This window comes from Eumetopias jubatus, unplaced genomic scaffold, assembly GCF_037043125.1.
Source record: "Eumetopias jubatus isolate StellerSeaLion01/CBP00866 unplaced genomic scaffold, mEumJub1_p1.0 scaffold_2, whole genome shotgun sequence".
NCBI classification, from domain to species: domain Eukaryota; kingdom Metazoa; phylum Chordata; class Mammalia; order Carnivora; family Otariidae; genus Eumetopias; species Eumetopias jubatus.
The window spans coordinates 169,982,134-170,106,229 of record NW_028274808.1 but is presented as its reverse complement, the minus strand read 5'-3'; the positions used below and the strand labels follow the sequence as shown (position 1 = coordinate 170,106,229).

The 124,096-nt window shown below is 39.8% G+C and overlaps 5 protein-coding genes, 1 long non-coding RNA gene and 1 pseudogene across 13 annotated transcripts; 3 read left to right on the top strand and 4 right to left on the bottom strand.

The window, feature by feature from the left end:
* The first annotated feature begins 10,502 nt into the window (after nt 1-10,502).
* On the top strand, nt 10,503-10,820 carry LOC148164926 (small ribosomal subunit protein eS24 pseudogene; annotated as a pseudogene).
* A 1,597-nt stretch (nt 10,821-12,417) lies between these two features.
* On the top strand, nt 12,418-46,243 carry KLB (klotho beta). Its single transcript, XM_028088395.2, has 5 exons — nt 12,418-13,242; nt 31,937-32,447; nt 35,523-35,791; nt 41,609-42,752; nt 45,879-46,243. Exons 1-5 carry the CDS (start codon nt 12,418-12,420, stop codon nt 46,241-46,243), a joined length of 3,114 nt encoding a protein of 1,037 aa, XP_027944196.1.
* Nucleotides 23,612-24,076, bottom strand: LOC114197370 (small ribosomal subunit protein uS8). Its single transcript, XM_028088405.2, has one exon. It carries the CDS (start codon nt 24,035-24,037, stop codon nt 23,645-23,647), a length of 393 nt encoding a protein of 130 aa, XP_027944206.1. The 5' UTR covers nt 24,038-24,076; the 3' UTR covers nt 23,612-23,644.
* A 4,812-nt stretch (nt 46,244-51,055) lies between the features above and the next one.
* On the bottom strand, nt 51,056-55,432 carry RPL9 (ribosomal protein L9). Its single transcript, XM_028087291.2, has 8 exons — nt 55,412-55,432; nt 54,914-54,960; nt 54,709-54,824; nt 54,114-54,209; nt 53,003-53,135; nt 51,738-51,818; nt 51,402-51,516; nt 51,056-51,139 (listed from the first exon to the last, which is right to left on the bottom strand). Exons 2-7 carry the CDS (start codon nt 54,957-54,959, stop codon nt 51,410-51,412), a joined length of 579 nt encoding a protein of 192 aa, XP_027943092.1. The 5' UTR covers nt 54,960; nt 55,412-55,432; the 3' UTR covers nt 51,056-51,139; nt 51,402-51,409.
* Nucleotides 55,433-55,573: 141 nt separating this feature from the next.
* On the top strand, nt 55,574-71,632 carry LIAS (lipoic acid synthetase). Of its 3 annotated transcripts, XM_028087278.2 has the most exons (11): nt 55,574-55,702; nt 56,945-57,117; nt 58,443-58,536; nt 59,691-59,771; nt 61,884-62,040; nt 62,127-62,184; nt 64,106-64,234; nt 66,295-66,440; nt 68,161-68,231; nt 69,020-69,131; nt 71,274-71,632. In XM_028087278.2, exons 1-11 carry the CDS (start codon nt 55,658-55,660, stop codon nt 71,327-71,329), a joined length of 1,122 nt encoding a protein of 373 aa, XP_027943079.1. In that variant the 5' UTR covers nt 55,574-55,657; the 3' UTR covers nt 71,330-71,632. The 3 variants fall into 3 exon arrangements, with proteins under 3 accessions (XP_027943079.1, XP_087877328.1, XP_087877329.1); XM_088021202.1 differs by lacking the exons at nt 69,020-69,131; nt 71,274-71,632 and having other exon boundaries at nt 68,161-68,246; XM_088021203.1 differs by lacking the exons at nt 58,443-58,536; nt 61,884-62,040; nt 62,127-62,184; ... (3 more) ...; nt 69,020-69,131; nt 71,274-71,632 and having other exon boundaries at nt 59,691-59,775.
* Nucleotides 59,529-72,297, bottom strand: LOC148164925 (uncharacterized). Its single transcript, XR_015767797.1, has 4 exons — nt 71,867-72,297; nt 71,419-71,614; nt 60,976-61,090; nt 59,529-60,406 (listed from the first exon to the last, which is right to left on the bottom strand). It is a non-coding gene; the product is annotated as an uncharacterized LOC148164925 (long non-coding RNA).
* Nucleotides 72,298-81,263: 8,966 nt separating this feature from the next.
* Nucleotides 81,264-113,223, bottom strand: UGDH (UDP-glucose 6-dehydrogenase). Of its 6 annotated transcripts, XM_028089015.1 has the most exons (13): nt 112,942-113,223; nt 111,559-111,652; nt 105,231-105,399; nt 97,184-97,285; nt 93,899-94,099; nt 93,592-93,789; nt 92,347-92,494; nt 89,684-89,778; nt 87,038-87,168; nt 86,666-86,799; nt 85,606-85,697; nt 85,375-85,485; nt 81,264-82,638 (listed from the first exon to the last, which is right to left on the bottom strand). In XM_028089015.1, the coding sequence occupies exons 2-13, from the start codon at nt 111,618-111,620 to the stop codon at nt 82,528-82,530; spliced, it is 1,554 nt and encodes a 517-aa protein (XP_027944816.1). In that variant the 5' UTR covers nt 111,621-111,652; nt 112,942-113,223; the 3' UTR covers nt 81,264-82,527. The 6 variants fall into 6 exon arrangements, with proteins under 6 accessions (XP_027944816.1, XP_027944837.1, XP_027944824.1 ...); XM_028089036.1 differs by lacking the exon at nt 93,899-94,099; XM_028089023.1 differs by lacking the exon at nt 111,559-111,652.
* Nucleotides 113,224-124,096: the final 10,873 nt, after the last annotated feature.

The following is a 124,096-nucleotide window of genomic DNA, read 5'->3' as shown; positions in this document are numbered from 1 at the left end:
TACCACTGCCAAGACCACAGCCTTCCACACTTATGAACTTGGAACCAGTCCAGGGAACATGGAGCTGGCTGCTACAAACGCTTGTGATGTGGGAGGAGGTGCTGCATCAGCTTCTACCACCTCTGTCTCCCTTCAACAATTTATATGAAAAGGATCCCCAGCCTAGAATTCTAAACCCCACCAAGCAACCAAACAAACATGTGGTGGAAAAAGACCTGTAATTCCCCTCCCTCCAAAATGTATTCCCTGTGTAACTTTTTTTCAGGAAATTGCTGGAGAATGTGCTTCCCCAAAAGCGAGAGAACATAATCATAATGTACTACAATACTCCACAATGAATAATCTTCATGTAAAGATAAGGTAAACCCTATATATCAGTTTAACCAAAAAGGTAAATTTTTTTACCAACATGAAATGATAATATAAGAAACCTAAATCTTTATCTACCATAAGAGCAAATCAATAGGTAGTCTAAAATTCATGAACTGAAAGATAGCAGTACTTGAATATTATGCAAAGTATAAATACGGAAATGTACAAATTCTAGAACAACTAAAAAGTTGAAAGAGGGGAAGGGGACTTGGGAATAAATACCTTAATAAATAGAAAAATTAATTTTAACAAGACCACACATGGAAAACAAAAGTCCTAAAAAGAAAATATAAGAGAATATCTTTATAATTTTTTTTATTTTTAACATATAATATATTATTTGTTTCAGGGGTACAGGTCTGTGATTCATCAGTCTTACACAATTCACAGCACTCACCACAACATATACCCTCCCCACTGTCCATCACCCAGCCACCCTATCCCTCCCACCCCCTCCACTCCAGCAACCCTCAGTTTGTTTCCTGAGATTAAGAGTCTCTTATGGTTTGTCTCCCTCTCTGGTTTCGTTTTGTTTCATTTTTCCCTCCCTTCCCCTATGATCCTCTGTCTTGTTTCTCAAATTCCCCTTATCAGTGAGATCATATGATACTTGTCTTTCTTCGATTGATATCTTTATAATTTTAGAGTGGGGACTGCATTCCTAGCCCAGAAACCATAAAGGAAATGAATAGTAAATTTGCACAAAAATGAAAAACTTTTTCACTTGTAAGTACATTAAAATAACATTAAATAATGTTCTGAAATTGATTGTATTGTTGGTTGTACAACCCTGAACATACTGAAAATGGTTGAGTTGTATACTTTTAGTGGATTAATTGTATGGTATAGGAATTGTATCTCAATAAAGCTGTTTTAAAAGAGTTAAAAGACAAAATGTAGAAAGAAAATATTTGCAACATATATATCAGACAAGAGATTTAATGCTTTATTTATAATGAACTTCTAATTCATTAGAAAAAGGCAAAAAATAGGAAAGCTTAAAAAGGCGATAAAAGGCAACCCACAGGAGAGGAAGTACAAAGGACCAATAAGGATATGATAAGATTAGTAATCAGAGAAACCCAAATGAATACAAGAATGAAATGTCTTCTTTACCATCCTGACAAAAATAAAGAGAAGTACTGGTAACACTTAGTACTGAGGAGAGTAGGGGAAACTGGCTCTCATGCACTTAATTGTAGGAGCTATTTATTATGGCTTTCCAAATGGCAGTAAGGAAATACCCATAAGCATAGAAAATGTACATACCCCTTAGCTCAGCAATTCCAATTTTAGCAATTTCTTGTCTCTCTCACATATGCAAAATTTTTAATTCAGGGTTGTTAATTGCTGAATTGTTTGTAATAGAAAAAAATGGAAAAACTTAAGTCTTTGCCAATAGGTAAATGGTTAAATAAATAAAATATGGTGCACGATGCCATGGAATATTATGCATCTATTGCAAAAGATTAAACTAGACATATGTGTACTGACAGTGAAAGATCTTCACAATAAATTATTAAGAGAATAAAGCATGTTGTGGAACACTGTGTGTGGTGTGTGATCATGTTTATGTTTTTTAAAAGTATGAAAAATGTGTGTGGCTCATGTGGGGGTAGGTGTGTGTGTAAGGATACACTCTAAATGTTAACTGGGGGGAATCTCAACATTTTGCTCCATATTCTCTTATTTTTACTCTTTTAAAACCACCTCTTAATAATATCCAAAATATATAGAGAACTTATATTACTCATCACCAAAAAAACAAATAATCCAATTAAAATAGACAGAAGACATGAAAGAAATTTTCCAAAGAAGACATACAGATGGCCAACAGACACATGAAAAGATGCTCAACATCACTCATCATCAGGGAAATGCAAATAAAAAAACCATGTGAGATATCACTTCACATCTGTCAGAATGACTAAAATCCAAAACACAAAAAACAACAAGTATTCACAAGGATGTGGAGACAAGGGAAAACTCATGCGCTGTTGGTGGGAACATACACTGATGAAGCCACTGTGGAAAACAGCATGAAGTTTCCTCAAAAAGTTAAAAACATAATTACCACATGATCCAGTAATTCCACTACTGGGTATTTACCCAAAGAATACAAAAACACCAACTCAAAAAAATATATGCACCCCTATGTTTATTGCAGCATAATTTATCATAAACAAAATATGGAAGCAGCCCAAGTGTTCACCAGTGGATGAAAGGATAAAAAAGACGTGGTAATGGAATATTATTCAGTCATAAAAAAAAGAGTGACTTAAAAAAATTAAAAATTAAAAAAAAAGAATGAAATCTTGCCATTTGCAACAGCATGAATGAATCTAGAAGGCATAATGCCAGTGAAATAAGTCAGTCAGAGAAAGATAAATATCATATGATTTCACTCATATGTGGAATTTAAGAAGCAAAACAAATGAACAAAGGAAAAAAGAGACGAATTGAAAAACAGACTCAGGGGCGCCTGAGTGGCTCAGTCGTTAAGCGTCTGCCTAGGGCTCAGGTCATGACCCCAGGGTTCTGGGATCTAGCCCCGCATCGGGCTCCCTGCTCCGTGGGAAGCCTGCTTCTCCCTCTCCCACTCCCCCTGCTGTGTTCCTTCTCTCGCTGTGTCTCTTTCTGTCAAATAAATAAATAAAACCTTAAAAAAAAATGCCATCTTTGTAAAAATGAATAATAACAATAAAATAAAATATGAATTCTAAAAAGAAACAGAAGTCAGGTATCTACTCAGATCTAATCAGTCTCCAGAGGTGGAGACTGAGTATGTGGTATTTCTTAAAGCTCAAGAAGTGATTCTGAGGGGCACCTGGTTGGCTCAGTTGTTAAGCATCTGCCTTTGGCTCAGGTCATGATCCCAGGTTCCTGGGATCGAGCCCCGCATCGGGCTCCCTGCTCAGCGGGAAGTCTGCTTCTCCCTCTCCCACTCCCCGTGCTTGTGTTCCCTCTCTCACTGTGTCTCTCTCTGTCAAATAAATAAATAAAATCTTAAAAAAAAAAAAAGAAGTGATTCTGATGCACAACAAAAATGGAGACTGGAAAACTGTATGGCAATTCCTCAAAAATTAAACATAGAATTACCATATGATCTAACAATTCCACTTCTGGTTATATACTCCAAAGAATTAAAAACAGGAACCCTAGCAGATACTTAAACAGTCATGTTCATAGCAGCATTATTCACAATAGCCAAAAGGAAGAAACAACCCAAATGATCAACAGATAAATGAATAAACAAAATGTGGTGTATCCATACAATGAAATATTATTCAGCCTTAAAACAGAATTAAATTCTGACACCTGCCACAACATGGATTTTCATATGCTAAATGAAATAAACCAGACACAAAATACAAGTACAATATGATTATACTTTCATGAGGAACCTGGAATAGTCAAATTCATAGAGACACAGAAAGTAGATTGGTGGATGCCAGGGTCTAAGGGAAGGGAAAATGGGGAGTTATCATTTAATGGAGGCAGAGTTCCAGTTTGGGAAGATGAAAGAGTTCTGGAGATGGATGGTTGTAACAGTTGCACAACACTGTGAATGTACTTAATGCCACTGAACTGTACGTATAAAAATTGTTAAAATGGGGGGCACCTGGCTGGTTCAGTTCGTAGAGCATGCAACTCTTCATCTGGGGGTCACGAGTTCAAACCCCACATTGGGCGTAGAGTTTACTTTTTGAAAAAGGTTAAAATGGTAAATTTTATGTTATATATTTTTATACAATATAAAATGTTTTTAAAAACTTGAGAAAAATTACATTTTTACATCTTACTACATGATTAATCTCCATTTATTTTCAGAACTTCAACCATTGTCTATATACTGATAATGTCCACATTATACTTTCCAAAAAGATCTCTCCTCAAACGTTAGTCTCAAATAGCTACCTGCACATTGGATACTTAATACCTCAAACTCAAAGTTTTAACATATTTAAAATACCATCTTCTTTTTTCTTTTTAAAGTAGGCTCCATGCCCACCAACAAGGCCAACCCGGGGCTTGAACTCATGACCCTGAGATCAAGACTTGAGCTGAGATCAAAGGTCAGATGCTTAACCAACTGAGCCACCCAGACCATCCTCCCACCCTCCCATCTCCTTTTCAAAGTCTACCGTGTTCTCAGTTTTACCCAGTTGCCCAAGTCGGAAATCTGGGTCATCATTGACTCTTTCTTCTCCTAAACTCAGTCTCAACATCCATTTGGTTACTGAGGCCAGGTGATATTTTCTTCCAACTAGTTCCTGAACTTGTCTCTTTCTCTCCATCTACAATGCTACTACCTTTGTTAAGCCACATCATTTTTTACTCGGATTAACACATGCTCCCCACCTCCAACAGTACCCACTCCCTGCACTCATTGCCAGAGTGATTCTCTTAAAAAACAGATCTAATCATGTCACTCTCTTGTGGCAGAGAACACCAGCTAAACACTAAAATGTATGCTCCCCCTTCCATAGCATTAACTATAGATTGATTGGTGATTGCCCAGGCAGGGGATTCGTGTCACCTACCTTGCCTCTAGGGGTGGCCCCGTGACTAGTGTTTTCCAGTGGAATGTAATTAGAAATTGTGTACACTACTTCCAGGCCAACGCTTTTCGGAAGATTTCCACTTCTACCTGCTGAGCTCAGGGGGTAAGCCTCTTGTGAGGTCTTCGGGGGTAGCAGAACTACAGCCATAAGTGCCCTGGGTCTCTGAATCACGGAGATGAGACACTGGAAAACAGGGAACTCCTTCTTCAGACAAATGTGTGACAAATGACCTTCTATTTGGGCCTCGACTTCATATTTTGGAGTCTATTTGTACAGTATTACACTAACTTACATACTTGAAATATTTTCAATGGTGGCCTATCTCCCTCAAGATAAAGCCTAAATTCCAGTAACATGGTTCATGAAGTCCTTTATGATCTGGCTTCTGCCCATCTCTGCAAATCATTTCTTGCCATTCCCTACTAACTCTTAAGACCTGGGTGTCCTGAACCACTTGTCAAACTTTTTCATCTCAGGGACTTCCACTATGCTACTCCATCTATATGGGATAGCCTCCCTTCCTTTTTCTCTCTTTCTTCTGGCTAACATCTCATCATTCTTCATTTTGTTTAGGACTTAAGAGTTTTCAGGCACCTCTACTCCATCTCCCACCTACACACTTACATGCATGCACGCATGCACACATCCCACTGGCTTATATATCCCTCCTATGTTTTTCTATAAAATTTGTGAATACTGTAACATATCCAATTTACTTGTTTATTTATCTATTTCTATTTTTTAATTGAGGTATAGTTGACACACAGTAGTTAGAGTAGTGTCAGGTGTACAACACGGTGATTCAACAAATGTATACACTATGCTCCACTCATCGCAAGTGTAGCTACCATCTGTCACCACACAACAGTATTACACTGATTATATTCCCTATGCTGTACTTTTATTCCCATGACTTATTCATTCCATAACTGAAAGCCCCTATCTCCCACTTCCCTTCACTCCTTTTCCCTAGACCCCATCCTCCTATTCTCTGGCAACCTTCAGTTTGTTCTCTGTATTTATGCGACTATTTCTGCTTTTTGTTTGTTTATTCATTTGTTTTGTTTTTTAGATTCCACTTATAAGTGAAATCATGTGATATTTGTCTTTCTCTGTCTGACTTCTTTCACTTAGCATAATACCCTCAGGTCTATCCATGTTGTCACAAATGGCAAGATCTCATCCTTTTTTATACCTGAGTAATATTCCATTGTATATATATGTGTGTATGTGTGTGTGTGTGTGTGTGTGAATAGCCATTCACCTATTGATGGAAACCCGGATTGTATTCATATTTTGGCTATTGTAAATAATGTTGTAATAAATACAGGGGTACATATATCTTTTCAAATTAGTGTTTTTGTTTTCTTTGGGTAAATATCCAGTAGTGAAATTACTGGATCGTATGGTATTTCTACTTTTAATTTTTTGAGAAATCTTCATGTTGTTTCCACAGTGGCTGCACCAATGTACATTCCCACCAACCCTGCAGAAGGGTTCCCTGTTCTCCACTTTCTCACCAACATCTTCAATTTTAAATCCCAACCTCCAACAAAGTGCTTGACCCACTCACTTTATTGATACTCAATAAAGATCTGTGAAATGAATAAATGAATGATGAATTCTGTACTATAGTAGTCTCTAAACCCTTATTTTTAAAATAAAACACTGAACTAGATGATTTCTAAGGACCCTTCCTGCTATAAACTTCTGTCATCTGTATGAAGTCTTATGAAGAGATGTTTTGGGTATAGAATTCCTAGAGCTCATATGTCTGTCCCACTCACTGGTACCTGGTAGATACTATTTTTTTTCTTAGACATTTATTTTTATTTTATTTTTTTTAAGATTTATTTATTCATCTGAGACACAGAGATACACAGAGAGAGAGAGAGCATGAGCAGGGAGAGAAGCAGAGGGAGAGGGAGAAGCAGGCTCCACACTGAGCCAGGAGCCTGATGTGGGGCTCGATCCCAGGACCCCAGGATCATGACCTGAGCCGAAGGCAGTCGCTTAACCAACTGAGCCACCCAGGCACCCAGCATCCAACTCTTGGTTTCGACTCAGGTCATGAGCTTGTGAGTCATGAAATCGAGCCCAGTGTCAGGCTCCATGCTCAGTGGAGAGTCTGCTTGAAGATTCTCTTCCTCTGCCCCTCCCCCCACTCACATGTTCTCTCTCCCTCTCTCTCTCTCAAATAAATAAATAAATCTGAAAAAAGTAAATATATAAATAAATAAATAATTAATTAGGGGCACCTGTCTGGGTTAGTTGGTAGATCATGTGACTCTTAATCTCGGGGTCATGAGTTCAAGCCCCACATTGGGCATAGAGCTTACCTAAAAAAAAAAAATCGAGTTAAAAAATATTTTTTATTAAAAATTAAAATTAAATATGTAAAAGAACGAGAATAACTATAACCTATTGTTCATTATCCAAACACAATATAGCAAAATGTGGGTATTTTCTTACAATTCTATATATTGGTTATTGCTTTTATTACATAATTATAATCATACTGATTATTTGATTTATTATCTGGATTTTTTTCAGTTAGTTTTTTCTTTTTTAAAGATTTTATTTATTTATTTATTTATTTATTTATTTATTTACTTGAGAGAGAGAGACAGAGACAGAGAGAGCATGCATGTATGTGCAGAGAGGCAGAGGGGGAAGGAAAGGGGGAGGGAGGAGAGCAAGCTGACTCTGGGCTAAGCCTGGAGCCGGACACAGGGCTCCATACCAACTGAGCCACCCAGGTGCCCCCAGTTAGTTTTTTATCCTAAACACTTTTTTTAAGATTTATTTATTTATTTTAGAGAGAGAGAGAGAGAGAGCATAAATGGGGGTAAAGGCAAGGAAGAGAGAGAGGTAGAGAGAAGCAGACTTCACGCTAAGTGTGGAGCCCAACACAGGGCTGGATCTCACCACCCTGAGATCATGACCTGAGCCAAAATCAAGAGTCAGACATTGAACAGACTGAGCCACCCAGGCACCCCTACATTTTCAAAGAATATTTAGTGACATTAAAATGTTTAGGATAGGGTCACCTGGGTGGCTCAGTCACTTAAGCATCTGACTCAGGTCATGATGTCAAGGTCCTGGGATCAAGCCCCCATTGGGCACCACACTCAGTGAGGAGCCTGCTTGATGATTTCTCTCCCTCTCCCTCTGTCTGCTCATGCTGTCTCTCTCCCTCTCTTTTTCTCTCTCTAAAATAAGTAAATAAATATTAAAAAACAAAGAAAATGTTAATGACTCTATGATGTTTTAGCAAATGGATATTCCATGCCTCAGTAATTATTCCCCTATGAATGAATCTTTAAATCATTTCGAATTTTGGGTGCCTGGCTGGCTCCGTTGGTTAAGCATCTGCCTTCAACCCAGGACATGATCCCAGGGTCCTGGGATTGAGCCATGTGTCAGGCTCTCTGCTCAGTGGGGAGCCTGCTTCTCCCTCTCCCTCTGCCTGCCGCTCCCCCTGCTTGTGCTGCTCTTTGTCAAATAAATAAATAAAATCTTTAAAAATAGTAATAAATAAATAAAATCTCATAAATAAATTATTTAAAAATTTTACTGTCATAAATAACACTACTATAAAATATTTGCACCTATGGCATTTTATGTATTTAGAATAATTTATTATTTTTTTTAAAGATCTTATTTATTCATTTGACAAAGAGAGACACAGCGAGAGAGGGAACACAAGCAGGGTGAGTGGGAGAGGGAGAAGCAGGCTTCCCGCTGAGCAGGGAGCCTGATGCGGGGCTCAATCCCAGGACCCTGGGATCATGACCTGAGCCAAAGGCAGATGCACAACAACTGAGCCACCCAGGTATCCCTAGAATAATTTATTATGATAAATTTCTAATATCACTGAATTAAGACATGAAAAAAATCTAAGGTTAATTATATATTGGAAAATTGCTTTCCTTAAGTATTGTACCGATTCATGTTCTAATCAGCAATGTCTTACAATCTCATTAACTGCAATTTTCATCACTTACTTTTATTCTTGCTAATTTAATAAGAGAAAATATTTGGAGTTTGGTTGTTGTTTTTTTTTTTAATTTTACTTTTAAGTAATATCTCTGCCCAAAGTGGGGCTCAAACCTACAAGTCTGAGATCAAGAGTTGCATGTTCTACCACCTAGCCAGCCAGGCACTCCTAGAGTTATTTTTATATGTGTTTTTTTTTTAAGATTTTATTTATTTATTTGAGAGAGAGAATGAGAGAGAGAGAGAGCACATGAGAGGGGTGAGGGTCAGAGGGAGAAGCAGACTCCCTGCTGAGCAGGGAGCCCATGCGGGACTCGATCCCGGAACTCCAGGATCATGACCTGAGCCGAAGGCAGTCGCCCAACCAACTGAGCCACCCAGGCACCCTATATGTGTTTTTAATTGCTGGTTATTTAAATTTTTTTCTTTAGCTAGACAGTTACACTTCCTCTTTTGCATATTTTTTATTCATGTTTGGCCATTTCTCTAATTTAGAGTGTTTTTCTTATTGATTTGCCTGAGTTACTTATATAATAAAAAGTTGGCCGTTTGCCTTCTAGATTTGCTCTAATATTTTCCAAGTTTGTTATTTGCCTTTCAATTTTTTCCATATATTTTAATTATAGTTAAATTATTTATATAAGCTCATATATAAGTAAATAAATATCATTATATAAACTATATATTTATGTAATTTAATATTTGCTTCCACTTTTCTCCTAGCTTTCTGTAGCTATATATTTTTTAATTAAATATATTTGTGAAGGTGTCAATTATCACATTTAAAAATTTTATTTTTGGTAATCAGTTCACAATGTATACATATATCGAATCATTATGCTGTACATCTAAACTAATACAATGTTACATGTCAATTACATCTCAACAAATCTGGAAAAAATATTTTATAGTGAATTAATTGCATCAACTCCATTCATTCATTTAATAATTAAGCATTTACTCAGATAAGTGATGATAAAAATTTAGATAAGGGACATTTTTACAGGCTGGTGGAGGAGACAAACAATTCCAGGATTATGTGATAAATGCAGTGATAGAGGTATACATAGTATAGGCACATTCATTCAACTTTAGTGACTACTAGCCCACATATTCTATAGGGACCAGTCATGGCCCTCGTTTTTAGAAAAGAGAGACTGAGAGAGAAATTTAAGTCAAACAGGAGTTATAGATAAATTTATTGTAGGGGCACCTAGGTGGCTCAGTCGTTAAGCATCTGCCTTCGGCTCAGGTCATGATCCCAGGGTCCTGGGATCAAGTCCTATATTGGGCTCCCTGCTCCACAGGAAGCCTCCTTCTCCCTCTCCCACTCCCCCTGCTTGTGTTCCCTCTCTCACTGTCTCTCTCTCTGTCAAATAAATAAATAAAATCTTTAGATAAATTTATTGTGTGATAAGTGTCATAACAGAGAAAGTATGGGCTGCCATGGGAACACGGAACAAGGAGATTTGATATATCAAATCAAACTGTCTGATTTCCTCTCTGGCTGCCTGAGGATCAACCACCATCATGAATGACATGGTTACTATCCAGACCAGGAAGTTCATGACCAACTGACTACTTCACCCAGGGAATACAACAGTACCTCAGACAGAAATTCAGGGAAAAACTAGCCAAAATGTACAAGACTACACCAGATATCATCTTTGTATTTGTATCCAGAGCCTATTTTGGTGATGGGAAGACAACTGACTTTAGCCTGATTTATGATTTCTTAGATTACACCTCCAAAAATGAACCCAGATATAGACTTGGCCAGTATGAGAAGAAACAGACGTCAAGGAAGCAGTGAAAGGAATGCAAAACAGAATGAAGAAAGTCAGGGGGACTGCCAAGGCCAATGTTGGTGCTGGTAAAAAGTGAGCTGGGGATCAGACGCAGAAGGAGCAAAGATTCTGCAGTGACTATCTACACTGATTGTGCAGATGTTTCACAAGAGGATTAATAAACTGTAAATGTTTTTAATTTAAATAAATAATTCAAAACAAATTAGGAAGCCAGAAAGTCTTTCTTTCTTTCTTTCTTTTTTTTTTTTTTTTTGAGGAGATACTGCCATTTTGAAGAACACATGGACCTGAGCTAGATGAAGGGGCAGGGGGGAACACATTCTACGCAGAGAGCACAATATCAAGACACAGGATGTGAGCACTCCACGTGTGTCCAACTTACTCAGCGTGGTTTGTTATGGCTGAAGGGAAGCGTACCACGTGTAGTTAACTGAAGAGGAGTGAAGTTTAAGATGTGGGCAGGAGCCAGAATATAGCATCTTTTATGCTGAATCTTGGCATCACTTTCTGAATAATCCTTCCTTTTCACATAGAAATAAGAATGTTTATTGGGCACTGATTATGGGTCAGTGCCTCTTCTAAGTGCTTTACCTGTATTAACTCACTTAATTCTCACAATCATCCATGCAGTAGATGCCAGTATTGCTCCTTGTCTTACTTAACAGGAAACTGGGGTGCAGAACGGTTAAGTAACTTGTCCCTAGTCATACAGCTATATTTAAACCTATCCGCAGTCTGATTCCAGAGGCCAAACTATTAGCCACTCTGCCTTTCATTAGTATGGGATACTTCAGATATTTAAAAGATTAAATTTTTAGAAAGTTGTCTGGAGGCTATGGATTCTGTACAGTATTTTCCTTCTCTTTCTTCTTATTCCAGAATTATGCTGTTTAAGTTGTGCTTTTTTTTTTTTAATGTTTTCATATCTAAAGGTACTCTATGCCTTCACTATTTTCTTTTTCAGGGTTTTTTCTTTTCTTTTTTTTTATTGGTAAATATTGACTATTTGTCAAGTGAACCTTCTCAGTAATTTTGTTGGACTCAAATTTGGGATGAGAGGATTTAGGTTGAAAGTGCGTTTAAATGTCTAAATTAAATGGGAAAATATTCAGTGTTTCCACCCAGAAAGTGCTATATACTTCTTCATTCATTTCTCTCAAATTTATCAATACATTTTTATAATTGTCTTAACATGGGTAGCATTTGGTAAGATTATTCTTAGATGTGTTATAATTTCTGTGGAGGTGTAACACCTTATTGTATTTTCTAATTCTGGGTTATCGGCATATAGGAATGCTACTTATTTGTTTTGCTTCTCCTGAAACGTGAAATAATAAAATCACCACTTAAAAACTAGGAACATAGAAAAGGTATAAACTTTATTCAGTAACGTTCCAACATTCAGAAAAGATTTGGGTCCATATGAAAGGCTCCAGAGGGAATACGGCATTTTTCATTGTTTATCTACATTTTAGTTACGCATTCAGACTACTATGGGTGATGTGTTTTTCATATCATTTTTCCCATAGTAAGAGGGAAGGAAACCTCCCTCAAATTACGTTGCTCTCCATGACCCATCCTAAGTCTCACAGTTCAAGCTAATCATTGACAGAGCTTTACAATCACAAGCTGTTACCGAAGCGATGATAAGACAGGCGAGCAGTTAGTACCAAATGAAGCCAGGCTGTGCGGCTGGATCTCCAGGGAATGAATGGATTTTCCTCAGCACGGATGAAAGAAACACACACTATAGGAAAACAATGTGCAACCGCGGGCTGCAAAGATCTGTCATCCTGTCGGCATTTATTCTCCTAAGAGCTGTTACTGGATTCACTGGAGACGGAAGAGCTATATGGTCTAAAACTCCTCATTTTAGTCCGGTAAATGAAAGTCAGCTGTTTCTCTACGACACTTTTCCTAAAAACTTTTTCTGGGGCGTTGGGACTGGAGCATTTCAAGTGGAAGGGAATTGGAAGACAGATGGAAAAGGACCCTCTATCTGGGATCATTTCATCCAAACACACCTTCAAAATGTCAACAGCATGAATAGTTCCAGTGACAGTTACATTTTTCTGGAAAAAGACTTATCAGCCCTGGATTTTATCGGAGTTTCTTTTTATCAATTCTCAATTTCCTGGCCAAGGCTTTTCCCCGATGGGATAGCAGCAGTTGCCAATGCAAAAGGTCTCCAGTACTACAATACTCTTCTCGATGCTTTAGTACTTAGGAACATTGAACCTGTGGTGACTTTATACCATTGGGATTTGCCTCTGGCGCTACAAGAAAAATATGGGGGTTGGAAAAATGAAACCATAACAGATATCTTCAATGACTATGCCACCTACTGTTTCCAGATGTTTGGGGACCGTGTCAAATATTGGATTACAATTCACAATCCATATCTAGTTGCTTGGCATGGGTATGGGACAGGTATGCACGCGCCTGGAGAGAGGGGAAACTTAGCAGCTGTCTACACTGTGGGACACAACCTAATCAAGGTACTGTACGGCTGGCTTCCTGTAATAGCTTCAGAATGTTAAGGAGCAGGAGTTAAAAAGAAACACTAAGAAATGTCTCTTGTGTTTAAACAATTCTTTTTATTGATATCAACTCAACTAATTGTAGTCTAACTCACAAGCTCTAGCCTCAAATTTCACCCTTCAGGTCGTGTTTTATTTGTCTAAGCTCTTGATAATGTATTAAGCCAATTATTTTCCTTCAAGGTCGCGATTTTACAATTTTTTAACTCTTAAAATCTACAAGTATACATTAGAGTGTGAGAATATGAGTTTACTTTCATTCGGTGAAAAACCAGTACTTTAGAAATCTAATTGCTGAAAACTTTTTCTGACAATGTGCAGCCATTTCAGAATTTTTTTATGGCATGACCTTTTCTAATCACCATTTGTTGTTTGTATTGCTATTCTTCGTGATACTTAGCAATAATAAGCTAAAGACATGTTAACTAACTGATACATATTAAATATAGGAATTGAGATAAATGTATTTCACAGTTGGTTTTATCTGTTACATGGCAGAAAAGATGAGGCTAACTGTTCTAAGAGTTAAAATTAAACTAGTAATATAAAAACTGGGAAGAACATGCGGTACTCAGTATGTTTTAAGAACTGGAGTTAATGTTGGAAGATGTTAAAATTACTAAAACAATGGTGAAAATGTAAGCAAAATAATAGCAAATATTGGTTGGATGCTTACTATGTACCACAGACTATACTAAGCATTCTGTGTGCATTATCACATTTAATCCTCATCATAACTTTATGAACTAGGTCCTATTAGTATCCCCCTTTTAAAGATAAGGAAACTGAAGCTAAGTGGGATTAAATGAATTAATTTATAAAGGACAACATAATTAAACACCGAATGTCTTTATTAAGAATGTTTTTAAAAGAGCAATCTTTCAGGGATTTTAAAGAGACTTCACTTCACATTGAAGCTAATATCTAGAATCAGGTTAAACTTCTTGAGCCAAACAGTTTCCTTGGGGAAAATAAATTACTCTGGACACCTGTTACATTTTGAAAATGAAGACACTTTATTAGTAGTGTTTCATAATGTGTTAGGAGGAGTAATTTGATTTTTGATAATCAAATGTGAAATGTGTAGAAGTAGAAAAAATGTATAGGAACATAAAATTACTCCGTGTCTAAATTTGCACACACAAAAATATCTACCCACCCTTCTTTTCTTTTTGAACTTTCTGGGCTATTATACATGTGTGTTGTACTATGGTTCAGTCACATCTGCCTTTGCAGTAAACAGATTGCGTTATGAGTTCAAGGTCATTTACATACCTTTGATTAGAGTTGTCTATAGAACATATGATTAACGTGAGGGTGTACTGTGATTTGGCAAGTAAGACCTTAAAGGGGAGAAAACTTATAGCTATTTACTATGAAGATTATGCATATATAAGTTAGAAAAATATTCCTTCTATCTAGTTATTTAAATTATTAAAATGTATGCATTCATATATACTACATGCTTGTGTAGATTGAGAAACATCAGATGGTACCAGAGGGTATAAAGTGAAAAAGTTAAATTCCTCTCTCCCTCTCTACCTGACAATTTCAACCTCGAGGAAGCTACTGTTGGTGGTCTTTTATATAGTCTTTTTAAAGTTAAATAGGCAAATACATGTACATATATGTTTATTTAACCTTCTTATAAAGAAAAATGTTCTCAATTGTTGAAAAGTTTTCAGTTACCTGGAAAAATGTTAACAATTGGAATTTTCATGAGCAATATATTTTAGTGGTTATTTTAAAGCCTTGAAAACTGGCTATCTGATAAAAAAAATACACAGGAAGAAGTTGTAACTAACAAATAGACATTGCTTTCAATCTTAGCATATAAAATGCTGTATTTTCAGATGTTTTTTCATTTTCTCCTAATTCAAGATAAACTCTGCCTTTAACACAAAATTAGCACTCTCTGATAGTGAAATAAATTTTATTGTTTTAAATTGAGGGATTACATTTTTAATTAGTGTCTTTCCCAAATAATTTCTTCTATCTCTTTAAAATTTCTAAATCACTCACCAAAAAAGGAGTGTAAGGGGTCCCTTGAAATCAGTCAGAAAGTGAAATAAGCTTCTTAGCCCAGGGACGTATAACTCCAGAAAGAATCTTGCAATGGTTTCGTAGCCTGATGTGAACTCATTTTTCCCACTTGTTCCTTCTCTGTTCTTCCTTTAACATGGACAAGATTAATTTGATATTTTATGTTGCAATGAGGTTATTTCTTCCTTATTTTGCCACCTGTGACCCAGAAGCAGCATTCTTGAGGATTTGTATTTAGTCCAAGTTCACACAATTTACTGAGTTAAAAAAGCCTAATATAAAATTCAATTCACTTTATTCCCCAGTCCTCAGACACTGAAAAGATTTCATAGTGGCTATTGGAGTCTTTCTAGTTCCAGGATAATCTTGAAAACTCCATATCGGTCGGCAGTATCCTGGTTTGGAGGAAACCTGAATGGCCTAGCCAGTCCTGAGACTGACCCGGGATTTAAATCCCAACTTTATTGCAGATTTGGTTGATTACCTTACACTGAATCTAAGCCTCAGGTGAAAAAAACAAAAAACAAAACAAAACAAAAACTGCCCTAATCATACCTACTAATGGATGCTCCACTCTGAGTTTTGAGCCAGTATTTGGAACAGAAAGAGAGTACATTTTTTAACTTGGCCATTTCTAAGCATGGTAATCATGGCTTTAAATATTATCTGCAATTTTGACAACAACCTTGCCAGGTACCCACGATTATCACCTCTGTTTTACCACAGAGTGATTATTTCTAACATGCATCATGTTCCTGCCCTGCGTAAAATCCAGTAAATGGCTCTCCAAAGCTTTTGGGACTAAAGTCCTGATTTTTCACCAAGATACCCAACCCACAACCCCTGGCCTCCATTCCAGCCTCCTTCCTGGCCACTCTCCCGTGTCCATCAGTAATGCCAACCCATTGCACACCATGCTCCATTATAATGCATGACTAGAAGTGTTTTGGTTTTACCTCACCATCGCTATCATTCTCTCCAGTGAGAATGCCCTTTGTACACCCTACTTTACCCATCTCATGTCCTTTAAGACTCAGCTTAGGCAGTCACCACCTCTAAGTTATTCTTAACCTGTTAGGGCTAGTGTCCCTCCTAAGGGGTCCCAGTATGAGATGTGCTTGCTTCTACCATAGCACTCATACCGTATGGAACTCTTCTGTCTCCCCAAGTAGACTGAGAGCTCCTTGAAAGGAGAGACTATTCTTTGTCTTTGTATTTCCAGCAGTGAGCACAACATATTAGGTACATGCTAGGTAGAAAGGTTTGTTGAGTGAGTAGTTTAGGATTTCTATCTTAAATTTTGCAATCAAAGAACCAATCTCAAGTTCAAAATTCATATTTCATTGCATTATTGCTGATTCTTGAAATATTGCCTATGTTGATCCACTGGTATGTTAGTCCGAACTTTTTGGTTGTGAGTGACAGAAGCCTATTTCAAGTTGGCTTAGGCAAAAATGAACAATCTTCTGGCTCAGTAACCAAATCACGGGGATGAATGGGCCCAGTAATGAGGACACTGTCAGTGGCCCTTTATCTCGATCTCTCATGTCCTTTTCTTCTTGGGGGTTGGCATCATTCTCTCTTTTGTAGAGGAAAGATTTCTCTCTTTCAAGTTCAGTTTTTAAAATCCCAGAGACAGACTCCAGCCTGTGTGGCCTATTGCTGTCAGTCTTCAGATCAGCAAAGCCCTAGGGTTTCACATTAGTAAAGGCAGTTAAGGTGTCCATTTTCTTTCTATTTTTAAGTCAATAAATATGCATGATAATTTAAATTTGTAGGTTCCCCTCCCCCTTAAAAGGGAACATCTGAGAGCCTCTGAGTAACCATGCACAGAGGTTGGGGAAGATGAGTGTGCTTGTAAGAGGGTAAGTCATTCAGTTTATTACCCCACAAAATAGCTTCCATGATAGTTTTGACTGCATTGCTTTTAATTTTTTTTAAAGATTTTATTTATTTATTTGACAGAGAGAGACACAGAGAGAGAGGGAACACAAGCAGAGGGAGGGGGAGAGGGAGAAGCAGGCTTCCCGCCGAACAGGGAGCCCGATGTGGGGCTCGATCCCAGGACCCTGGGACCATGACCTGAGGCCGAAGGCAGACGCTTAACGACTGAGCCATCCAGGCGCCCATTGCTTTTAATTTTTATCTTTCACAGACATGTACTGTTTACATGGTATCAGTATTTTGCAACCTCAGTACTATTGACACTTTGGGCCAAATAATTCTTTTTTGTGGTGGGGTGTTCCGTGCATTGTAGAATGTTTAGCCGTATCCCTGACTTCTCCGCGCTAGATGATAGTAACACCCTTGTCCCCAGGGTTATGACACCAAAACTGTCTCCAGACATTGCCAAATGTCCCCAGCAAGTGGGAGGCAAAATTCCTCTCCTGAAAACCACTGATATAAACCTATAATAGACAACTGGCTGGAGACATGAAGCATAAAGATCAAGGACGTTGAAATATAACTAGTATGAGGGACCTAATAAAGTTGCCTCAATTTTATTTTTTTTTAAGATTTTATTTATTTATTTGAGAGAGAGAATGAGATAGAGAGCCTGAGAGGGGAGAGGGTCAGAGGGGGAGAAGCAGACTCCCTGCTGAGCGGGAATCCCGATGCGGGACTCGATCCCAGGACTCCAAGATCATGACCTGAGCCGAAGGCAGTTTGCTTAACCAACTGAGCCACCCAGGGGCCCAGTTGCCTTGATTTTAGAAAATTGCCTCAAGATTTTCACCACAACTGTAAGTTGCATAGATAAATTCTAAATTAGTTTATATCTGGTTTGGCTTTTCACACACTGAGAATAGAACTGCCCCTACTAGCTCAGCATTATTTGTGAAATACTTGTAAAAGCTGCCCCAAATGGTTTCTCTCATAGAGTTATTTGTGAACAAAACACTAACCGTACTTTTTGAAAGCTTGTACCTTTTAAAAAGCAAAGTTCAAGGATTCAAACAAATGTAAGCAATTTTTATCCATTTTTGATGCCACAACATCGTGTTTCACAAATTTTGCTTTTTTGTGCATTACTTCATGTTGTTTTTTTTTGCTGGGTTGTTTTGTTTTGTTTTTTGGTTTGTTTGCATATCCAAGTGTCATGTGTACCATTATTTACTAAAATGTTTTTCTTTAAAATGTTTATTTTGAAAGGAAATTTTATTCCTACAATACATGAGACCAGTCAAATACCCTTAAAATAAATATGTAACATTTAAAACAAAAAATTTCATCTTTGTTACACCTAATGTCATCTCCCATGCAAAAAGAGGTAGGTGTATCAGACTTGGAAAACACCATGTTACTACATAGATTAAATGTCATTTTTAAACGACATTTGGTCCTAAAGCCAAATACAGTGCGCCATTTTAAAATGTGTCATAAAATGCTTTTACTTATGTAATTAAAATAATTTGAATAATGTAAGACTATTAAATGGGAAAACGCCAATATTTATATGTATGTGTATGAGCATCTTAAACATCCATAATTTATTTTGTGAATACTTTCAATTTATTTAAAATGAACTTATCAATAAAATTTTTAATAAAATAGCCTTATATAAAATAAAATGTCAACACTTTTTTGTATATCACACAAAAATGATGAAATTATTTTTCAAATTCCTCAAGAATTCAAGAGATTGCTTAATACTGTGAAAGAGGCTTTCAGGACAAGAAATGTTGGGAAACTCTGCTCAAGGTCGAGGACTCACCAACTTGTTCTTGAGCCTCGGATATGACTTGATTTATTCCCTGTTTTTCTACCTCTTTGAGGAAGGGTGTCTTAACATTTCTTGGCATCATTCCCTCAGAGAAGCTCACACCAGGCTGGGTGTGTGTTAAGTATTCAATAAATAATTCAATTGATTATTTTCTACTTAAGGAAGATCTACCTTGTCCTAGAAAGGATTTAAAGCTGCAATTGAATAAAATTGGATTTCACACACACACACACACACACACACACACACACACACACACACCAGCTATGATGTGAAAAAGCCACCATTCACATGATTAATAGCCAAGCCTTCTTTGCCAACAGGATGCTGCAACTGCTTTCTTTTTTTTTTTTTCTTAAGATTTTATTTACTCATTTGAGACAGAGAGATACAGAGAGAAAGAGAGCATGAGAAGGGGAGAGGTAGGGGGAGAAGGGGAGAGGTAGGGGGAGAAGGAGAAGCAGGCTCCCCGCTGAGCCAGGAGCCTGACCTGGGGCTCGATCCCAGGACCCTGGGATCATGACCTGAGCTGAAGACAGACGCTTAACCATCTGAGCCACCCAGGCGTCCCCGTAATGGCTTTCTTGAACAAGAGGGCTTTGGTGTTTCACAGGCACATTTAAGTAGATTAAATGTCATTTTTAAACCTCTTCTGCCCAAACCCCCACCAACAGCTTGAAGAGTAAGGGTGATATATTTGAAATGGAAATACTAGCAGAAGCCTTCCTTAGCTTGATCAGACAGAAACAAAATCTCCAACGATCATCTGAAATGATTTTTTTTCCATGAGAAAAATAAAGGAATGTTTAAAAACCACCTTGTTAAAATTGGGTTACAAGACAACAGTAAACCAAAATTAATTTGTGCTAAATCTGTGGTTAAAAAACTAGCCCAAGCTTCTTTGCCAATGAAGGACAGAAAAAGAGTTAAAAAGAAAAAAAGCCTGATTACTTGCTACCTTCCACCACTTTCCTCTCCCACACAAAACAAACCCCAAAAAAAGGACACAGAATCGGGGTGGGGTGGGGAGAAAGGACAGAGACGGGTCTTCATTCTTAAAGTGGAGGATTGAGGCAATTGCTGCAGATAACCGTTTGACATCCCATCATACTACTCCGAATAATTATTATTATAAGAAGAATATTGCATACCACAACTGTACTAGTTTCACATATTATATCATTTAATTTGCACATCGACTCTGCTAAGTAGGCTACTCTCATAGCCATTTCACACTGATGATGCCGAAGCCCAGAGAAATTTCCCTGGGGTTATGCAGCTGTATGTGTTTGTTTGGTTTTTTTTACCCCATAGTAGTTGTCTGAGCCAAAATTCAAATCTTACCCATCCGAATCCAAGCTAACAAGGTTTGATGACATGAATCAGCTACCTAGCTTCAGTGAAAAAGAACAATTTACCGTCTTGAAGCCCATGGAAGGCACTTGCATCGATGCTGACTCACAGATGTTTAACTTCACTTTGCCTATTTAAAGACCAGAACCATCCATCGACATGTTTTATTTGTCCACAAAATCTATGAACAATTTATCCCTGACTCATACATGAACCATGAGGTTTCCCATGTGTCCCCAGGATTCTAAAGATTTACTTGCTCACAACTTTAGTGTCCCGTTAAAGTAACGTTCAATCATATGTGTGTGTCCTTGGCAAAACCATCTGAAGTTTAAATAAATGTTAACACAATTATTCATTGAATTAGCCAATCCATGATACCTATTTTATAATCCCAATTCATCTCCCTTAGGATCTAAGACACCTCTAACAATACGGAAATAATGGATCCAACAAGTTAAGATTAACATCCTTAGCGGGTTTCTAATCAAATTTGAATAAAAAGATAAAACTGCTTGTGGGTAAGAATTGCCAAAGACAGTTTCTATAACCAAAATACCATTGTTAGATGTGAGTCCTGTAAAAAAAAAAAAAAAAAAAAAAAAACTATTTATAGAAGACAATTGGTATTCTAAAACCTTCAAGAGAGCAATATTTACTTTTTTCTAATCATTAAGTAGAAAAAGTTATACATCAGTGAATGATTAACAAGAGTTTAAATAAATATAATTATACATGTTCAGAGAATAACATTGTGATCTTATTTAAACAGCTTGATTTGTTACAGACACTCTCATACGTGGAAAATTCGGCCCAACTAAGGATCAGAAAATACTGCAAGCAATGGAAGCAGTGCTAGATAATGCTGCAAGAAATGAACCGAGGAAAACTTTACATTCACTTGTAGAGTAAAATAAGCCATTTAATTGTATATAAAAATTGTATATAAAAAATTAATTGCATATGAAAAATCTTACTGAGAAAACTCAAAACTCATTTAGTCTGTTTAAAGAAGAGGGAGTCATTAAACCATTGAACATGAATGAAGGATTCTGTTGCTGAAAAGTAGTAGGAAGGCCGAGAAAAGATCCGAAACTTCTAACTTACCCACCAGGAAAGAGTGAATCACGGAAGTAATTAAAGTGGTTCCTGGGTGATCTACCTGAAAATGTTTGGGGGACATCTTGTGGCCCGGGAAAACTATTGGGGGCAGTATACTGATGGGTTCCTCATAGCGTCATATCTTGACCAGAGATTATGTGACTGAGTCTTTAAAAAGAGGGCTAGAGGTTACTGCTATCGTTCTTCTTTCATGTTAATCATGTATGTATTGTATGTCTCCTGCTCTTCCCTTTGAATATCAACATACTATTATGGAGTAAAAAGGCATCCTTTTTAAAAGATTTTATGTATTTATTTGACAGAGAAAGATTACAAGCAGGGGGAGCGGCAGGGAGAGGGAGAAGCAGGCGCCCCACTGAGCAGGGAGCCCGATGATGCGATGCGGGGCTCGATCCCAGGACCCTGGCATCATGACCTGAGCCGAAGGCAGACAGATGCTTAACCGACTGAACCACCCTGGCGCCCCCAAAAGGCATTCTTTAATAGATAATGAAATCTAGAATAACAACTTTTTAAGTTTCTGTTTTTTCCTTTGACATTTTTGGAAATTGGAGAAACTCAAGGGTAACAGCATACAACAAATAAATTAGCTGACAGAAACCGTTTGTTTCAACCAATTCTCTTGACTTTTTTAAATTATAAAAATAGGGACACCTGGGCGGCTCAGTCGGTCAGCTTTCGGCTCCGGTCCTGGGAAAAAGTCCCGCGTCGGGCTCCTTGCTCAGCAGGAAGCCTGCTTCTCCCTCTGACAAATAAATAAATAAAATCTTAAATAAACTACAGAAATAATGCATTTTTACTGCAAAACACTCAAACAATACAGAAAGACATAAAGTCAAAAATGAACACTCTCCTTTTTCCTTACTCCCCAACCCCATACCCCGGCCGGGATTAACAACTGTTAGCAGCTTATTCAGTGTCCAAGTCCTTTTCTATGTGTATATGAACACATACGTATAGTCACTTCTTTTACAAAATTTGCACCATATTATTACATTAAGCTTTGATGATCATCTCTGATTAATTGAAATGCAAAAGTATTCTGCTTTTACCTACTTATATACCTGTGCTTCTCTTTCCTATTGGAGGTTATAGTTCATCTGAAGGCAGAAGCCAACTTGTTGGTGTTTTTTGTCTTTGTTAATGTCAGTGTTTTTTTTTTTCCTGAACGCCTGCCAAAGTGCCTTGTGTTTGTTAAATGTTTATAGACTTGAATTTAAGCAATTAGTCAATGTGAATGAATGAAGAGTGAAGAAAAGGACATCATAGTAGCTGTGGGTTGAAGGAAAGAGATGAAATGATTTGTTGAAACTTCTTTTTGCTGATGTGTACAATTTCTGTAAGGGGAAAAAAAATTAAACAGAAAGTAATGCTGGTGAATTCTCGGTTTGATTGGGTACTGATGTGCTGCCCTAGCTGGTGAGGCTGGATGACGGTGTAATCAAAGCCCCAACTCCCAGCTCACCTCTTTCCTGAGAGTGTCGATGACACCTGAAAACTGTCACCTGGCTTTCACAGCGTGGAGGCCCCATGTTTCTGGGCCTTGTCTGCTACATACCCCTCATTGTCTCCGCCTGTTCAATCGCCTCTGGGTCTCAGGCGTAAAAGTGTGCTTCAAAGGCATATAAATTAATGTGCATAATGTCCTGGAAATGACAGCGACTGAGAAAGCTGAAAGACTTAGTTCTAATTCTAGCTTTGCCACTGAGACTTTGGGCCGGTCACTTATGTCTTGGGCTTCAGCATCTCATCTATAAACAGAAGATTTTTGAAGACTGGATCAAGTAGCCTCAAGGTCCATCCTCCACCCCTACTTAGCCGGCAAGAGCACTGAGCTTAGAGCAATTCAGCATGGGCTTGACTTAGTCTGTGAAACTAGACAGGTTTCCTACCCCTTGGTCTCCTCCCCTCTAAAGTGGGAATGCTAAGAGTACCTACCTTAATTCTCTTAAATGAGGATTAAATGAGAGAGTACATGGGAAGCACTAAGAACAGTGCCCAGCATACCTGGCACTAGATACGTGTTACTTCTTATTACTATTTATATTATTACTTTTCTACGGTTCTGTAATTTTTTTTTCCATTGAGGCATTTTATTTGCAAGTATGTATTACATCCCTAGAAAAAGAATCCCAGGATTTTCCCTCCAGTGTGTTTTCGTCTTGCTTCTTCATGGTCCATGATGCCAGCCGAGGTTGTCAGTACAATGAAACCAAACTGGCGGGACGGGAGCAGGTTATTCTGCCATTTTTCTAGATCTTTCAGTTGTACATCAAATCTGGGGCTGATCACTCCACACTTGTTTAACCTGCCCGTGAGGTTCACAACAATCTTCCCCGCTCTGTGATCATCAATGATTTCAAATTCGCCAATGTAACCATGCTTCATCATCACAGTGAGAAACCGGACGATGACTTTGGAGCACGGCCTAATAAGAACCTGGCGTTTGCCTCTCTTCTCAGCATTGTTAATGCTCTTGAGAGCATCTGCCAGGACATTCATGCGCACCATTATGGCCGCATGGAAAGATGGCGGAAAGATACGGTTCTGTAATTTAATCACTGTTCTGTTCTATTTGATCATGAAAGTCACTCATCTTTAAGGACCATTTTAATTGTGATTTGTTTGAAAATTGTGCTGTGCGGAATGGTATCCAACCACAGCAGATCCTTCCTGTCTTGGTCTAAACATTCACAGTGGTATAAAGAGACGGTCAAGTGTGGACATGGTCCCTAAGGATTCATTTAGCCTCTGACACCAATGAGGACAATATCTAATGCCAAATTTGCTGGTTCTAGGAAAGAGGCCCAGGGAATTACACACGAGTGTTCCCTGCTGTGCTAGGCACTTGGACAACTACATGGCTTTCAGAAAACCCCAAATTTCCAGCAAGTCCTCCCTGACCTTTCTAGAGGATCCTGAATTTCAGACATGCATAGATATTTTCTCCTCAGCATGCGAGAGTAGGCTACAATACCTTCATTCTATCACTATTCAGCTCTTTTAATCAATGATAATCAAGTACAGCACAAACGAATTTAACATATAATTTTAAAACAGTATGTTGTGGTTCATGGCAAATGGTCCCCAACTGCTTCAAAATTTAGAACTGATGGGACAGGGGCACCTGGGTGGCTCAGTCAGTTAAGCGTCTGCCTTCGGCTCAGGTCATGATCTCAGGGTCTTGGGATCGAGCCCTGCGTTGGGCTCCCTGCTCAGTGGGGAGTCTGCTTCTCCCTCTCCTCCTCCCCACTGCTCGTGCTCTCTCTCTCTCTCTATCTCATGTTTGCTCTCTCTCTCTCTCGATAAGTACATAAATAAAAATCTAAAAAAAAAAAAAAGAACTGATGGGACATACAGAAAGCAGGATGGTTTAGTAAAGTGATCAGAGAGGCCTGGGTTCAAATCCTAACTTTACCAGGGTTCAGACTCTATGAACTTCAGTTTCTTTTCTAAAATGGAAAAAATGACATCTGTTTTGCAGGGGCTGTGCTACTAACACAACGTCTGTCAGGTGACCAGCTAACCAGCTGATCCATAGTGGGCATTCTTTCAGCAAGTATTCTATGCCAGGCTCTTCTCTGGGCTTCTGTATGTATAACTGTGAACAAAATAGATACAGTCTCTGAACTCAAGGAGCTCGTAGGCCAGGCATGGTTCTACAGTGCATGGACCTGAGACAGACAATCCAGGGGACTTTCTGTGAGAAAAATACCCCCAAAATTATGGACACAAAAGTTGGTACAAAAGTGAACATTTATTTGGAATGAGAAAAATATTGCAACAGATGACTGTAATCTTAGAGGTTCAGATTCCTTCTTTTCTGAGGTCTCTTTAGGGAAGTCATCAGGAATACTTACCTAGAAACGCTTCTAAATACAACCTGGCTTTCAACCCACCTAGAGTATTTTACAGGGACCCATGCAAGTGAGGGGTCCTGAGGCTTCAGCTTCCTTTGGTTCATGGGAAATCTGCCTTTGTTGCAGGGCCTAAAACTAGTAGGTCTTATTTTTGTTATTGTAATAATTGTATTATTTGTAACTTCTGGAGTGGTTTCTATATTGACTGTCTTTAACTCTTTGTTCCTAAATCCTGAGGAAAGGCTTCAAGTCACTCACCCAGGCCATTTTAGCTTCGATTATACTCTGAGATATGGTCCTTTTGCATGAAAAAATTACCAACAGGATCCCAATTGTTAATGTAATAATAACAGGAAGCTTAAAATATCATTCCAACCTCTACAGAGCTGGCATGCAAATGTTCTCCTTGGGCAAGGAAATTGAACTTCAGTTAAGCATCAATTTGCTACTATTGATTTCTTCTGAGCTCCCTTCCAATATCTGGGGAAACCCACAGATGATTCACTTAATTAATTATGAGCTTTATTCTAGACCTTTCTCCCCCCTCTGTGTTACCAGGTTTAGATTCTGACTCAAGCGTTAGCTGAATTTAGTAATATTATCATTGAAATTAGAATTCTATAATAATAGTAAAACCATGTTTTTGAAGAAACAAATATATTAGAGTTTAGTTTTTACATGATTCCCATGGGAAAATCCTGAAACTGTACAAACTGATAACAAGCAAAGATTTGTTAGAATCATTTGAAAATATGATAATTGAAAAGAAAATAGGAGGAAAATTCATTAAAACAAATTTTAATATGATCATTACCAAGCTATTCCAACTATAGAAAACATGAACTTGAGGGGTACCTGGGTGGCTCTTGGAAACGAATGGTTTAAGAATATAAGCAACACCAAGTGTAGTAGATGAATAATTTCCCAATTCCTCCATGTCCTGTTAACTTAAAAAATATTCAACATGTCAGTTATGGCCATTCACATCTTGTCAGCCATATTTCCTTTTTGTTCTCATAATTCTTGAGCATATTGGTTTTTTTTGGAGGGGTGGGGCCTGGGGGGATCCATCGGTTAAGCGTATGCCTTTGGCTCAGTTCATGATCCTGGGGTCCTGGGAGGAGTCCGAGTCATCCCTGCTCAGCGGGGAGCCTGCTTCTCCCTCTCCCTCTCCCTCTGACCCTGCCTTCCCCTTTCCCTACCCCCTCCCCTTGCTCATGCTGGCTCTATCTCTCTCTCTCAAATAAATAAATAAAATCTTTTAAAAAAGAAAAGAAAACATGAATTTGAACTGTTAAAAATAGCATAGGTAAGCATTTTCTTTATGAAAAGTAGGAACTTTTGTTAATATTTACGATCTCTCCTAAGAATAAAGAGGGTAAGATATTGCTTCCAAGATTTTCAAGATTCAAAAAAAATTTAAAGAAATAACAGTCACATAATTTATTTTATTTTATTTTTTAAAAGATTTTATTTTTAAGTAATCTCTACTACCAACATGGAGCTCGAACTCACAACCCCAAGATTAAGAGTCATACGCTCCATTGACCAAGCCAGCCAGGTACCCCCACATAATATATTTGTAATGAAATAACAGTCACATATTTTTTAGCAACGAACAGTAAAGTTTGCATCCCTTAAGCCCCCAATAAATATTTGTGGAATGAGGAATGAATGAATGAATGTTAAATAATCTGGAAGGGCAGCGATTATAAGTAGCAGAAAACTTGAGACTAATGTAAAGAAGTACTGAGTAGATGAAACAAATGAATCAATGAATCAAACTGAAATTATTATTTTTATTATTTTTGGTTTCAGGTATAGAATTTAGTGATTCATCACTTACATATGACACCCCGTGCTCATTCCAACAAGTGCCCTCTTTAATATCCATCACCCATTTAGCCCAGCCCCCACCCACCACCATCCATCAACCCTCAGTTTGTTCTCTTTAGTTAAGAGTCTCTTATGGTTTGCTTCCCTCTCTCTCTTTTCTACCCCTTCCCCCATGTTCATCTGTTTTGTTTCTTAAATTCCACATACTAGTGAAATCATATGGTATTTGTCTTTCTCTGACTTATTCCCCCTAGCATATTACACTCTAGCTCCATCCAATCAAACTGAAATTAATCCCAATTCAAATGGACGATGACTAAAACTCAACCAGCTGCAAAAAATAAATGAGAACACCCCTATCTAGGCATGAAACTCAAGAGGTAAGGCAGAGTTAGCTGCAGAACACTCTTCCTGTCCACACAATGCGAAACCATTGTTTTCCACAGCAAGTTAAATTATTTTCAGCTTCGTCTTTTGAAGTACTTCAAATTTATATTTGTGTAGTCTTCATAGGGTCGTCACATGTATTACCGCGTTCAATCTTCACAGCAATTCTCTAGCGAGTTTCTTTTTAGCTAGAATAACAGAGGGAGAACTGAGGCTGTGGGGAGGGGATGATTTATCCAATGTGATAAAACCAGTTAGCAACAGGGCCAGTACTAGAGCCTGTGTCTCTTGCTTTCAAGACCCGGGTCCTTTCCCCTATAGTACCATGGAGGTAAGTAGCAGTTTCCTGTCAGTCTTGCTAAACATGTATCCCCAAATAGAGCAATCAATGTTTTGAAGCAGATGGCCAAAGAACACTCACACCGAAGGACAAAATGTGTGAAAAGCAATTTAGAAATATGTAAAACAATTTTGAAAACAGGTAACCTATTCCTGGGATTAACAGAAGGAAATAATTCAAATAAATTAAAAGCTATATGCCCACAGTTAGTTATTACAACATTATTTATGATAGGAAAAAAAGAGAGAAAGAGGAAGGAAGGAAGAGAAAGAAGGAATGAAGGGAAGGAAGGAAGGAAAGAAAAACAAGCTAATTCCTATCAAAAGAGAGATGACTAAGTGAACCATATTTCATCAAATTGGCGAATGGTTATGAAGAGTAAGAAGATGGAAAATGTTCGAAGCGATTTTAGCCGGGAAACATATTTGGAAAAGCTGGAAGGGAACACAGAAATATGAAAACAGTTTGCTATGGTTGTGGAATTTTAAAATAAATTTTCTTTAACAGGTTTTATGTTATACTTTATGAAAAAAATTTAACAATAAACAAGTTTAGAGTTTACATGAAGATATTTCCACCACAATGTGACTAAAATCATGTACAGATTTGGAAATTTAGCTTTCGACAAACGATGGGGGGTTCCTTAAATACAGACACGTGTGATGTGCTGGGTTTGCTCATCTGTCTTCAACCCTTGCCTTCCACCAGCATCCCACCATGTCTTCCTGACCTCTGACCCAATCTTCATCTTGTTTCTAAAGTTGTACCCGCTATCTTATTTGCTTCCTATCATTCATAGAACTTATCTGAGTCTGGTCTTCTAGGGGCATCAAAGAAAGCTGCTACGTTAGACTAGAGGAGGGAACAGAACGAGATATTCGGCCCCTGGCTGTCTCTCAATGACATCAGCCCCTGATAGCTGGTTCAGAAAGAAAAAGCTGCTGACTTCCCCTTTAAGCTACTGAATCTAAAGAACAAAGGTTGAAGCTCCCTTAAATCAATCATTCCAAAGGTAGATGGCCTTGTACAAGATAGAGGGTAACCTTGAAAATCGCACAAGGACTATTGTGCAAGGTTGCAGGGCCCAGGCAGAACTCATGCGCCCCATTTTAGTTTTCCCAGTAGACCTTCTTTATGAGTGTCAGACCAAAGGACACACCTAGATATATCTCTGTTTCATCACGATTTATGTCAAACCTCACTATCTTGGAGCAATACTTTTTACCTTTTTACTTGGCAAACAGAATCAAGTTATAACCGTAAGTGCCACACAAAGCACCTCCCCCACATTCCCCACATGAGAGTAGAGAGCGGTCTTCAGTCCAGAGCAAAGATAACCCTAGATGCCTTGATAGCCTATGCAAATAGCGGCAAAGGGGAAAGAGACACTGTGGAATACGAAGGTCACCTTGGGGCATGACCACACACATGTATATGTATCTATATATACTATCTCCAGGAAACTTGCTTGGAAGGGAATTGCAAATGTACGTGTCTGTCGTCTCCTAAGCGGTCCTCGTTCTCATTACAATGCTGATGCAACCAAGATTTTATTGCAGCTTACATCACTTTCATATAGTCACTGAACTAGGCCTTAGAACATCTATGTTAAAGAAACTGCCCTCTCCTTGTTTTGTTCCTATGAGGACTGATTTGATAAATGCACCCTGATTCCATCTCTCTCTTTAGTGTCTGAGGACATCGCATTTGCGAGGCAGCTAGTTTGTGACTTGGAATCTTGCGTGTTCAGTGCTTTACGGTTTACACATCAGAGTGCACAACAGCCCTAAAGAGGTGTACTGTTCGCTGTGGGTCTTGTGAATGAAATTACTGAGGAGAGCAAGGGATTAAGGGACGGAAGAGAGCTCTAAGAATGCTGCCTTTGAATTCTAGTCATGCGTGATTGCTTTGGTATCAAATCAGAAAAAAAAAAAAAAAAAGAAGCAGTTCTCAAGTCTTTCTATTGTGATTCCAGCCCCACAAAAACCCAGAAGGAGCAACTAAGACCACTTCAGATGAACTCTGTCCCAGGCTCCCCTGTGATTCCTTCCAGAAGCTGGAACTCAGGTTCCAGTGGGGGATTTAAATGAGCTATTCTTGCATAAAGCAAGGAGGCATCAGTCCTGGAATTCTTACCTCCTAGGTTAACACCTATCTCTCCCCATCCTAACCCAATTTATGGAACACTATCAGTGTCCACAGAACCTATTAGGTTATTTTTTTTTTAAGATTTATTTGTTTATTTGAGAGAGAGAGCGCACGCGTGTACACACAGGAGCAGGGGTAGAGGCAGAGGGAGAGGGAGACAAGCCAACTCCCAGAGCAGGAAGCTGGTTGTGAGGCTCCATCCCAGGAGCCCAATATCATGACCTGAGCTGAAATCAAGCTTCGGACGCTCAACCAACTGAGCCACCCAGGTGCCCCAGGACCTATTAGGTTGAACCATTGCTCAGATTTGACTAATTTTGGTCTACAAAAATGCATTTCAGATCGTTCGACCCAATATAAAATACCTCTAATGAGCAAAAGACAAGCTAAGGAGCAGAACAGAAAAGCAGATATTGTGGGTTAAAAATAGTAAGGGTTTGTGCACTTGTTTTAGAAACACCCAAACAGAGGAAAAATTGGGACACCTGGGAAGAGACATCAGGAGGCAAGCAAGTCTGAGGGGAAGAGATGCTGTCACACAGATAAAGGACAATTCTAAGGCTGCCCGGGTCACAAAGTGACCTTGAGCATTAACTGGCCAAGAGTCCTTAATTGTAGGCCTTGATATTTGCTCCTCCTGATACAGCTCGTGGTTCTTTACCAAACTTTTAATGATTTTGTCACTTAATGACCTATTTTATGCCATTTTATATGTTTTCTTTTGCACATTCAGTCTTATTTTCTCAATAAGATGATTGGCTCCTGAAGGCACATTCCCATGCCGTTTATTTCAGCCTCTCGGGGCAGGGCAAACCAAGCATTAAGTAAGCGCTCAGTGAGGATCTATTAGCAGACTGGAAACCCATCATGAGGCTCTGTTATCAGAAAGCTCAACTGGAAATGTAAATTCTGGGAGGACCAATAGTTAGTAACATGCATCTTTGAGCAGTACCTCCTACATGCCTTATGGTATGCTACATATTTAATATATACGTTAGCATCACATCTAACAACTTTACAAAGGGCACTTTTATTAACTTCATTTTACAGCTGAAGATACTAAGAGATTTCAGAAAGGTTAAATGAATAACCATGTCTTAACCTTGTCTAAGGCCACGCGGTAAGTACTTGAACTTCAAGCCCGAGAGTGCTGAACCCAAAACCCACGCTCTTTCCTACTTTGTGTTGTCCCTGCCACCCTTTTATAATAACAGTAATAATAACTTATATTAATAATAATACGGTTATAAAAGAATAGTTATAAAAATAAAATCATTATCTTAATAATACGTTATAAAAATAATAGTAATAGTAGTAATAATAATGGCTTATAGAGGAGTTACTCTGTACCAGACCCTGTTCTAAAGTCCTTTGCATATATTAATTCATTCAATCTTCACAGGCCTAGAAGATGGGCTCTATTATCCATTTACAGGATTTTGAGAGTGCATTCTCTTGGACTTCTAAGGGTTAAAAGGAGATTCTGTAGCACTGAGCTTTGTCTTTTTATGTAGGGGAAGAAACTCTACAATCCCCATAATATGTCACCGGCACCCAGCCCCTAGAGGGCCCATGAAGGGAGCCAGGGAGAAGAGAAGATGGAGCTTGGACCAGAGTTCTCTGCCTGCCCCTTGGCAATCCTATAGGAAAGGCTTTAGGTTGGAGGCATAAGAGAAGCAGACGGAGAACAGACTTTGAGATCATCAGGGTTCCCTGACAGCTCTCCCCTGCATCACCCTGTGCATCACTAATTTGTCCCTGAAAAGACCTTCTACCAGCCAAAATTACAACCCTTGTGAGTAAGGACAAGAAAGATTAACAATATTTTCTTCTTCTTAGGCTCATTCGAAAGTTTGGCATAACTACAACACAAATTTCCGCCCACATCAGAAGGGTTTGGTGTCAATCACGTTGGGATCCCATTGGATTGAGCCAAACAGATCAGAAAACATGATGGATATACTCAAGTGTCAACAATCCATGGTTTCTGTGCTTGGGTGGTTTGCCAACCCTATCCACGGGGATGGAGACTATCCAGAGGTGATGAAAAAGAAGTTGCTCTCCATTCTACCCCTTTTCTCTGAAGCAGAGAAGAAGGACGTGAGGGGCACTGCTGATTTCTTTGCCTTTTCCTTTGGACCCAACAATTTCAAGCCCCAGAACACCATGGCTAAAATGGGACAAAATGTGTCACTCAGCTTAAGAGAAGTGCTGAATTGGATTAAGCTGGAATATGACAACCCCCGGATCTTGATTGCTGAGAATGGCTGGTTCACAGACAGTCATGTGAAAACAGAAGATACCACAGCCATCTACATGATGAAGAATTTCCTCATCCAGGTTCTTCAAGGTTGGTTGCACATTAGCTCAAGTTTTTAAACCTTTGAATACTTATCCTATAGGACACTTAAAGTCATCTTCAAACATGATTATTGTTGCTGGGCTTTCCCATTGACCCATGTTGACAGAGTTTTTGTGTTACTCTCATGTCCTTTTTAAATAAAAGTTTGACAATAAAATAATACTAGACTGTAGATACACATCCTTAATTGGCAACAAGGTGCTATATCATTCTTCTTTTTATTTTTTTAAAGATTTTTAAAATTTAGGGGCGCCTGGGTGTCTCAGTCGTTAAGCGTCTGCCTTTGGCTCAGGTCATGATCCCAGGGTCCTGGGATCGAGCCCCGCCATCGGGCTCCCTGCTCTGCGGGAAGCCTGCTTCTCCCTCTCCCACTCCCCCTGCTTGTGTTCCCTCTCTCGCTGTGTCTCTCTCTGTCAAATAAATAAACAAAATCTTAAAAAAAAAAGATTTTTAAAATTTATTTATTTGAGAGAGAGAGAGAGCTGGGGGAGGGGCAGAGGGAGAGGGAGAGAGAGATTCTCAAGCGGATTCCGTGCTGAGCACAGAGCCCCATGCTGAGCTCCATCTCACAACCCTGAGATCATGACTTGAGCCAAAACCAAGAGTCAGACTCTTAACCAACTGAGCCACCCAGGAGCCCTGATGCTCTATCATTCTTTTTAAAAAAACATATGCTACAAGAGATATGTCCCAAAGTTTTCTAGTAGTACTTTAGTCTAAGATATTGAAGGTTTTCCTGAAATTGTGCTCTTTTTAGGGGCACCTGGGTGGCTCAATCGGTTGAGTGTCCCACTCTCGATTTTGGCTCAGGTTGTGATCTCAGGGTTGTGGGTTCGAGCCCTGTGGCGGGCTCCGTGCTCAGCGGGAAGTCTGCTTCTCTCTTTCTCCCTTCTCCTCTGCCCCTCTCCCCACTTGATCTCTATCTCAAATAAATAAATAAATAAATAAAATTTAAAAAAAAAGAAATCGTGCTCTTTTTATTCTATTACATGACTGAACGGTGAAAAGTTCTGAAGACAAAGAATGAGCCATGAATGGCAAAGCTGAGTAATTTCTATTGCTCCTGGATATTCCTCTGACCCCTACTAATCCCCTCATTCCTTTTCCACTACTCAAGTAGTGACATCTACAGGTGGCTGATTGAAATAATGGAGCCATAGACAAGCCCAAATTGTGATGGGTCTGTCCCCTGCAGAATTGGGCTCCATTTCACCAAATATAAAGAAATTCTCAGCAGAACTTTCTAAAAGTTTGTAGCTTTCTTTAGAAGTCACAACTATTTTTTTTTTAAGATTTTATTTATGAGAGAGAGAGAGCCCACGTAACTGGGGTCAGAGCAGAGGGAGAGGAACAAGCAGACGCTGCACTGAGCACAGAGCCTCTCACGGGGCTCGATCTCAGGACCCCGAGATCATGACCTGAGCCAAAACCAAGAGTTGAACGCTTAACAGACTGAGCCACCCGGGCGCCCCTGAGCATGCAGCTCTTGATCTTCGGGTGCTGAGTTCCAGTCCCATGTTGGGGATAGAGTTTACTTAAAAATAAATAAACTAGGGGTCCCTAGGTGGCTCAGTTGGTTAAGTGACTGCCTTTGGCTCAGGTCATGATCCCGGAGTCCTGGGATGGAGCCCCGCATCGGGCTCCCGGCTCAGCGGGGAGTCGGCTTCTCCCTCTGACCCTCTCCCCTCTCATGCTGTTTCTCTCTCTCTCTCTCTCTCAAATAAATAAATAAAATCTTTAAAAAAAAACTAAAAATAAATAAACAAACTAATTAATTAATTAACTACTTAATTAAAATTTAGAAGTCACAAGCCTAGAGGAAAGGCAGGTTCTGCAGGAGAGCCTTCAGGGAGGGTCCTCCGGAAGAGTAAGATCTTGTTGCCCCTAAACTGTGGGAAGGAGCAGCATGGAACAGAGCCGCACCCAGCCATGGCCAGGTGCATATTGGGGGCCTCCAGAGCAAAGGGCCCAGCCTACAGAGCCTGAGCCAAATACCATGCAGTCGGGCAGAAGGGGTATCCATTCCCTGGGTGTCACCATTCCCTCTCCCCTGAGGGCCCTACAACACCAAAAGCACTAGAAGCAGGGCCTACTGAAACATACTTTTCTCCCTAGAATCTCTTCGGATGGATTCTCCACCTTTTAGGAAAAGACCATCAGTGACAAAAAGCCAAAAATGCAGAAATGAGGCATTGCTGTGAGAGAAATGAAAGCTTTTAAGAGAAGAAAAATAGTTTGTGGTTGATTTGGGGACTTAGTGCTTTTATTGCTGCTATTGATTTCCATATTTCATTTTTACCCGATTCCTCAAAGTTATTGAATCAGGGGCGCCTGGCTGGCTCCATCGGCAGAGCACGTGACCCTTGATCGTGGGGTTGTAAGTTCGAACCCCACATTGGATATAGAGATAACTTAAAAAAAAAAATCTTAAAAGAAAAAAAGTTACCGAATCAGGGTTTTTAATGCTAGAAAAGTCCTGAGAGATCTTTTCCAACCTTTTCTGCTCCGAAACTTGTCCAGTAGCACCATCCCAGGAAAATAGCGGCCTCCTGCCCCTGCCCCTCAGCCAGCCCGTTCTCCCACAGTACTGTACTTGTTTCTCCTCCTTATATGTACATTCACTTTTGTTCATTCTCAAAGCTGATTTTTCAGTCCTTAAAGGGTAGTTTCATAGAAGATAGTTCTCCACAAATGGGACCTAACCCAAGCTTGAAATGAGACACTCTTGGTCAAGAGCAGACCTCTGCCTGGGTCCTAGAGGGTTCTAGGGATTCCTATGCCTTCTGGCACAGATTGCCCCCTAATATTCTCAGGAATATTTGAAATTGGATCCTTGAACTGCGTCTTTCCCCTGTTGCGGGTAAGGGGGAGGACCATCTCAGATGAAAATAACTGTCATTTTTCAAGTATCAACATGAATTTTCTATTGTACATCACGAGCCTGCAAATGAGGAGAAAAGCCAGTTTCACCATATGTTCCTGGCAACACGTCCCCTGGCAGATTGTTCGCGAATCAAAAACACGAACCAGAGTGAACATCTCTGCTTTTCTTCCTCTGTGCAGCTATAAGGCTGGATGGAATACAAGTGTTTGGCTACACTGCCTGGTCCCTCCTGGATGGCTTTGAATGGCAGGATGCTTACACCACTCGCCGAGGATTATTTTACGTGGATTTGAATAGTAAGCAAAAAGAAAGAAAGCCCAAGTCTTCAGCACATTACTATAAACAGATCATCCAGGAAAATGGTTTTACTTTCAAAGAGTCCACCCCGGATGTGCGGGGTCAGTTTCCCTGCGACTTCTCGTGGGGCGTCACCGAGTCTGTCCTTAAGGTGAGTGACTGCTTACAAAGTAACTATAAACCGGTGCAGACAGGACGTAGTATTTTATTTCATGGACTCAATGACAGCTGTCAGACAAGAGCAAATATGATTACTTGGAGGTTCTGGAGGGGAGTTGGGGAAAGAGGAAGAAAGATGAGAATTAGTGCTTACCCGGAGCCTCTCATGTGCCAGAACTTATCCTGAGTTCTGAGATGAGAGCCTGCCCTCAAGAAGTATACGGTCTAGAGGAAACTTACAGTCCTTTTTGAAAGAGGCATTTGGTCAGTAGCATCAAAATTATAAAATTGTTTTTATAGATTTTGTTTTGCCAAAAGCCAATTATTAGTGGCCCTTGATTTAAGTGGTTCCTGTTATTTGATAGGTTTGAATAATTTGCTTTATGAGATCTCCATATCCTTGTGGGGTCTCCCATGCTCATTCGTCACCTTCATCACATTACTTCCTTAAATGCCACCTTCTCGGTAAGGCTTCTCTCCACTCCAAAAAAGAATCACAACCTTCGGGCGCCTGGGTGGCTCAGTCGGTTAAGCGTCTGCATTCAGATCAGGTCATAATCCCAGGGTCCTGGGATCGAGTCCCTCATTGGGCTCTCTGTTCAGCGGGGAGCCTGCTTCTCCCTCTCCTCCCCGCTTGTGTGCTCTCTCTCTCTCTGGCTATTTCTGTCTCAAATAAATAAATAAAATCCCCCCCAAAAATAATAAAGGTGACCTGATACATATCTTTAAAAAAAAAAAAAAGAATCACAATCCTCTCATTCTCCTTTCTTCCTTTTTTCCCGCCATATATCCTATTCATCACTAGCTAATATACCACTATGTACTTTACACATTTTTCTTTTTTTCTCTAGCTTTATTGAGAGATAATTGACATAGAACATTGTGTAAGTTTAAGGTGGACAACATGGTGACTTGATACGTTTATATATTGCAAAACGATTACCACCATAACAAAATTCCCATTTCTTTCTGCGGTGAGAACATTTAAGATCTATTCTCTTAGCAACGTTAAAGTGTGTAATACTGTATCATTAGCTAATCACCATGCTGTACATCTGATCCTCAGAACTTAATTTTATCACTGGAAGTTTGTGCCCTTTGTCCACTATCTTCCCATTTGCCCCAGCCCCAGCCCCTGGTAACTGCTTTACGGATTTTTCTTATTGATCGTGTTTTCCCCTTACTAGAACGCAAGCTTTCTACACCTAAGGGTGGAGATGTTTGAGGCTTTGCTCCCTGCTGTGTGCCTCACTAGGGCAGCGTCAGCTACGAACCAACTGAGCACCAGCCATGTACCATGCAAAGTGAAGTTGTTAAGGTCAACTTTTAGAGCCAGATGGGCTGTTAGAGACCTCCTGTTCCAAATCCTCCGTTTTACAGATTAGGAAAATGAGACCCATCCGTTCATAATTGAGACCTAAGTGACTTGTCCAAGGTAACATCGATAGTGGCAAGACTGTAACAGGCAGCCTGCAAGCCCCTGTATTTACAGTGCTCTTTTCAAAATAATGGCAACTAATTTTTTAAGCCCTTATTATGTGCCAAGCATATAGCTGTTGTATACAATGCATATTCTCTCTCCTAAATCTTAAAACCCTCATTTTACAAGCAAGGAAACTGAGGCTTAGGGAGGTTTTCTAATTTGTTCAGGGTACCCAGATCTGTCCATTTCCTGACACCATGATAAGACCTCACAATTCCACATTATGGCCTGTATTCTAGAAGCATATGGAAAGACAGTAAGATCTACAAGGGATGGACCAGACAAAAGGGCTCAAACTATGAGTAAACACAGTTCACGGGTCATGAATCTCAATCTCTGTTGATACTTAAACATGATTTAGTAAAGGCTCAGAGATAATAACGGTGGAAAGGATACAGAGTAACCTAAATACAGAACTGATTCATCTTCAACTTGTGTCCCCTGTAGAGCCGACTACTTACCCAGTTCCTATCTCCTCCACATGGCAAAGGCAGGCCATCTTTTCCCTACCACTTTAAATAGTTTACTGTTTTTACCAGTCATAATCCAAGTATCTTGCATAAAGAGGGTGTTTGTTTATTGTCCTATTGGATGAAGAAATTCGGTGTTCTCATAGGCCCATGGGTGGGGGCAACATAATGATGCACATACCGCTTTAAATGGGTTTATATTTTCTTTAATTCCACACCCAGAAAAGAAAGATCCTAGGAGAGATAAGAGTTCCTGCCTGTACATGACCCAACCTGTAAGTTTCTACTTCATCTGAAGACCTATTTGTGCCCCAGTGACTGACACTGCGAATGTCTACCCCATGGGGGGACCCTATCCCTACTCTGAGGAGCAGGAGTGAATCACTTGGGTCAGGGGGGAGCAATTCTGTGATCAACAAGTTCTGAGTTTCATGCTTTCTCCCGGAGCCCAGTGAGGCATCAGCTTCCCTTGACCTTGGACTGAGAGTGAGGATGAATTATTTGTCAAGGAAAATTAGAGTGCTTTTTGAAAAAATCAGCCAGAGGATGTATGAATAGATGCCAAAAAACTAGATGTCCTCTATAGGAAGACTGACAAAATGAAAGTAACACTTTAAAAATATTGGTGTGCCTACCTACAAACATGCCTATCTTACTTCCCCCCAACCTCTCAGTATTCTTTTCTCCTCTAACATTTTGTTTTGATGAGTTTCAGACTCGTACAATAAACACCCATATTCCCTTCATCGAGACTGACCAATTGTTAACATTTTGCCACATTTGCTTTATCTCTCTTTTATAAACCAGTGAAAAGTTGCAGACATTATTACACTTCACTCCAAAATATTTCTACTCAAATGTGTCTCCGAAAAATAAGGACATTCTCCTATATCATTATTAAATTATCATTCCCATAATATTTAATATTGATTTCATATCATCTAACATACATTCCATATTCAAATTATCCTAAATGCTTCCAAAATGTCCTTTATAGATTTAAAAAAATTTTAGATCAAGAATACAAACAAGATGACACACTGGTTGTCCTTCATCTTTAGCCTCCTTTAACTCAGAATAATTCCCCCAAATTCATAGTATTGGCATATTTGAAGAGCCCAGACCAATTGATTGTAGAATGTCTCATGTTCTGGATTTCTTTGTTTCTTTATTGGATTCGATGAGGTTGTGTATTTCCCAATATATCGCATCAGGAAGCACATGATGTCATTGTTTCATTATGGCAGATGTTAATGTGTTGAAGTAGTAGTTACCACAGTTCTTGATTAAGGTAGCATTTGCAAGATCTCTTAATTGGAACGTACCTTTTCCATTTGTAATTAAGAAGTAATGTGCTGGGCGCCTGGGTGGCTCAGTCGTTAAGCGTCTGCCTTCGGCTCGGGTCATGATCCCAGGGTCCTGGGATCGAGCCCCACATCGAGCCCCGCATCGGGCTCCCTGCTCAGCGGGAAGCCTGCTTCTCCCTCTCCCACTCCTGCTGCTTGTGTTCCTTCTCTCGCTATGTCTCTCTCTGTCAAATAAATAAAATCTTTAAAAAAAAAAAAAGAAGTAATGTGCTGGTGACACTTTGAGACCATCCGTATACATATCCTGCTTCCCAACACGTCACTAGTGGTCTTAATATTGATTCATTAACTTTACCTGAACTATTATTTTGTAGATTGCAAAACGGTGAATTTCTAATTATATTATTCCTTCTACATATATCAGGTAATTCTCTTAATTTCAATGCATTATAATTCATTACTGTCATTGTTTCATTAGTCCTTTTGATGCTCAGATTATCGCAAAGGTGGCCGATGGGACTCCTTCAAACTGCTCCTGTGTCTTTTTGACATTTCCTTTTCAGTTTTTAAGCGCATCCTTACTTTTCTGGCATAAGATGTACCAGCATCACCTCATTTTTTTCCTTCCCCAGAATGGAAAAAGCCATTTCTCCAAGGAGTCCAGGATCCTCTTAGCGGGGAACAGAATTTTAGAACTAAGTTCTCAGGAACTAGGGTTGAGATCATGGTTCACCACCTCCAACTAGCTCTCTTAGCAGATTAATCACACCCACTTGCTAAACCGAATGCTTGTTGGAGGTTTTTTTGTTTTCTTTTGTTGTTGGAGGTTTTTAAAAGACAGATTTTCATTTGATCTTGTCTTACCTCATAGCAAGATTGCTCTTTGTAAACACCCTTTCAGTATTAAGATGCTCTGAGGTTTCAAAACACTGAGATTGTCAATCTAAGCTAGAAGGATTTTACTCAATTATATGCAGATCTAACTTCATGCTCACATGATCAATGTTCTCTCAGTTTAATGTTCTAGATAACTGGTTGGCAGATGGTAAGTGGGCAGTGATATGGTTTTGTAATTGGACTATGAAGGATGACACACGAGAAAACAATTAGAGGGAACATATTTACCAAAGGTTAATTGTCATTTTTTTCCAGGTGCATTTAAATTTAGCCATAGGAAGAAAAGGTACTTTAAAACAAGTACAGAACTTTTATTTTCTCTTATTAATGTTGAATCTGGAAATGTTTTTTCTTAAGCCCTTTTCTGTTTTAATTTAGACTCAAGGGCCTAGCAGGCAATTACCATAACCACGGAAAACTAAGCCCAAGTCATGACTACCTTATGTTTGTAGATTGCTTTAGAATTGACAGAGCGCTTTCCCAGAGTCATTGACTCATCACAACACACCTGTGAGGTGGGTGAGATTGCTCTGTCACTAGACAGAGTTGCCAAGCCCGAGTTTCAAAGGGGTGGAATGAGGACAAGAGTCAAGGATTAGCTCCTTAGTGGGGGGCAGGGTATGACACACCATCAGATCCAAGAGTCAATTTGGGAGATCCTGGGGGATAGTTTACTGTTTTTACCAGTCATAATCCAAGTATCTTGCATAAAGAGGGTGTTCGGTATCGTCCTATTGGATGAAGAAATTCGGTGTTCTCATAGGCCCGTGGGTGGGGGCAACATAATGATGCACATGTGGTATCACTTGGACTTCTCAAATATAAGGTGTTAGAGAGTTGCATTCAGCAAATGCAAGAGGTCATTCACTACGCCATTCCCAATGGTCTTTTTTAGGAACTGTGGCTGGGTCAACCAGCCACCTCTAACTCCGAGTCCTGGTCTCAGTGAAATCCCCTACAACTAGAATTTTAACTTTGCAGTCAAGTTATGGCAGGGTTTGGAAGGTCCAGCTTTCATGATTCCTTTTAACTGAGGGTACCAAGCCAAATTTCCTGATGCTTTTGAACAGTATCATGTGAGACCCCACTATGTAACTTGTTTTTAGGACAAACGAACTAGAAAACTGTTTCTCAGGGGTTTCTGAAAAACAACTTGTCTTCGAAGCCAAGCCCTGGGTGTGGTTCCTTCCCTGTTTTCTGGTCTCCCTGGGAGATTTCAAGAGCTAGAAGGGAGGCTCATCCCGCAGGCCTCTTCTATGGTATCACCAGGAGAACTGCAAGAACATGCAGGTCGTTATGAAGGCTACATGCCTCGTTTATTTTCTCTATTGTCAGGAAGAGGCAAAATAGCACGGGGCCCTTCTTTCTCTTAGAGGATGCCTGCCAAGGGCCTGTCTGCCGGGTGTGCTTTACTTGAATGGCCTTGTTTTTCCAGACGCCTGGGTGGCTCAGTTGGTTAAGCGTCTGCCGCCACTCAGGTCATGATCCCAGGGTCCTGGGATCCAGTCCTGCATAGGGCTCCCTGCTCAGCGGGGAGTCTGCTTCTCCCTCTGCCCCTCCCCCGCTTGTGCTCCCTCTCTCTCTCTCTCTCCCCCTCCCACTCTCTCTGACAAATAAATAAATAAAATCTTGAATGTGCTTGTTTTGCACAGCCCAAGGTGGTGGCTTCCTCCCCACAGTTCAGTGACCCTCACCTGTACGTGTGGAATGTGACAGGCAACAGACTGCTGCGCCGAGTGGAAGGGGTGAGGCTGAAAACACGGCCCGCTCAATGCACGGACTTTGTCAGCATCAAGAGACAACTGGAGATGTTGGCAAGACTGAAAGTCACTCACTACAGGTTTGCTCTGGACTGGCCCTCAATCCTCCCCACCGGCAACCTGTCCGTGGTTAACCGACAAGCTCTGAGGTACTACAGGTGTGTGGTCAGTGAGGGGCTAAAGCTCAACATCTCCCCAATGGTCACCTTGTACTATCCGACCCACGCCCACCTGGGCCTCCCCACGCCCCTGCTGCACGGCGGGGGATGGCTGAACCCATCCACAGCCCAGGCCTTCCAGGACTACGCTGGGCTGTGCTTCCAGGAGCTGGGGGACCTGGTGAAGCTCTGGATCACCATCAATGAGCCCAACCGGCTGAGTGACATCTACAGCCACGCTGGTAACGACACCTACCGGGCAGCGCACAACCTGCTGATCGCCCACGCGCTGGTCTGGCGCCTCTACGACAGGCAGTTCAGGCCTGTGCAGCGCGGGGCCGTGTCGCTGTCTTTGCACTCGGATTGGGCCGAACCCGCCAACCCCTACGCCGACTCGCACTGGCAGGCGGCCGAGCGCTTCCTCCAGTTCGAAATCGCCTGGTTCGCAGAGCCCCTCTTCAAGACCGGGGACTACCCGTTGGCCATGAGGGAGTACATCGCGCTCAAGAACAGGCAGGGGCTCTCGCGCTCCACCCTGCCTCGGTTCACCGAGGAGGAGAGGAGGCTGGTCAAGGGCGCGGCCGACTTCTACGCGCTGAACCACTTCACCACCCGGTTCGTGATGCACGCGCGCCAGAACGGCAGCCGCTATGACGCCGACAGGGACGTCCAGTTCCTGCAGGACATCACCTGCCTGAGCTCCCCCAGCCGCCTGGCTGTCCTGCCTTGGGGGGAGCGCAAGGTGCTGAGGTGGATCCAGAAGAACTATGGAGACGTGGATGTTTACATCACGGCCAGTGGCATCGATGACCAGTCTCTGGAAAATGATGAACTCAGAAAATACTACTTAGAGAAATACATTCAGGAGGCTTTGAAAGGTGAGGTTCGGGCCGTATCACATAGTGTGAAATGACGTTACCAGCTCAGGTGAACGAAAGAATGAGGGGAGATGGTGCGTTAGTGACAGTGCCAGCTCATTAGGGAAAATTTGGCAAGTTTAGAAAAGTATTTTTAAAAAATCAAAAAAACACAAAACAAAAACAAATCACCTGAGGCCCAGGTGAGCTCCCCCAATTAAGCACTGTTGGTATTTTGGATTATTTACTCCCAGCATGTGTGCTAGACAGTTTTAGTACAAGTGAAAATTTTGTATCCAATTTTTTTCTAATATCACATTGTTAGTGTTCCACCTCACTAAAATTACCTTAATTTTTTTTAAAAGATTTTCTTTATTTGAGGGAGAGAGAGCGAGCATGAGCAGGGGGAGAGGCAAAGGGAAAGAGAAAAGGAGAAGCAGACTCCCCGCTGAGCGGGTGGGGGGGGGTGTGGGGCTCGATCTCAGGACCCTGGGATCATGACTGGAGCCGAAGGCAGATGCTTGACCGACTGAACCACCCAGGCGCCCCGCCTTAATATCATTTTAATGGTTGCTTAATATCCCATCATATAGACATATCTTTATGCATGTAAGCATTTCTCTGTTTGACATGGGGTTTTTAATACTAAGAAGCAAGTACCTTTGGATATAAATCTTTGTCTTCATTTCTGATTATCTTCCTAAGAAGGACTGCCCACTATGGAATTATTGGGTCATATGTTACAAACAGCGGTTTTCATCCCCCTCCCCAAGCAAGCTGTAATTTTTTAACACTTTTTAAAAATTCCTCTATTTTATCTATTTTGATGGAAGCAAACAACAGTGTTTGAGAGTATCTTACATAATCTTTGCAGTATTGCGTATCATTTTAAAAATATTTTTAAATGTTCATAATAGATTTGTTGAAGCAACAAAAAGATCCCTGAAATATACTTATTTACTAAGCACCTAATATAGGCAGAAACTGTTCCGGGCACTGTATCACCACTGAACAAAGTAAAAATTACTGTCCTCATGAAGCCTGTATTTTTGTGGGATGAGAGTCAACAAATAAGATATATAGCTCTATGGAGAAAAAACAGCAGAGAAGAGGGTAACCAGGAGTGGGTATAGGAGTAGTTACAATTCTAAGCCGTGGTTGGGGAAGTCTTCAAAGACCTGGAGGAGCAAGACAGCAAACCTGTGCAGTTATCTGTGAAATGTTCCAGATGAGAGAACAGCAATTGCAAAAAACCTAATGTGGGAGCATGCCTGGCCTGTTTGAGGTTCAGGAAGGAGGTAGAAGTGGTGGAAGCATGAGCAACGGGGGAAAGTAATCAGAGATGAGGTCAAGGAAATAGAAGCAGATCAGATAGGGCTTAGTAAGCCATTGTAAGAACTGTGGCTCTTACTCTGAAATCGGCAGGCAATGGAAGGTTTTAAACAGAAGGGGACATGACCTAACTCACACTTTAAAAGAATCACTCTGGCAGCTTTTTGAATACATTGTAAAGGAGCAAGAACAGAATCAGGGAGGGTTGGAGTAGTCTAAGAAATAATGGGGGACTGGTTTAGGTTATTAAAAGTGGAGATGGTGAGAAGAGGCTAGGATTGGGATTTATTCTGAAGGTAAAGTCAACAGAATTGGATGGGGGTTGTGAGAGGGGAGTGAAGAAACAATCTGTCTTGGTTTGAGCAACTAAAGGGTGAGTGGCCATTTACCAGGTCGGAGGAGACTGGTGGAACAGATTTTTGGAGTTGTTTGGTGTTGCACAGGTTGTTTGAGATGTCTGTTAGACATCCAATTAGAGATGTCAAATAGGCTAACTGGAGTCTCAGGTTCAGCAGAGAGGTCTGGGGCTGAGATACAAATTTCGGAGTTAAGAGCAAAAATGGTGGGACACCTGAGTGGCTCATTCGGTTAAGCATATGCCTTTGGCTCAGGACCCTCATGGGGCTCCTTGCTCGGCAGGAAACCTGCTTCTCTCCCTCTGCCTGCAGCTCCCCCTGCGTGTGCTCTGACAAAATCTCAAAAAAGGGGGGGGGGGCAAGAATAATATTTAGAAACAATAAGGCTGGATGATATCACAAGGGAGCAAGCAGAGAGGGCTGAGCCCTGAAACACTTCAATATTCAGAGGTCAGAGAGATGAGAAACCAGTGAGAGTGAATAGGAGACAGTGCTGTAAAGATAACTAGAGGAGAGAATGCAATCAAGGGGAGCTTTTTTTGCTTAAGATATCAGAAGTTAGGGGCGCCTGAGTGGCTCAGTCTGTTAAGCGGCTACCTTCGGCTCAGGTCATGATCGCAGGGTCCTGGGATCGAGCCCCACATTGGGCCCCCTGCTCAGCAGGGAGCCTGCTTCTCCCTCTCCCTCTGCCTGCTGCTTCCCCTGCTTGTGCTGTCAAGTAAATAAATAAAATCTTAAAAAAAAGATATCAGAAGTTATAGCATGTTCATATGGAAATGACTCAATAGTGAGGGGAAATACATGAGAGAAGAGGAGAACAGATGGAGATGTCCTTGAGTAAACAAGAGAGAATAAACTTAGTGTATAGGTGAAGAGTCAGCCTCTTTCAGGAACATGGACAGGTCATCCATAGTAACAGAAGTATGGTAGTAGGTGGATAGAAGTGATGGTGGGAAATTGGAGAGTTCTCCTCTGAGTACTTGTTTTTAAGTGAAATAGGTAAGAAAGTCATCCCTTCAAAGCAAGGATGACAGTTTGAGGAGAGGTGTGTATCAGTCAAGTGACTAGGGGAAACCAAGTATGGTTATTGGGCAGCACCAAGAGCACATCTGAGGTCTGGAATCAGGCCAAATAGACAAGATTTTTCTGCTTGTGACCAAATGAACACAATGACAATAAGTCCTTTTACACTTTCGTGGCTCCAGTTCTTAAATTTGTTTTTAAGCCCTGCCCCCACCCCCAGGTGTTTTTGTATTATTTATGGATCAAAGTTTTACTTCAAAAATTTTTAAGCTTAATTACACATATTTTCACATTTTTATCAATTATAAAAGAATGTCAGAAAGCCCTTTAATGACAATTGCTACTTTGAGTTTAGCTTATTTGAGCGGAAACTAAATTCTTACTCAGATATTTTGTAGTTCATTTGTGATTAATGTTCATTTCTGATATTTTTCAGCACACCTAATTGATAAAGTCAAAATCAAAGGCTATTATGCATTCAAACTGACTGAAGAAAAATCTAAACCCAGATTTGGATTCTTCACATCTGAATTCAAAGCTAAATCCTCAGTTCAGCTTTACAACAAACTGATCAGCAACAGCGGCTTCCCTTCTGAGAACACGAGTCCTAGGTGCAGTCAGACTCAAAGAAACACAGAGTGCATGGTCTGCTTATTTCTTGTGCAAAAGAAACCATTGATATTCTTTGGTTGTTGCTTCTTCTCCACCCTGGTTCTACTTTTATCAATTACCATTTTTCATAAGCGAAAGAGAAGAAAAATTTGGAAAGCAAAGAACTTACAACACATACCATTAAAGTAAGGCCACACAAAGTTCTTAGTGAAACTGATCCTATTTCTGTCTGCATGATAGAAAGTCTAAAAAATCACTCCAGGTCCATATACTGGTAACTTATAGAAGACAATTTGAAATACTAGTGGTAACCAAGGTGATGACAATCAAGGTCTCTGCTGTGTAGTCCAAATGAATTTTCCATTAGGTATTCACATCACTGAATTCAGTTCTTGGATCTGAAGATAAAGGCTTTACCTAGACAGTAAACTATGAGTATTATCTGATACACTGCTTCAAGTTTAATGAACTGTTACCCATCATTCTTCTTTCTTCTATAAATACCAATAGCTACTTATAACAAATTACTTAGAAAAAAAGTGTAACTTTTGCTAGACTCCACAGCAGAAATTTAAAACTCTTAACACTGGATAGTGATTATTCTGTCACTTCTAACAAGATGCTTTCCCCCTTTAGAAAATACATAAGTAATGCTTGTTCATCATCAGCTCCAGCATAGACTCTTAAGCACATAGATCCTAGTTTTTCTCAATAGAAATAAAAACCATCACTTATAAAACATGGTATTTTGTGAGGTCCCTCCTTGTATCAGATCTGATTTAAAAACAGAACTTCCATAACTCGACTCATGGAAAGATCACAGGACTGATTAAAAGAGCTAGACCCAACTGCCTGTGGAGACAGCAGTCACTCAGCCTCACAGTACAGCAAATTCCTCTTTAGACAAATTGACAGCATTCTTCCTCACTTGGATTGTGAGGCAACAAGGATCTTACATACTTAGGAAAGCTAAATATCCTAAAATGATGTAAAGTTTATTACCAAGTCATCAGAGGATCATATTATTCCGTAAGACTTGCTGTCTCCTGTGGAGCTCCACTGTTCTGACACCATGTATATACAGGGACCTCTCAAAAAGGTATAGAATGCAGCTCTATCTTGACCTTGCAACTGTGCCTCTTTGGATACAATTCAGACTGTTGATGGTCTGAAGGAGTTAAAACTTTTTCCACTGTGTCTTTTGAAGCTGGGATTCTTAAATCTGAACTAGGAGGTTGACTTTTTTGAACTCTTGTAAGATTCATTCAGTGTATTCTAAATTTTAGAGGAAAAAAACCTGAATGTAAACCCATTCATACCCATCTTTAGGTTAGTCAACATTTAAATAATCACCCATTTCACATAGTAGCTAATCACTGTCCACACTCTCCAAGAATTTACTGAGTCAAAGGAAAGGTTTTTTTTGTTCAAAAGACCTTGGTAGGAAACTACCCTAAATGAAGTCAATTGTGATTTGCTTTTCAGGTCTATATGTCAGAAGCCAAAGTTTGTAGGTAATGGAGATTCTAATAGGAAGTTTCAAAGATACTGTAATGAGATAACATAATTGGTCAAGTAAATGCAAAAATGATGGGTAATCAGTTTGCTTTTTGGCTGGCCAAATTCAAACAGTAATTGTGGTTTTCTATTCTCTTTGCCCCCACTGTATCCACTCTCCCAGCTTTGGTGGTTTTTAGATGCTTTTTATCTTTTCAAGTAAATTTTATTTCCTCTGAAAACTCACATAGTTGGCCTAAGGCTATCCACAATTACAACTGGTTGTTTTAATGTTAACTATGTGGGAAGACTCATTTAAAACCACCACTTGGCTGGGTTTTTGTTCTTTGTGCCGCATGGATTCACTGACCCCCAAGTTTCAGTGAATATTCTTATAGGAATTTTCAGTTGAACAACTTATTACCAACTTTTTAGCTTCTCTTTAATATCCAACATCTTGAAAAAGGGCTGCATATTCAGTCATAGGAGTAACGAAGATTTAGAATTAAGGTTTTGCTTTTCTGGTGTCTAAATATTACTTTGTGTTCTGATTAAAAAGTATCTTATATTCAGTTTACCATTAACCTTCAATACTTTATGCCTTTATATTTAGGGCTGAAGTTAAAACTTGTGTCCTTTTTCAAATGTTACCCTGCCATAAACTCCCCCAAATAGTCAAGTTCCAAACCAATGCTTACAGTCCTAACACCTGGGAACTGTATGTTTTTAAGCCATCATCATGTAAGAATCCTTAGGTAAATAATATAAATCATGATCAATTATACTTACTCTTCAGGTTTATCCCAAACTCATTTTGAAAAAATTTAAAATGTCATTTTAAACTGATAGCTTTTGACAGGATAATGTATTCAGAATTTAGGCCTGGGACTTGCTTGGGCTGGCAGGGGGGAACCTCTTAAAACTCTGGTTAACTTGTGTTCTATTTTGTGTGTGGTATTAGTTTGTATATTCAACGTAACAACCTTGTCTCTAACAAGTCTGGTACATATGAAAAATATTACAACATAACCATGGTGTTTAAAGATCCTCTGTAAAATTAGGTGGTCAGTACATTTTGACTAATTGTTGAATTCTCAATGTAATTTATTCCAAATAAACTGGGTTTATGCCGATTTATATTCACTAACAATCTGGTCATTTATAAGAACCATAAAATATGAATGGGTCTGGTATATGACTGGATTCTGCCCAATACTGCCTCTGTCCATCTTCCCAAGGTGTGGGCATCCTGGATAACTTTCTTTGGAGTATGTTTTCTCATTAGAAAATGTGGTATCTAAACTTCAGAGTTGGGAAAACATACAAGTACTTATCCATTGTAGACACAAAAGACATGGAATTCTTCCCAGGGGAAACTAGATTTTCCCTTACCACATCCAACTTAAGTGAAAATCACTCCTTAGCTACAACCAGCCTCTAAATGTTATCTTGTGAAGTCTCACCCATCACAACTCACTTTGCTCTGTGAGAAATTACACTTACTCCCACAGCTACCACTGCCTGTGCACTGACACTCGCAATTATAACACCTTCATCCCTCTATAATATTGCCATTTGGAAACTTCTTCTCAACGCTTAGTATCAGTTTTGAAATCAATACCTTCCATAACATTTCTTTCCAGTCCCATTGGTATTACTGAGTCTTTATACTTTAATCTCCAACAATCTGGGTACCATTCCCTCAACAAATAGCTATATGCCAGGCATTACTGTTCCAGGTACTTGGAATAACCCAGTGAGAAAAGATCCATCCTCACAAAGGTTACATTCTAACAGGAAAAAAAAAGCATACAATCAATACACAACAAAGTAAACTATATTACATTCTAAATGCTATGGACAAAAACAAGTGAAGCAGAGTTAAGGGTATGTATGCTAGGGTGGGGGTTAGGGGTGAACACCATTAATAGGCTGAAGGCAGGCTTCACTGAAAATGTTTGACAACAGACTTGGAAGGTTAAGTTGCCACTCCAAAGGGACAGAACTTCTAAAGGAAGGGTTTTAAGGCAGTGGTACGAAGGAACAGCAAGGTCAGTTCAGCCAGTTGATCAGAAAGGTTAAAGAGGGAATGGAGTTTGAGAAAAGCATTCTGGCTACTGCTGAGAACAGGAGAAGAGCAAAGCTGGAGTAAAGCTGATCAGTAAAAAAAAACTATTATAGTAACCCAAGCAAAATGTATTTTTCATTTTCTATGTTATAAAAAAATTTCAACTTTATATAAGTAGGTACAATGAATTCCCAGTTTAGTTACAACTATCAATTTACAGGTAATCTGTTTCACTTAGAACCCCAATGCTCTCTCCAACCCCACTTCAAATATTTCAGAGCAAACTATAGTTGATCATTACACCTGTATTTAAAAACTTTGACCAAAGATTAACTCAAAATATCTAGTTGGTTCATTTAAAATCAAGATCTCGATAAGATCCATACGTTCCAAATGGTTGCTCATTTTAAGATTTAGAGAGCAAGAAGAGCACAAGCAGGGGTTGGGCAGAAGCAGCAGCAAGCTCCCCGCTGAGCAGTGGGGCTCAATCCCACGACCTGAGATTATGACCCGAGCCAAAGGCAGACGCTTAATTGACTGAGCCACCCAGGCATTCCTCTTCTAAGTCCTTAAACATACCTTACTTTGAAGGCAAAGCCTACACTTCCCTGATGGATTTAATGTGTAGCATGCAAGAGAAATCAAGGTTGAATGTTTTGCCTGAGAAATCGGAAGGCTGGAGTTTCCATCAAATGAGATGGGGAAAACTGAAGAGATTGGGGGCAACCGTACTTAGTCCTATATGGTAACACATTTAAAACTGTGACACATAGAATTAAGAGATTCTGGAGTAATGGCTGAGGTAGGGTAGCATCTTGGACACAATGACGTTAATCACAAACACAAATTAACCTCATCACTTCATGCCACACCTCCGCTACTTTTTCCACAAGTTACCGGTATACAGACAAGTGACTCAAGCACACTTACCACACAAATATTCAAACTTATGCCTCTGCAAAATCAGATACCCGCAGGATCTCTCCCAAAAGTTCTACATCCAATGACGAACAGTCACATGGTGCTGTCACTCGTACTATATTTCTCTTGCCTGAAATGCCCTTGATATTCCTTCAAAAAACCAAATTCAAGCCAATTTTCCCATTAAGTTTTACCAGAAAAAACTCCTGTTTTATTCCTTGTTACTGTTCTTGGCACACTGCAATTTGCTTCTGAATGGTTTAACTGCCTCATAGTTCGAAAGGATTATTGGTTTAAGAAAAAGCCCCAGGGGCGCCTGGGTGGCTCAGTGGGTTAAGCGCCTGCCTTCGGCTCGGGTCGTGACCCCGGGGGCCTGGGATGGAGCCCCGCACCGGGCCCCCTGCTCCCCGGGGCCTGCTTCTCCCTCTCTTTTTGCCCCTTCCCCCTCACTCGCTCTCTCACACGGTCTCCCTCAAATAAATAAAATCTTTAAAAAAAGAAAGAAAAAGGCCCAAATCGGTATAGCTTTTATTGCATATTTAAAATATCACAAGTCTGAAAAATCATCCGGCATCCTTTGCTGTTTCTGTAGATGACAACTGTAAAAAGAAATAAAAAGATCTGTCAATTCCCATCAATACCCTCCAAAACAAGTTCTACTCTAAATAATCTTAAAACAAGTTTAGGATTCTGACTTACTAGTTCATAGTAAAAATGCATGTCACTATTCTTATTCTGCCATTTACTGTGTTCCAGAATGTAACTCATTTTCTGCCATTACAACTCCAGTTTCAGACTTAGTAAATTAAGACCTCTGAAACTAAAGCAGTAAGGAAACTTACAGACACTGCAAGAACCTACCTCAGATCTTATTCATCAGCCTGCTGAACTGTTCCTTTTTCAGAAACATAGATACCATCCAAAAATTTTCTGATATCCTTGTTTTTAACGGTTGTGGCTTGCTGAATCAAAGCAGCTATTAACAGTAAAAAAGATAAGGAAACTACATTACCAGCCGAACTCATTTTAAAATAAAAGGATTTTATTACATGCCATACTTAAAGCCTATTATCTTTGGGGTAGTCTTTTACTTAATTCCACAAATGAAAAAGCTCACCAAATAAGAACACAATGTATTCAACTACAAGATTTAAACAAAATTTTATAGGCATAATTAGGCATAGTAAACATACAAACCTGAGTTCGATACAAGTTCAATGTCATTTCCTTCAAGAATTAACTCATCTTTTTGGGCTTGAGATACAGAACAAGCAACACCTAAAAAAGGAAGAAGGCATTCACATAGTGTAAAAATAAAATCAAATCTGTACAATATAATTTATTAAAGTAGCACTTTATTCCATTTACAATTCCACAAAACAAATGAAACTTCTTGAGATTCTGATTTTACAGGACCTAACTTAATCTGGGCAAAATCTTGTGTTCCTGCTTGAATGAATCTGTTCCAGAGTAGTTAAGACTTTCAGTGATTCAGTCAAGGAGTGAGAAGACATAATTCAGCTAATGCAATTTAGCTGTTCACAGCTTTCTTATCAAGTCTTATTCCTAGGACTCTAGATTTGGTACCTCTGAAGTTTCTTTTTTATATAAGGGTTCCCATTAAATGCTGTTAACCATAGCTAATACCACATAGTATTTTTGTAAACTCATTAAATCGTACTAAGAATTCTTTCTTCTCACCCCAATGGAATCAAGCATCAAGAGAGCACTAAGCTCTAAAACTTTCTAACGTTGGGGCACCTGGCTGGCTTAGTCAGTGGAGCATGTTGACTCTTGATCTCGGGATTGTGTGGAGATTAAAATTTTTTTAAATAAATACAACTTTCTAATATCTAAAAAAGATTAAGAACAAAATGTGCTTGTTTACTATGTTATCAAGAACTGTTCCAAGTGTATTTTAACTCATTTAACCATGAGATGTTCCCAATTTTAGATGAGTAAAATGAGCTAGAGAGGTAGATGATTTGCCCAAGGATGGTAGGAGACTGAGATTTGAACCTAGGCAGTCTATTTTTTTTTTTTTTAAGATTTTATTTGACAGAGACACAGCGAGAGAGAGGGAACACAAGCAGGGGGAGTGAGAGAGGGAGAAACAGGTTTCCCGCCAATCATGACCTGAGCCGCAGACGCTTTATGACTGAGCCACCCAGGCGCCCCTAGGCAGTCTATGTTATTAACCACTATTCACACTTTTTTTTTAGGATCTCAGTTTGCAAAGAGAATTAAACACAGCTAACACCTCCTGAAACTACTCCAATGCATAAGCCTTTAAGAATCACAATCAGTACGAATATGATATAAAACCTTAACACCAAGAGTTATTATTATTACAAGCATAATCAAAATGGACAATTGTGAAGTAAACATGGATTTATAGCCAACCCAAAACACATCTTCACAAGTAAACATTTCTAAACCGTATCTAAAAGGTATGCACATACCTGGCCTCATCCGAACCCTGCGGATGTATTTCTCACCCAAGAAATTTCGGATTTCAACAAGAGAACCATTCTCCTGAATAACAACGTTGATGGGGAAGTGAGCATACACAGACCTCATCTTGTAACGGAAGCCCTGTCAAGTAAACAAACTATTAGCAGAGCTGAGCAATTTGACAAATCCAGTTTTCAAATTTTGTAGGATGCTTACGTTATTTATAATTTAAAAATGAAACAGTCCTCACATAGCACTCATTGTCAAGATTCTGTAACGGACACCTGCACCAAACCTTCCAAATTGTATAAACATGTTTGACTCTTTTCACAGACTGTTTAAGAAAGCATTTATTTTACTATTTCCTATGACCACAGTAAACAATGCCAGCTTTTAAAAATGAGAACCCCAAAGCCCTTCATCTTGGACACTGGACTAACATTTACTGAGTTACTAAGGTATACCAAATGACAAGAATTCAGACAGGCCCTCTCCCTCAAGGAACTTAGCCTGGTAGCAAGGGTAAATAGGGGAAACATGACCCAACAGGCTTATAATGGAGTTGAAGGGTGCCATTATGAGGTGCACTCTGAAAGGACTGACTTTTAATGCAAAGAAAAGCATTTCAGCAAAGACACAGCAGCATGAACTTTATCTTAAAGGCTGGGGGGGAGAGGGGGTTGTAAAGAGAATAGTGACATCAAATATGCTTTTAGAGAAGTAGACAAGGAGCACAGAAAGGAGATCCAGCTTTTTCTTTGCCTTCAAGGAGCAGCATGCCAACAAGAAATCAAAGCCTACCCTATGTGCTACATTTTCTTTTAAAAAACAAACAAAAAACCTCAACACCACACATCCTGAAGCTGTGAATTCTGTGTGGGGAAAAAAAAAACCCACCATCAGTCTAGTATTAAGACCATATGGTCTTTACTCACATTTATCACTTAATCTTAAAGACCCACGGATGCCCATTATAAACTGCCAAGATCACCTTTCCCAACTACCTCAATAAATTACAGGCATAATCTATGTTCTGCAGTAGACATTTATGTTGCATATATACATTACAGCTGAAAAACTTCCCCTTCCAAAACGAAGCAGTCTGATCAATCTGCTTACCAGTGTAACACCCTTGATCATGTTCTGTACATGACTACAGATAGTGCGAACAGTAGCCAGCTCTTTTCTATTTCCCCACCATTTGTCAACTCGGAGCTGTAACAGAACAAAAACTTCATATAATTCTTTCCAGTAATAACTCGGCTTGAGAAGAAAAATCCACTTATTCATGGAATTACTCTAGATTCAACTATTAGCCCTAATTAAAGCAACCACATATAAAGCCCTCAATTATTACTTTTTACTACTATACATCACAGGACCCATTTCACAACGGAATGTCAACCCAGAAATACTGATTTTTCAAGTTGCATCATGCTTCACTTGTCTATATACAGTATGAACAGTATATAACCCTGACGCTAATGACGACTTTGGTACTAATACTGAGCTTTATAATCTATTCAGAATTTGTTTTCCCAACTTCACTAAAGCAGTACCACCAAAACTAGCTTCACTTTTGGACACCCAATTTTAAGCTAAAACACTGACCGTCAATTCTATTAATTCCTACAGCAACCAAATTCGGTGCTATTAAATCAGTACCTTCCAAAGAAACAATGAATGCGTCAAAAAAAAAAAACCCGTATCTCACCCTCTTCTTTTTCTTTCCAAGAAGACTGAGTTCTACATTGATATGATTGAAGTCCCTTCGCAGGGTTCCTCTGGGTCCCTTCACAATAACTGTGCGTCCCTTCAGAGTGATGTCGACTACGAGAGAACATATTTGTGAGGCCTCGGAACAAGGTACAAAGCAGGCAGTAAAGACGTAAGACGAACACAAACATCAGGTCTCATACCATTTTCTGGAATGTCGACAGTCTGATTGCTGAGAATGGTCTTCATTCTGAAACACAAACACCTGGGGTTACGAGGCCGGCGCGGCGCCCGTTTGCGGCCGCACTACCCTGCGCGGAGCTCCACTCCTCCGGGAGCCTGGCAAGCAGAAACCCGGGGGCGGACACAGGAACACCCACCGGGAGAGCAGCCCCCGCTGAGTCCCGGCCTGGAAAGAGCAGCTCCTAAGCAGGTATTATGAGCACAACCGGCGAACTCCCGCCCGGCGCAACCCTAGCAGCCCTATTACGGCGGCGCCAGCCCGGCAAGGCTGAGGGGCGGGGGTAGGCCAACAAGTCCAATACAGCGCTCGAATCCCAGGGCCACCAGATCCATATGGCGCTCGCCACGCTGGGGAACAACCAACATAGACGCTCCGAGCGCCAGACTCCCGCCCGTGACTTTCGCCGAGCCGATGGCTTCAGATTCCCAGAACCCACAAAGTTAAGAATCAACCTCACCTCGCAGGAGATGCGGCAGAGAGAGAACGTTTTTCGTCATCACGTTCTTGTAGGCCGTAAGGCCCCTGCGTATGACGTTATGAGCGCGCGACACCACCAGGCGAAAGCAGCCAATCGCGGAGCAGCTCAAGTCTCGCAGGGTCAGTGGTGGCTCAGGTGCCTTGTCATAAGCCGAGCGACGGTTTGTAGAGCTGTCTTTCCCGGCAATTAGCGATCCCTCGACCCTGCTAGAAAAAAAAGAGAGGGATGTCTCTGCGCTGCAGGGGCGCCGCCTGCGCCGTGGGGCCCTGGGTGAGCGGCGGGGCGAGCAGGGTGCGGGCCGGGGTGGAAGGGCTCCCATCTCTTCAGAGCGCCCAATAATAAGGCCAGCACTTACTGAGCGTTGACTTTTAGCTAGGCGCTGATCTAACATTTTTCATGTAGTATCTCATTTAATTCTCCCGACACACGATCGGGTAGAGTCTCTGGTATTGGTTTGTAGGTCTCTCTGGCAGGCGATGAGGGCTTTTTTTCCTGCTGTCAGAGTGATCTGAACCCTGTATTAGTTGGAGCATTATAGGAGCACTGCGTTGAGCACGCCAAATTCCTACTTGTGATGGGCTCTTACTTTGTACTAGACACCAGTCTGGGCTATGAGAACAAAAACCTGTGCTCTACCTTTAGCGGCAGAGTAATCAAATGCAGTAGCAATCCCGCAGCACCCTAACAGGCACTCTTTTTTAATTGTTGAAGGTTCTCTTGCGTTGCATGTACTGACTCGTGAATTTTAGTGTTTTGGCTATCTCGTACACGTTTGCGTTCAGATCTAGAAGCCAGTGGTTTCTTATGGTCAGCAAATGTATATTGAGTGACTACCGTGTTCAAACATAGAATGTAATATAGAAAATAAAACATTAGGTTTGGTTTCCCTTCTTTCAGTTCTCTGAAACCAACTGAGCATTACCTCTACATTTTTTTTATTTTTTTTAATTTTTTATTGTTATGTTAATCACCATATATTACATCATTTGTTTTGGTGTAGTGTTCCATGATTCATTGTTTGTTCATAACACCCAGTGCTCCATGCAGAATGTGCTTACCTCTACATTTTAACACCTATGTCTATCCAAAGCCCAAATAAGAGAGACTTAATGCAAATTTCCTTTTAAACGTCCTTGACTCGACTCAGGAGTGGAAAATTGAAAGCTGTGGCATCTCCAGTTATTGCAGTTTAAACTTTATGAAAGACAGACTTTTAGTAGTTAAGTGGGTTACATGAAAGTGTGACATATGTGAGCCAGGTCCAAAGGTTTCCAAATCTATTGTACCTCTAGCAGTAAACATTTAGCTCCCATTCTCTTTTAGGTTTCGTTTGTTCTTAAAAAGAGACTTTAATCCTAGATTCTGAGCTCCTACACAGAGCTTGAAAATTGTTCAGTATAATTTCTCTATCAGTTCTATGGTTTTACTCTCTCTTTTTAGGTATTTAAATAGGTTAAAACTAAGTTATTTCAAACCCCACTATATACATGTCTTACCGAACTCTGTCTTTAGGTATTTGGAAGATATTTATGCAGTCCAGTCAGAGCAGTAAGTTCCTTGCCAGATAAAAAAAAAGAATTCTTACAAAATGGACCAGACCTTCAAGATTTTGTATCTGGTGATCTTGCGGACAAGAGCAAGTGGGATGAGTATAAAGGAAACTTAAAACGCCAGAAAGGAGAAAGGTAATTGAAATTTTGAGATAAATTCCTTCATTGTGCATTATTTTCAGATATAACCAAGCCCTAGATTATAATTTTAATCAGACTTGGTATATTTAGCTAAAAATCATTAGAAAGAAGTGATAACAGCCATTTACAACAACGTGGATGGAACTAGAGGGTATTATGCTAGTGAAATAAGTCAATCAGAGAGACAATTATCGTATGATCTTACTGATATGTGGAATTTGAGAAACAAGGCAGAGGATCATAGGGGAAGAGAGGAAAAAATGAAACAAGATGAAACCAGAGAGGGAGACAAACCATAAGAGACTCTTAATCTTGGGAAACAAACTGAGGGTTGCTGGAGTGGAGGGGGTGGGAAGGATGGGGTGGTTGGGTGCTGGACATTGGGGAGGGTATGTTGTTGTGAGCGCTGTATGTTGTGTAAGACTGGTGAATCACAGACCTGTAGCCCTGAAACAAATAATGCATTATATGTTAATAAAAAAAGAGAAAGAAAGAGAGAGAGATAACAGACATAGAACAGGTAAATAGCTGAAATTGTTGGAATCCTCTTGACAGTTTTTCTTCAGTCTTCCTAGGACTTAGCCATCCTATACTACCATCTCCCTTTGTGCATTCAGCATAAAATTTCTTCAGAGAACAAACATCACCTTGCTTCTAGTCGATTTGATCTTGATAAATTTTTCATTGTTACTGGGTATTGATGATCTAACTTGTTGCTTCTCCTATTCAATGTACATATGACCTATGGATACTTTGCCTTAATTCAAAAGAATGATGAGGGAATTTCGCAGAGAGGACAAATTGTTTTGGGAGATACCTTACCCAACAACTTCTAGTTCACAAGTGGATGTCAGTCAGGGGGAACCTGAGGATACATAGTCTTCACTCCAATGTTTAGATTTTTTTTCCATTTAATAACCGTCATAAATTTGGAATGTAGAGCAGAAAGAACACTTGTGGGATCTCTCCTTTCTCTGAACAAATAGAGAACTTTTGTCAGTATTATTCACTGGGGAATGAGATGTTCAAAAACTTCCTCATTCTTTCATTAAGATAGCATTACTTTGTGACTTTGCAAAAGGTAGACATGAGCATAGTGCTCTGTTAGACACGATTACGAGGGTTTTCTGAAGTGGTTTGAACAAACCTAAATTTGAGTCGCTGTTCTTACTCTTATGACAGAAATTATAAGAGTTAACCCCAGGATTGTGGAAAAAAAACTCTGCACTAAGAATTGTTACAGAGCAAAGTAACTTCAAAGCTGTGTGATTATTTGGGAACATATTTGTTAATGGATAGTTATGTTTGGCTTTCCTCAGGTTAAGACTACCTCCTTGGCTAAAGACAGAGATTCCCATGGGGAAAAATTACAATAAACTTAAAAATACATTGCGGAATTTGAATCTCCATACAGTAAGTTTCAAAGTGTTAAATGTCCCTCTTAATTAAAAGTTGTAGTGTTTCTGCATATGTGTAACTTAAAATTTAATAAAACACATATCAAAAACAGCAAGGAAAGTGAATAAAGATGTTTAGGGATGCATTATTATCGGTAATGGAAATGCATTTTTTTAAGAGATTTTGTTTGTTCATTTGAGACACAGAGATACAGAGAGAGAGCATGAGCATGGGGAGACACAGAGGGAAAAGCAGGCTCCCCGCTGAGCCAGGAGCCCGATGTGGGACTTGATCCCAGGACCTTGGGATCATGACCTGAGCCAAAGGCAGACGCTTAACCATCTGAGCCACCCAGGTGCCCCTGGAAATACATTTAAAAATCATTTTCCCAGGGCATCTGGCTGGCTCGGTCGGTAGAGCATGCAACTCTTGATCTTGAGATTGTGAATTCAAACCCCATGTTGGGTGTAGAGATTACTTAAAATTAAAATTAAAAAATTTTTTTTTCAGGGACGACTGGGTGGCCCAATCAGTTGAGTGTCTGCCTTCAGCTCAGGTCATGATTCCAGGATCCTGGGATCAAATCTGACATCGGGCTCCATGCTCAGCAGGGAGCCTGCTTCTCCCTCTGCCTGCTGCTCCCCCTCCTTGTGCGTGCACTCGCTCTCCCCTCTCTCTCTCTCTGACAAATAAGTAAAATCTTAAAAAAAAATTTTTTTTAAATCATTTTCCTTGCAAAAGAAACAAAAGGTAATTAATATTTCTTAATTTCACACTTAATAGTACAAAAAAAGATTTTTTTCCCCGCAACGTAGGAGATGAGAGGTTGCATTGAATGCAGTGCAATGCAAGAAGCATTATATGCTTCTTCTATGCTATGTGAAGCATAATATATGCAATTGCAAACGTTAACTACACCATTTTTATTTTTTAGCATATTTCCATCCAGACCTTCTTTGCACGTATAAAATATATCCATTCCTATTGTTTTTAATTTAAAAATGGGATCCTAATATATATACAGTTTGACAGTTTAACAGCATTTTTGAATAGTGACTTTCTTCATAAATACATTGTAAAGAATGGACAGTTTAAAATGCCTGATGACTAATTTGCTCAGTTGGTTAATATTTTCAACTTGATTGTATTCCATTCCTTTTTACTCACAGGTGTGTGAGGAAGCTCGATGTCCCAACATTGGGGAATGTTGGGGAGGTGGGGAGTACGCCACTGCCACAGCCACAATCATGGTAAGAACAACCTCAGCCAATAGAGTTTTAGTCTAGAAACTGAAAGGGATATTTTACGTCTTTCTCCTAAAAATGTGCACTCTGAATCTCTGGCCAGATTTTTTGTTACATATGAATTTATGAGAAATATGAGAGAAAAAACCTGACAAAATAATCTAGGCTGATACGCTCTCATCCTTCTCTGAATAAATCTATTACTGATTTTTCCATGTATGTGACAGTTAATCATGTGCTGCATTGAGATACCTCTTCTGTTAATTTTTGGAAATGTTATTCATGATTGCTTAACTTTTTCCCCTTAAACAATAATAAGCATTTATTTTTCTCTCTCATGGCCCTTCAGTTGCCTGGGGTACAGCTGCTCTTCTGAAAATGGACTGCAGGAAGTAGGTTGAGGTCTCAGGGTTCAGGTCTGCTCCACAGAGCTTTATTCTCCTTAGACCAGCAGGTCTCCAAGCCATATTCTTATCATGAAGAATGGAAAGCACCAGAGAGCAAGCAAACCATCCATGCACACTTGAGGCCTCTGCTTGGTCATGCCTGCTCTCATTCTGTTGGCCAAAGTAAATCACATGGTCAAGCCGAACAGCAGTGGATGTAGAGATATAAGCTCCCCCCTCCTCAGTAGGAGGGCCCTGCAAGTTAAATGAAAAAGAGTGAGATGTATAATCTTAATATGGTGGAGTCAGAATTGGTATTAACTGTGCACACTACCATATTTATCCAGAGGGGCTTGGAGATTGAGGTATTGGGGTTAAATCTAATTGTGTGCAACTGAAAGTTCATACTTGTCTGGGAATGTCTGTGTTGTACCAGTAGGAGGCTGTTTACCTGAGGAACCAAGGATTCTTATGAAATAGAGCTGGCTGCGGAGCTTATCCAAGTTATAGAACCTCAGTTCTTGAAGGAAGGAGTGATTTTGAACACTCCATGATGGAAATCTCTGGTTTCATCCCTTGCCTGGCCCTTCCCCACTGACTCATGACTGGTTTCTGGGAAGAGTTCATTGTTTCAGTAAATCCCTATGGGATGTTGGGACCATAGCAATGAGTTCACCCCCCTCCCCCGGGGGGGTGGGCATTAAACATAAAGAGGAGCTTTTTCCTCCAAAATCTCAACCCATCACTTTGCAGGTTTGAAACTCCAGTGGCCCCAGAACATCTGCAATGGCTATGCTTGGCAGGAGCCAGAACATGGTAGTTACCTGTAGCAGCAGAAGCAGTGTCCTGAAGAATAAGCCAAAGGAAGCAGATTTTATGTGTTTTCTGTTTCATCTATTTAACAAGGAGCTGCGCCTTCTGTTTAACTCCTACAGAGACCTACATGTTGATATGTTAATTGAATATTTTATTTCCTTTAAAATCATTAAAAAAATAAAATCATTTTTATTAATATCAAATAGGTACAAAAGAATCTTTATAAACTATATGTAGGTTTTAAAGAGTAACAGTATAGTTGACAGCCTGATACCTCCAGTTTGAGAGTAGAACATTAATATTATCTTTGAACCTCCCTGTACATCCTTTCCTGATCCCATCACCTTTTTTTTTTCCTTTAACTTTTTTTTTTTAGTAGGCTTCACACCCAGCATGGAACCCAGCATGCGGCTTGAACTCTTGACCCTGAGATCAATACCTGAGCTGAACCAACTGAGCCACCCAGGCGCCCCTCCTTTAACACCATTTTTAATCCTGAGCTTACCATTTCCTTTTCTTTTTTTTTTTTTTTAGGATTTTATTTATTTTTTAACAGAGAGAGAGTCAGCGAGAGGGGGAACACAAGCAAGAGGAGTGGGAGAGGGAGAAGCAGGCTTCCTGCCAAGCAGGGAGCCCGATGATGGGGCTCGATCCCAGGACCCTGCGTCATGACCTGAGCTGAAGGCAGACGCTTAACAACTGAGCCACCCAGGCACCCCATACATTTTCTTTTCTTTCCAGTTTTATTACATATATTTGTATTTCTTAACTGTATTTTGTTTACCTTTGAATGTTTCAAATTTCCTATAAGCAAAATCAAACTATATTCATTTTTTGTAACTTGCTTTATTCTGTCAGCATATGTTCTTTCGGGTCATCCATCTATGTGATTTAAATTATAACATTTCTGTTCTAGTTGATGGGTGACACATGTACAAGAGGTTGCAGATTTTGTTCTGTGAAAACTGCAAGAAATCCGCCTCCACTGGATGCCAGTGAGCCCTACAATACTGCAAAGGCAATTGCAGAGTGGGGTCTGGATTATGTTGTCTTGACATCTGTGGATCGAGATGGTTAGTGCGTCATCATTGCCTCTTCCAGAAATTGGCCCTTAATAAGTTGTGACATCATCTTGAGCAGTGGACTCTTTTGTTTCTAGATTTGCCTGATGGAGGAGCTGAGCATTTTGCAAAGACTGTATCATACTTAAAGGAAAGGTACTTGTTTTTGCATTTGCTTGTGTAATTTGAGGACTTTTTTTTAGCCCATATAAATTCAGTTTCTTTAAGGTGTTTACCTTAAAGCAGAGGTTATTAACCTTTTAGGGGATTATAAACCCTTCTGATAACCTCCTGGAAATTATGTGGTCTTTTCTCCAGAAAAAGTATATTCAAACATACAGATACATATTTGCATAAAATTTTAGGGATTCAGCAGCAAAGACTTAACGGACCTTTAGGCCATAGAACCTGTCCTTCATATTTGAGTGTCAGTTTAAACTTTGAGTAATTTTTAAGAGATGTATAACACTGCAGTCTTCCCGGCACTAATTTTGAATAAATCATCATCTAGAAGTATATAGAATGAGATAAGCTCCCACATTGTTAAAGTATGCAATGCTTGATATAGATTTTATCCATATTCATATGCCCTGGGAAATTTACCCATGATCCACATTTTATTAATATTCAGTTCCATCTATTTAAAAAGCATTAAAAAGGAGTTATGCTTGCTTCCTACAGCTTAGTGCTAGTTGAGCACCTAGCACTTAGTAGATGCTTTTTTTAATGATTCCCCTAGTGTTTTCTATTTTATTTAATAGTTTACTTTAAAAAGTTCTGTTTGCAACCCACTAAATTGATTTCACAAACTACTGATGTGTCTCACCTTTACAATTAAAAAAACAGTGAGTTATAAGCTATGTTCTTTCAACCTTTCTTTTATCTTATGAGAGGGTATGTATGTGGTCCTTTTTACATCTGTTCTCTCAGGAAACAGCTCCAGAAACTTTGCCATTGGGTTTGTGAAAAAATTTATCAGCTGTCCTAGTCATTTCTACTGCTGTCAGAGGGAACAGCACTATGACCTAGTTCACATTTTAATGCTTGAATGCATAGATATAGCCAGAATATAAATAAGAAGATTAATGTTTAACTTGTATTTCATTTAAGCAAAGCTTATGACTCAGCAACTCAGAAAACAGTTTTTAAAACCCACAGCACTTGTGAAATATTTGCCTGAGGAAAGGAGGATGTCACTATTTGATGAATTTTTAAAGAAATCAGAATTAAAGCAATCAAATACTATTTGCATTCACATAAGAATTGTCCCAATGTAGGGGCGCCTGGGTGGCTCAGTTGGTTGAGCAGCTGCCTTCGGCTCAAGTTATGATCCTGGAGTCCCGGGATCGAGTCCCACATCGGGCTCCCTGCTCAGTGGGGAGTCTGCTTCTCCCTCTGACCCTCTTCCCTCTCGTGCTCTCGGTCTCTCATTCTCTCTCTCTCACATAAATAAATAACATCTTTAAAAAAAAAAGAATTGTCCCAATTTACTTTCCAAAGAATAAAAAAAATTTTATATTTCATGTTTTAATGTTTATATTTGAATTCTTTTAAGCAACTTTCTTTTCTTTATTTATTTTTTAAGATTTTATTTATTTATGTGAGAGAGAATGAGAGGGGGAGGGTCAGAGGGAGAAGCAGACCCCCCACTAAACAGGGAGCTTGATGTGGGACTCGATCCCGGGACTCCAGGATCATGACCTGAGCTGAAGGCAGTCGCTTAACCAACTGAGCCACCCAGGCGCCCGAGCAACTTATTTTCTTAATACTGCTCAATAAAGTATAAATCTATTAATCTCAAAATTTTTTCTGATCATTATTTGCAAGCAGATCTGTTGTAACCACTATGTATGTAATATTTGATGTTCAGGGTTTTTTTTGTTTTGTTTTTCATATAACAGTTTATATATGAACATTTGTATGTTCATGCTTTCTAAAGCATGATTCCCAGATTGGCAAGATTCTAAAGATAACTGTGTTGAAACTGATACCAAACGAGTACTGGTAATTTCTGTTTTGAGCAATAGTTATGTGAATTCTTTGCCTCAGTTTGATACTTATTTTTTTTCCCTCATAGGAATCCAAAAATTCTTGTGGAATGTCTCACCCCTGATTTCAGAGGAGATCTAAAAGCAATAGAAAAAGTTGCTCTGTCAGGATTGGATGTGTATGCACATAATGTAGAAACAGTTCCAGAATTACAGAGGTGATTTCATGTACAGAGTCACACTGGCAAGTTTGGAGGGCCAGAATCTGCTATCTTCTCTCATATTTTGCAGGGGAGAACTTTCTATTTGACTTTTACAAAATGAGCTCTGTTTCTTTTCTTAACAAAAGCAACATATACGTATTATAGAAAAATCAGAAAATGTAGCCAACAAAAAGAGCATAAGCATCACCTGTAATATTTCCACCCAGTAATATCAATTACCATAACCTAAGTGTATATACTTATGTGCATGTGTGTATGTTTTGGTGCACATATACATCATGAGCATCTTTTTTTTTTTTAAATAGTATCATACTGCCAAGTGCCGATGAGTTATTTTTTCAAAGAACGGTTTTCAAAAATAAAAGAAAAAATTATAGAAGAGTAACAACTCTGATTGTAATTCTAAAAAGAAAAGACTTTTAAAATATTTATTTATTTATTTATTTATTTATTTATTTATTTATTTGAGAGAGAGTGAGAGAAAGCACAAGATGGGGAAAGGTCAGAGGGAGAAGCAGACTCCCCGCTGAGCAGGGAGCCCGATGTGGGGCTCGATCCCAGGACTCCAGGATCATGACCTGAGCCAAAGACAGTTGCATAACCAACTGAGCCACCCAAGCGCCCCAAGAAAAGATTTTTAAAAATACATTTGGCACTGGGGACGCCTGGGTGGCTCAGTCGTTTTTCAGCTCAGGTCATGATCCCAGGGTCCTGGGATCGAGCCCCGCATCGGGCTCCCTGCTCCGCGGGAAGCCTGCTTCTCCCTCTCCCATTCCCCCTGCTTGTGTTCCCTCTCTCATTGTGTCTCTCTCTGTCAAATAAAGAAGTAAAATCTTAAAAAAAAAAATACATTTGGCACTAAAATATGCAATAAGTGATACAAAAGGAACACTGTTATCTTTCAGATGTATCTTCCATCTCTTAAAAGGTAGGTACTATTCTTTCTAATAACGTTAATAGGAAAATTTACAGATTGTTATGCCACATTAATGATCATATTCATATTTCAGAAAGATGAAAATTTAACCTTCAGGCAAGATTAACGTGTTTATTTAATTTTAGTAAAGTATATTTGGCAGTGATCTTAATAGCTGCTACACATTATCTGTATTATAGAACTTGAAAAAAGTATGGTAAACAATAACCAGCCTTTCCACTAAATCATAAACATTAGGGAGCATAACAAAGCCAATGGAGAAATACTTTCTAGAGTAGTTATGTTCGGTATTGTCGGGTTTTGTGGTTATTTTTAAATTCACAAATTGGTTTCCTTTCTTCCTGTGAACTGGTCTCTGATTAAAAATAACAGCAAGTCAGTTACACAAAATAAAGGTGCATTAGGATTCAGACATATACTGGATTAACGTCAACTGAGAAGCAACTCCTTCCTTTTGGCCTTCTCGCCATTTAAAACGTGGTGGTTTGGCTGCTGTTGAAGTCTGACACACGGCCTATTCCAGCGCTGTCATTTCTCATGATACTACCACCAGTGGGTGCCAATTTCCCTGGTTTCACTTAAGAAACATTATCCTTTCCAGTGAAAATTCCAGAACCATGCATTTTTACCTAAGAGATGTCAGTGTCGTATACTCACCAGCAGAGGGCAGCTTGGTCTTTAGAAAAGAACTGAACATAAAAGTTTCAGACCTCTGAAATGTGGGTACATGTTAAACAGTTTTTCCTTTGTTCGGTATTGAGATTTTCTTCCACTCTTTTTTCTCTTCTCTCTTGACTATCCCTTACAATCACTCATTCTCGGCTTCGAATTTTGGTTTCTCAATGAGTAATTCATAAACCGAATTACTTCCATTCTAGTTTTCTCTGCCCTGGGCTTGAAAGGCTTTAAAAGTAGACAGAACTACGGGGCCCAGTGAAGCCTGATTTTCTTCACAAAAGTCACAGCTAGATATTTGTGCACAAATGCTAGGATTGAGTGACATGATGTAATATAATGTCCAGAATGTCCTTTCCCGGTCTTTTAACTTGCTTGCATAACTATGTACTCAGTTGAGCTTGTGGTTATTCTTGCTGACAACAGCCCTGCTGTTTTCAAGGAAAGTTCGTGATCCCCGGGCCAATTTCAACCAGTCTCTGCGCGTACTGAAACACGCCAAGGAGGTTCGGCCTGGTGTGATTTCTAAAACATCTATAATGTTGGGCTTAGGCGAAAATGATGAGCAAATATATGCAACAATGAAAGGTAAAGAAATTGGAAAATGAAAACTCTTTTTCATTTAATTTGAGTAATAGCAGGAACTCCATTTTGAAGGCCGTGTTATGCTTCCTCCATAGTCTCAGCGAAAGTGCCAGTAAGAACAAAGTACAGAATATGATTATAATAGCAGCATAAAAAGTAAGGAAGTAGTTTTCTTTTTTTTAAGATTTTATGTATTTATTTGTCAGAGGGAAAGCACAGAAGGAGAGCGGGGAAAGGGAGAAGCAGACTCCCCGCTGCTCAGGGAGCACAACACGGACTTGATCCCAGGACCCTGGGATCATGACCTGAGCTGAACGCAGACGCTTAACTGACTGAGCCGCCCAGGCGCCCAGAAGTATGTTTTCTTAGAACACTATGGAATGTTATGCAGAAAGGATATGAAATTTGTATCCCATTTTATTCCATACCCTTTAATCAAGTGAAAATAATATTTTATCCAGATTTCTTATTTAGTTATTGCATAGTTTTAAGAGCCCGCCAGGTACCAGGAGCTCTGACAGGCAGTGACAAGTTGAATAAGATGAAGCCAGGCCTTTGAGGAAGAGCTTACTGGTAACGTCACATAATATGATGTGCTTTGGACTTTGCTGAATCTTAGTCTCATAACCCCATCTGCTTTATGATTCTTGGGCTTTATAAATTGTAAAAAACAAAACAAAACAAAGACAAAAAAAACCCTGTTATTTACATGAGGATCCTTTGCCTACTTGCAGTTATTTATTGGTTCTAAGAGTAACAAGTGCAAATAGTAATTAAAGGCTCCTCTTGGGGCACCTGGGTGGCTCAGTCGTTGGGTGCCTACCTTCGGCTCAGGTCATAATCCCAGGGGCCTGGGATCGAGCCCCGCATCGGGCTCCCTGGTCGACGGGAAGCCTGCTTCTCCCTCTCCCACTCCCCCTGCTTGTGTTCCCTCTCTCGCTGTCTCTGTCAAATAAATAAATAAAAAATCTTTAAAAAAAAAAAAAAGCTCCTCTTTACTAGAGTAAAATTACAGTTGTACTAGAAAGATTCCGATACATGAGAGGTCAAATCACATCCTCCAAGCATATCTTGCACAGGTACTAAAACTGAGTACATCATGTCTGGTCTATAATATGAGTGATTTCAGGCCTTTTGTATACCATTCCTTTCCTCTTTTCTGCCCAACAGACTCCTGCTCGAAGTACCCTTAACCCATATTTTAGCATTTATTCCATAGTATTAGAGTTATTTGTCCTTCTTTCTGTCAGCCCCTCATGACTGTCTTACTCATTCCTATGTTTCCAATCCTTTTCATATTCCCTGGCACTTTTAAATGGATAGATATAGTCTTACTCCCCAACATCAGGGTTTTGGGACAGTGTAAAATTCACACTGTTCTGCAGTAAAATTATGCCCAGGGAAATTATGCTTAAATCTACAATTACAGCATCATAAAAACATCTGCCAATGGAGCGTCTGGCTTCCTCAGTCTGTGGAGCATATGACTCTTGATCTCAGGGTTCTGAGTTTGAGTCCCACCTTGGGTGTAGAGATTACTTAAAAATAAAAAAATCTTGGGGCGCCTGGCTGGCCCAGTCTACAGAGCATGCAACTCTGGATCTCAGGATCGTAAGTTCGTACCCCCTTTTGGGTGTAGCGATTAGTTAAAAATAAATTTTTTTCTAAGTTAAAAAATCTTTAAAAACAATCTGTTAATGTAATGTGTGCCTTTTTTCTACAGCACTTCGTGAAGCCGATGTGGACTGTTTGACTTTAGGACAATATATGCAACCAACAAAGCGCCACCTTAAGGTATTGCTATCTTGAATTACCGAACGTTCACTGGTAATTTGAATTAGATCTTTGTCGTCCATAGGTACAATTAAGAAGCTGCTGACTTTCTAGTGTAATGTTCCCTGTATATTTCCAAGTCCCAGTTTCCTTTTTATTATCTGCATAAAGCCAACAGATATACTCGCACTTTTTTTGCTGCCCTGAAAATTGTACGACTTCAGTGAATGTACAGGAAAAGAATTAAATAGTTGGGAAATGGCATTCATTCACACTTGGTCATCTTGTGATTTGTTTTAGAGTGACATGAGAGCCAGAGGTGAAGTAAAAAGGAAAAGTCAGTCTTCTTATTTCTGTATTGGACATTCGTTCGTTCAAGAACCTTTTGTCGAGTAGTGACTGTGTGCCAGACACAGGGCTGAGCACCAAAGACGAGACAAGACATGGAAGTCTGGTCCTCACGAACCTTAGAGATGTGATTAATTCTTGATTATACCTGTTAGTCAGTGAAGGAGTAATACAGATACGTAATCTCTATAGATAATCTCGTCTTTCTCATCTTTTGGAATAGTTAATGTACTACAAAATTGATGTTTTCCCTCCTCTCTAATTCCCCGTGATCTAGTACTGATAGAGGGGCCCAGTAACCAGTAGACAGGTCATCTGTGCGGAAGGAGAGAAAAGCCTCTGGGCAATTGGGTAAATTCTGAAGTGAAAACCATCCTGAATGCATGAGCATAGATTTTCTACAGAATCACAATGATTTAGGGAAATTCTAATATCTATCTGAATGAATTCTTTAAATGTAGGTTGACGAATACATTACTCCTGAAAAGTTCAAATACTGGGAAAAAGTAGGAAATGAACTTGGATTTCATTACACTGCTAGTGGCCCTCTGGTGCGTTCTTCATATAAAGCAGGTAAGTTAGACTGCAGGGCATGGTTTTATTTAGACCATAACTTTCCATGTTAAATTTATAATAGCTGTGGTTGCCTTTTGTAGGAAAAAATAAGTTTTTTTCTGGAACTTCCTTAGGAACTTTGCTCCATAGAGGACATGTTAAGGAAAAATTTCTCTTAAGCCTGTTTTTTCCTTTAAATAAAAAATCCGCTCCCCCTTTCTAGCTCAGCTACTGTGACGAAAGCAGGAAGAATCAGCTTATTCTTTGTGTGGATTTCAATAGTAGGTTATTCAGAAGTGACAAATACCAGTTAAGTATATAATGTGGTTTTCTGAAAAATGTATATTCATTCGCTGTCATGCCTGCTGCATCTCTAAACTCCTAATTTCAGATCAGTTTAAATCCTGAGAAGTAGCTGTTTGACTGCATTGCTGTTTCTCTTAATATCTCTGTGGTTTTCCTCCCAGAGGCAAAGGGGAAAAAAATTCGTAAGGTTATTTTCCTTATAGAAATTGTTACTGTTTTTACTAGCTACACTGCAGTTCTTCACCTTTGTAATTTCAGCTCTTATTTTGATCAATAGCTTGAGCTGACTTATGAAAAGAAAAGCCTTTTCCAAGGGATAAAAAGTCATGTGATAATGGCCATCAAAAAGTCTATGAGAACATATCTGAAGCCTGAATTTAATCCAAAAAATGTTTATGTTTTCCCTGTCAGTTGGACATAACAATTATAATATCTTGAAGAATAAGCAGTTATTTTTGGATCAATCCAAACTACATGATTACTGTAAATGATCTTTTAGATGATTGTGTTATATATTGGGTTTAAATCATGGATATATTTAAATTAGGCATGCATTCTATTGGTAAAAACTAATGTTCATGTATTAGTGATGTTCAGTGTGTTCCTATAAAGAAATTCAGGACATTTCAATGAACTAACAACAGCTTATCCTAGTTATAAAACCCAAGACTTTGATTCAACACTGACTCACAGGATGTGGAGGCTTTGGAAGCCAATAAAGTGATTCTTCAAGCAAGAAGAATTCTGCCAGCAAGCTGAAAACCTCTGTAAAGAATAGAACTAACATCAGCTTCCAGAGTGGTTAGAGTAAAGTAAAATCACCTGCAAGGAGTTTTTATTTTGTTTTTTAAGGAAAACTTTTAACATTTATAAGAAAGTGAATTATGAACTTTTTAATGCTTTTAAAGTTACTAATAAAAGATCTACTATGTAGAGCATTAGACTCAGATGATGGGTTAGGGTCTGGTAATGTTGGTTCTGCTCCTGCCAGATTTAGATAAGGTCTAGAGGAGCATGGATAACTCTCCATTACTTGGCTGGGTTGTGAACCTTGGGATTCTTAGTGGTTGTGATACACATATGATCATTGCAGTTATACGTGTATATAAGATGACATAGCAAAGTTCATCAGGCTCATAAAACCAGGCCTGCGGTGCTGGGCTCTGCCAATAAGCACTGAGCCGTGCTGTAACAGTGAGAGACTAAATGGAACCCTAATGACCTGAAAAGGAAATGTGCCCCCTCTAAGCAGCTATCTTAATGCTCAGGCACAACTGAGGGGGTGGGGAGAAAGCCCATTATAAATGAAGAGCTCTTGCTTCCCTAGAGGGGAATAAGCTAAAGGGATTCCATCAGATGAGTCTGCTCAACTGCAATGAGGTCTGTTTTATAAACATCAGATCCAGGCTAATAATGTAGCAGAATTGCTCTCTGAAATGAATTGTGCCAACAGCAATACTTTGTCAGTGGTGAGGAATAGATAGTGCACATAAAGTGGAATAAATGTTCAAAAGCATACAATACAATAGAAACAGTACGTAGATACGATAGGGTTACCCTTTTAAAATGTTGAGTTACTAGAAAGAATAACAGAGACTGTAATGATAAAAAATTTTTTGTAAGCATTAGGGGTAGAGTTTACTTAAAAAAAAAAAGATAAAGCTAATGGGGTGCCTGGCTGGCTCAGTCAGCAGAGCATGCAACTCTTGATCTCAGGGTTGCAAGTTCAAGCTCCACATTGGGTGTAGACCTTAACATTAAAAAAATAATTAAAAAATAGAAAGGAAACACTTAAGTGTAATTCTGAAATTTACGTTAAATTGGTAGTAATATGTTTTCATTTTTCCTAAATAGGTGAATTTTTCCTGAAAAATCTAGTGGCTAAAAGAAAAAAGTCCTCTCAAATATAACAAGACCTTCAAGATCACATGAATTGTGAATATCTGATTCCAATGGCTAATAGGAGTGGTACCAGAATGCCTGACTCCAGTGGACATACCTCAGTCTCTTTGTTTTAAGAAACACGTCGAGGGCGCCTGGGTGGCTCAATTGGTTAAGCAACTGCCTTCGGCTCAGGTCATGATCCTGGAGTCCCGGGATCGAGTCCCACATCGGGCTCCCTGCTCGGCGGGGAGTCTGCTTCTCCCTCTGACCCTCTTCCCTCTCGTGCTTTCTATCTCTCATTCTCTCTCTCTCTGAAATAAATAAATAAAATTAAAAAAAAAAAACACGTTGACAGCTGTGCATATTTAATTAAGTAATTCACTTGCCTTTTAGTGTATCTTCTTTGTTCTATTAAACAATTGCTTGCTGTGATATAATCATAAAATATCTTTTAAGAGTTTTACTGTTAACAGTATAAATAAAAATACATGAAAAACTAGAAAAGCTTCCAATCCTATTACCTGTACATCATCGTCACATTTCACTTGTGAAAAATGACATACCGTGATGGAACAGAAACAGCTCGAGGCTGTGATCTGCTTCCTTACAGTCGACATCTGTCCTTTACAGAATACTGCAGCATCGCTGGAATAATTTAGAAAGGCTGACGAGTTTGCATGTTGATTCTTTACATTGGGATGACTGCTTCAGACCTGCAAAATAGTTTCACAATAGTTACTTGGGTAGGACCTCGGGGAAACCAAGATCATGATGGTATCCGAAGACAGGGAAGTAGAACCTAAGAAAAAGGGTGTCAACCCTCATTTTACAGTAGTTTGCTACATCCACGTGTACTAACCCATTGATTCCTTCTATTTTTCACACCACTCCGGTGAGGGGGTTGTATGCGATGGTAATGACCTGAGGAGGATTTTCTTTCCCAGGTACTAGAATTCAACTTCATCTTTTGACTCTAAATCCTGTTTTTCTACTACATTCTTGCAAAGGAAGTTTTTAGATGGTTAAAATCATAAAATATGTAATGTAGAAGGCCAGTTTGATTTTGAATTTTCAAATAGGCGAACTAATTTTTTTTTTATAAAAGTAATGCATAACTTTGAACATGAGTTACATTTTAACTCGAAGGAGCCATATATACTTTGGCTTACTTTCTTTATAGATCCTAATAAATTTTGTTTTGTAAAATTACCCCAACTTTAAACATCTCAGGCAACCACCCTCCTTAAAATCTGTTATTTCAGGGGCGCCTGGCTGCTCAGTCAGTGGAGTGTATGATTCTTGATCTCAGGGTTGTGGGTTTGAGCCCCATACTGGATGTAGAGACTGCTTAAAAATAAAACCCTTAAATGAATAAAATAAAGCTTTCAAAAATCTTTTTTCACAGGAAAAATGGATTACTTTTCAGATTCTGATTCTGTGACATAATCTGGATATTTCCTAATTTTGCACAATGTAGATGAATGGTAATGAAACATTTTAGCAGCAGCAGAATTTTGTCTAATGAAATTTTTATGGATTTCAATGTAAAATAATTAAAACAGCACTTCATTAGTGCAAATACATGTTAGTTTCATACAGTTACATATTTGGAACTATCTAAAAACGCAAATGATAAAATGAAGCTATTTTGATACAAATGAGGCATTGGGAGTCATGGATGACTTTTGCAGTTTTTGGTCAGCTGCAGCACAGTATCAAGAAAACTTACTGATAGGGTGAAATAATAGTGAATTAGACAAAATTTTAAAACACCTACTCTTGCAATCTCAGGATACTCTCCAGTTAAACTTAGTGCCAAAACTTGAAAGAAGAGTAGCAGGAAATGTTTGTTTCGAAGTGGAATCACAGGACGCCTGGGTGGCTCAGTAGGCTAAGTGTCTGCCTTCGGCTCAGGTCATGATCCCAGGGTCCTGGGATCAAGTCCCAAAGTGGGATCTCTACCCCCTCCCCTGCTTGTGAGCTTTCTCTCTCATGCTCTCTCTCAAATAAATAAAATCTTGAAAAACAAAACAGCAACAACAACAAAAAAAGTGGAATCACAAATTGTTATCTTCTGAATTTATTTCTTCACTCCTTATTACATAACTGGCCATTATGCTGTGACTAGACCATGTGACCGAATACCTGGGTCTTGCTGGACATTTGAGTGTGGTTAACGTGTGTAGAGATATACTCCCTTGCACAACTGTACAAGAATGGACAGGCCGGAATCTTAAAAAGCCAGGGCAGAGCTTTGACCTTCCTAAACAATGATGCATTAATAAGCACATTTAAATGCACAGACATGACAGGAGGTCTATATAAAAATTCTTGATCGAGGGGCGCCTGGGTGGCTCAGTCGTTAGGCGTCTGCCTTCGACTCAGGTCATGATCCCAGAGTCCTGGGATCAAGTCCCACATCGGGCTCCCTGCTCGGCGGGAGGCCTGCTTCTCCCTCTCCCACTCCCCCTGCTTGTGTTCCCTCTCTCACTGTGTCTCTATCTGTCAAATAAATAAAATCTTTAAAAAAAAGAAAATTAAAAAAAAAGAAAATGAAAGTGATAAATGCACGTGGTTTTTAAGATATCAAGTAATACAAGAGTCCCAGCTCCTTTTCCAACCACTGAATCTGCCAATCCTGAAAACCACTTCCTGTTTGGTGAGATAATAAATATCTTCATTAATGAAACCAGTTTTGGGGCACCTGGGTGGCTCAGTCGGTTGAGCCTCTGCCTTCTGCTCAGGTCATGATCCCAGCGTCCTGAGATCAGTCCCGCGTTGAGCCCCTCATCCAGCTCCAGCCCTGCATGGAGCTCCTGCTCAGTGGGAAGTCTGCTTCTCCCTCCCCCTCTGCCCCTCCCCCTCCTTGTGCTCTCTCACGTGCTCACTTTCTCTCTCTCTAGTAAATAAAATCTTAATGAAACCAGTTTGGGACGCCTGGGTGGCTCAGTCGGTTAAGTGTCTACCTTCAGCTCAGGTCATGATCCCGGAGTCCTGGAATCGAGCCCCGCATCGGACTCTGCTCAGCTGGAAGCCCTCTGCCCCTCCCCCCTTCTTGTTTTCTCTCTCTCTCTCTCTGACAAATAAATGAAGGCTTTAAAAAAAAAATGAAACCAGTTTGAATAGGAGTTTCTCTTACTTGAAGCTGAAAGCATGTAACTTCAGAGATATTATCAGTATCAGAGGTATTACATTAACAAACACGCGCACCAGTGGCTTTGCAGAAAAATGGGAACAACATCCCAAAGAAGGATTCAGAATGTAAGCGGAACAAAGTAACAGGACCAGCCATGAGAGGGATGTGAGAACATGCCCTTCATCCCCCTGAGGATCCAGCCACACACGCTTTCACGTACATTTGTGCTAATAAAATACCATTTCAATCTATTTTAAGTTGGGCTTCCATGAAAATTTCCTCTGACAACGATTCCCTTGCTAAAATTTTGGCCACCGCATTTTCACTTTCAAGAGTTCTCTGATGATTCCTTTTTCTTCTTCTTTTTTTTAAAATAGCATCCTGTTCTTGTTTCCTAGCTGCAAGTTCTTCTATTTTTCTCTCTGAGGATAACTAGTCTTTTGAAGTTGTGTTTCTCCACATTGAGCACTGTCTCTGTTTCCTTTGTTTTATCTCTGCCCTTTGCGTTGAAGGGTCTCCTCAACTATCTCGTGATCCTTGGCGGCACATGCCCACTGAGTGATGAGCCGCCCTCAAGCTGCCAGGAAGCTGGGGTGGGGGAGCCCCCCTGTAGTGTTTGGGAGGGGGAGCTGGATTCCTCAGTGAGGAACTCCCAAATACTTGGATTATTTCTCTAAAGCCATTCAAGTTTAAAAAGAATATTTTTTTAAATAGCCTTAAGGGTTACCAACTTGGGGGCTGACTTTCTCAGAACCGGGTGAAGAACAGCAAGGAGGATGATGGGGGGGGTGTGGGTCTCTGTTCAGCGCGCAGCCTTTTAATTAGTTCACTTGTTTCCAGGATGGCATCTCACTAACACCCTCCCTACGTCTGAAACTTTCTGACTCTAGTCTTCCTGAAAATAAACCTCTAATAGCCTATGAGAGTGAGGGGTGGGAAAGGTAGTTTCTTCTTATAAGGCAGGAAAGAGACCGGGTGCAACGAACTTCCTTACATGTACGGTCTTCCACAGAAGTCCTCTGTTTCCACCCCACACTTAGGCTCCATCCTCTGTGATACCTGGTGCTTCCGATCCTTGAGATTTTTTTTTTTTAAAGATTTTATTTATTTGAGAGAGAGAGAGAGACAGAGTGTGAAAAGAGAGCATGGGCAGGGAGAAGGAGAAGCAGGCTCCCCGCTGAGCAGGGAGCCCGACCCCAGGACCCTGGGATCATGACCCCAGCCGAAGGCAGACGCTTAACTGACTGAGCCCCCCAGGCGCCCCTCCTTGAGATCTTCTAAGGAGCCATTTACCTACACCAAGAAACAGTCCCTTACATGGGCATTGATGTTTCTGCTCACTCTTCCTAAGTTACTTAGGTTCCCGTTGCTTTCCACCTAAGCATTTGTTGACATCTCTCATCCATGCATGCCTCCTTTCTCACTCTCTTTGTCTGTTTCTAGCTTTCTCACTCCTTTCCTGCCATTTTATCTTATTTTTCCTTTACTGTCATGTTGGTAACTAAGCTCGAGTAAGGGCTCATTCTCTCATTTAGGAGAGAATGAAAATAGTGCATGTGTTTAATTCAACACATGTAACTGGAAGTCCAGACAGTCTTTTGACTCGCTGGCTTTCCTTTGGGGCAAAGTGGTGTTGGACTCAGAAGGCAGAAAGAAGGCTTAGTTCTCGTGCAGGACAATTCTCATCGCTCTAGTGCTCCCCAAACAGTTTAATCAATATCTTTAGAGAAGAACCCTGTCCCTAACTCTACCCAGTTTGTTGGTTTGGGTTTTGGTTTTGGTTGGACGCCGGGGGCTGAGAGATGTAGTCACATAGTGGTAAATGCACGGGGCTGCCTGCCATTCTGCTTCTAGAGAAGGACTGGGTGAGAAGTTAAAGACCCTCAGTTAAGCCCCCTATGTGTATCCCTCTCTCTCCCACATCCTTTTGGGTAGAGGGTCTGCTGTTCCGTGGGGCGGGGCCTCCTCCTCTGCCAGTAATCCAGGAAGGAGCTCTTCTTAGTCAATATACATCCATCTGCTCAATGCTTTCCAGGAATTTCTTTAAATCTCTTGACCACGGATGGCCCCTTCCTATTCTCTTTGTTTTATTGGATTATGCCTTTTCCCCCTCTTGCTATAATTTTAATGGGGTTCTAAGAAGGGAGAGGATGTGTGTGCTCAGTATACCAGGCTGACAGCTCTGCTTGCTGTCTTTTTAATAATAGCTTTGTAGGTAGTTTTACATTTATACTGTAATTATCTGTGTGTGTATATATGTATTTATATTTAAATCAGTCATTTGCAGGCTCCCTGAAACACCTCTGTAGAGATGCTTGGGTCACAGTTTGAAAATCACTGCTACAGAACTATTAACACCTAATTTTCACTTTACATCTGTATGTTTGCCATTACGTAGGCATGGTCTTTAAGTGTTAAGAAAAACTATCATCCCTGGTAGCCTCCTAAGTTTAGTGTTACTAATTAAAACGGCCAGGGTATTTCTTAAACTCTACTCATTCATATACAACCTCTACAATTTTTGCCCTATCTCAATGGGAACTACAGTGTTAATTTTTTTTTTACAACTGAATTTCTAAACTTAAATCCCCCCCCTTTTTTTAAAGATTTTATTTATTTATTTTATTTATTTGACAGAGAGAGACACAGCGAGAGAGGGAACACAAGCAGGGGGAGTGGGAGAGGGAGAAGCAGGCTTCCTGCTGAGCAGGGAGCCCGATGTGGGGCTCGATCCCAGGACCCTGGGATCATGACCTGAGCCGAAGGCAGACACTTAACGACTGAGCCACCCAGGTGCCCCTAAACTTAAATCCCTTTAAAGTGAAATTTTATATCCCCCTACCATAATGGAAAAATCAGCAATAGCAAAGAAAATGTTGATTTTATGTGTAAGAGTCTGCTAATTGTTCCCAACTTTTATCAGCCTCCTATGATTATAGAATTTTTAGCTGGCTCATAGTTGGTAGTCCTGCTAAAAATTATATTTCCCAGACTCCACTGTAGCTGGTTGTGAATATGTGGCTAAGTTTTGACCAGCAGTAGGTGAACAGAAATGATTTGTGCTACTTCTAAATTTGTTCTTAAAGGGTGGGTCGTACCTTTCCCTTCTTTCTCCTCCTCCCTGCTGGCTAGAATGAGAACATGACTTTGGAGCTGGTGCGGCCATCGTGGACCCTGAGATAGACTTGTGTCAAGGACGGCAGGGCAACCAGGTCAATACGCCGAGACCTCTGACTATGAAAGTGCTCTACCAGCCCCGGACCATTCCCCCTGACTTCTGTATGAGAGAGAAATGTATTTCTGCTCTGTTTAAGACACTGTACTTTTTGGTCTCTGTTAGAGCAGCCAAGTATATATACTAACTAATATAATTTGTAAATGATGTTTATTCTAACACCTTCAAAATAAATTCCTATTAAAATTAAGAAAAAATGTATATTCACCTAAAATTAATCTCCCATGGTAGTAGTGGTATATTGTAAAATGCAGATCTACAATGAGTACTCTCTTTTATCTGTCTGCATTTAGAAAAAAGGAAGGGAAGAAGGAAGCAAGGTCACTGTATCCAATTTATCCTCTGAAGTTTAAAGGTTACTTATAGGGGTGCTTGGGTGCCTCCCAGTCCATTGAGCATCTGACCCTTGATTTCAGCTCAGGTTCTGATCTCAGGGTCGTGAGATCGAGCCCCGTGGCAGGCTCCCGCTCAGCGGGGAGTCTGCTTCTCTCTCTGCCCCTCCCCTGGTTTGCTTGTGCTCTCTCTCTTTCTCTCTCAATCTCTAAAATAAATAATTAAATCTTTTAAGAAAAATAAATATTATTTTACAAGGCTGGTGCTAATGTATTTCTTCTTGGTCTAAAATTTGAATTCAGTGCCAGAATATGATTAAATTAGATGGTAACATCTGGTTTAATTTTTGTTTTTAAGAAAGTGACTACATTTTAAAAAGAAAACCTTCAGTGTTTCCATTTTATCATTTTAACCATATTCTAAAGTGTACAAGTCAGTTGCATTAGGCACATTCACAGTGTTGTGTAGCTATTGATGTCTCCATTTTGACAACAAAATGAAGCCCACACTCAGCTTGTCGTTCAAGGGTTCCTACAATCTGTTCTTAGTGTAAGCTTCCAGATCAGCTCTTCCTCTTCATCCTCCTTTCAACTCTAGAGAAAAGGCAACTTGCTTTCACGAAAACCAGTCTGAATTTTCCTGAGTCCATCTTTTTGCTTCCATTGCTTCTGCCACTGATGTGCTCATTCTACCCACCCTTTCCTTCCAAATCATGTCCAATAAGACCTACCTCAAATGCCATCCTGCCTCCAAGAAACCTTCCTGTTTTCCTCAGCTGGAGTGAACGTTACCTTTGTGCCCACATAGCATTTTGTTTTTATCATTTATGGCAACTCTCACATTTAATCGATTATTTCTCTATGTGTCTTAGCTTCTCTACAAGACTTCTCATTCACCTATGCCCTCCATTTTACAGCATCTCATGGCATCTGCTTTATAGTGGGTACAGACACTTAATTTGAAACAGTTTAAATATTGCTACCTGAATGTGAATACAATGGATTTACGGAGAGCCAGCCCTTAATTTCGCTGTCCTAATCGTCTCCCCTTTCTGTCCTCAGCCTGCAGTGGGACTTCAGACCCCTCTCTGGTAGTTGGGAGTCTCCGAGAGTTATCGATAAAGGGCAGGGACTCACATCCTTCTCAGCTGGTGCTCAGGCTCTTTTGTCCTATCCACCTTCTGATTCTCTCCTTGGGGTGCTATTCCTCTAGTCTGCCTAAGGCCACAGGGGCTCACTCTTCATAATACCTCTAAAATTAGGATGTTTTCAACGTCAAGAAAAGTTCCTATTCAAACTGTTGTGACCTTGAGCAAATGACTTAATCTCCCTAGCCTCCTGCCTTCACCTGAAAATGGGGATAGAACTTATCTCAAAGGACTTATGTGAAGAGTAGATGAGAAGATGCACCTAAAGGGCTTGGCACAGAGCCTGCCTTTGTAAGCTGTGTTAATTATTATACTCTTAGTGATTCCAGAGCCTCCCCGTGGCTCTGGTTCAGTGGGACCAGCTTGTTACGGTGTCTAATGGCAATGTCCATCACCCGCCAGCCACCGTGCAGTAAGATCTTTGCATGAACACTGATCTCACATAATCTTTGTAACAACTCTTGGTGTTAGAGGTTAAATAAGGTTAGAGGAAAAATAAGGCTTTCAGGTAACTTAGCCAAGGTATCACATGCTAATAGGTAGTGCAGTTAGGATTTAAAGCTTAAGTGGAATGACACATTCTGGAGAATGTGAGAATTGTGAGAGAGATTTCATTTTTCTATATATACTTTTGTATCTATTTGAATGTTTTGTTTTGTTTTGTACCATGTCCCTGTATTGTTTTCTTTCTTCTTTCCCCCTTTCCTTTCCCCCTCCCTCTCTTCCTCCCTCTCTCCCTTCCTTTTTTTTTTTTAATTTTTTTATTTTTTCCTTCTTTCCTTTTTATAGGAAGGGAAGAGGAGAGGGGCAGAGGGAATCCCAAGCAGGCTCCAAGCCCAGCATGGAGCCCAACAAAGGGCTCTATCTCACAACCCCGAGATCATGAAATGAGCCAAAGCCAAGAGTCCAACGCTTAACTAAATGAGCCACCCGGGTGCTGTCCTTGTATTATTTTCAATTGTAAATCCTAGTTAATAATCTCACCAGTATTCATTGCCCCAATCAAAACTATACCAGCTAATAAAAATAGAAACCTTATGTCATTTAAAACACACACACACACACACACACACACACACACAGTCTTTAATTTTCTTAGTAGGGAGAAAAATGCTAATCACCTTCTTGCAACTTTTCACACAAAGGACTCAAATTGCTGTGTTAGGTTACTTGCCCAGTTACTGGTTTTTTTTTCCTCCCCATTACAAACAGCAAATATACATGGTTCTATGAGTTATCTCTTGCCCTTTTTTCCTTCTTTTTAGTCAATAACTATACTTCACACATAATTATTTACTTATCAATCCTAGGCATTGAAGCATCCTGCAACTTAAAATCAGTGCCTGATTCTATCTGCTTTCACAGGAAATCTTTAGGTTATAATCCCCTTAACAGAATATAAGATTATTAAGCAGAATACAAGAATATTTTCAAGCAGGAATGTAAAGCAAATTCTAATTAATAAGCTCATTCTCACCTCAGGGTCTTATGAGTAAAGAATTATTTTATGTTGAATCACTCTGGTGTTTTTCTGATATTTTGTTTTTTTCACTCTGATCTGCAAACGTTTTCTTAAAGAGCCAGATAGCAAATATTTTAGGCTTTTCAGGACAAGGGGCAAAATTGGGGACTTACATAACCATTTAAAATGTAATCATGTAGGGGTGCCTGGGTGGCTCAGTTGGTTAAGTGACTGCCTTCGGCTCAGGTCATGATCCTGGAGTCCCGGGATCAAGTCCCACATCGGGCTCCCTGCTCAGCAAGGAGTCTGCTTCTCCCTCTGACCCTCTTCCCTCTCGTGCTCTCTCTCTCTCATTCTCTCTCTCTCAAATAAATAAAATCTTTAAAAAAATAAAATAAAATAAAATAAAATGTAATCACGTAAAAATATAAAAACCATTCTTAGCTTCCAGGTGGCTGGCCGGATTTGGCCCATGAGCTTTGGTTTGCCAAAATCTGATCTATTTGCTAAATTCCCACCCTTTTACAACATTTGAAAGAATGATATAATACCCTTTTCCCAAAAAAGGAGTAATATTTTTCTATCTAATGTCAGACTGTCATGACTCATTTGTTACTTGCACTATGACAAAAAATACACCCATGCAATTGATGACACAGAATATTTTATTTATGTATTTGACATCTGTACAGATGTCTGTCCTCATCTTTATATTTGTCTCTGCATTCTCACTGAGCTACAAAATTCCTAAAGAATGAGACTTGTATCTGTTTAACTTGATATGTACATTCTCAGCAGAGCACAAGCATCAAATGGACATCTGACATATTTCAATAATGATGAAGTACAAGAGAAAATCAAATATAAGTCAATAAAAGCCATAAGAAAAAAGCACATGGAAACATACAAAAATTCTTATTTTAGAATTATGCTATACGTAATTTGTAAAATCTACTTAAGTTCATACATGAGATTATATTGGTTTTCTTATTTAAAGAAAAAGGGGAAACTTCAATGAGTTACAGAAATAAAAATGTAAAGTAAAGGTAACAAATATTTTTGGCTCTTGAACTAAAAAAATAATGATCAGTGAGAAAAAAAATGAGATGTGAAGCATAAACTAGACCAATACTGATATTCTATTCATGTTAAAAATAAAATTGCCTTTTAGTCTTATTTGGATTGATTGGAAATGAGCAGTGATGATCTTCTTGGGCTAAAAAAAACAACACAGCTCCTTAAAACAAAAGGAGCAAACTCCCAAACCAAACTTACAGGGTCACTAGTAACATGGAAGCACAGGGAAAATGTTTTAAGCACATCCAAAAAGAAAAAGAAAAGTACACAAGGCCCCATTCTGTCCACTGCATCTTCCTTCCAGGTTCAAAGAGACAAGAAGTGGCTTGGCAAACACCTTACCCAATTAAGCCAGAAACCTCCAAGTCTCCAGGACACTTTTTGAAAGGTTAGCAGGTTTAGCCCAGTATTTAGGACAGCAATCTCATGGTTTAAAATACATTATTTAAAGACAAGTAAATAAACCAATGATCAGAAAAACCAAAGAGTGCCTTTTCCTTTACAACATGATATTAAAGTGCTGCCTATGGACATTTTGTAAAGTAAAAAGTGTTTCAGGTTTAATTTTTATTTTACAAAAATTGACACCATTAAAACCAACATGATTATTTACCACTCATCCAATCACTGAGGTAATAACATTATAAAAATATGTAAAAAATATACTAGATTCATAATACCAGATATGCTAATTCCCATACAGCTAGGATAAATTTGATTATTAAAAAAATAGCTTTGTTTCCTTAAAAACACTTGGTTCATTTACCATTTAATATCAGATAGATATCTGCTATCCTAAAGTACCAAAAAAATTACCAAAAAAAATGGCAATGTCTATACTCTGGGTTTCTTGTTCGGTGGATCCTGAAGACTAAACTTTGGAATTTCCCCAGAAGGAGCATACGGAATTCTCTTTGAAGACACCTTTTTCCCAATTGTTTCAATCTAGGGGGGAAAGAAAAAGATTTTAGAAAGAAAATCTAGAGTATTTTTTTCCTTTTAAAAGCAAAAGAGGGTCTCAAGTTGTCTGGGTTGCTATGAAAGATCTTCGGTTCCTTCCATCTTTTTTATGTTTCTATAGTCAATCGACACTCCACTCTTCCCAGTTATGTCTAGAGATTCTTACTCCTGCCCCTCCCAACTCCGGACCCCCTCAAACAGAACTGGCTCACATGCCACCACTGTCTCAGCACATGGATGGAAGCAACTCACAGACCAGATTCCAGGGAAATCACATTTTCTCTCAAACTTTCTTCTCATGTCTGCTTCCCTCATTCTAAAAAATTAGCATAAGCTGTCATAGCACAGATTTCAGGAGTTCAGGCTTCAGAGTCTGAAAGGCCCCAGCTGGATTCCTGACTGATAACTGTGTCACCTAAGCTCTCTAGGTCTTTCTTCCTCATTTGTAAATGGTGTCACTACCACTTACTTCAAAAGGTTGTGGTATGGATTAAATTACATCAAGTGCTCGGCACTATGCCTGGCAGACAAGTCAGCCTTCAATAAATAAATGGTAGTCAATTTTTATTTTGCATATTACATCTTAAACTTTTCCTCACATATCCAAAATCACTAATTTTTAAAGACACTGCTTCTTCAATGATCATAAATTGAGCTCCTCTCTACAGCAAAAATATACTATACAATTTTCATAAAGGTCTTTTGAGTTAAAAATTAATATTTAATTCTGACTCAAAGGGCTTCTGCTTTGTATTCATCAATTGTCTCAGTAACTTATAAATGCCCTTTATTTAGTGATTCCATTCCAAATTTTTTCCCTATTTTTTAAAATCCCTACCACAAAAAGTTAACTTTTATAAGAACCCAAACTCACATGAAATATATATGTATTAAAGAATATATATAGGGCGACTGGGTGGCTCAGTTGGTTGAGCGACTGCCTTCGGCTCAGGTCATGATCCTGGAGTCCAGGGATCGAGTCCTGCATCGGGCTCCCTGCTCGGCGGGGAGTGTGCTTCTCCCTCTGACCCTCTTCCCTCTCATGCTCTCTGTCTCTCTCACTCTCAAATAAACAAATAAATCTTTAAAAAAAAAAAAAAAGAATATATATATATATATATCTTTACATCTCTTCTCCCTTAGATGAGTCATACAAGTAGAAGAGAAAATGTGTCTATGCCTTGGAAGTCATCTTTAAAAAATAACATTGCTTCCGTTTAAGTCATGACTGGGAAAAGTAGTCATGCTGTTACTCACTAAGGAGGGGCAGGATAGAAGAATCCCCAAGGTCCCTGATGGAGTGTTAACAGACAAGGATGTCATCTGATTCTTGTTGCAAGTGAATCTCTCATGAATGAGAAATGAGCACCAATTCTAAATAAGAAGGATCTTCAAGAACTCAGTGACAGGTTACGAGAACCAGATCACATATTCTGAGCAGTAGATAAGGCCCTAGCAGTGCCTCTCCAAGACAGCTGGTGCTGAGCAGACGCACATGGCCAGCTCTAACCCCTGCCCCGCTCTGCTCTGCTCAAGGACTATGCTGACTGCAATCTCCTGGCATGTTTCTTTATCCTCCTCAACCTCACCTCAAGCCTCCCGCCCCCACATACACACTGCTCTGAGGAAATGGAAAGTACCTCCTTCTCATTAATACTCTTGGGACTCCCGGGGGAAATTGAAATAGATGCAACATAAAATGTACTGGTCTGGTTACCGTCAGCTTTCTAAACATTCCATAATTAATTGACAAACTTGGAATTGAAAAGGGCCAGTCCACTGAAGCTCCCATACTTTTCACTCAGACCTCTCAGGTGCTAGAACAGTGCTGAACACTCAGAAGGTATAGGATCCTATACAACATGTGACAACTATACTGTATTTTGCAGTTTTGTTTCGTTTTAAGATTTTATTTATTTATTTGTCAGAAAAAGAGAGAGAGAGAGCACAAGCCAGGGGTGTGGCAGGCAGAGGGAGAAGCAGGCTCCTCACTGAGCAGGGAGCCCGATGCGGGGCTCGATCCCAGGACCCTGGGACCATGACCTGAGCCAAAGGCGGACGCTTAACTGACTGAGCCACCCGGGTGTCCCCATTTTGCAGTTTTCAAAACATTCATATAGGAATAAGAGACCTGGCCTCTGAGGGGTCAGTGTGCTGCAGTTTGGCAGAGCAGCCTGAGTGGCTCTGGGAAGAAAAAAATTAACTTTTTTTTTTTTAAGATTTTGTTTATTTATCTGACAGAGAGAGAGCACAAGCAGGGGGAGTGGCAGGCAGAGGCAGAGGGAGAAGCAGGCTCCCCGCTGAACAAGGAGCCCGATGTGTGGCTCGATCCCAGAGCCCCGGGACCATGACCTGAGCCAAAGGCAGTCGCCCAACCAACTGAGCCACCCCAGGCGCCCGAAAAACATTTACTTTTAAGTTTGTATATTTTCTTACTTGATCTTTAGATGAGGTAAGGCAAGGTACAGTCTATCCCTATATAATAGGCAACTGCTGAATCCTAGGTACTACATAAGAAAGACCAATACTGAATGATCTTTAGATCACAAATTAAGGAGGGAATAAAGTAATTACAAAAATCACATAGAAATTTCCCAGAGAACACGTTGCCCCAATTTATGTTATTGCTAAAGAAGGGAATATTAAAATACTAAAACTCAAACCCACTAAAAAGTAAATTACCAAACAAACAAAACCAAACCAGCCTGGGACCATAATTACCTGGAAGCCAATGGTTTGTAATTCATTGTGGAGCCCATCCAGGACACGTCGCCCATCAAAGATAAAGGCTGGCTTCAGCATTTTTTTATGAATGCGTTCATAATCCAGTTCCTATAAAGACAGAACGAAAAAAAACAAAACAACTAGAACATATACATGAACACACACTCAACCCCAAATGATACCAGAATACTTCTAAAATTTTCGTTAATATGACTTCTGTCACCTCACCTTAAACATGTCCCACTCTGTGCAAATAACCACAGCATGGGCGCCATCACAGGCTTCGTATGGATCCTTGGAAATGGTCACGAGCCGGGACACTATAACGACAACAGCCACGAGATACTGGCAGTAAGAAAGGAGTTATCTGAAATTATGCACTTTACTACTAGGATTGCAGGCAGAGTTGAGGGTCTGACAGAAGTGGAATGGTCTCGTTGAAGTGAGAATGAGAGGAATGGTGGATGCCTGGAGCACCTGCACCTTGCCCTAGCAGCATCTCCTTGGAACCTCTGAGGCTTTTTAGAATATGTTGGAAAAACCATTAGACTAACCCACTGCCGATCACTACAAATCAAAGTTGATGGAACAATGTCTAAGAGTTTAATTTTAGAGAAATGAGGCTGAAAAGAGGGCCTACCAATGATATAAATGGAACGACCAAAGAAGCAACACAAATGTGCATCAATAGATGAATGGGTAAAGAAGATGTTTTATATATATGTATAAATAATATTAATATATATTCCATTGTGTATACACACATATACAATGGAATATTATTCAGCCATAAAAAAGAATGAAATCTTGCCATTTGCAATGACATAGACGGAGCTAGAGAGTATGATGCTAAGTGAAGTTAAGTCAGAGAAACAAATACCATATGATTTCCCTTATGTGGAATTTAAGAAACAACAACAACAACAACAAAAAACAAAGGAAAAAAGAGAGAGAGAGAGAGACAAATCAAGAAACAGACTCAACTATAGAGAACAAACTGATGGCTACCAGAGGGGAGGTGGGGGGGGTGGTGAAACAGGTGATGGGGGTTAAAGAGCACACTTATCATGAGGAGCACTGAGTAATGTATATAATTGTTCAATCACCAAACTGTAAATCAGAAACTAATATAATACTGTATGTTAACTATACTGGAATTAAAACTTTTTTTAAACGCAGCATTTCATTAAAACACACACACACAAGGACAGAACAACCAAAGGTTTCTAGAGAACAAACAGGTTTTAGGGCCCATACTCAAAGTGATTCATGAGACTCAAAACCTTACCTTGGTCATCCTGTGAAACTCCTGGGTGAGAAAGATCCACAACTATTTGTTCCCTTGGTACTTTTGGATCATATATATGGAGATGTGCACCTTCATCCATCAAATATTTGCTGATATATATACTAGAAGATTCTCTGAAGGAAAAAAAAATCAGTATTGCTAAGCTTTGAAATGGCATATATTCTAATATCTAGGAGTTTTTAGAGGTTAAGATTGTATTTCTTGTGAGGATACAGATAGTCACTTTATTTTTATTCTTTATACTATATATATATGTATATATTTCACATGCACACATCCACCATTAAAAATCAAAATGAGATGAAGAGTTAGCACTCGCAAAGGGGCAGAAATATTTTAAAGAACTGATACCTTGTATCACCAGTGTCCTTTTTGAATGCAAATCCCAAAATAGCTATCTTCTTATCAGTTACCGTATTAAACAAGCTGTCTATAATCCGGGAAGCAAACCTCCTCCTCTGGTAATCATTCATATCTATAACCTGAAATTACACATACAATTATGCAATGTTGCGTGTACAGTTAGTGGAGTTAAAAGAAGTACAGCCTATGCCATACACTGCTCACAGTTTTACAGTACTATTGTATGAATACCAGCCTCATAAAGTAACAGGAGGCAAAGATTAACCAACCTCTTTAGTATCTACTGATTTAAAAAAAAAGAATTAGCACGCTACCACTTAAAGCCATCAGGAAAATTTTCATTTGGCTTAACTCTCCATGCACCAATCTGGGATGGAATGAATATAAAGATGGGGAGTACAGTTAAGTTTCAACCCCACTAGAGATCTAGCTATAAGAACAGCCTAAAAAAGGCACATAGAAAACAAGTGTTTTCCTTAGCCAACTTCCCCAAACCCTGTGGAAGCAAAGCTATAAGCAATAAAATCCCAATGCTTACCCCTCAGCCCTCACCAGTGAGTAGAAAGTGGACAGAGAACAGTTGAACAATGCACAGAGTTATAGTTGCCCACGGGATGAACCATAATACCACTAACCCTTGGCAAACTTTTTTTTTTTTTGGAGAGAGAGAGTGTGTGTGCAGGGAGGGGGAAAGGGAGAGAGAGAGAAACTTAAGCAGGCTCAATGAGATCTCACGACCTTGAGATCATGACCTGAGCCAAAATCAAGAGTTTGGAAGCTTAACCGACTGAGCCACCTAGGTCCCCTCTCCCTTGGCAGTTTTTAAATTGATATTATAAGAGTAAAAGTCTCTGATCACCTAATCCTTTACTCTCCTAAGGGTATAAACAATCTTCATATTGGTGACCAGATGAATATAAGGAAACAGACTGGTTTTTACTTTTTTTTTTTTTTAAGGCTCTGATTTCTAGGGGCTGTCACAAAATTTGAGAGCTTGGGAAATGAGCCCAAAATATTACAAAATCAAACATTCATCTGCATTTTTGCTATGATGGACAGGAAGATAGAGTCATCTTGCTGGATCGAGTGAAACAAACTTTTACACTACATTTTTCTTAAAAATGTGCATTTTCCTATATTCTCACCCACTGCTGAAATCTATAAAACTAAAAACTTGCAGGAAAATTTTGGGGGAAGATCTATATACTGGCTGGTATCTTGGACAAATTATTTAACATCTCTAAGACTCAGTTTCCTCACCTATAAAAGGGGGATAACATTAGTGATGAGGACTAAACGAAATACCACATGCAAAGTACCTAAAAAAATGCCTGGCACAGAGAAAGCACTCAATTGGTGTTAACTCTATTTTCAATTTGGGAAGGGTCTCTAAGTTTAGCTCTGTGAATCTCAAAAGGACAAAACAGATATCAACACACACAAGCCACTTGAAAGCATTACAATACAGGTTCTTCCTTCATTTTGATTTTCTGCCTTTCAAGATAGAAAAGAGTTATAATTTTTTTTTTAAAAAAATATTCTTTTATTTGTTTATTTTTAAAGATTTTATTTATTTGAGTGACAGAATGAGTGAGAGAGAGAGCACGAGCAGGGGGAGCAGCAGAGGGAGAGGGAGAAGCAGACTCCCCCTGCTGAGCAGGGAGCCCAATGCAGGCGCTCAATTCCAGGACCCTGGGACCACGACCTGAGCGGAAGGCAGATGCCCAACTGACTGAGCCACCCAGGCACTCCAGAAAAGAGTTATAATTTTTTCAAAGATTTATTCATTTATTTTAGAAAGAGAGTGAATGAGAATGTGGGGCAGGGGGCAGAGGGAGAGGGAGAGGGAATCTCAAGCAGACTCCATGCTGAACACGGAGCCTGAGGTGGGGCTCGGACCCAAACCAAGAGTTCTATCTTTAACTGACTGCGCCACCCAGGTGCCTGAAAAGAGTTATAATTAAGAATAATAGTTCTTAGGATGTCTGAGTAGCACAGTCGGTTAAGCATCCCACTCTTGATTTTGGTTCAGGTCATGATTTCAGAGTCTCAGAGTCATGAGATCAAGCCCCGTGTGGGGCTCTGGGCTGAGTGTGGAGTCTGCTTAAGATCTTCTCTCCCTCTGCCCTTTCCCCCACAAAAAGAATAATAGTTCTTGCTTTATTTTGGGAGCAAACTTGTTATAAAACTAGAGAAATATGGTTTACCAGAATTACCATCAGAGTTCATTAGCAAAAAAGACAATTAAAAACAGAGAAGCCTAAGAAATAAAACTAAAATAAATGAATATAGGGGTGCCTGGGTGGCTCAGTCGTTAAGCGTCTGCCTTCGGCTCAGGTCATGATCCCAGGACCCTGGGATCGAGCCCCGCATCAGGCTTCCTGCTATGCGGGGAGCCTGCTTCTCCCTCTCCCATTCCCCCGCTTGTGTTCCCTCTCTCGCTGTCTCTCTCTCCATCAAATAAATAAATAAAATCTTTTAAAAAATAAAATAAACGAATATAATTATAGAATTATATTTCTGGAATAAATAAATCCTGGAATAAATAAATCCTATCAAAAGCACCTTATAGACAAAGGGTCACATGTTTTAATTAGAAGTTAATCAAAAGTTGTTGACTATCAAGATTAATACCTGCTGCCAATAACGAGCTACTTCAGGCAAATTCAGAGCCTCACAGAGATAAACCAAATTCAGAACATCTTTCTGAAAGCAGCTTCCACCAAAACCTGAAGAAAAAAGTGACAATATTTTCATTTAAGAACCACGACTGAATCATGTGACAAATCTGTCCTACTAAATTTGAGGGCCTATGCTAGAATTTTTTTCTAAGTAAACTCCATACCACAAGTGGGGCTCGAACTCACAACCCCGAGATCAAGAGCCACGTGCTCTACTGACTGTGCCAGCCAGATGGCCCTATGCTAGGATTTTTTTTTTTTTTTAGAGAGAAGGGAGGGGTGGGAGGGTTAGAGGGGGAGGGAGAGAGAGAATCTTAAGCAGGCTCCATGCCCAGTGCAGATCTCACAACCCTGAGATCACAACCTGAGAGGAAATCAAGGGTCAGATATTTAACCAAGTGAGTCACACAGGCACCCCTAGGATTTTTAATACTAAAATTCAGATGTTGGAAATTTAGTGGGTTTACAGATTGTGTGAAATCTTCAAGCAACTAATAAACTCTATAAATAATTTCCAGATAATCTTCTCGTTAATGTTTTATTATGGCTACATTTTCTATTTTCTCTCTCATTCATCTGGTATCACTGCCCTACATCTCTTACTTTAGCACAGGGCTGGTAAACTTTTATGGGACAAATTGTAAATATTTTAGCCTTCATGGGCCACACAGTCTCTGGCACAACTATTAACTCTGCCTTTCCTCAAAAGCAGTCAGACAACGTGTAATAAAATAGCCATGGCTAAGTGTACTCTTTAATCCCCATCACCTATTTCACCCATTCCCCCACCCCTCTCCTCTTTAACTATGTTCTTTATAGTTGAGTCCGTTTCTTGGTTTGTCTCTTTTCTCCTTCGTTTTGTTTCTTAAATTCCATATATGAGTAAAATCATATGGTATTTGTCTTTCTCTGACTGACTTATTTCACTTAGCATTATGCTCTACATCTATTCCTGTTATTGCAAATAGCAACATTTCATTTTTTTTATGGCTGAGTAATATTCTAATACACATACACACACGTGTGTGTGTGTGTGTATTCCACTACCCAGTAGTGGGATTACTGGATCATATGGTAATTCTATTTTTAATTTATAAGGAGCCTCCACACTGTTTTCCACAGTGGCTGCACCATCTTACATTCCCACCAACAATGCACAAGCGTTCCTTTTTCTCTGCCTCCTTGCTAACACTTGTTGTTTCATGTGTTTTTGATTTTAGCCATTCTGACAGGTGTGGTATCTCATTATGGTTTTGATTTGTATTTCCCTGATGATGAGTGATGTGGAGTCTTTTCATGTGTCTGCTGGCCATCTGTATGTATTCTTTAAAGAAATGTTTGTTCATGTTTGTTCATGTCTTCCACCCCAACCCTTTTTTAAAGCTCTATGCTCAAAATGGGGCTTGAACTCATGACCCTGAGATCAAGAGTCACATGCTCTACAGACTGAGCCAGACAGGTGCCCTGTACCCATTTTTTATTGGATTATTTAGTTTTTTGGGTGTTGTTATATAAGTTCTTTTATATTTTGGATATTGTTTATCGGATGTTATTTGCAAATACCTTCTCTCATTCAGTAGGTTGTATTTTAGTTTTGTTGATACATAATCATTTTGTGTTGCTTTTTTTTTTTAAAGTAAACTGTACCCCCAACATGAGGCTCAAACTCATGACCCCAAGATCAAGAGTTGCATGCTCTATCAATTGAGCCAGCCAGGTGCCCCTGTTTTTATTTTTGTGTGTTTAAAGACACCTTATTTAATATATATTATTGATTCATTAACACTAAACTCACAGCCAACAGCACTATAACTCAGGCCTGAATAAAGCTTATCTAATCACATGTATTTTGTCTGAGGGGCACACATCACAGCCTCCTGGCATTTCAGAACACTAGATAACACTAGCACTTCACACACAATATACCTGGGGGCAATTTAAAAAAGGTAAATCACCAACAAAAAGCACAAAAATGTAAAAAATGTGACACTAAATAGACCACAAAAAGAGCTCTTGTTTACAGAATGGGAGTTGAAACGAGAAAACAAGAGCATTGCCTGTCACAAATTCAGCTGGGAACGTCTGTGTTGGGTGACTCAAATTTTTTGCTGCTGTGTGTGTGTCTGCAGATGACCATGAAAGCACTATGAGCATTGATTTGGGGATTACAAATAAATTTTAGCAAGTAGGATAATTCATACGTACAGAACTGGCAAATAATGAGGACCGACTGTATTACATTGTAATACATACACTGTATACAGTGCCTACTGTAGTAGGCAAAGCAAATGACAGGGGATGTTCTTCCCATTTGCTTTAGTAAGGTACTGAGTTATGTCCTATGTAGTCTCCCGAACTTACTCTTCCTAAATGTTCTACTTAAATATTAATTAATCCTCCTAAAACAGTGAACTATGTTTATCTTACTAATCAATCAGTAATTATTAAAACAATATAAGTTTAATTACTGCTTCACTTGGCAAGTTCTTGATAGGTTGAAGGTTACATGTATCATGGAATCATTATTCTAAGGGCATTAAGTTATACAAAGACTTCCTTAAAGTTAAAGACCTAGCTAAAGGAATCTACTCTATGTACAGAAAAATTTCAGTTTACCAACACTGGCTTTCAGAAACTTGTTTCCAATTCTCTGGTCCATTCCAATGGCTGTTGCCACTTCTTCTACATCAGCCCCTGTTGCTTCACAGAGGGCACTTATGGAGTTAATGCTGCTGATCCTCTGGGCAAGAAAAGCATTTGCTGCCTTTGGGGGTGGGGGGGGAAAGGAAAATTATGATGAGTTAAATAGCAATTTTATATGTCTGGATTATATTTCATTGAGTTGATACAAATTACTGAGGGAGATATAAAAGTTACTGATAGGCTCAATTTGAGGATGCTATGGATATGTTGGTAAAGGAAAAAAAAATTTTTTTAATTTTTATTTATTTATTTGTCAGAGAGACAGAAAGAGAGAGAGAGAGAGAGAGCCCAAGCAGGGGGAGCAGCAGGTAGAGGGAGAAGCAGGCTCCCCGCCGAGCAAGGAGCTTGATGATGGACTCTATCTCAGGACCTGGGATCACGACCCAAGCGGAAGGCAGACACAGAACCTACCGAGCCACCCAGGCGTCCCAAGGAAAATGTTTTAGAGAAGAAAGATGATTAAGAATGGGATTAAAGATAGAAAGAGTGATTTTAAAAACTATTTTTTTAAAAAGATTTATTTATATGAGAGAAAGAGAAAGGGAGCAAGCAAGTGCAGGGGTGGGGAAGGGGCAGAGGGGGAGAGAGAATCTCAAGCAGATTCTCCACTGAACGCAGAGCCTGACTTGGGGCTAGATCCCATGACCCTGGGATCATGACCTGAGCCGAAATCAAGAGTCAGACACTCAACCGACTGAGCCACCCAGGAGCCCCATTAAAAACTACTATTTTGGGACACATGGGAGGCTCAGTTGTTAAGCGTCTGCCTTCGGCTCAGGTCATGATCCCAGGGTACTGGGGTCAAGTCCTGCATTGACCTCAGGGAGCCTGCTTCTCCTTCTCCTCCCCACTTATGTTCTCTCTCGCAATCTCTGTCTCCGTCTCTCTCTCTCTCTCAAATAAATAAAGTCTTTAAAAAAAAAAACTACTATTTTAATGCACCCTCCATTTTATGTTGCATTTTATTAAAAATTGAGAATTTTCCAGAATATTTTATACCCTGATATTTGATTTCCCTTGTGAAAATTATCTCATAATGGACAAGAATATTATGTTCTAAATATTAATATTAAGAAAGTACCTGTGTGGCTTATCAGGCTTAAGAGAAATAAGTCCTTAGCTTTAAATTTAATGGAGGATCCAATGCTATGTACCAACCAGTTTGGAAAGTTCTGAAGACCAAGTATTAGTGGTGAGGATCTTTTCTCTGGGAACCCAGTGCTCATACACTGCACACAGTGCCTGCACCGCTCTCTGGCCCTCTGGGGTTTCATCCCCTCCAATCAGTACTCTGTCTGGGTTCCTTAGGTCCTTGATGGCTGTTCCTTCCGCCAAGAACTCAGGGTTGGACAGCACCTAGAATTCCAACGCAAAGCAAAGTTTTAAACTTAGAATTAACCGTTGGCAACTATAAGGCATCAATATTTATTTAAGAATCAGGTTCCAATGCTTCCTTTGTTTATACCTGTAAATTCAAGTTGGGTTTTGTGTTTGCATCAAATATTCGACGAATACTTTCTGCTGCCCGCACTGGAACTGTGCTTTTCTCAGTCACAATTTTGTACCCATGTGAGTTTTGCACAATGCGTCTGGCACAAGCCTCGATATACTTCAGGTCTGCTGCGCGACCTTTCCCCATTCCGTAGGTTTTTGTTGGGGTGTTCACCTGATGAGAGCATATGGGATTATGAACAAGAAGTGTCTGTGAGAGATTCAGTGATTTCAACATGAATCTTGAACCATCAATTAACTAGTTAAGCGGGAAATTTAACCCCCCTATTAGTTTCATGGAAATGATACATTTTAATAATATAATCATCAGACAGGACATCCTGAAGCATCTGGGGAACTCCTTCAACAAATTTTTGTTGAGAATCTACTATATAGTGACAGATATTAGGGCAGGCAGGTTCCAAGCTAAGCCCTGGAGATACAAAGATGAATGAGACTGTTGCTGTCCTCGAGGAGTTCAAAGTCTGAAATGAAATGTAAGTTTTCTTTTCTCTCTTTATTGTATGTAATATATTACCTTGGTCTTTAAAACCTTTTCTATCCTCCTTTTTAATAGACCTATATCAATAGCTTTTCAAAAATATTTGCAGTATCATTCACAAATGGCTTTCTCAGATCATTAAAGCTAGACATTATATAGCATCTTCAGGACTCACAATACTATGTAGACGATTATCAAATAGAGAGAAAAAGAAATCATGAGTCCAGAGTCTAGGCATTTACTTTTGGCTTAGCTGTACCATGTAATCTTGGAGAAGCATAGCTGCCTTTGCTCCAATTACCTCATTGGAAAATGAGGATAGCATGTGCTCTAAAATCTAACATGTGGGTTTTATAATGCTTTGGTAAAAATCAAAGCACTCCAGAAAGCCCAAAATTCTATACAGGAACTGTGTGTGTGTGTGTGTGTGTGTGTGTGTGTGTGTGTGTGTGTTTAAGTAGGCTCCACACCCAATGTAGGGCTTGAAGTCAGGACCCTAAGATTGAGTCTTGTCAACTCTGCCAACTGAGTCAGCCAGGTGCCCCTATTCAGGAAGAGTTTTTGAACCAATAATTAGTGGTATCAATTCTCTTCTCTTGACAAGCTTATAACCTAATGGGAGACTAAATAAAGGAAGAAGGCGAAATAAATCAAAACTCAAACACTGTTGAGGTGTGAAAATCAGGAGAACAAAAGTTGTTTATTTGCATGGAACAACTTAGGAAAAGCCTTAGACGTGGAAGTCAGGGTGCACTGGAGCACAGAAGGGCCAAGACCGCTAATAGGATACGGTGGAACATGCTAAAGATGAGAGAGGAGCAGACAGCCTCCCCTAGTAAAGATGCTCTGAAGGGGACAACTGAACACTGATTCATATAAAACTACTCCTACCTGGAATATGCCTAAAAATAGCCTGGGGTAGGAGGAAAGAGAGAGAAGTAGTAAATGAAACAGGATCAGCCATGGTAACTGCTGACAATGGAGAATGGGTAAATAGGATTCATTGTATTATTGTCTTCATCCCTTGTATGAATTTGATATTTTCCATAATGAAAAGCAGACAACAAATAAATTTTAAAAAGCTGATCCAGAGAATAATGGGAAGTAGATGTGAGTTATACAGTAATAAATTACCATAACAGGTACGCAAAGTAATAGCTTGGAAAGATTCAGGACAGCTCAAGCTAGATCCACAGAAAGGCAAGTGTAAAATTAGCTGTCTGGCCAGACCACCCTACAGTGGACTCTACTGCCCGAGAACAGATCTTTTTAAATATTTTTTATGGAAAATTCCACTACTCCCATTCCAGACTCTCGTTATCTAAAAGTTGGACTAAGATAACTTCTTGATTTTCTCCAAGTACCTGGCTACTCCAAAATCTTTTCTCATTTTCTATGCCTTGTCTCTTAACCTTCTCCAAGCTTAAGTAGATGATGGGCAGGCAAGTCACAGAAGCTGTACCAATTTCTCTGAAGTAATTAAGAATGCCAAAAAAGAGAATGAATTCATTATGGTTTCACCACTGGCGTCATTACCACTTTCTTCTGGAGTTATCTTTATGGTACTGCTTTTGTCTCATCAGTCAGAAAACAACCCCTAATTCAACAACTTACAATCATCAACAACATGCATAATCAATTCAACAACATCTACCCTCTAGGGCCCCTATGATATTTCTCTTCTTAAGTTCATGGGACTCGGTGAAAGCCCATGCCACTGGCTTCCCTTTATTCTTTAAGGCCCTGAAGGTCTTGAGTCATAGAGTCATAGAACACTCTAGCTCAGCCACAAATTGATGATTACTATACTGATCACACATAGACTATTTGAGTAAATGGCTACAAGGACAGCAAAAGTTACCTTGGTTCAAATATTAGATTACCAGAGTTTAACTCCCAAGTACTGGTTCTATTTTTTCATTACAAAGGTACATCATATTATGAGCCATATTATGAGCCAAAGGTGCCTGTGGACTAGCTTGTAACCTAATGAACACAAGCCAAATTGCAAAGAGTTCATTTAAAATGATTTCTGCTAGGGCAGCTGGCTGGCTCAGTAGAGCATGAGACTCCTGATCTTGGAGCTGCAAGTTCGAGCCCCAAGTTAGGGGTACAGATCACTTAAAAATGAGATCTTTTTTATTTTTTGTTTTGTTTTGTTTTAAAGATTTTATTTATTTGAGAGAGAGAGAGACAGAGAGAGAGGAAATACAAGCAGGGGGAGTGGAAGAGGGAGAAGCAGGCTTCCCTCTGAGCAGGGAGCCCGATGCAGGGCTCGATCCCAGGACCCTGGGATCATAACCTGAGCCGAAGGCAGACGCTTAACGACTGAGCCACCCAGGAGCCCTGAAATCTTTTTTAAAAATTCAAAAAATAAGAAATAAAATGACTTCTGGAACATAATTCATCTAGATAGGAGATACCCATAAATTTGCACACATGCTTTGCAGTGGTCAAAACAAGAAATGATGAAATATATATACTATTACCACATGAACTCACATCAGCACTTCCTAATTCTAGATCCCAGACTAGAACTTCCTCCAAATTTATTTGATCAATGATCAGTGATATATGTGACCAGGTGATTACAGGGTATGGTGAAGTGTTAGACAAGGTAACAACCAAAATTCAACTGGACAACCCTATACTAAGTAATGATGTGGCTTGATACCAACAGATTACTATTCAAATACAATGAAACTTCTGTATAGAAAAGAACGCATTAAAACTCACACAGCAAAAGAAAATACTTACAGAAATAAATACAAGATCAGCTTCTTTAATGGCATCATCAATATTGGTAGAAAAAAATAGATTTTTTCCTCGACAGGATTCTACCACTTCTTTTAGTCCTGGCTAAACAGGAAAAAAAAAAAAAAAGTTGTATATACAGTTTACCAGTCATATGAGATTACCTAATAGCAGAGAATTACCTTTGTTAAAAGAGAAAGTTATATTACAATTTAAAGGTCTAGACTTGCTCTCAAATAACACCTTTGTAGAAAAATCTAAGATCCTACACCAAAGGCCAAAAGTGTACATTATGTAACAATACTAAATAGAGCAAAATTGACTTTGCCACAATAAAAGCACCAGCTCACTTTAATGTCTCATTGTTTACCATGTGTTTGTTTCCTAAGAGTTAACAATTAACTGAGTATCAATACAATTATCAGAAAATTCAAGGTCTTCTGTGATTTCAAGCAAACATTTGATTTTGCGTCATCATCATGAACGCAGGTTTTTACCCCTAAGAATTCAAGTCATATAACTGGTTGTCAAACAGTCAACATTTACTTCATGCATACCTAAATATATATTTTTTCTAAGTAATGTAAGAAACATTTTAACTGAAAATTTTATTACGTTCCCCATACAGTTTAACAGGAAATACAGGGTGCCTGGGTGGCTGGCTCAGTTGGTTAAGCGACTGCCTTTGGCTCAGGTCATGATCCTGGAGTCCCGGGATCGAGTCCCGCATCGGCTCCCTGCTGCTCAGCAGGGAGTCTGCTTCTCCCTCTGACCCTCCCCCCTCTCATGTGCTCTCTCTCTCTCTCATTCTCGCTCTCTCAAATAAATAAATAAATAAAATCTTAAAAAAAAAAAAGAATATTGAGCTGTACAAAACCACCTAAGTATCCTTGCCAAAGAAAGAAAGGAAGGAAGGGAAGGATGGAGGGAGGGAAGACAAGAAAAAAAAAATCAGATCTAAATCTGCTTAGATCAGGGCACCTGGGTTGCTCAGTCGGTTAAGCACCTGCCTTTGGCTCAGGTCATGATCCCAGGGTCCTGGGATCGAGTTCTGCATCGGACTCCTTGCTCGGCAGGGAGTCTGCTTCTCCCTCTCCCTCTGCCTCTGCCTCCTGCTTGTGCTCTCTCTTTCAAATAAATAAATAACTAAATAAAATCTTTTAAACAAATAAAAGATAAATCTGCTTAGATCAGTACAATCAGCAAAACCCAGACTGAGAATTTCTATAGGATAAACAACCTAGTTTCTTCAACAAATAAACTGAAGAGAAAAATAGAGAGAAAGAGAGATTAAAATACTATGATCTTTTTTTTTTTTAAAGATTTCATTTATTTATCTGACAGAGAGACACAGCGAGAGAGGGAATACAAGCAGGGGGAGTGGGAGAGGGAGAAGCAGGCTTCCTGATGCGGGGCTCAATCCCAAGACCCCAGGATCATAACAGGAGCCGAAGGCAGACGCTTAACAACTGAGCCACCCAGGCACCCTAAAATACTATGGTCTTAAAAGACACAAGTGATAAAAATCTATTGCAGTTTATGGATCTTACTTGGATGTTGATTTAAATAAACTACGGGAAAAAGGACCCGTATAAGAATTCTTTTTTTTTTTTTTTTTTTTAAAGATTTTATTTATTTGAGAGAAAGAGCACATGAGAGGGGAGAAGATCAGAGGGAGAAGCAGACTCCCTGCCGAGCAGGGAGCCCGATGCGGGACTCGATCCTGGGACTCCAGGATCATGACCTGAGCCGAAGGCAGTGGCTTAACCAACTGAGCCACCCAGGCGCCCCCGTATAAGAATTCTTGATATAAAGAAACTATTCTTAAAATTTGTAGTAGTAACAATGGTGACATGTTTACTTTTTTTTTTTAAGACTTTATTTATTTATTCAGAGAGAAAGAACACAGGAGAGCAAGCAAGCAGGGGGAGGGGCACAGGGAGAAGGAGAGAAATAATCTCCAGCAGACTCCATGCAGAGTGCAGAGCCCAAAGTAGGGCTTGATCTCACAACCCTGAGATCATGACCTGAGTGGAAATCAAGAGTTAGATGCTTAACCAACTGAGCTACCCAGGTGCCCCAGGTGACATGCTTATGTTTTTAAAATAATTATTATCTTTTTTTTTAGAAAGATTTTATTTATTTGACAGAGAGAGAGACAGTGAGAGAAGGAACATAAGCAGGGGGAGCAGGAGAGGGAGAAGCAGGTTCTCTGCCGAGCAGGGAGCCCAAAGTGGGGCTCGATCCCAGGACCCCGGGATCACGACCTGAGCTGAAGGCAGATGCTTAATGACTGAGCCACCCAGGCGCCCCTATTATCTTTTTTTCAAGATTTTATTTATTTATTTGACAGAGACACACAGCAAGAGAAGGAACACAAGCAGGGGGAGTGGGAGAGGGAGAAGCAGGCTTCCCGCAGAGCAGAGAGCCTGATGCGGGTCTCAATCCCAGGACCCTGGGATCATGACCTGAGCCGAAGGCAGACGCTTAATGACTGAGCCACCCAGGCGCCCCATTATCTTTTTTTTTCAAGATTTTATTTATTTATTTGAAAGAGAGAGAGATAAGGTAGAGAGAGAGAGAGAGCACATGTCGGGGGGGGGCAGAGGGAGAGGGAGCCCACGGGTCATAGAAACCATTTCCTTGGTTCTAGAAAATGAGAGTAAAAGATTATGGAGTAGGGATTTTGCAGAGAAGACTGAATTTAGTCTTATATATAATCCCCTAATATTTAAAGTAACCTAAAATCAGAGCAATGCAGGATTTATACTAACTAAGCCTTAATAACACCTCAAAACAAATAACTATATTATTCTGTTAAAATCAATGGGATATTTGTAGATCTCCAAAACTGATGCAGAAGTAGTTAATAATATAGGTTCTACCTCTTATTAAATTCATTATGTAATTATCACAATTAGTATTGAGAATTTATAGGATACTTTTTATGGAAGAACTCAAATCCTTTCACAGGGTAAAATTATCATTCATTTTAATTCAGAAAAAGTAAAGCAAATTATCCATTTTACTTTTTAAAAAGTAGCTATTGTTACAAAGTTAACAAGAAAAGCAGTGATGGGCGCCTGGGTGGCTCAGTAAGCGTCTGCCTTCGGCTCAGGTCATGATCCCAGGGTCCTGGGATCGAGCCCCGCATTGGGCTCCCTGCTCCGCAGGAAGCCTGCTTCTCCCTCTCCCTTTCCCACTCCCACTGCTGTGTTCCCTCTCTCACTGTGTGTCTCTCTCTCTGTCAAATAAATAAATAAATCTTTAAAAAAAAAAAGAAAAGCAGTGACTGTTCAAAAAATATGGCAATACAAAATAAAATATTTTAATTGTTAAATATTAACACTTTCTACTATACTATTTTCTGAGTAAACACTTAAGTATCTTGTCACCATATTTTATCTGATGATCATTACTATTTCCTTTTCCAGCAGTAAAAACGACCATTTTTTTATTCATCTAGTTTTGGCCCATAAAATATAAACATATTGAATTAGAAAGAACCACAATAAACAAGCTCATGGACCCTAAGTATATTTAACTGGGTTTTCTTTCTTTTTTTTAAAGATTTTATTTATTTATTTATTTATTTATTTGAGAGAGAGAGAGAAATCACAAGCAGTGAGTGAGGAGGGGCAGAGGCAAAGGGAGAAGCAGACTCTCTGCTGAGCAGGGAGCCCAATGTGGGGCTCGATCCCAGGACCTGGAGATCACGACCTGAGCCGAAGGAAGATGCTTAACTGTGCTACCCAGGGACTCCTAGCTGGGTTTTCAATGTGACCCGATAATCTTTTACTTTGTCCTCTCTATTCTGAGATTATTGCTCTGCACCTCCACTATTTGCAAGTCCTTGACCCAACATGACCCCTTCTATCTTCTTCAAAATATCTCACCTCTTACTAACAGACAATTGAAATTGTCAATATGTCAGTCACCTTTCTTTCATGTCCCCACCAACAAAACTGCTCATATCTTTATCCATTCTTGTTTACTTTCCTCCAGTCTCCAAGGAAGAGGCTTTCAAGGCCAATCCTTGTGCTTTTGATTCCATCCTTTCACTCTCTTTCTGGACTTTATTCCATCAATTAGCCCCTTCTTACATTTTGACCTTTCCTTCTCTATGTAATTGGTGACTTCACCAATTTAGGGCACCCAGGCGCCCCTAAGCAGGCTTCTCTTAACTGATGTCTAAGAAAGACACAGGAAAATTATAAGCCTAAAGTCATTTACTTGCTAAGAGGAAAATCATTCTACTTACTAAGATGATTCCTTCTAGAATTTTAAAGTACGAGTGCCATGTTTTTAACCTCCAAAGCCAGTGGGTTTTGGAAAAAGATTTCATTTCTTTTGTAGGCTACACTAAATAGTGCAAAACTAAAATAGCTGCTTATAGTTTATCTAATTTCCTGGAATTAACATATTAAAAATGAGATAGGGGCACCTGGCTGGCTCGGCTGGAAGAGCATGCCACTCTTAATTTGGGGGTTGTGAGTTTAAGCTCCATGTGGGGTGTAGAGATTACTTATTTTTAAAAAAAAGACAGCACGCGCACAAGAGAGAGAGATAAAAATAAGTTATAACCATTAAATAAAGCCAATACAATTATGAGATGTCAGGGTTTTGAAAACTCAGACATTGACTCTAATGAGGACAGTGAGCGCTAGACTTTCAAATCTTTTATATTCTTTATAAAGAGATTTAAAGAAGAAAAATTTATTTATGAAATAAAAGTATGAAATATAATACTTCTGTTTCTTTGTTTATAAAAGGTTATTGAGAAAAAACAAGTATGATATGGAAAAGAAATTATTTTAGATCTTAACTTTCTCAATCTAACTATATATCCCAGCTAGATTCAATGTCAATGTAGAACATACTATCTTAAATTTAAAGCACTGAAGTCTTAGGTGGAGCCTGGGTAGCTCAGTCGTTAAGCACCTGCCTTCGGCTCAGGTCATGATCCCAGGTCCTGGGATCCAGCCCTGCATCGGGCCCCCTGATCCAGGAGAAGCCTGCTTCTCCCTCTCCCACTTCCCCTGCTTGTGTTCCCTCTCTCTCTGTGTCTCTCTCCGTCAAATAAATAAACAAAATCTTTTAAAAAATAAATAAATAAAATAAAACACTGAAGTCTTAGCAAGAAGAGTTTCAGATGTCAATCAATGTAAATAGTAATACCAACAATAAGAATCTGGCCAGGGAACATGCCTGGCCAATTGATTTTTTTGTTTTCTCCAAGAAAAATGTCTAATTCCAATACATTATAGTTTGTATTTTTTTTAAATATGGTATGGCTTTTATTTGATTAATAAAGTCTTTATTTACTTATTTATTTATTTGACAGAGAGAGACAGCGAGAGAGGGAACACAAGCAAGGGGGAGTGGGAGAGGGAGAAGCAGACTTCCCGCGGAGCAGGGAGCCCGATACGGGGCTCGATCCCAGAACCCTGGGATCACGACAAGAGCCAAAGGCAGATGCCCAACGACTGAGCCACCAGGTGCCCCTATAATTTGTATTTTTTAAGATTTATTTATTTTAGGGAGAGAGAGAGAGCACGCGAGCGTGAGTGCACATGTGAGTTGGGGGAGGGGCAGTGGGAGAGAATCTTCAAGCAGACTCCCCCACTCTGGGCTCAGTCTCACCACTGAGCTCAGGCTCATGACCTGAGCCAAAACCAAGAGTCAGACACTCAACCCACTGAGCCATTCAGGTGCCCTTAGTTTGCCTTTTTTCCAACTCAGGGTACCTCTGTTTTTTGTTTTTAAGCTAATTTTTATTGAAATAAAACAAAAATATATAAAATTGCATATACATTAATATAGAAAAGTATGTAGCTCAATTTTCAAAAGTGAACACACTTGTGTAACCACTATCTGTAATAAGAATTAGAATATTAACCGTAAATCAGAACCTGCAGTTTGCCCTCTCCGAGTCACTACCATGGCTCAAATTAACATCATGCTGAATTCTATCATCAGAGATCAATTTGCTTATATTTGAACTTTATACAAGTAGAATTATACAATATGTACTACTTTATGTCTGATAGCACATTATTTTGGGGAGAATTTAACCAAATTCTTGCATGTCGGAGTAGTTTCATTGATTTTCAATGCAGTATAGAATTTCATTGCAGGATTATGCTATAATTTATGTATCCATTCCAATGCTGATTAACATTTAGGTTGTTTCCTATTTAAGTCTACTATGAATAGTACTGTTAATACCTGTCTTTTGGTGCACATAGGTATGCATTTCTGTTGGATATATACCTACAAGTGGAATTGCTGGATCAGACTACACAGATTTTCAGCTTCAGTAGACACCGCCGAGCACTTTTTTGAAAGTGGCTATACCAGACTACATTCTGGCAGCACTGTGTAAAATTCCAATTGCTCTAAATCCTTGCTAACACTTAGTATTGTCAGTAGTAATAATTTTAGCCATTCTGATAAGTGTCCTTTGTTTCTGAAGACTAGAGTACACTGCTGGCAGAATTAGTTACTGAATGATTGGATATAAATATGGCTTACAGGATTTCAGATGACATGCAGCCGTTTTATAAAACTTTTATTAAGTTATCTTTCCAAAAAAATTTTAATTCTCCAAAACCAAATCTAGTAGTAATGTTATAACAGGAAAAGAAATGCTATAGCACTAAAGTAATTTAAAGAACTATTATGGGGTTGGGGGGTGCCTGGGTGGCTCAGTCAGTGAAGCAACAGACTCTTGGTTTTGGCTAGAGTCACGATCTCAGGGTCATGGGATAGGGACTGCAGTGGACTCCACAGTGCAGAGTCTGCTTGTCTCTCTCCCTCCCTCACTGCCCCTCCCACCGCTCTGTCCCTCGCAAATAAATACATACATACATAAATAAATAAATATCTTTAAAGAACTATTATGGGTAGCTCATCTGGTAGAAAAAGAAAGGGTAAAGCACAACAGAAGCTACCACACACACACAGAGATTTTTTTTTTTTAATTCAAAGTCTGATTCAGAGAGGAATATATCCATGATGTTGGGTAGCTACTACTCTGTGGGTGCTTTTTCATGGATTTCTATATTTCATATGCCTATAAAACCGGTTGAGACTTCCCTTCCAAAAGACTAACACATTTAAAAACTATGATTAAGCAACCGACTCTTGATTTTGGCTCAGGTCATGATCTCAGGGTGGTGAGATGGAGCCCTGATCAGGCTCCCTGCTCAGTGGGGAGACTGCTTGAGTTTCTCTCCCTCTCTCTCTGTCCCTCCCCTTGCTCACACTCTCTCTCTAAAATAAATAAATCTTAGAAAGAAAGAAAGAGAGAGAGACTATGGTTGATAACAGTCTTACAAATAACAAGGCTTTCCCAAAGGAAAAAAAATAAGAATATATTAATGTTGGAAAAAAAAAAAACACCACAACACAAATTTTCAAAGGCTTCTCTGTTGGGTTTCAAAAGCATAATATCATGAACTCATTTTATAGTGAAATTTTTCAAAATGGGATCCACATATCTTAATAAAATAGCTGGAAGCATATTTTCCTAACTATATATTATCTAAATTCACAGCAATTTTCAAATTCTAATTAAACAAATTTGTGATACTAAGCACTAGATATAAAAGACATCATTTATCCACTCATGGTTTACCTGCTATAAGTACAGTACAATTACCCCCAAATATAATGGACTTATATGAATTAGTATTATAAACATCCACAGTTTTATTATTTTCTTTGTACAGAATACCTTTCTAATATTTTACTATTACAATATGGTAACCATATTAACAAAAGTAGAAAACAGAGAAGAGAAAAAATTACCCATATTCTCACTGCACTAATACAACCATTATTAATATTCTAATATATTTCTTCCCAGTCATTTTCCTTGGGCATACTTGACATAATTATAAATGTGATGTCCACAACATTGTGTATCTAGATTTCTCATTTAATTCCTTTTCAGTTGCAGTCACAGATTTTTACATTAATAGCAATTTATTTAACAAAAACAGAAAACAAAGGACATAAGAACAAAGAGCTGTTTAAAATGGTTTACCTCATAAATAGGGAGTGTAGGAGAGTTCCATGCATTGATTCTTGATTCATTGACATCAACAACTGTTACCCTGATTTCAGGGCACATATGAGCAATGACACTACATGTAGGTCCTCCAACATAGCCCGCACCAATGCAACAGATCTTCTTAATTTCAAACATGATTAAACTAGAAGGAAAGCAGTAAGACTATTCTACTATTGAAAACAGAAAATTTAAAGAAATCACATTGCACATTTATCATGCTTTATAAAAACTGTCAAGGTGACAGATAATCTGGAAAGATTGCCTGCATTCATACTCATTAAGAATTATTAAAAGAGGGGCGCCTGGGTGGCTCAGTCGTTAAGCATCTGCCTTCGGCTCAGGTCATGATCCCGGGGTCCTGGGATCGAGCCCCGCATCGGGCTCCCTGCTCCGCGGGAAGCCTGCTTCTCCCTCTCCCACTACCCCCTGCTTGTGTTTCCTCTCTGGCTATGTCTCTCTGTCAAATAAATAAATAAAATCTTTAAAAAAAATTATTAAAAGAGCGATAATATATAATATTCCAATTGGAATGTCCATTCTCGGCCGCGCTAACATAAAACATGGACAAAAAAAAAGTAACTGGTATTACTGAAGAAGTGTCACAAAGATTATAATGATCTAATATTCAAAAATTCAAGAAGCAAAATAAAACCTTACTTAGGTCTCCCAGGCCACTAGGATAACTTTGACTGGTGAGGAAAAACTCAAGGGTGAACAACCAGTGCAATTCTTGCTTAAATAAATGCTGGTTTACAAAGGTCAGCCTTATGGCAGGTTTAGACTAACACGACAGATAATAAGACTAGTTTGAAAGTCCAGAAGTGGCCTCTGTGATTATATTCCCTATACAATTTGGCTTCAGCAGTTTATTTTTAGGTACTTGACAATGATCTTAAACTCCATTTCAACTTTAATCAGAAACTATGAGATGGCTAAAGGAAAGTGATTTCTGTATTTAGCAAAGCTGTTACACAGATTTTGATGGGTTTTCAAAAGCCATTTGGATGAACTGATTCACACTAATCCAAATGACAAGGTACTGATATATATATATGAATGTCAGTTTATTCATTATAATGAGAACTAGAACTGTCAAACTGATGAGATTCTTAGAATTTTAGTCCTTACCAAGACCGACCTCGGACATCATCTAATCTAACCCATTCATGGATTCCAAAGAGAAGGAAAATGGTAATCAAAGAGTTTAAGTACTTGTTAGTATACTCCTGCATGGGTCAGAGAAGGTATAATGCCTGGCGAGTACAACCCTATTGTGAAAAAAGATACACAAGCCACATAATTAAGATGATCCAGTTCCCTTAAGTCTGAATCTGTATTAATCAAACAATGTTCTAATCACTGGTTTTCTGGGTAGACTTTACTACTGGAAGAAAATAAGCTGAATAACCCATACAAGTATCCTGGTCTGTGTTAGGAAACAAGTAAGTCAGCTTATGAATCAATCTTCAGTGGCCATGTTTAGCAGATATCAATTCAAAGTCTAATGACCCCAGAAACTTTATAAAAAAAAAATTTGGTAAAACAGTAAATATGAGCAAAATTTGGAATCTATTGATTCTACAAAAGAGAGCAATATTCTCTGATATATATACAAAGAAATTTTGAAAATTTAGTTTTTGTGGGACTCCTGGGTGCCTCAGTCAGTTAAGCATCTGCCTTCGGCTCAGGTCATGATCCCAGGGTCCTGGGATCGAGTCCCGCATCAGGCTCCCTGCTCAGCGGGGAGCCTGCTTCTCCCTCTCCCTCTGCTGCTCCTCCTGCTTGTGCTCTCTCACTCTCTGTCCAATAAATAAATAAAATCTTTAAAAACAATAATAAAATAAAATAAAATTTATTTTTTGTTTTGAATAGGTAATAAATTCATAGGGTTCAAAATTAAATCCGTATAACAAAGTATACAGTAAGAAGCCTCAAGTCTACCCCATCCTTATCTCTTGACTACCCACTACTTTGCTTCCACAAGCAACCCTTTTATTAGTTACTTGTGTATCCTTCCAGTGTTTCCAATAAAGTACAAGTAAATACATGTATATATCTTAATAATCCATTCTTTCTAAATCCAATAGGTAGAATACTATAATTTATTATCAACACTCGGCTTTTTTCACTTAATGTATTCTTAAGACCTGTCTATTTCCCTCTCTCTTGCTCTCTTTTTATTTTTATTTTTTTCTGTTTCCGGTAAAACTCTCTCCCTTTTAGAAACAGTTACACTGTATTCCATTGTGTGGATGTACTTACCTGGAAATATTAAAACCATGCTAAATCTGGTAGATCCTCTCTAATTACTTATTTTTTTGAAGTAGGCCCCATGCCCCACGTGGGGCTTGAACTCATGACCCTGAGACCAAGAGACGCATGCTCTACCAGCTGAGCCAGCCAGATGCCCTGGGTAGAGTCTCTCTTTAATAACCTAAATAAATGGGTTCAGAGTTCCCTAATATCTATCACCTGTGAAGCCACACAAACATGATATTCCTATTAAACTTTTAGGGTTCCAAAATTCACCACTGCAAAAATACTAAGCCTAACAAAATTTATTTTGGCAACCATTCATCTTTCATTTCTTCACCCTTCTTCTACACTTCAGTTCTGACTTACTACTCTCCAGGCTTCAAGTGCCCTATACACAAGGAGAAAGAGACACTGCTAGGAGGAAAGGACTGCGCTGGGATTGCCAAGCAACTAAAGCTCAGGAGAATGTTCTGAAAAGCTCCCACCTGGGGGACAGTTGAGCCTGGAGGAGGCTTACCATAGATGTGTCTCCAGCATTTGCTGCTGATCTCCCCACCTCTACAGTAGAAAGGGCTTGGCATCGGGTGTCAGAAAAATTACTTCAACTGCTTCAGGCCTAGTCCCTTGTTCACTTTCATGAAAAATTAATATTCCCAATTTAAGGGTCTACCTGTGGGCACAGCAGAGATTCTGGCCATAGATATAGGTCCTCACACTCAAGAATTTAACAATTTACTTAGGGAAAAATTCAATTGAAAAACATTTATTAAACACCCTACTATGTTACAGCCACTAATGTTCTAGCTACTGTGGATACAATAGTAAACATGACAGGTACAGTTCCTACTCTTACATAGTTATATTCTAGTGGGAAAACGCAAAACAAAATAATGGTAGCTGTGATACATTCCATATAAAGGAAATAAACATGTAGGTGGAGAGGGACAGACTGTCTATGGGGAAAGAACTACTGTAGATAGGGCAGTTAAAGAAGGACTCTCTGAGAAAGTGACTTGTAGGCTGACTTAAAAGATGAAAAGGAGGAGTACCTTGGGCGCCTGGGTGGCTCAGTTGGTTAAGCGACTGCCTTCGGCTCAGGTCACGATCCTGGAGTCCCAGGATCGAGTCCCGCATCGGGCTCCCTGCTCAGCGGGGAGTCTGCTTCTCCCTCTGACCTTCTTCCCTCTCATGCTCTCTCTCTACCATTCTCTCTCTCTCTCTCAATAAATAAATAAAAATCTTTTAAAAAAAATTAAAAAAGAAAAGGAGAAGTGCCTGGATGGCTCAGTCGGTTACGTTCATGATCTCAGGGTTGTGAGATGGAGCCCCTTGTCGGGTTCCATGCTCACTCAGTGCAGAGTCTGCTTGTGATTCTCTCTCTTCCCCTCTCTCAAATAAATAAATAAATAAAATCTTAAAAAAAGATGAAAAGGAGTTAGCACACCCAAGTAACATATAAGGCAGTATAATCAATCAAATGACAAAATGAGTATGAAAGTCCAGAGGGAAAACAAATAAGAAGGTATCTAAAACAAGGGAAATGTAGAATCTAAGCTTGGCCTGAAGAATAAGTAGGATATAGAAAGAAAAGGTAGGTGGGGGAGAGCATTCCAGATGGGGGGGAGGAAGGAGTAAGTAAGGACTCATAAACAGAAACGAGTCCAAAGAAGTAAAGATCAGCCTACTTGGATAAAGATATGGGTATTAAGAAGTGGTAAGAGGTAATAACTGTCTTGTAGAGTGGAAATGAATTTAAAGGGTCTCAAATGCCCCTTTCAGGGAAGCATGTCTATGACAATTCAGGAGGCTATTATTTAATAACTTAAGGTAGCATGGGCTCCCGGGTGGCTCAGTAGGTTAAGTATCTGTCTTCTGCTCAGGTCATGATCCTGGGGTCCTGGGATCAATCCCCACATCAGGCTCCGTGCTCAGTAGGGGTCTGCTTCTCCCTCTGCCTGCCCCTCCCCCCTGCTAGTGCTCGCTCACCTGCTCTCTCTCACAAAAATAAAATCTTAAAAAAATAAAATAAAATAAGGTAACATAATTGAAAGTAACCATAACAATCAATAGCATTTGTGTAGCTAAAAGGGAGGGGAAGAAAAAAGGGAGGATCAACTTGTAGCCCGGAAAGAGGGAGTTAAGAACAAAAATGATGTGTTTACTTCAGCGCTGTCTAGAGAAGAGTGACACAGAATCTGGAAATCATAAGTGTTCTGGTTGGGGCCCCTGGGTGGCTCAGATGGTTAAGCGTCTGCCTTCGGCTCAGTTCATGATCTCCAGGTCCTGGGATCGAGCCCTGCGCCCAGCGCCCAGCTCTCAGCTCAGTGGGGAGCCTGCTTCTCCCTCTCCCTCTGCCTCTCCCCCTGCTTGTACTCTCTCTGTCTCTATCTCAAATGAATAAATAAAATCTTAAAAAAAAAAGTGTTCTGGTTTCAGAGAGGTGGGGTAAGAACAGGCTTTCCCAATGCTCAGATGGCATGTTCTCCGAAGATTCTTTGCGATGATTCCACTCTCCCTTATGAATTCAGATTCCCAGGAATCATAATAGAAAGGAATGACTCAGATTTGAGATATAAGTATTACAGGTACTGCAATAAAATTTCCCTACTATAATATCAAAGTTTCATTCTAATGTAGCCATTAGTCTCTTACGAGTTTAATCATTTTAAGTTAATATCTAAAGTCTCATTAACCCTGGGCCCATGAAGGAAAAAAAAAAAAAATCTACCTTCCAGATCTGCAAGGCTGAAGATGAAGTTCTGAACTGTGATGAACCTAAAGAATTATCACAATGTAACACCCTTACTAAACAGCTAGCCAACCTCTCTAATTACAACCAGTATATCTGGAACACCTAAAAAGTAAAATTTCAAAGTATTTTTGGACCAGAGGATCTTCCAGGGTTACCATTGAATCCCAGAGCCAAGAGGTTACAACATTCTTATATAAACATAGATTGAATGTCTACACAATGCAACTCTTGAGTTCAAGGAGTTCATAATTTAATAAGGTGCTCCCAGGCTAACAGCTCTTATCTGTTGCTGTTACCTCAGCACTTAGAATAGTAGGTTCTCAATAAATACTAATTGAATGAATGAGTAACTCTCCATAAAGGCCTGTTTGAGATGAAGACTGTTATTTGAATATCTTTAGCTCAGATGGCTGATCACTGTATTTTTGCTGAAATTGTCCAGAATACTATCAGCCTTTCTTTTTTATGTAGAACTTTGGCATGTCTTTCCAGAGATACTTTTTTTTTTCTTCAAAGATTTTATTTATTTGAGAGAGAAAGAGTGAGACAGAGAGAGAGCATGAGAGGGGGGAGGGTCAGAGGGAGAAGCAGACTCCCCACTGAGCACAGAGCTCCGATATGGGACTTGATCCCGGGACTCCAGGATCATGACCTGAGCCGAAGGCAGTCAGTCAACCAACTGAGCCACCCAGGCGCCCTTTCAGAGATACTTCTTATCCACCTTGATCACCAGGCTGTATTCAGCTTGCCTTACATACAGCAGCTAGGTAAACTATTGATAGACCTATATTACAGACTTACATGTGTTTTGGGGTGTCCCTGTGGTGCTATTTCACATGAAGCATGGCTTGTAGATGACAATGGGAAAATTACTGAAGAACTGTGCAAGTCCCAATAAATTGTCACTTGCAAGTTTCAATAAAATCTTCAATCTTTATTATGGAGTTTGATACAGCATTAGTGTTAGTAATATACTTTCCCTGACACAGATGTCTTCTGATTCCATATTCCATTTCTACTTTTATGTACCTTCTGATCTTCTGTTGTGCTGTCAGGGAAATGGGAATGTCTGCTTACTGAGTGTGTCAGTTTGAAATGAGTTTTTACCTCTGTATTTTGGGAAAATCTCAATAACCCAGACTGTTTCAAAACTACCCTTCATCTAAAATTTTATAAATTCAGATCAATATTTCAACCTTGATGTGGCTAACAAATATTGAAGGTCCTATTACAATCTAAGCTGAATATAATCCATCCATCCCCACCCCTCTTCAGTATACTCGGCATAATTACCAGTAGCTAAGGCAATGGACGTTGTAGTTGGATACATCAACTTCACACATCATCACAGTCATTTCCAAAGATTAAATACTAACAGATGCCTGACCTGGGGAAAAATATTTTATCAGTGAGAAAGGCACTGTTAATGTTATATCTAAAGGGCATCATATAAAGCCATGTAAATAAGAAGGAAGATGAAGTATACTCATTAGTTACATACTTAATGTTTGAGAAAGGAGTACAGCAATGGGAGAAGAAATGAGATCCTTTCAATCAGGTTTGTCTACCACTTACCTTAACTAGATGTTGGCTACTAACAAGCACATCTCAGAGCAGACAGTAAGCTCTTTCATTTCCAGAAGCCCCCTGAAGAAACAGACTAGACTACTGTTCTCCATTTCATAGAGGATTTGAAGAAACTCAAAGACTCACTGTGTCTTTGAGGGCAGTCAATGGACAGCTACTCCTCTGTATATCTGTAAAAAGCTCCCTACCAGTGAATCCTTCTTTTCAATAAACCAATTTTCAAGCCTGCTCAGTTATCTTCCTATATATAAGAAGTATGATTTTTCTTGTTTCTTTTCTTTTTTAAAGATTATTTATTCATTTGAGAGAGAGCACAAGCAGGGACAGAGGCAGAGGGAGAAACAGATTCCCCGCTGAGCAGGGAGCCCCATGCGGGGCTCGATCCTAGGACCCTGAGATCATGACCTGAGCCAAGGCAGGCGCTTAACCGACTGAGCCACCCAGGCGCCCCAAGAAGTATGATTTTTCAAGGTCTCACACAAACATCTTCTGAAGTACCCAAGAAAGGCCTTCCCTGACATGAAATAAAGCAATTACATGGTGTGGCAGTCAACAATAGATTCCAGGACAGCCCGTACAGATGTCACGATAGAATGTCAGGATTTCGCCCTCAAGGGCTTTCTGGCTCCGTTTTCTCTTTAGTTTCTTAAGAAGGGTGGTTAGTGACAGGAGGAAGGCAGCAGCTCCCCAGGTGAGCAGACCAAACACAAACAAAAGACCAGGACTCTGAGACCAAAATGGGGTCCCTAACCAGAGGACCGCTTCCTTCGGTGGACGTTCGGCTTCCTGGGAAAATCTCATTTGTTTCAAGTCAGAAAGTGAGAAAAAGAAGAAAGAGAAGCGGCTGGAAGACTCGCGAGGGTAGAATAAAAAGCTCAAGCTATCCCATTCTCGGGGCAGCGGACCAAAAGGCGATTCCCGCCCAGAGGCCAAAGGAGGAGACCAGGCTCCTGAGACTGGGAGCCCCTGACCGAGCGCAGAGCGCAACCGGGAGCAGCGCGCACTCCCCCGCCCCGCTCCCCGCACATCCCACCGGGACCCGGGACCTTCCCAAAGGGGCGGCAGGGCCAGCTCCAGAAAGGCGCTTACCCACTTCCAGGCACCGAGCGCAGCGGCCGCTCCTATTCCGACCTCTCGGACAGTTCCTCGCTACCCGCCGCGCTGCAGCAGCTTCTGCGCTCTCGTCCTGCTCCGCCTGACCTCCCCTCACCGTACGCCCCTCCTTCAGGCTGCAAAGCACAGCACCCAGAGTCCCGGGCTCGAGCCCGTATTTAAGGGATTCTGCCCGAGGAGGCGGAGGCTTCATTCCCCCGCAGCCAGGCCCGTCAGGACGCTGCCCTCCGCCACATCCCTGCTCCTCCCGCCACCCTAGGCCCGGGCCCGCCCCTATTTCCTGCTGGCCCTAGGGGCGGGGAGTCGGGGCGGGGCTAATCGTAGCCAGATGAGGAGCCCCGCCCCTAGCCGACCCTGGGCGAATCCGCTCGAGCCAGCTCGGCGGTCCCGCCCCTACCGCGAGCGGCATGGGGCGGAGCTGCGTGCGCGGCGAGTTGGCTGAGGCCCACGGGGTGGGGTTCCAGGTGCCGCTAGGCCGAGAATAGTCTCCCGGCATGAAGCCCGTGTCTAGTCGTCTGGCCCCGCTTCCCTCCCTGTGTCGCGGCCTCCGCTAACGGTCAGCGCTGAGGTGGTACCGCCTGAGTGCCAGGTCGGCCATAATCTAGGACTGCGGGGATACTGGGCCGGCTGCGGCCCGAGGGGACCGGAAGGTCTCGGCCCCCTTTCCGGTCTCCCCAGGGGCCCCGACGGCCGACCTCGTCTTTCGGCCCCCCAGACCCTGCGGGTGAGACCGCCCGGCGGCTTACCACCACCAGCCCCCGCCACGTCCTGCGGGCCGGCGGCCCAAGGTTTAGTCAGATCCCTTCCCTCGCCACTTCTGGGAAGGAGGCGCCTAGCGTCCGTAGGATGCTGAGTCTTGTCAGGACTGGACCAGTTAGAGCCTCCGCCCTGATCCCGGGGAGAAAAGACACCCACGCCCTCCAGACATATTTTCCAGAGCTATTCCTGCCAAGTTCGGGATCTGGGCTGTCTGTGCTGAGAGTTTGCAAGATACAAGTTCCGTGTATGAGGAAGAGTAAAATCAATGTATGGACGCTGCCCGTTTGGTTTTGTTTTTTGTTTTTTAAATGAGAAGGGCCGTTCTGTTCTCTTTCTTCTCTCCAAAGTCATCTTAAATCTCAGATCTAAGAGAAAAGCAGTCATGACTTTTTTTGTGTTCCTCATTAAGAATTACATCAGGTTACATAATCTGTACTTGAAGAACATTTTTAAATACGTCATGAGGGACGTGATTAGGAGTTTATAAAGACACATTAAAATACCTCATAGATGATGGGTTTTTTTTTTAAGTTTTATTTAAGTAATCTCTACACTCAACATGGGGCTCCAACTCACCATCAGGAGATCAAGAGTCCCATGCTCTTCGGAATGAGCCAACCAGGCACCCCAAGATGTTGTTTTTTTTTTTTTCCTTTAAATATTTGAGAGAGAGTGAGTGAGACAGAGCACTAGCGGGAAGGAGGGGGAGAAGCAGACTCCTGGTGAGCAGGGAGCCCTATGCCCGCTGATCCCCGGACACCGGGATCATAACCCGAGCGGAAGGCAGACGCCCAACCTATCGAGCCACCCAACCGCCCCAAGATGATGGTTTTCTTGACAGGATCATGACAACTTTAAGAAAACTGTTGAATATTGATTCAACAGTTTGCTATAGATTGTAGAAAGTATGATATGTAGGTGTTTGTACATTCAAAGCAGGTAAATTCATTTGTCCAACAAATATTTAGTGCCTATTGTGTGTTAGACTTTATCCTAGAGACCAAAGATGCAAAATGGATTAAGGCCCAAGTTCTTCCAAAGCTCACAGGCTATTAGGAGAGATAAGTGAACAAGTAATTGCAATACATGTGACAAATACACTGCTATAATAGTTATCTTTCTGAACTTGGCATATAGTTAGATTTAAATTACCTATTATAGTTAGCTTCATAATAAAAACCACTTTTCTATGATTCTTATTCATGTCATGGATTTATTATTGTCAGTGTTAAGGAATTTATGTATTTTTCATAATTTGTCAATTTTCATTTCTAATAAGGTAAATACCAATATCTATAATCAACATGAAAAAACTTTTTTGGGCCTTCAAATTTTAAATGTGTTAAGGAGTCCTGAGAACAAAAAGCTTGAGAACTGCTTGATACCAATTATTTTCAAATTATGTTTCACGGAGCTCTAAGTTTCTCTGGTGGTGTGTCACTCTGTGAGGAAAGAGAATGAGTGGATGAGTGGAAGGTTAAAACAGAGCTCTAGGTCTCCGACATATATCTCCCCTTTCCTCCAAATCAGAGCAGTTCTACTTTTATCTGTTTAATCTGCTTTATATATCAATTTTTTATGTACGATTTCAATTTATACATGGGTTCCTCTACAAACTTGAAAAACATCGATTCATTCACTGAATAAGTATTTCTCTCCAAGTATTTCCTACGTGCTAGTCACTAGGAATACAACTGAGTAAAGAATGATACATTCCCTTCCTTTATAAATTTTACTCTATGGGGAAACATCAATCAATCACACAGATAAATGTAAAATTACAACTTTATTAAGGTGGGATATATATATAGTCTTATGAGAGTATACAATAGGAGTATTTAACATAGTAGGTAGGGATGTTTCCTCAAGTTGTGATAACTGAACTCCTAAAGGAAATATGGGAATTAACTGGGGGAAATGAAGAGGGTAGTTACAGGAATAAAAAGAGTGAATATGAGGCGAACAATTCAGAACTAATTACAGTAATTAAGAATTAGAAATAGCATGTCCAGTGTAGTAGCCATGGAGATTCAGAGAAATGGACGGATTCAAGAGATGATCAGGAAATAAAGGCAGTAAGACTTTGGTAATATTCTCCAACACCTCCACCCCCCCCCCAACACACACCAAAGGTGACACTATCCTGATTTCTGACAATATATTTTAGTTTTGCCTTGCACAGATATATTTAAGGAAATCAATTTCCAGCTCCTCAACTTCCACAGGTACTCTTTCCCAAAATTGATATGCTTAATTATCTTAACTAGCTTAAAATATGCTAAATTAGTCCATTTTATAAAAGAAAGACTTACCTTTCACCCAAGTAAAACCTACTACCATCCATTACCCAGGGGTAAACTTCTGAGTACCAAAGAAGTAAACTGGATTATTGTTTGGGGGAAGTCCCCTATGGTGGTTAGTAAAGACACCTCAAATCCATCTTTCTTCATTTTATACTTATTTTTGCTAAGGCTGAAGTCCAGAGAAACAGGACATGTTGGCCTATGTTGGGATATTCTGAATTCCAAACAGAAGATGCCATATAAATTAGTGACCTTGATTCTTTTAAAAGCAACTTGAGTATTGGGGCACCTGGGTGGCTCAGTCAGTAAGTGTCTGACTCTTGGTTTTGGCTCAGGTCTTGATCTCAGGGTCGAGAGACAGAGCTTCGCATTGTGCTCAGCATGGAGTTTGCTTTAGATTCTTTCCTCTTCCTTCTCCCTTTGCTCCTCCCCGGGCTCCTTGCCCCCCCCCCCCCCCACCAACAGCCCCACTCTTGAGCATGTGCTCTCTCTCTCTCAAATAAATAAATAAAATCTTTAAAAAAGCAACTTGAGGGCACCTGGGTAGCTAGTTGGTTTAGCACCTGCCTTCGGCTTGGGTCATGATCCCAGGGTCCTGGGATCGAGCCCTGCCGCTCCCCTTGTTTGTGCTCTCTGTCAAATAAATAAACAAGATCTTTAAAAATAAATAAAAAAGTTAAAAAGCAACGAGTATTTTGCAGGACTACTAAAATTTTCAAAAAATATTGGATAAGATTGAAATGGAGAAAATTTACAAGATTTATTCAGTAAAATAGTTTAACTTAGTTATAGCAAATCTTAAGAGATGTTTTTCACTTGTAGTCTTCATTTTATACAATGTTTAATACTTTTTGTTTTTTTTAAGAGTTTATTTGACAGAGACACAGCGAGAAAGGGAACACAAGCAGGGGGAGTGGGAGAGGGAGAAGCAGGCTTCCCGTGGAGCAGGGAGCGATCCCAGGACCCTGGGACCATGACCTGAGCCGAAGGCAGACGCCTAATGACTGAACCACCCTGGCGCCCCTGTTTAATACTTTTTATTAACAAAATTATACTCACTTATACATAGGACCATATTAAATGTCAACTTAAAATGTGTGAGGCATTGACTGAAGTCAGAGCCACTCTCCAAAATTTCCAAGCTGTTTAATCACATGGATTCTGGCACTCTGGACGGCAGCTGGGATTGTGATTGTTTTAATGCTTTGGAGCTATCCAGTTTTGTGTAATGTCTTGCAAATTCTCTTGTAGTTTCTGCATTGTGTTCTTGCTGTCACTAGGTGTCTTTACCCAAAAATTGTATTAAAACAAATGGAGGTAATTTTGAATGTGGAGTAGAGATTCCACTTGGTTTGCTCACTGATAGAGCCAAGTGAATTTAGGTGAAAAGATACAAATCAAGGCTTAGATACCCTTCTGCCTCCTTGTATATTTTGGCCAAATAAAGTGAAAAGAATTAAATGACATCAACAGTATTGTTAGTTGCGCAAGTGACTGAAGTGGGAGGAATATATATATGAACTTTTATTAGGGGACAGCATCAAGATTGCTTTGCATTGCATTTTTTTTTTTTTTGGAATTGTACATCTAAAAGGAAAAAATGTGCAGGACCATACATAGTTTTTCACAATTCTTTTAGGAATATACAAGCAGCAAAGTTAGAAATTACAGGTCTAGAATATACCAACGGGGGTGGGTGGCTGCAGTTGTGTGGAAAACAAGATGGCTGGAGGAGTGGTGAGGGGACTGAGTATTGAATTGTCTACTTGGATATTGATATCCCCAAGAGTCACAATAGGAAAAGTGCTGAAAAGGCAGGCAGAAAGTCCAGTGCTAAACTGAGGAGTGATCCAGAGGTCTATGACTTTGGAAGATAGAGTATCATATGGAATGCTTTGCCAGTAGGAGCTTTCAAAGAGTTGGAAAGTTTAAGGAGAGGACAGCCTGGCAGCCAAAATGAGAAGCTGGGAAGAAGCTCACCCTACCTTGACATTCTTTGGTTATAGGGTCTGGAAAAGACAACTCCCATTTGAGAGGGCAATAGGAGAGACAGTGTGCATAAGGAGATGCCAAGTTTGGTGAAGGGTATGTTCAGAGAAAAAGGGTGAAGGTATGGGGCTTTTGCTGATGGCCTTTGAGTTTAGGATGTTTGAGGCATAAGAAAGGGTATAAGATTGAAGCAGCTAAGGGGGATGGCTGAGTGATGACCTGGGAGTCTTGGACTTCTAGTCAACACCAATAAAAACAGGGGTATAGGATGTGATTGGATTAATCATGATAATCTCTAAGGCCAATTATAGCGAGGCCATGAGTGTAGGGAGAGTATAGGAAGGCAGGGTTGAGGGAAGCCTTGGAAAAACATGTAGATCTCAATGGGTCTTCCTTTCAGACATGAGGATAGTGGTGCTGAGACCAACAAAGAGGTGACACCACTGTGGGGAAGCAGAGAGTGTTCTGTGGGTATCTTTTAACAAGTCTGTAGATAATCTTTTCTTCCATCTCAATAAAACAATAAGAACATCTCCCTCTCATCCCAGATTCAAAACCCACTCAAGTAACTGCCCCTTTGCTCTGCCCCCATTCATTGTAAAACTCCTCCAAAGAACTGCTTGTACTTCTCTCCTTCTGTAACCCCAGTTCTTTCCTTAACTACTCCAGATGGGCTTTCACCCCCATCACTCCACCAAAACATCTTTTATCAAGCTCACCAGTGAATCTTTTCTGCTAAAATGTTCAATTCTCTGTCCCCATGATTTGACATAATTATCAGACATGGTTTTCTTCTCTCACTGGATGCTCCTTCTCAGTGTGTTGGTTCCTCTTTCTAAACCAGAGCTCTAAATATTGCAGTACCCTGAGTCACAGTCCTGGGATTCCTTCTGTTCTGTGCCTTACTGTCTCTTTAAGTAACTTTATTCAGTCCCAGAGATTATTCAAATATTATCTGTATTCTGTTGGCTTTTAATTTTTCTCTCTTCATGATGGAACCTTACTTAGCTCTTATGTCTCTATCCAACTACCTACTCAAGAGCCCCATTTCGATGTGTCGTATGCACCTTAAAATCATCATAGCCAACACATAAGTATTGTTTTTCCTCTGTGGCAGCGACTGCCAGCTGACTCCAACAGCCACACTTCACTTATTTGGTAAGAGAATTCCCAAATTTTAACTGGGCAGGTATTTTCCAGGATGAACATCGACTACATCTAGCCTCTTTCAGGTATGGTCATGTTACCAAGTTCGGGCTCATGGAATGTGAATGGAAGGGAGATGTACAACTTCCAGGACAAACCCCTAAATGAACAGGTAGGCCCTCCATGTTTCCTTCCCCACCTCCCCTCAGGCTGGAGCACTGACCCAGTGAGTATTGTGTGAACTATCTTTGACAATGCAGAGAAGGACAACATCAGGTGGACAACAGCCATTTGAGAAACACTGCTCTAGGAGTCAGTGTAGTAACAAGATAAGAGTTTGAGTTCTGAATACCTAAAGCAAGCTGTAGTCTATTATGTGAAGAATGAATATTTATCCTATTAACAATTGCGATCGGGGCGCCTGCGTGGCTCCATCGTTAAGCGTCTGCCTTCGGCTCAGGCCATGGTCCCAGGATCCTGGGATTGAGTCCCATATCGGGCTCCCTGCTCAGCGGGGAGCCTGCTTCTCCCTCTCCCACTCCCCCTGCTTGTGTTCCCTCTCTTGCTGTGTTTCTCTCTGTCAAATAAATAAAATCTTTAAAACAAAACAACAACAACAACAAAAAACAATTGTGATCCAAGCCCTTACAAAGTAATAATCCCACCTTTATTCCTTAACAGTGGTGTTTGTTTCCTTGGCATGTTTTGTTCTCTCTTCCTTTCTTTTTCTCTTTCCTTCCTTCCTTCTTCCTTCTTTTTTTTTTTTTTTTTTTTTTTAACATAGAGCCTTCTCATGAACTGAACAGGTTTCTTTTATGGCCATCCATGAAGAAGGATGACATCTCCCTTCCTCATCCCCACAAGAAAAAATTGAGAAAATAAAAAAGCATTATTTTTAAGCATCAGGAAAAACTGTGAAATATCATTATTAAAAATAACTCTACTGCAGGGGCACCTGGGTGGCTCAGTCATTAAGCGTCTGCCTTTGGCTCAGGTCATGATCCCAGAGTCCTGGGATCGAGCCCCACATCGGGCTCCCTGCTCGGCGGGAAGCCTGCTTCTCCCTCTCCCACTCCCACTCCCCCTGCTTGTGTTCCTTCTCTCGCTGTGTCTCTCTCTCTGTCAAATAAAATAAAATCTTAAAAAAAAAAAAAAACTCTACTGCAGAATTTAAGATTTGACTTAATTCCCTGCCCATATATAGAAATCACCTAATATAAAGGAAATTAATTTTTCCTTTTGTTTTGTTTTTCATCTCTAGAACTAAACATAAGCTTTAGCATTTTTTTTAAAGATTTATTTTAGAAAGGGGGAGGCAGAGGGAGAGAGAGAATCTTGAGCAGACTCCCCACTGACCCCAGAGTCAGTTGACAGGGCTCGCCAGGGGCTGGACCACAGGGCTTGACCTCACCACCCAGAGATCATGACCTGAGCAGAAATCAAGAGTCAGACGCTTAACCAACTGAGCCACCCAGGTGCCCCAAGATTTAGCATTCTTAATGCCAGCAGTTCTTACCCTTAGCTGCCACTGGAATCACCTGTAGATGCTTAGGTCAAACCCCATACCAGAATCTCTGAGGTGTGGAGCCAAAGCACCAGGTTTTTAAAGCTCTCAAAGTGCAACCAAAGTTGAGAACTATTAGTCTAATTAGTTTGCTCTTTAGCTTTTATGGTAATGGATTTAGTCACCTATTAGTCAAAATGTATTTGCTTTCCAGTTTACTTTTCAAGGATTTTAAAATCTTGATTGGAAACTGTGACAATCTATTTATTGTTTTTTGTTTTTTGTTTTTTAAAGATTTTATTTATTTGACAGAGAGAGACACAGCAAGAGAGGGAACACAAGCAGGGGGAGTGTGAGAAGGAGAAGCAGGCTCCCCGCTGAGCAGGGAGCCTGATGTGGGGCTTGATCCCAGGACCCTGGGATCATGACCTGAGCCGAAGGCAGACGCTTAAAGACTGAGCCACTCAGGCGCCCTTCTTTTTAATGTTTTAATCTTTAATGTTTTTCTTATGCCAGACTCTGACCTAAAGTGCCATTGTCCATTCTTAGTAGAGTGAATTCTTTCCAATAGAAATTCAATGGAAGTACCTCCCAAATATCGAGTTTCTGTACAACTTAAGGTTTTGAAAAGGGAGAGTGTGTATGTGTATGTATATGTGTATGTGTGTGTGTTGGGATGGTGAGGGCCTTCACATAACAGTATTTAGGACTTTACGTTTTTACAAACATTTCATTTGCTTTTTACTTCAGCGTTCTGTAAAGTACCATATTTGATAAGTAAATGAGGAAACTAATGCTCCGAATTAAGTGGGCTGCCCAAGGGTCACATAACTTGTTTTCCTTAGTATAGTCTGCTCAAAATACCATTAGTCATTTAGTTACCAAACACTAGCATTCACACAGTTTCACAAGAAGGGAACATGTTGTAACATATTGAATGCAGAAGTAGAAATATAACCCGGGTCGCCTGGGTGGCTCAGTCAGTTAAGTGTCTGGCTCTTGGTCATGATCTTGGGGTCTTGAGATCAAGCCCCGCATGGGGCTCCCCAATCAGTGTGGGGTAGGCTGGAGATTTTCTCTCCCTCTGCCCCTCCCCACTCTCTCTCTCAAATAAATAAAATCTTTAAAAAAAAAAGATAACCCAGCCTTCTTTTAAGCCAGCTATTAAAGAGATGTGCAAAAATTTAAAACAGTGCCACGCTTCTCACTAAATTTTCATTTTGGAAAATGCCTATTTTTTCATAAAAACCTTTATATTAACATGTATTGGGTTTATTGTTATTTTAAAATACTTAATGCTTTTAAATGTTTTAATTTTGGATACAGTATATATTGATAAATATAACAATACATATAAACAAAAATTCTTTGGAGTCTCCAAACCAGAAAGTTTGAGAATCACTATAAGCTATATGCTATAAACTATATGCTATCATTTAGATGTAAGAAAAGCTAAAGATCTGAATGAATTCTTTACCTTAACATTAAGCCCACCTCACACAAAGCTACTTGAGCACTTTTTCCCCAAGGTTAAACACTATTGGCAATATTACATATTTTTATTGCACATGAGACAATCACTACAATTAAGATAGTAGTTTGAGAATTGGACAAAAATTACAGAATAAGTGATAAAGAACACCAATTGTCAACTATCTCACACAAAAACACCCTTTCAATATCACTGATACTTTTGTAGATTAGCACTGGAATTTATGACAAGATTATTTTTTAAATGTTAATAACCACTTCTTTTTTTTTTAAGATTTTATTTATTTGACAGAGACAGCGAAGAGAAGAAACACAAGCAGGGGGAGCAGGAGAGGGAGAAGCAGGTTCCCTGCCGAGCAGAGAGCCTGACATGGGGCTCGATCCCAGGACCCTGGGATCATGACCTGAGCAGAAGGCAGACAATGACTGAACCACCCAGGCGCCCCTGACAAGATTATTTTTATTACAAGAATATTGCCACAATTTTTCAACCTTAACTGTTGCCAGTTTATACCTATTGATGTGACTTTCGAGTTCTTAAACTATTGTGACACAATGAAAAGAATTTCTTTAATGTTGTGGAGGGAGAAAATTACTACCCATTCTTCAATGGAGAAATAATTTTTAATTATACTTTATTTAAGCTTTCTTTAAGCCTCGTATTTTCTGACTTAGCTTTAGCTAATGGAATCATTCTTGAAGCTTGAGAACACCAGCTTTCAGTAGGCTGTTGTTAGTGAAACCCTCTGGGAAAGAGGATATTGATAGAGGTGTGATGTGAGACAGGACAGACTAAAATGTAGTTTCTAAGAAAAAGTTGTTAGATTAAAATTGAAGGCTAAGCATATTTGCAAGGATATAAATCTTAATCCATTTGTTGGGAGTTCTGGTGTCAGATTTGTATCTGTTCTATATGTTGTCACCACAAAATTCTACTTGCTGGATTAATTGCAAGGAATCCCCTTTAAGACACCCAGACTTCAAAAGTTTAATGTTTATATACTAATTAGTTATCAGGGAAAGCTGCATTCAGGCTTTCCCTGAATTACATTCAGTCTGTAATGCCTTTTGTATATATAGTGCTTCTTCCTTTGGCACTGAATTAATGAGTGACTATCTAACAGATTATTTTTTTTAAAAAGGAAGATTATTTATTTAAAGAGAGAGCAGGGGGTGGGGTGCTATATCTCACAATCCTAAGATCATGACCTCAGCCAGACACTCGACTGAGCCACCCAGGGATCCCAACAGATTCATTTCTTTAAAAACAACATAGAAGGGTGCCTGTGTGGTTCAGTCAGTTAAGCATCTGCCTTTGGCTCAGGTCATGATCTCAGGGTCCTAGGATCGAGTCCCGCATTGGGCTCTCTGCTCAGCGGGGAGTCTGCTTTTCCCTCTGTGCTCTCCCTCTCTCTCTCAAATAAATAAATAAAATCTTATAAAAAACAACATAGTAGACTTATTCCATAATGCTGAATCTGCTTTGTAGTACATGTGCTCTTTGGTTCTGATCAGTTCTTCAAAATGAATAAAAATAATGCAATTCAAATCCATTAATCATCAAAACATAGCCTGAGTGTCTGAGGTTATGAGCAGTATGGGAACCAAATATTTAAGAGGTCAGGCCTCTAGTATTTCAGGGATTGTAAATATTTTTTTCTCATTCCTAAATTTCCTGGAACTAAGCAGAGTGTTATACAAGGGAATATGATTTTTTTTAAGATTTATTTATTTTAGAGGGGGTGGGGCAGAGGGAGAGGGAGAGAGAGAGAATCCCAAGCAGACTCCCCAGAGTGCAGAGCCCAAAGCATGGCTCCGTCCCACAACCCTGAGATCATGACCTGAACAGAAATCAAGAGCTGGATACTCAACCGACTGAGCCACGCAGGCATCCCGGGAATATTCTTTTTTGATATGAAAGTTGCTTTATTCTTAAAAC

Coding starts and splice junctions, on each gene's coding strand:
- KLB (XM_028088395.2), top strand. CDS start 12,418: ATGAAGCCAGGCTGTGCGGCTGGATCTCCAGGGAATGAATGGATTTTC. Junction 35,792..41,608: donor TCACCGAGTCTGTCCTTAAG/GTGAGTGACTGC, acceptor TGTTTTGCACAG/CCCAAGGTGGTGGCTTCCTC. Junction 42,753..45,878: donor CATTCAGGAGGCTTTGAAAG/GTGAGGTTCGGG, acceptor GATATTTTTCAG/CACACCTAATTGATAAAGTC.
- LIAS (XM_028087278.2), top strand. CDS start 55,658: ATGTCTCTGCGCTGCAGGGGCGCCGCCTGCGCCGTGGGGCCCTGG. Junction 64,235..66,294: donor ACAGTTCCAGAATTACAGAG/GTGATTTCATGT, acceptor GCTGTTTTCAAG/GAAAGTTCGTGATCCCCGGG. Junction 69,132..71,273: donor GCGTTCTTCATATAAAGCAG/GTAAGTTAGACT, acceptor TTTCCTAAATAG/GTGAATTTTTCCTGAAAAAT.
- RPL9 (XM_028087291.2), bottom strand. CDS start 54,959: ATGAAGACCATTCTCAGCAATCAGACTGTCGACATTCCAGAAAATG. Junction 54,825..54,913: donor TGTCGACATTCCAGAAAATG/GTATGAGACCTG, acceptor GTTCTCTCGTAG/TCGACATCACTCTGAAGGGA. Junction 54,210..54,708: donor TTGGAAAGAAAAAGAAGAGG/GTGAGATACGGG, acceptor GTTCTGTTACAG/CTCCGAGTTGACAAATGGTG.
- UGDH (XM_028089015.1), bottom strand. CDS start 111,620: ATGACTGTGATGATGTGTGAAGTTGATGTATCCAACTACAACGTCCAT. Junction 85,698..86,665: donor AGTTTCACAGGATGACCAAG/GTAAGGTTTTGA, acceptor TTGTCGTTATAG/TGTCCCGGCTCGTGACCATT. Junction 82,639..85,374: donor TACAAACCATTGGCTTCCAG/GTAATTATGGTC, acceptor TTTCCCCCCTAG/ATTGAAACAATTGGGAAAAA.
- LOC114197370 (XM_028088405.2), bottom strand. CDS start 24,037: ATGGTGCGCATGAATGTCCTGGCAGATGCTCTCAAGAGCATTAACAAT.